Source organism: Xiphophorus couchianus, chromosome 13 (assembly GCF_001444195.1).
Source record: "Xiphophorus couchianus chromosome 13, X_couchianus-1.0, whole genome shotgun sequence".
NCBI lineage: Eukaryota > Metazoa > Chordata > Actinopteri > Cyprinodontiformes > Poeciliidae > Xiphophorus > Xiphophorus couchianus.
The window spans coordinates 26,734,625-26,867,535 of record NC_040240.1 but is presented as its reverse complement, the minus strand read 5'-3'; the positions used below and the strand labels follow the sequence as shown (position 1 = coordinate 26,867,535).

The 132,911-nt window shown below is 38.0% G+C and overlaps 6 protein-coding genes and 1 long non-coding RNA gene across 12 annotated transcripts; 2 read left to right on the top strand and 5 right to left on the bottom strand.

Moving 5' to 3' along the window:
* Positions 1-10,676: 10,676 nt before the first annotated feature.
* On the bottom strand, positions 10,677-11,956 carry LOC114156074 (uncharacterized). Its single transcript, XR_003597895.1, has 4 exons — positions 11,536-11,956; positions 11,295-11,408; positions 11,079-11,184; positions 10,677-10,982 (listed from the first exon to the last, which is right to left on the bottom strand). It is a non-coding gene; the product is annotated as an uncharacterized LOC114156074 (long non-coding RNA).
* An 11,708-nt stretch (positions 11,957-23,664) lies between these two features.
* Positions 23,665-29,560, bottom strand: txnipa (thioredoxin interacting protein a). Its single transcript, XM_028036262.1, has 6 exons — positions 29,181-29,560; positions 28,671-28,746; positions 28,420-28,567; positions 26,098-26,457; positions 25,708-26,010; positions 23,665-23,928 (listed from the first exon to the last, which is right to left on the bottom strand). The coding sequence occupies exons 1-6, from the start codon at positions 29,434-29,436 to the stop codon at positions 23,881-23,883; spliced, it is 1,191 nt and encodes a 396-aa protein (XP_027892063.1). The 5' UTR covers positions 29,437-29,560; the 3' UTR covers positions 23,665-23,880.
* A 9,727-nt stretch (positions 29,561-39,287) lies between these two features.
* On the bottom strand, positions 39,288-49,834 carry chtopa (chromatin target of PRMT1a). Of its 3 annotated transcripts, none has more exons than XM_028036275.1 (6): positions 49,561-49,834; positions 46,038-46,126; positions 44,849-44,999; positions 40,480-40,651; positions 40,244-40,408; positions 39,288-40,129 (listed from the first exon to the last, which is right to left on the bottom strand). In XM_028036275.1, the coding sequence occupies exons 2-6, from the start codon at positions 46,100-46,102 to the stop codon at positions 39,927-39,929; spliced, it is 756 nt and encodes a 251-aa protein (XP_027892076.1). In that variant the 5' UTR covers positions 46,103-46,126; positions 49,561-49,834; the 3' UTR covers positions 39,288-39,926. The 3 variants fall into 3 exon arrangements, with proteins under 3 accessions (XP_027892076.1, XP_027892079.1, XP_027892078.1); XM_028036278.1 differs by having other exon boundaries at positions 40,244-40,372; positions 49,561-49,833; XM_028036277.1 differs by having other exon boundaries at positions 39,927-40,129; positions 40,244-40,390; positions 49,561-49,833.
* A 268-nt stretch (positions 49,835-50,102) lies between these two features.
* Positions 50,103-58,841, top strand: snapin (SNAP associated protein). The gene is made up of 4 exons (XM_028036284.1): positions 50,103-50,267; positions 55,290-55,336; positions 55,481-55,599; positions 57,542-58,841. Exons 1-4 carry the CDS (start codon positions 50,152-50,154, stop codon positions 57,647-57,649), a joined length of 390 nt encoding a protein of 129 aa, XP_027892085.1. The 5' UTR covers positions 50,103-50,151; the 3' UTR covers positions 57,650-58,841.
* Positions 58,842-59,452: 611 nt separating this feature from the next.
* pex11b (peroxisomal biogenesis factor 11 beta) lies at positions 59,453-68,918 on the top strand. Of its 2 annotated transcripts, XR_003597890.1 has the most exons (5): positions 59,453-59,724; positions 64,157-64,272; positions 64,344-64,545; positions 66,306-67,536; positions 67,694-68,918. XR_003597890.1 is itself a non-coding variant. In XM_028036271.1 (4 exons), the coding sequence occupies exons 1-4, from the start codon at positions 59,669-59,671 to the stop codon at positions 66,718-66,720; spliced, it is 789 nt and encodes a 262-aa protein (XP_027892072.1). In that variant the 5' UTR covers positions 59,453-59,668; the 3' UTR covers positions 66,721-68,918. The 2 variants fall into 2 exon arrangements, 1 of the variants encoding a protein (XP_027892072.1); XM_028036271.1 differs by having other exon boundaries at positions 66,306-68,918.
* Positions 68,919-71,250: 2,332 nt separating this feature from the next.
* On the bottom strand, positions 71,251-87,456 carry ilf2 (interleukin enhancer binding factor 2). Its single transcript, XM_028036263.1, has 15 exons — positions 87,274-87,456; positions 86,730-86,789; positions 86,210-86,252; positions 85,841-85,945; positions 85,673-85,750; positions 85,490-85,592; positions 85,040-85,105; positions 83,009-83,125; positions 82,492-82,570; positions 82,310-82,397; positions 81,265-81,326; positions 77,596-77,710; positions 77,289-77,379; positions 75,605-75,760; positions 71,251-71,437 (listed from the first exon to the last, which is right to left on the bottom strand). The coding sequence occupies exons 1-14, from the start codon at positions 87,276-87,278 to the stop codon at positions 75,609-75,611; spliced, it is 1,164 nt and encodes a 387-aa protein (XP_027892064.1). The 5' UTR covers positions 87,279-87,456; the 3' UTR covers positions 71,251-71,437; positions 75,605-75,608.
* Positions 87,457-95,711: 8,255 nt separating this feature from the next.
* Positions 95,712-123,515, bottom strand: LOC114156062 (uncharacterized). 3 transcript variants are annotated; one of them, XM_028036272.1, is made up of 9 exons: positions 123,337-123,508; positions 120,889-121,010; positions 120,550-120,663; positions 120,334-120,390; positions 119,786-119,923; positions 114,793-114,840; positions 114,474-114,587; positions 110,584-110,682; positions 95,712-96,752 (listed from the first exon to the last, which is right to left on the bottom strand). In XM_028036272.1, the coding sequence occupies exons 2-9, from the start codon at positions 120,973-120,975 to the stop codon at positions 96,645-96,647; spliced, it is 765 nt and encodes a 254-aa protein (XP_027892073.1). In that variant the 5' UTR covers positions 120,976-121,010; positions 123,337-123,508; the 3' UTR covers positions 95,712-96,644. The 3 variants fall into 3 exon arrangements, with proteins under 3 accessions (XP_027892073.1, XP_027892075.1, XP_027892074.1); XM_028036274.1 differs by lacking the exon at positions 119,786-119,923 and having other exon boundaries at positions 123,337-123,515; XM_028036273.1 differs by lacking the exon at positions 114,793-114,840 and having other exon boundaries at positions 123,337-123,506.
* Positions 123,516-132,911: the final 9,396 nt, after the last annotated feature.

Here is a 132,911-nt window from a genome sequence, read left to right as displayed (position 1 = left end):
TGTTCTCTCGGTCTTCAGTATTCATGGATATGGTTACCACTTGATGCAGGGAATTCTTAGCTGATTTTGAGGGGAGGTCGATTCAGTTCACACTGGGGTTGTCACAATGCTAAAGTTTCATACAGATGTTAGGAAATACTCAATATGGAGGCAACTTTTTTTTTTAAAGAAGGCTTCTTTCTAGTTGAAAGCAAAAACTGTGATTAATTAAAATATGATTAAATTTGTTGCTTCCATAGTTTGGGCATAACCAATAAGTATTGAACAATTTAGCTTTGTTTAAAAAAAATTATATATAAAGTACAGACTAAAAGTTTGGACATACCTTTTAATTCAATGAGTTTCCTTTATTTTCATGACTATTGACATTGTAGATTCACACTGAAGGCATCAAAACTATGAATAACACATGTGGAAATATGCACTAAACAAAAAAGTGTAAAACAATTGAAAGTACCCCTTATATTCTAGTTTCTTCAAAGTAGCAACCTTTTGCTGTGATTACTGCTTTGCACACACTCTGCATTTTCTTGATGAGCTTCAAGAGGTCGTCACCTGAAATGGTTTTTACTTCATAGGTGTGCCCTGTCAGGTTAACAAGTGGGATTTCTTGCCTTATAAATAGTCATGAAAATAAAGAAAACCCATTGAATTAGAAAGGTGTGTCCAAACTTTTGGTCTGTACTGTATATATATATATATATATATATATATATATATATATCTTTTGTCTTTTTGACATTTTGGACAAATGGGTCAATTTATATCGAGTTTGATTATTATTTTGACAACCCTAGTTCACAGTACTCTGGACTGAAACATTTCCTACACCACATTTTACAATCTTCAGTCATCTCAGAAATCTGTCTTACCTAAATGAAAGCAAAATCACATGGAATATTTTTAAATTCTTACCCATCTCTGCATCTAGATAGGCACACATTCACTTTTAAAGTATAATATTGTGCCACATTAGAATCAACTGTCTTTCATGTTCTGGACAAAATCAGCTCTTCTAAACAGATTGTTCTTCTATTTTAACTTTAGGTATGATTCCATTACATTTTATTTTTAAACTTACTTGGTCTTCATGGAAGTATTCACCTTCAATTTGCTTGAATTTTACCAAAAATTTAAGCAAATTCACTTTGCTTGAATTTGTTTGGGGCCACTTCAAAAATCATCCATGGTGCTCTACACAGTCAGTACAGAGGTGCATTATAGTGAACCTATACAGTTGAATAAATACATTGGTTAAATTAAATGAAATCATTCAAGTTGACTTCACCATTAATTTACAACAAATGCCATGTCTAGGGAGAAAAAAGGGTCAATTCATATCCAAGTCTAGTGAATTCAAGTCATTTCAAATTCAGTGCATTTCATTGCAAAACATTCATATACTAAGGTTTGAACTCAGTTTTACAATTTCCTGTGCATTTAACATACATTTATCACAAGATATCAGTAAAAAGTTGCAGGCAGCCCAGTCGATAACATCAAGTCATTGACATTGCAGACTGAGCTACAATGTGACCACAATAAAAATGAAATATTCCCTTTGAAATTGGTTTTAAAAAATTCAGCTTGGTTTAGTATGAGTGGCCACTTTCAAGGACTGACCAGGGGTTAAAAGTCAGGAAACAGGCACTGAAAACAGACGTCCCAGTCCAACAGTACAGTACAACGGGAAACAAAATCTATGACTTTAATATTAGCATTAGCTTCAGCCTGGAGTTGCAAAACTGTCTGAAACTTTAAATATTTCCAAAGTGAAGGCTAGTGCTCAATATGTCCTTCTGTGGCCAAAGCCTAAATGTGAGACAAACTTTTATCAAAACAGAGGCTTTGAGCCTAGTCTTAAAAGTAAATTAGGTTTTTGTCTCATGGACAAAAACTGTAAGCCATTTCCATCCAAAAAAAGTCTGATAAATTAATCATTATTTTGTTAGCCAGGTTATCTGATAGAAAGGTATAAAACAACCAAATCTTCAGTAATTCACCTTTGTTATTTAAAGAATTATATGTATTAAGAAGATTTTTAAATTCTGTTCTTAAACTTACAAGGAGCCAGTAAGGAGAAACTAAAATTGGATAAATGTATCATCTCTTTTACTTTTTGATCCAAGTAAAGACCTATTTTCATAGAGTTTTGTTTGTTTGTTTTTTGGCCTTTCTAATTTGTATTCCAACCTAGGCCTAGTTTTTCTGGACCACTTTGTACATTTAAAATTTTAACAATTTTGCACATGGACATGCAATATTTGTAAAATTGTTATCTTACAATCTTACTACAAATATTACTGCAGTATATTTGTAGTGAAGAGCACAAAGATGTGGTACTCCTAAACTTAACTTTTTGCATATGTTAATTTTTGTATTAACATGAACAAACTGAATTCTTTATTTTATTTTTTTATGGTTTTATTGGCTCTAGTGGCCTTTATTTGATAGTTCATTGACAGGAAAGTGGGTAATGAAAGAGGTTGAAGAAGTGCGGCAAAGGTCGCCAGGCTGGGAATCGAACCTGCGACAGCCGCATCAAGGACTATGGCCTCCATATGTGGGTTGTGCGTAACTCCGGCTCCACCACAGCACATCCCCAAACAAACTGAATTCTGTTGGACAAATATGAACTAGTCAACACGTTTTTCAATTGGGCCTAATTAGAATCCCAGCCATCCATAATTGCATTTAAGGGCACAGATTTCTTTTAGTTTGGTTGATAAGGTTATTTTAATTAAAGTACATGACTCTTAGTATCTTCATTTTCACGATACAGATCAGTTTTTCAAGTTTTAAATACTTCCGATAATTTATGACAGTGAATGATGTTACTATGTCAGCAACAACTGATGCTGTCTTTATATTTCAGCAAGGGATAAAGGACAAAGGTCTCCCTTGCTTAGTTCTCTCCTCTCATGCCCTTGGTCTATCTGTTCATCAAGCACAACTATTTCAAAAGCATCCTCACTCCATCAGATAGTTATTCTTGCTGGCTATTCCTGACATGTTCTCATTTCAGTACATGTGATTTAAATTTTTATTATCTTCCACAGGTAAGATATTGTCTATCCGTGGCCTCTTATAAGAATGACAGTTCAAACAAATCTAACTTTTAGCTGTATACTTTGAACTGATTGCAGTGAGCCTTACATTGCTCTGTGCTTTTTATAACAAACCAACCAAATGTCAGTAACATTTAGCTTACCAAAACATTTCTCCAATACTACAATGATTCTAGGCTCTACAACTGCTCATAAATGTTTCAGTTGGATATCAACTTTATGCATCTCGGAAATTAAAGCTGTGTGTCTTTTGTGTGTGTGTGTGTGTGTTTTTATTGTGGCCGCCCATTGAAGCTTTTTGTATCGCAGTAACTGCACCATGCACGTTGTGTTAGAAATACTTGATTTATTTTTCAAGTAGACATCCACATGAGTACAAGATGGTTGTGTTGTAATAACTCAGTCCTGCCAGTGTCTGCACCACATTTATACTGAAATATAAGCATTAGGTGTATAATCTGCTTAATTGCTTTTTTGGTTTTCTATTTAAGTTGTCATTGACTTAAGTTTTATAAAACATTATCTCTTATCCAGTTGGAGGAACAGTTTAACTTGTATGTAGCAATGTTATATAAATTTTTTGCTATCTGCACCATGTTTGGACTACACTAAACAATGTGACACAGTTTGTGTTATAGTTCTCCTGCCAAGTGTAAAGTTGAATTTGAGAAAGAACCAAACCCTCCTGTGTCTCATATCTTTTTGCAGATGCATCCATGTACTTTTATGTTTGGACTTTTTTTTTCAGCTACATGTTTTTAGATTTCTGAAATAATTTTATTCTGATGTCTTGACTAAGTTCAATTTTCTGTTTTATTGCAGTTTAAAAAAAAAACATAAATGTATTGACTATTGAAATAAATGACACAATATTTGCTAGGTTTGAAGTAATAACTTATTGTACAGAAGCATTTTTCCTCCCTTGTACTGAAAAATAAATTAAATGGGTGTACATTGTGTAGAAAAGCAAACAAAAAGCCATGAATATTGTGAAGCTTGTCATTTTGTTTTGTGATCACTGTGTATTATTGTGTAACAAATGTGCAAAACGTTAGGGATTTCATTTAACCCTCTCCACACCCCCACCCCCATCCACCCAACTCCATGTGGTCTTGCTAGATGCAATTGCTTGATTTTTTTTTTGTTTGTTTGTTTGTTTGGGGGTTTTTTTGTTGTTTTTTTTTTGACTAAAGTTTGCAGTAAAGTGTTTACTGATTCAGGTGAACAACATTTGCAGTCAATGACTGAGCTTTTGAAGCATTTAAACTTGATGTGTAAATTAAGGTGGGAATTGAAGTTTTTTTAACTCAATTGCTATTCTTGTTTGAACATGGTGTAAAGAAGCACTTATATATATGTTACAGTAGCTTATAATTTGTGAAAGTCCAGCCTACTCAGCTAAATTATGGTGACCTGATCAATCTGAATCAGTGATCACTTTTTTGCCAATACCAGCATATAATAGTTGTGTTCCTGCACTCTTTGACTTTCTTGTATTGGTTATTGTTGCTTATGCTGGAAAAATACACACCGCAGAATCCAGTTCATCAAATAATTTTATTTGCATTGTGGTGATAATGTTGAAACAGATGTTGAAATCAACCAGAGACGAACTGAAAACATTTTTGTTTTGCTTACATCAATCCTGACCTTTTGCACATACTTGATATTTAACTATCTTCAAAGGTAAAAAATAATGCTGTTTGAATACTGCCAGTTGATTGACAATTATGCATTGATTGAAAAAAAAATAAGCTAATTTTGGAGGAATTAACTTTGTAATATTTATCTCTTGCAAGCTATGTTTAATAAAGGTTGAAACAATTTGCCTCAAAGTGTGATGTCATTACCTGAAGTAATCAAACTTTGTATTTTATCCAAATAAATCCAGGATGTATCCTCCTGGGTATGTCCCTGACTGACAAGCAGGCTCTCCTTTGCCCAGTATTCTCTTTGAGAAAATTTGATCAATTGCATTTAGAGATCAGCTGACCAGATCTATAACTTGTAGATTCGGAGGATGTGCAAAAAAAGGCTCCAAAACAGCAGCACAAGAACAGCAAGCAGAGTGAAGGTGGGCAGAGAGGGAGCAGAGGAAAATAAGTGTTGTTACATTAAGTAACATATTCCCATGTGAGATTTAGTATTTATATTTTACAATATATTGCAATAAAAACATAAACTACATACTTGTATATATTGACAAATACAAAAATATATTGCAATGAAGACCAAAAAGCAGCACTATATTTTACATGTAATTTATATGCTACAAGATACTCCAATATTGAAACCAGATATTTGCATACACTGAATAAAAATATACATTTTTCTCACTTTCTGAAGTTAAATCAGACAGCTTTAATTTAGTCAGAATTACCTATATATTTTTTTCCATTTGTAAATGTTTTTTGCTTGATTTTTTTGTGTGTTGGCTAGTTTTGGTGATGTCTAACTTTAGTGCATGTTGAAATATTAGATGGATCATGATTGTTTTGAGTAGGCCTCAACTTAGGTTAGATTTAGATTCATGATTTAATCAATACATAACTTAATCAGTAGAACATTTTTCTTAGATATAATGATAACGATTTAATTAAAATTAGTCCATGTAGTAGAGCTTTTATAGTAGATCACATTCTTAAGACTGTATAAGTCCTTTATTCCTCTGTGAGCTCTGTGCGGTAGGAACCAGTTTGAGGCACTTTGAAAGGATGAAAAACACGGATAGCTGATAAACTTCGGCCCGGCTTTCTTGAGTAGTTTCCATTTGAAATGAACACATCTATTGTTCGTAGCCTGGGAAAGTGCGCAGGGAGGATGGTTTTGACAGCAGATAAACTCAGCCCTGACCTTGGAAACAGCACCCGCATGGTCTCTGGCGTACAGACAGCATGTAATGACATGGGTGCTCAGGGAGACCATCTCTGAAACAGTGCGTCAAAATGCATCAGACAGTAAAGAACCCTCCTTGATATAAAAGTAATTGAGCTAAAACAGCTAGTCAAATCACTGGGGTGGAACTGTCTTTTTTTCCTTCCATACATGGTGGTCTCCGGAGACGTGTCTTTGTATTTGGCATTTTTTCTAAGGTACGGTAATTTATGTTTCCTTTTTGGCTAGTTTTCTGATGACCATGTTGAGCTGTTGGTGTGACTTTATGCATTTGATTGTTGGAATAAATTCTGGTTGATTGTGAAGTTGAACAAAGACTGTTGTCTTTGTGGTTTCACTGTTACACATGACATTAACTGACCTGGGGGGAGATGAGATAACATTGTCCTTAAGTTATTTTGTAACCACTCTGGCTGTATGCTGAGAGTTATTGTTCATTTGGAATACCAATATGTGCCCAAGCTTTTACAGTGAGTACAGTATTCAGACTCCTTTACGTTTTCACCTTTTGTTTCAATGCATTTGCTAAAATCAAGTAAGTTCATATTATTTGAGATGGGATGAGATCTTCTGTCAAGATGTCATGCCTTCTTGACAGAAAAAACAGAAATGTAGAAAGTTTTGAAAATGTATTACAAAAAGAAAAAAATAAATATCACATGGTCATAAATATTCAGACCCTTTGCTGTGACCATTACATTTAACTCACATGCTGTCCATTTCTTCTGACCCTCCTTGAGATGGTTCTACTTCTTCACTGGAGTCCAGCTGTGCTTAAACTGATTGGACTCGATTAGGAAAGGCACACACTTGTCTATATAAGAACTCAGCTCACAGTTCATGTCACCCTAGTGAAAAAAATATATGCTATAGTATATTTCAAATATACTTATGTTTTTGTAAGTACATGTTAAGTATACTAAGTATTAAGTGTACTACCTATAAATATATACGAAGTATACTAAAAGTATTCTTGTACCAATTTTGATATTACAACTTTAAACACACTTAAATATAATTGTGCCAAAATACACTTTTAAGAAATATATTAAATGAAAGTATATTTTTAATTCACTTTAAGTGAACAAAATATGTATTTGCTCAAGTGTACCAATGAATATGCTTTTAAAAATATTTTAAAATATATGCTCAAAATAGAATGTTTAAAATTCACTCAATGCTTACTTTAAATTATTAATTTTAGTATGTTTTAAATTACATCTGAGTGTATACTATAGACTAATAAAGTATGCCTTTTTAAGTGCCTTAATAATCTTTTACTATTTTTGTTAAAATGGCAAAGAATGTAAAAAAAATAACTATCCTTATAGTGGCACTTGAAGTAATGTTGTTTAACAAAGTAAATAATATGTTCAAGCCTTAAAATATCAAACATTGACACTTTAGTGACATAGGTTCTACAACAGTGTTTCTCAACCTTTTTTGGGCCAGCGTCCCTCTGTCCATTATCCGGGTCCCTCACTGCCCCCATCAAAGAATTTGTAGGCTACTTCGCCTACTTTGTTTATACTTTGAATAGTATTGTATTATTAATATTACTATCACTATTGTTGATGTTTTGAGTTTTGTGGTTGTTTCTGTATTTATAATCAAAAATAATTTCCAAGAGAACAAAAAAGCCATGTGAATAGAAATTATTTTTACAGGCATCTACAAAAAATGCAATGGACATTCAACTTAAAATTGGTAGGCCTATCAGCAGCCAATCAGAGAGGAAAATATATTCTTGTTCTGGGCCATTTTAGTTGTTAAATTTTTCACAAAATGACCAGATAAAAGATGTACAACAATGCCTGTTTAAAGTTTAAACTATTTGCAAAAAGACTTATTGTTTTATTGTTTCTGTGCAACATTAAAACATGGGTAGAACTGCAACTATATAATCATAACTCTTCTTCTCTTCAGTGTTTCTGTCAGTTTCTGGTGGTGCAGCTCTGTGCTGCATTCAGGAGAATGGGATAGCAGAGTATCATTAATAAAATTTCACCCACACAGCATTTACTGTGCAAACCAGAGCTTTCACTGGAGAAACAAAAATTCCAGATCCTTTCAATGCCATACAAATATGGGACAGAAACATGGATTATATCTTTATATAGACTTGACTATTGATTTATAGATTAATAATTTTACTGGGCAGAAATTACAAAGACAAAAGTTGGCTCTTAATCAAATTCTAATGAGTCAGATTGAAAGTGTCATGGAGTCAATGAACAGCCTCATGATATTAACACTGTCATGAAAAATAATATTGAAGAAATATATATATCAAATCTAATTAAAAACATAAATAAGCGATAAGTTCCTTATTATTGTTATTGTCTGTAAAATAAATATTTCTTCTTAGTACTAGATGTGGTCTCAACAAACTCATGGCACTTTAAACATTTATTTTACCTTTTATTTTAAAACAATGACCGTTTATTCTTGCCATGTAGTCCTCTGTGTTAATTATTGCTCGAAAGGTCTTGCCATACCAGTTTATTTCTCTGTACTTACTTTAGATTCTTAGATTATTCTTGCATTTTGTTCTTCATTCGTTTCCATTTAGTTTTCTTTGATTACTATTATCCTCTCTTGGTTTATTGTTATGTCCGCTTTAGTTTCTTTCCTGTTGCTAGTTTTATTTTATTGTTTGTATTGTCGCTCACCACCAGTAATCTTCACTCATCACGCCATTCACCTGCTGCGCGGCTTAATCATGTGTTTCACCTAATTTGCCACTCATATTAATTTTTCACTGTCCACCGCCGGATTCTCTGATCCTGAGTCACATCTAGTTCGTTGCTCCGTTCTAGGTCCCGGTTCTCCTGTTTCAGAGTTTTTTGCGTATAGTTTCTTTCTTTCTTTTTTCTTTTTTTTTTTTTTTTTTTTTACCCCCTAAGGTGCGGAGCGGTCGGGAAGCGTATCGATGGAGAAAAGCAGACTGACGTAAACCTTTTAAAACAACGGGAAAAATCCCGGTATTCTGAAGATTAAAATTCAAAATTGCTGTGGTACTACAGTTTCATACCGGATCACTTTTAGCACCAACGTTAACTATATAAAATGAACGCTATGGGTATCACCCATAGAGAGAGATTTCTTTATTTAAATTGGTTAATTTTTCTGAGGGATACACGATGTGATTGTGATTTTACTCTTTACATGTTTATAAGAGCGATATTCCGTTGTCCTTCTATGGCAGCGTGCAGCATCCAGAAGATCAACAAAACATTTTTAATATAAGTTGCTGCTTTGACATGACTACAGCATTGCCAAAACATAGGTACAAAACCCCTCAATGAAACATAAAATATTTTAAAATCAAACACCAGACAAGTGAATCACAGCACCGTCATCAGCGATGTAAAGCTGAACTGACGCGGTGAAGCTACCAGTAAGCAGGAGCGCGGAGCTGCGCCAATAAGCTAACAGAAACACTGAAGCTAAGAAGAGCTACCGTCGATACAGTTGCAGCCAAGCATGTTTTAATGTTACACAACACCGTTTTAACAAGTTGTTCAAAGTCTAAACTGGTATTGTTGTCCATATAAGGTGTAAACTAGTTTACCTTCGAGCAAACGCCCCCCAAATAGTGATGTGTCGGTCGCGAACGATCCGGCTCTTTGAAGTGAACGATTGGAACCGGCTCCACAATGGGAGCCGTTTTCGGATCCTATTTGGGAGCCGGGGTTTTTTCTACAGTATATCGCTGTCTCTCCGCCTCCCTGTCGTTGTGCTTGTGCTCTGCAAGTGCCAGAGCCGATAGTTTTTCCCCACATCATTTTTTTTGTCTTGCGGTGCCTCGCTGTCTCCTCCTCCCCCTTCTCCCTCTCCTTGCGTGTTTTGCTCTTCTGCCAGTGCTAGAGCGGAGAGTTGTTTTTCCTCGGTCGGTCCACTGCCCTCATGTCAAGCGTGTGCTCCACACATCTGACCAATCACACATAGTTTCAATTAATAATGTGGCGGGAAAACACTGAAAAAAAAGTTTATCTCCACTTTTTTTGTGGAAACGGCTGGCAATTGGCCAAGCTGTATAGCGTCGGCAGGTGTTTATGTACAGACACTCAGTCAGCGGTCAAGAAGCACAGAAAGAAGGGGAGTCAGTGTGAGAACTGAATAGGTGAAAATAAATGAGTGACAGAAAACGGAGCAAGATTTGGACTCATTTTAATGCTACATCAAGCTCCAGGGCAGAGTGCAGACTGTGCAAAGTCAGCATTTCCTATCGTGCAGGCTCGACAAACAACCTGCACAGGCACATGCGGACATCACACGCATCGGTATTGCTACAGCATTGTTATGCGGCATTCTTACTCATCATAAGTGCTTAACAATGTCAATAATGAAGCAAAATATAATAAAATTAGGTTTAAGCTATTAATTAATTAATAATGTCAAAAATATACATGGGGAGCCGTTTGGGAGCCGAAAGAGCCGGCTCTCCACAGTAAGAAGAGCCATTAGAGCCGCATCTCGAAAAGGAGCCGAAAATCCCATCACTACCCCAAAGGAATCTCAGCGCCCCCCCTTTTGTAAAAATATCCGCCAGCACCCCCTGCCGTCCTCTGAACGCCCCCCGGGGGTAGGTACCGCCCCCGTAGAGAAACGCTATTCTGCAACAAAAACAATTCTTGTCCTTAACACTAGCAGGTATCTTCAGTTTTACATCTTTCCGAATCATGTGATCTGTTGTTTTCAGTTTTTTAACTGAAAACGTCCGTTTTTTTTTTTTTAACTAAAACATTTACCCAATCAATTTTCAGATGTATGATCAGTTAGTGAACGGCATTGGCGCCAGTTCACACTCCAGACCAGATGGTGGCAGTAATGCGCACTTTCAGGTTTTTTAAAAAGCACCAAGAACAGCCAAGAAGCCAGAGAAGATAACAGACGCGGTTCAAATTCGCCATTTGTACTCGCAAAAATTGCCTTAAAACTAAAGAGGGCCTTGAGAATAGTGAGGATCAACAACAGAACATTTCTATTCACTGGACCACTGCACTTTACAGAAACCTACAAAAAAGAACAAAACAATAGAGCAATTAAACAGAGAAAGCACTTGTATTTTAAAAAATACAGAAAAACGGCAAAGGAAAAAGTACAACTTACAATTTTAGGATGTTGTGGACTCGCTTTATTTGTGACATCATCAAAACTGATGATGATTGGGACCAGATGCCTGGTGTGAAAAACACATTTCTGTGTGACTTCTTTGCTTGTTTATGTTAGAAATAGAAAAAAATAGTCAGCAATATCGCAGAATCAGTTGATGTTGGCAATAACTATGAAGCTGTTTTAAGTGTGGACTTAAGGGAGACAAACTACCTTAAAAGCTTTCCATCCATGATCTGAACAAGCTGATGGTGGTGCCCATCTCCAGCTGTCATCGGATGAGAGGCGGGGTTCACCCTGGACAGGTCATCAGTCCATCACAGGGTCCTGAAAGATAACAATGAATAAAATGTATGAAAGAAAAATGGTTGATTAACAAGGGGAATAAATTCTGTCCAATTATTTTTTAAAAATCAAAACATGTTTATTAAGCAGGTTAAGGTTGGAAACTCACCAGTTTTTGCTGTTAAAGCTAGCTGCTCAGTAAAAACAAAGCCTTCCATCATGAAGACGATGTGGAGGTTCATCCTCAGAACTGGTTGGTGATTTGGTGGAGCCAGAGCCTCTTCTGAAACAGGAAAGTCTTTAGGTTTTATAATTCCTGATCCCTGGCTTCCTCTTTCATCTTAAATTTGCTTAGACTGCAAAAATATGTTGAAGATAAAAACAATGACGAACGAGTTACAACAGCCACACAATATCAAAGTCTCTTTGGCATACTAAGCTTAATTAAAACCAGGTTAAGTTTATGAAGCAAACTATTTTAAGTCGCAACAGAGCCTCCATGCAGTTATAGCACGAAGTTGAATGTCTTGTCCAGTTGTGTTGTCGTCCTACTCGGACTAGGACATCGCTTGAATTTACCAAAACTACTAACTATTCTTAGGAAGGAGAAATGTCTGTTTGTCTGGAGTAAAACTGGAATACTGTGACATTGTATTAAAACAATATTCTATCCTTGGTGAAATATTTTTTACGTTTCCTCTAAAGTGTACCTATGATTTTATTGTGCTAATTTTCATAAGCATGTTGTACTTTGAATGTATTAACAATTTGTACAATTCTGTGATAGTATATTGGCAATGTACTCTTGAAAAATATGGGTAAGACTTTATTTGGCGGGGTGTGCATAAGACTGACATGATACTGTCATAAACATGACAGTTAGTATGTTCCTGTTAGGAACATACTAACAGGTGTTACAAAATGTCATTCTGTAAATAATGACACTTAATGAGAAATTGCTTTAAGAGTTGGATTTGAAGTCCACGAACAGTACCAACTTTGCATTATTTTGTAAATAATGACACTGTAATGCAAAATTGGCACTTTTGATGGACTTTTAATCTAACTTTTAAAGTAACTTCTAGTTAAAAGTGTCATTATTTACCAAATTGCACTTCATGACAACAGTCAGACTTTCATGAAGACTCCTTCATGTTCATGTCAGTCATCAAATACGGTGTTACCAAAATGGTAATATATTGAAAGCACAATGTAATTTGTTTCACCTGTAAAGTGTGTTGTAAATGATCCTTCTGTGTTCTGTAGCCTGATATGTTTGCAGTACTGCAGTGTGTATGACGCATGTAATGTACAAAGTGGCAAAGCAGAATAATAAAACACACTAAGTAACTAAAAAGTGTACTTCATTAGCAATTATAATAAACCAAAAGTGTAATTGTAGCATACTGTAATCACACTACTAATATATAAAATATGTAATGCCAATATACTTAAAATGCATTTGAAGTATATTTTAAATGTAATTCAATCACAAAAATGGTACTTTAGCTATACTAATCAAGCATGTTTATATTACATAAAAAGTAATATATTTAAAGTATACTAAGTGTAACTTAAGTTGTTGCAAAAAAGTATGTGAAGGTACACTTTAAATTGTGCTTTAATACAATTTAAATGCTATTAAAATACATTAAGCACAAAATTAGTTGTTCCAAAATGTCACACTTTAATTTAACTAATCCTAATTATACTTGAAGTATACTCATGATTAGTCTGACTTAAAGTATGCTTAAGTATACTAAAATGTAACATACTTAGTATATTTATTTTTCACCAGGGCAGAGCAAATAAGAATCATGAGGTGGAAGGCCAAGGAGCTCAGAGACAAGTGGCAAGGAACAGATCAGGCCAAGGTTACAGAATAATTTCTGCAGCAGTCAAGGTTCATAAGATCACAGTGGCCTCCATAGTCCTTAAATGGAAGGAAGTTTGGGACAACCAGAACTCATCCTAGACCTGGCCACCCAGTTAACTGAGAAAAGCCCAAAGGTCACTGCAGCTGAGCTCCAGAGATGGAGATGGGAGAAAGTTTCACAAAGTCAACTATCACTGCAACCCTCCACCAGTGGGGCTTTATGGCAGAGTGGCCCGACAGAACCTCTCCTCAGTGTAAGACATGAAATCCTGCATAGTTTGCCAAAAAATACATAAAAGTTTCCCAGACTACGAGAAATAAAATTCTCTGATCTGACGAGACGAAGATTGAATTTTTTGGTGCTAACTCTAAGTGGTATGTGTGGTTTTCTCCACGCATGTGGTTTTTATATGTGGAGGAAATCACACATAGCAGCATTATGCTTTCGGAATGTTTTTCAACTGCAGGGACAGGACGACTGGTTGCAGTTGAAGGAAAGATGAATGCGGCAAAGTACAGAGAGATCCTGGAAGAAAACTTCTTCCAAAGTGCTCAGGACCTCAGATTGGGCCAAAGGGTCACCTTCCAACAAGACAATGACCCTGTTGTGGAACAAAACTACTTGTGCTTGTGCTTGGTAAAGCATTGTCAGGTGAAATCACTCAATCAGGTTTATTCATATGTTGTGCACAATACAGAGAGCTTGTAGGACAATCAATAATGAAGGAGTTCTGGGTGAAAAGCTATGCCAGGCAGAGACAACACATGAGTTTTATACCAAGGATAAGGAATTCAAAACGAGGGGCAAGACAATCTGGTTCTGATGCAGCTGTAGAAAACAACTTCCAACCTTGTACATGTAACCCAAATAGTTCTATTGCACAAGCGTTTAATAGAACATGATCAGCAGATTTTAACTTGTAGTAATTTTCTACCACAACCTGAAGCACACAGCTAAAATAGCAAAGGAATGGCTTTGGAACAACTCTGTGACCATTCTTGACTGGCCCAGCCAGATCCCTGACCTAAATCCAATTAAGCATCTCTGGAGAGACCTGAAAATGGCTCCACCAACGTTCACCATCCAACCTGACAGAACTGGAGAGGATCGCAAGATCCAGGTGTGGAAAAACTTGTTGCATCATTCCCAAGAAAACTCATGACTGTACCAGCTCAAAAGGGAGCTTCTACTCAATACTGAGAAAAGGATCTGAATACATATAATCATGTTATATTTCAGTTTTCTTTTTTAATAAATTTGCAAAAATTCCTACATTTCTGGTTTTTTTCTGTCGAGATGGGATGCTGAATGCACATTTATGAGAAATATGAACTTTTTGGATTTCAGCAAATGGCTGCATTTGAAGAAAATGTAAGAATTTAGAGGAGTATGAATACTTTGCATACCCACTGTATCTCTGGGTGGATGTTGATGGAATATTTCAACATAATGTTTTTTCCTCGTGATACCATCTATTTCTTATTTTATTTTATTTTTTGCCTTTCATGTCTTCCAAATATTTCACTCTGCCCGTCATGCCAAAATCAGGGCATATAAATATGCATAAAAAGACAGAGAAATATTTTATAAGCCCACTTTAAAATTATGCAAAAAAATTAAGTTCTTTGGGGAGGAAAAAATAACCTAAATGTGAGATGGTTCAAGACATCTGCATGGGACATTAATTGTTCATTATTTTAAACCAATATGTATCAACCCTAAGGGGGCAGCATTGTATCACGAGAAAGTATAGATGCAAAGTCGTTGGCTCAAAGCTGAAGAATTTTGGTTAACAAAATACGTAAGGTATTTTGTAAGGTACCTATAGTTTGTAAGGTACTATAGCACAGTAAGGTGTTTTATTTACCAAAATCACTAGTGACTAGTGAATAGTCTTATCTTTTTGTTTTAGCTTGTGATTAAACTAGATTTTATTCCTTACTAAAAGAAAACAACAGAAAGAAGACAGGTAAGTACAAGCAAGAAAACAAGAGTTAAAGTCTATGGAAAACACTTAAACTATGGAGAAAGGTCCCTGTAATGGGCCGAGTTAAAAAAAAACAGGAGTCACAGGACGTATTAGAAAAATAATTTGGTTTTTTTTGTTGTTTTTTTAACCCAGAGATTTATAAATGACAAAGATTATATATCTGAGCTCATACCAATATGTATGTCAAAGAAACAAAACTGAACTCAGGCAAAAATGCAAACAAACTGGCTGCACAAACAAACATAACTGACCTAACAAAGAAATGACACACAGGGGCTTATATACTGGCTGATCAGACCAATTAAGACACAATAGGGGTATCTAAACAGAATAAAATTACTATCACTACTCTTATTATTATTATTAGTATTACTACTATTATTAGTCAAACTATACAGCTAAATTTGACTAAACTAAACACCCAAAATGAAAATCAAAAATATTAAACTTTAAATACTACTATTTACTTAAATACAAAAACGTATCTAAACAAAGAAACTCCAAATTCCCCTGGCAGCAGGAACTAGTGGTGCAGTCTAATCAGCATTTAAGCCTGCTGAGCCCTGGCCCCCATACTTTGTCTGGCAACTCCATGGCAGGTAAGAACCGGCAAGAAATCAAGAGTTAATCTTAAGCAAACAAATTAACTTTAAGTTGATATAAATACATATGCTAACTAAATGTGCATGCTAACAAATAGAACAAATGTATTCAAATCAACTAATAAATGTTTTTATTGAAACTAAAGTGTTGTTGTGTTTGTATGAACAAATAAATTGTGCATAAAAAGAGTTACTGGCCATGGGTTTGGCCATCACAGTCCCCAACAGGCATCTTACACTTCTGGCATTTGTCAGTGATACCGACATTCAGTTTACTCAACTTACACTCACTGGATACTTTATTAGGTACACCTGTCCAACTGCTTATTAACACAAATGTCGAATCAGCCAATCACATGGCAGCACCTCAATGCATTTAGGCATGTAGACATGGCCAAAACGATCTGCTGCAGTTCAAACTGAGCATCAGAATGAGGAAGAAAGGTGACTTTGAAAGTGGGATGGCCATTGGTGCCAGACAGGCTGGTCTGAGTATTTCAGAAACTGCTGATCTACTGGGATTTTCACACAAAACTATCTCTAGGGTTTTACAGAGAATTTTTATTGGTCCACAGTGATTGTAGTCATTCAGTGAGACCATTTAGGAATAGACAAAGGACAATACAGCCTAGTCTTTATTTTAATAGTTCCTGCAAGGGAAGGCAATGCTGGCAGAACAGTGGCACCGGTTGTTGCTATGTACCCATCTGGAGGGAAACTGCCCATCCATCCCAAACCCTTTATCACGTTCTGATTGGTCCAGTATTCAAGCTGGTTCCTTTCTCGTTTGTAAAGATGGCAGAGGGAGAGAATAAATAGTGCAACTAGCTCTGTGCAACAAGCGGGTTGTCACATTATATCCCTGGAAAATGTAAAGTGTGTAAAAACTAGACATGCCTGTTTGAGTTCCAACTCAAACACTTTGTAACTCTTTACCTTCTCAGTCACCTTCTCTTTAAAATGCCTCTTTGTATTCATATGACTACCTAACAAACATACCACAGTTTGTGAGACTGAAGGACAGAGTGTCTAAACAGGTGGTCAGCAACACAGGAGCACCACAGGGAACTGTACTTGTGCTATTCTTCAGACTTCCAGCACAAGTCCGACTTCTGTCATCTACAGAAATACTATGATGACTCTTCAGTTGTTGGGTGTATCAGAGATGGACAAGAGGCTGAGAATAGAGAACTGATGAACCGCTTTGTGTCATGGTGTGGGAACAATCATCTCATTTTGAATGTAAACAAAAGAGATGATTTTAGATTTCAGGATCAAATCCTGTTTCCATCATGGAGAAAAAGTGGAGGTGGTTGAGGAATATAAATACCTCAATGTTTGCCTGGACAGACTGGAAAGGAATAGAAGGACAAACTAGACTGTACTTCTTGAGGAATCTAAGACCTTTCACACTCTTTTGCCTCAGTCTCAGATGATACTCATAACATAACTGAGTGAAAAATCACTGGATTTGGGAAATTATTTTCAATGTGGTTGATCTTAAGTTATTTAAGTTAAAATCCTTCAGCATCTTGCTCAATGTTTGCAGCAAGATACTGCAGATATTCTATACTCTCCACCACATAGTGGACAGACAGCAGAGCACCTTCTCACATAGGCTGCTCCAGCTCCGCTGTCGTAGGGACAGATACAGGAAATCCTTCCTGCCACATGCCATCTCACTGTACAATAAAAGCCAAATCATTGTTCTGCACTAATCAGTCCAATTTTGCACAACTGCACTGTGGCACACTTGCTGTACATATATTTACATATACATACTGTATCTGCATTTTTTGAATCTTTGCAAGGACTGCTCTAAGTTGCTTTTTATATTGACAGCATGTTATATTTTATTTTTATTTTGTCTACAATTGCTACTCAGTGGTGGTTGTTGTGTGTCTTGTCTCTATGCTGTAACTGCAAAATAATTTCCCTGCTGGGATGAATAAAGTAATTCTATTCTATTCTATTCTATTCTATTCTATAAGTTTGTGGTAGAGAGTGTATTCTCTTCTGCCATCATCAGTTGAGGCAGCAGCATGAGAACCAGGGACCTAAAAAGGCTCAACAGCCTGATAAAGAAGGCTGATTCTGTTCTGGTTCTGTTCTGGAGATGACTGTAAAACCTCTGAGATGACAATGCAAAGTAGGGTTCTTCGTAAAATCAAGAAAACAATGGACAACCCTGACCACTCTGTTCTTGGGAAAACAGAGTGTCTTCAGTTAGAGGCTTCTTCAAATTCACTGTAATACAGACCGTTACAAGACATCTTTCTTTGTCAACAGCCATCACTATCTATAACAACTCTGCAGAATTTGAATTAATATGAGTTACATCATTTCCCCTTGGGATCAATAAAGTATTTTTTAATTGAATTGAATTTGAATACAATTGAAATTGATTTTTTTTACAGTGTATTTCTACATATTCTAAGTGTTCTCTGAGGACTCATCAAACAGAAGACAGTCATTGGTTAAGTTTTCTTTGTAGATATTTTCTTCTTCTAATATACGGTATGTTATGCAGGCTCTGTTAAATAGCTAAATGTCATAGTGTATTTCGGTTAGTGTGACTGATTGAATTTGTACACAGCAAATGCAATGACATTTGTTGAGTCTATATTAGTTTTTGATATAAGAGGTAAACATACCAATAAAATCTGATTTTTTTTTTTCTCTGTTTGCAGATGTTCAGTGCACAAAGATCCTTCCTCTGGCGATGTGTCTGCAGCAGATCAACTGAGTGACTTGAGGTCTGGTGCTGAACATGCCTAAGGACAGCTGCCTTACCAGAGTACACCATGTAACTGAAGTGTCTCATTGGACGCATGGAACATGAAGTTCTTTCTTTGTTTATGCTGACATTCTGTATTAATGACAGCCCCACAGCAAGACAATACATGTCTAACATATATGTTTCTAACATATATGTTAGATATGTATGTAGACATGTTTAACATATATGTTAGAGATGTATTGTCTAATATATTGTTATTAGACAATACATATTATTATTATGTATAGCTATAATACATAACTGCAAAATAAAATATTTTTGCTACAATGTTTCTGAAATTCAATTTGAACAAAAGTCAGCTAAGTTCCAAAGAGTGTAATCATTTAAATGCACAGTCAATACTAGAATACTAGTCGGTTTCCTAGTATTAACTGCAGCACAATTTTAGGTACAAAACCCCCAAAAAACAAAACATTTAATTAACATCCAACCAATCTCACTAACCAAGAACAAAAGTGGAAATTAAATAATTGAAAACAACACCTATTTCTTACACATTGTTAGGTATCGGGGGGGGGGGGGGGGGGGGGGGGGGGGGGGGGGTTTGTCCTTTTGGGGGTTTTCTTTTCCTTTTTGTTCGTCTGTGGTTCCGTTGGTTGTCCACCGGAAAGCGCCAGAGGCTGCCTCCCGCGCAGGGCGTTACCTGCGTTCCAGCACACCTGTTGGTCATCATCTAATCATCCTGAGGTTTAAGAGGAGCGGACTGACTGCACTTCTTCGCCTGAGTGTTTGCCAGTGATGGTGTTCCTAGCGACGCCGCGTGATCTCGTAAAGATCTCGTTCTGGCCCTTTGATAACCCACCCTCGTGACGCCGTGGTGAATACCCACTGGTTGCCCGAGTCCCACTTCCATCTCCTCAGTTGGATCTCAAGCCGAACACGGACCTGCCAGTTAGCAGTAGGACCGCTCCTCTGCCTCCCTCCAAGCCTTAATCTACCTGTCCGTCCTCCACCGCAACCTCCACGTAGCAACCCGGAACCACCCCCATCGAGCCGTACTCTGGAATTCAGATCACCTCCCAGGACCTGCAAGATAGGAGACGAATCCCGAGCCCACAGCCTACCCTCTCCCCGCAGTCATTATTCGACAACTCAAGACCGTTCCAGTATACCCGTGTAGCTCTCATTTCCTAGAACCTTGAACTCAACATTTTATCTGTTGTCCTTCAGTGCGCCAGCGACTCCGTGACCCTGCCCCCCTCCTGGAAAGACCCTGATCCATCTTATTTTGCTCAATTGTATTCAATAAATTATACTACTGATTCCTTTACTCCTGTCGTGTTCTGCATGTGGGTTAAAAAACTAGATCCAAACATGACACATCCTGGGAACTTCTTTGCCTTGTTGACTTTCATTCATTGAACATTCATTTCCAGTGTCCAATTGTAGATACACGGATTGTTTTCGTTTACCGTATATAAAATAATTTAAAACCCACTAATAATAAAATTATATATATATTTACATATATAGTTCATTTATGAAACCATGCAGCCATTTTAAAATGTGCACCATAAGTCTTATGCAGTCCTTAAGCTCAGTTTACAGGTGAGTGCCATTTGTTAGTTAAAGGTATTCCACATATTTCTTTATTGCTATGACAAGTCAAATTTTGCAGTTAAGTAACTCGAGATGTAGCCAGTCAACAATCCAAATTTTCGCTGTCTGTCTGCGAGTGTGCAAGATTCATTCCTCATTAACTAACCCTGTGAAAATCATAAACACTATAGAATAGATCAAGGTCTCTCGTCCAATTTAGTAAAAGTTTTTTTTTTTTTTAATAACTGCAACAAATTCCTCTCCACCAAACCCTTTTAAATAGTAAGCACAGCATTTGAGGAAGACACTTTCAGTAGAACTCAGAAAGGACATAGGTGGGAGGAGAGGCTTTGTCAACAGAAGAGCAAGCAACTTCCATACCGTGTGTGTGTGTGTGGGGGGGGGGGGGGGTTATGTTTCCATGCTGCTGTCAAATACACTGCTGCCTCAAGCAATGTACAACAATGATCCAACTGTTGTTTTTTTAGTTGTCCACCTGAAATCAAAGTTTCTATTTGTTACTGTTAGGTGTACTAGTTATTTCCAAGTTTCACTCATTTGACCCAAAAAGACAGAGGAAGTTTTTGGGATGGTACAAACACCTACAAAAAACGCTGCTAGGAAGAGTGGTCAGATATCCATGTGGTATTTTGATAGTAGCTTGTTGATATCTGGCTAATAAATGTTTAAATTAAATTTACTTCTACAGTTTATGTAAGTATAAACTGTATAAGTAAAAAATCTGTTTATTGATCCACAAAAAAATTCAAACTTGTGCAGCAAAGTCTAGTTTTTAAAAATCTCTATATACATAGTCATTCCATCCTGGAATAAGAATAGCTTAAATAAATTCCTAAAAGCTCAAAATAAATATGTAATGTCTGGATACATTCTAATTAGAAATTTATACAAATAAAATAATGAATGAATGAAGAAGTCATTTAGGGGTGTTTCACGGAAGAAGTCATACTAGCAAAAACAAAACGAAAAAAAAAAATCCATTACATTATGACTTGCAGGCATGCAGCTTCCAGATAACTGCATATCAGGCCACTCATTATGGCAAACGTTTACAGTTTTGCTTTAAAGTGTAGGTTAGATTTAACACACGAGCAAAAGTTAAGCCTAAGGGTAAATTTCCATCCATTTATTCTTGCTACTAATAAGCAGAAACATTCTTTTCTTTCAGTTAGGACGCCCTAATGATTTTTATTCCATCTAAAGAACACACTTAAAATACATAATATTTAAATTCAGTAAGTCGGGCTCGTTTCCGGTGAGAGTTGGACTCCGCCAGGGCTGCCCTTTGTCACCGATTCTGTTCATCACTTTCATGGACAGAATTTCTAGGCGCAGCCAAGGTGTTGAGGGGATCCGATTTGGTGGCCTCAGGATCTCATCTCTGCTTTTCGCAGACGATGTGGTCCTTTTGGCTTCATCAGATCGTGATCTGCAGCTCTCGCTGGATCGGTTCGCAGCCGAGTGTGAAGCGGCCGGGATGGGGATCAGTGCCTCCAAATCCGAGGCCATGGTCTTGAGCCGGAAAAGGGTAGAGTGCCTTCTCCGGGTCAGGGGGGGTGTCCTGCCCCAAGTGGAGGAGTTTAAGTATCTCGGGATCTTGTTCACGAATGGGGGAAGAAGGGAGCGGGAGATCGACAGGCGGATTGGCGCAGCGTCTGCTGTCAAGCGGGCGCTGTACCGGTCCGTCGTGGTGAAGAGAGAGCTGAGCCAAAAAGCGAAGCTCTCGATTTACCGGTCGATCTACGTTCCCACCCTCATCTATGGTCATGAGCTTTGGGTCATGACCGAAAGAACGAGATCGCGGATACAAGCGGCCGAAATGGGTTTTCTCCGTAGGGTGGCTGGGCTCTCCCTTAGAGATAGGGTGAGAAGCTCAGTCATCCGGGAGGGACTCAGAGTAGAGCCGCTGCTCCTTCACATCGAGAGGAGCCAGTTGAGGTGGCTTGGGCATCTGGTCAGGATGCCTCCTGGACGCCTCCCTGGTGAGGTGTTCCGGGCACGTCCCACCGGGAGGAGGCCCCGGGGAAGACCCAGGACACGCTGGAGGGACTATGTCTCTCGGCTGGCCTGGGAACGCCTCGGGATTCCCCCGGAGGAGCTGGAAGAAGTGGCTGGGGAGAGGGAAGTCTGGGCCTCCCTTCTGAAGCTGCTACCCCCGCGACCCGACCTCGGATAAGCGGAAGAAGATGGATGGATGGATGGATTTAAATTAACCCATTCATGCTCACACATATGCTGATGAAGCAAGCTTACTAGCTTGCCACCATCTGCCACATGTCCAGTGGCCACATCTGCCCTGAGGCAGTCTGACAGAAGCCAGTTTGCCAGTCTGCACTGATGCCACCGAACTTAAAATGATTTTTCCCTCTCAGCTTTAAATGCACAGACAAGTCATGATAAATATTAAATTATAGTGGTTGTACGAGTAGTGTGTGAGTTTCCCTGAGTGCTGTGCTTTCATATCATATTATATTTTTTCTTCCTGACTGCAACATCGCCATCCACAACTCTGAAGATACTCAGATAATATGAGTCACAACATTTCACTTCCCTTTGGGACAAATAATGTTTGAATTTGAACTGAATTTAGTGTAGAGTGAACAACTCTTCAAAAGTGAAACTGAAACAAAAACTTTCAGATATGTTGAAGAGCAGAAATTCTGCCTCATTTTAGACATTTCTTTATTCAAAAAAATGACCCATAGGGTTCCATACAAAAATAACTCATGTTGAGACAAAGCATTGCAAATATACAGTCTTACACAACGAACTCATTTTGGGCCCTGATAGTTCAGAAATTAAAGAATGAGAACAAAGTAGATGTTACTGTGAAATGCCTTCTTAGACAACTGCAAATTACATACAAAGCTTGTATTCACATAAGGTGCTTTTTACAAGAAAACAATCTGGACATGTTGCCACTTGAATAAATTTTGCAATGTTAATTGGAAGTCAAATATAGACATGTTTTAACAAGGTGGATTTTTCCCCAGGAAATATTTTACTTTTGCATCAAAAACCAACAAGCATCAAACAAAATTAGGTCAAGAGTTGTGGTATAAAATGTGGCTTAAGTGGATGCTCAAAACAACATGGAAAAAAGAAAGCTGTTTATGGTTCTTTTACCTGTGAAAAATTTGTTCCCAACAAATTCTTTACAGTACTGCGACACAAAATAATGAACCTTCCTCTAAATTCTCTTACAAATCCAAGACTTGATTGGAATGACAGAGATTCATGATTGAAAGAAAACAAGTTATAGCAGGCTGGGGTCTGATACATCTGATGCTTGATCCCCACAGTCTTAAGAAGGAACAGCTTACTCAGAAATGTAATATGCCACAGAATCTATGACCTCAGGTCATAAGCAAAACAAGCACCAGAAGGAAGACTTTGGATCAACACACAGTACAGACCAAAAGTTTGGACACACTTGTTTTTAAGTTATTTAAGTGCCCAAAGGTCTGTATTATTATTATTGTTGTTGTTTTCATTTCACACCTTCAATGAGAAGGTGTGTCCAAACATTTGGTCTGTACTGTAGGTGATGAAGCACGGTGATAAGAATCTTTGTCTTTATCTTTATATCCCTGGCTTTACATCTGGTGTGGGCAACTCAACTCCATTGTAAGTGCCTTTGAAGAATAGTCAGTGAATACATCTCCAGGATCCCCACTGATGAGCTTCAGCAGACAGGAAGCATGACTGAATTCCCAATGTACTCCTCCTCTGTCTGGAAAAATAAGAAATAAGCACAATTTAGTTCTGGTTTAACGCTGTGTCTAACCTCATCATGAGCAGAGCCTGAAATTCACTTTTTAAAAAAGGGGTGAATACACCTTTAAATTAAGGAATAATTTGATTTAAAATGGTATATCCATTTTTAAAAAGTGAATTGGGGAAGTATTGTTGGAATTTATACTTTTCAGGGGGTAGGTCTAATACACAGCTCTAATTTGTCTCTTTCTTCCTTCCTAGTTGTTATTTACCCTTTTGGTTTTCTCTCCACCTCTTCTACTTCAAAACAAATGGAATTAAGGAAAAACATATTTGTAAGCATGGAAAACTATTCAAGAAGAAATGGTACAACTTGTGAGATTAAATGTGGATGTTTCATATTCTTACTTATGTTTAACACATTAATTACTGTTCCTTCCTTGCTTATCATAGCTGCACCTGTGGCTTCTTGTCTTTTATTTCCGTGATACTGTTTGTTGTTCTCACTCTTCTCCGCTACATCTCCCTCTATAGTTACAACTTTGTTGAAAAAAATTCTTAAATAGTTCAAATGCTCAGATCTTTGCTGAACTTGCATGGGAGATCATCTAAACTGTCACATTGCTAGAATTTGTTGTCTCTTTTCCCAGTTTTTGGACTGCATCTTTATTGTGAATTCTTCTTTGTTTCTTGCATCCACCTTTTCCTTCTCCCTTTTTTCATCTTTTTTCAGAATAATGAAAAGTAACCAACTTTTAGTAGTGCCTTTATTGATATGGACAACATTTCCTGAGAAAACTGCAATAAAATTAGAAGTAAATGAATTGATAAAGTAATTAAGGTGGCAAAAATTACACTCCACAAGTAAAAATAAGAACTTTTCCAACTTAAAGCCTCGGGAAAAAATGAGAATAAATGCAAACATTTTATTAAATAATTACAAAATATGAAAAAATATAAACTGAAATTAATTAATAGAACAATAACATAAATATAATTAGAAAATAGTGATAATGTCAATTTATACTGTCAATACTGTTGAAAATGATAAAAGAAATTCTACTTTCTGTCAAGATGTATAATCAAATAATTTGGGAAAGTTCTCCTTAATTTTTGGGAGAAAGATTAAGATGAACTACTTAGTCAAGCCAGTGATTTATTTCTATTGTTATTGCTAATTTTGGCAGGATCACTCCTCCATACATTTCATTTTCATACTGCACCCGTGTGTCTTTAACCTTCACGTATTTGTGATGTTCATCAAGTCACACATCAAGGTAACTTTTTTTTTTGCTAGTTTTTGCAAATGGAGATTCAACCCTGCTGCAACATTTTAGCATTGTTGCTTTAGCTACGGATATATGATATACATTAGCCTTAGCCAGTAAGCCTGAGTCAGCCTAAGTTGGGCCTCCTTGGAGAAAATTACAATTTGGATCATTACCAACGCCACTGGAATCAGCAACACCTCTAGCGTTCTTATAACCTTTGTTACTTTTTAACAAATAGTCCATGATTTGATTATGTTACAGTTAGAAACTGTTAGCAAACACTTGGCTTGCTAACAAGAGATAAACCTCATACTTTAAAAAGAGAAGGGTTCGCTCATTGAGCCATTGCAAACATCTACATTAATACACATTGCTGTAATTGTGTGCGTGAATTTTCCACAATATAAAAACTACATTTGAGGAATCTATTATATAATGTGCAATACCAAAAATCCTGCAGTGAAAATCAGGCATCGATGTCTGATGATGTCACTAAGCAAACCAACTTGTCTTGAGATGCCTACCTCAGTGTATGTTGGAGGTGATGGGTACTGGAAGCTGGGTGCATTCATGAAGATGGGACTGTCGTCACAGTCGACATCATCCAGCAGCGGGGTAAGAGGCTGGTCCAGGCGGCAGTCCTTAGTGATGTCACAGTAACTTGGAGGCTCAGAGGGCATCCTGAGGGACACCCAACTCTGAGACGCATTGCTGACTGAACCCTCTTGGCTGCTAACACTGTTGCTACGGCTACCAAGACCAGCAGTTCCAATAACCAGAGGTAGCTCTAGAATTAGCTTCTCACTACCTGGGATGTGGACATAAATCTGCCAAATGAATGATGAAGGCATAGATTAGGAATGTTCTCCCACAAAAGCAAGTGAGTAGCACTCAAACTGGCACAGCAGACTTACCATTAGGGCATACTCCACACGAATGATGTTGCAGCCAAGCATGGACGGTTTGATCTTTGGCACCCTGATAGTCTTTCCCTGCCAGGCATCACACATGCCTGAGATAATGTGGTTTCCACGCACTGAAGAAAGCTTCTGACGGAAGATCTTGGTGCGGCCATTGGCCTGGTACGTATGTTTGGCGATGATGGCGGCCTTGGGCACCACAATGCGTGAGCAAGTGTTCTCAAACTTCGCATTGATACAAATGTCTTCGCCCTCACAGAATCCACGTCGGTCAATTTTTGCATTCAGCGACACTTGACCGTCAGGGATGAACATGCAGGTGACCTTCTTCTCCTTTGTGCCACCTGTGGGAGACTAATGGCATACAAGAAAATACAAATCATCTCTACTGGTAACTTTCTCTCCAATTAATCCTCAAGGATTTTGTACAGATAAGCTTAATCAACAGATAAGCTTAATCAATTTCCCCCCCTAGAGACTTGGGGGGGGGGACTGTCTACCTCTCTAGATGCGTCCTAAACAACAAGAATATGAATGACATCGGAACAGAAATGCATGCTTTTAACTGTTACAAAAAAAGATAGCCAAACATTGGTTTTTTTGTCAATGTGTTATTTTTAAAAGTCAATCTTTTAGTACTCGCACTTGTTTTTTTTGTTTGTTTGTTTGTTTCTTTTTAGTGCTTGAAGTTTTCAAAAGGGACTACTAATGCTTGTATTTATACTAGTCAATTAACTGGAAAAAAAATCAGTTTGTTTATTGGATATTTAAAGGATAGAGAAATAATAATAATAATAATAAAAAAAGTGTACCACTTTTGTTAATCAATCTGTACAAAATCTTAATCTTATCTTATCTTAATCAGAAAAAATATTTTCTGAGGCCAAACTGTAAATCTGGTTGCTGCATTTTGTCTCTTTTAAGCCAGCGAATGTTTTGAAGTGTTGAATCAACAAAAAAGGTTTGAAAAGACATGCAGTTTGCATGACGTAACTGGAGGTGGACAGAGCCCACTGGCTGCAGTCTGACTCCTGAGCTCAAGGAAGTTTAGTTTGTTCAGGTTGTTTAAAACTTGTTTATGTGTGGCTGTTCAGGCTGCGATTGATCTGGACATGGTGAGGGGACAAAACAACAGAAAAAAAACGTATTTTAAACTTAGGTGAGATTTATCCATGTGGGAAGGCAAGATTTTGCCACCAACAGTATGTCAACTAACACGGCAATCTGCAGTTTGCACTTCTGCGAGCAGGCTTACAAAGATAGTGACCCGAATGAACACTAGATGGGATCCAGAAGAAATGACCAAATCAGACTGAAATCCACTGCAGTAACACCATAACACATCAGAGGAAGTGGGCTGAAGAACGATGCTGATGGAGACCAGAGAAAACAACAAAACTTTGAGCTGGAACAGGGTCGGTGGAGAAAGTAAGAGTTATTAAGTCTTCCAGAGATATGAATATTTTTGAGCCTATTCATGCTTATTATTTATCTATCTTATGTTGGTAAATATATTCCCATAGAAATATCTAAAGATCTGTAAATGTAAAGATACATTTCCAAAATTCTCTTAGCAGTTAACACTGCAATTAGCATTTCCAGGTCTGTGTGCATGTTGCTTTTCATTCCAATATCTGTTCTTTATCATTTAAATGATGTCTTACTATGTAGTCAACCGTTGTAGCTTCTGGCTCACTGTTAGCCTTCAATCTTAAACTTGTGACCGATTTAATGCTAAGGATTGGTCACCTCCTCCAGGTCTTATTCGATGTTTTTAGCTGCACAGGAACATTCTCCTCAATCTACGTCATTAACGGTCATCGCTGGGGGCGCCATTTTTAGGTAGGACAGCAAGCAGGCTAGGTAGAGGCAGTGCTGTATCTTTTATTTTGAAATATAGGCCATTTTTGCACTGAAAATGTGAATTTCAGACAGTTACAATATAAAGGCTTCAACATGTGTTTAAAATGAAAGATGCATTTTAAGGTTTATGTATCCACCATTTTCTACATGCGTAGTTTATTTCATGATACAATACACTGCAGGCCATCCATCTTGCTTCTATTGTATCAGGTCAGAAAATCTGGCTACCTATTTACCACAAACACACTGAAATTGTAACATTTAGTTCATACAGCTTTTCTACCATTACTAAATTTAGTCTTAACAGGGATATTTCATACTATTTAAAAGAAGAAAATACATTCTTCAATTGAAACTGACTGAAAAGATATATAATTTGTGGATTATGTGTGTGTGTTTTGACTGATTTGACTTTGATGGTTGCAAAAATTATCTTACTTCAGGTCATCTTACCAGCAGATCTGGTGTGTTGACATCCAGAGGTTCCTCCACCTCGAAGCCTTTCTTGCACTCCAGAATAGGTTGCTGTGGCCTCTCCATCAAGGCCTTTACATAATAGTGGACATAACCAAACTTCCCCTTGTATGAAGACACCAGCTGCCTGTGAGTAGAGAAATGAGCATTTCAAAAGGTAGGCTATGTGCAAGAATTCAGTGGAGAGAGATGTATTCCATGTAAATAAATGTGAATTCTGAGACTCTTACCCTTGCTGAGGAAGATCAAATCCAAACTTGTACTCATATTTATTACCAGGCCTTAAGACAACTGATCCATCAGAATCTGTAAAGAGAAGTTTTAAAGAGATTTTAATAACTCTTTGCTGAGAAAATATTTGTTTCAATACAAGGTGGTGTTGTGGAAGTCAGCAGAAAAAGATGAAAATATAATTTGAGTCTTGTTTTATTCTCAATGTCTTCCAATCCAAACCAAAAATAGAATTAAGTACAACCGTTGGTGTCTTCTCACCTCACCTTCTCCACTTCACAATGAAAGTCTACATTCGGGTGTTAAATATATACATTGTCCACGCCACAGTGTTAAATTAAATAATGTTTTCTTTGGCAGAGTGGGGCATGCATAAAGTTAACTTTGCAATCATGGCTTTCTTCATTTGTTAAAAAAGAAGAAAAACAGCTACATTTAAAGTTTAATGTTTTACTGTTCCCTTGGAGTATGTAAAATAAGTTAACATACAAAAGTGAGAAAGTCCGAACCTGTGGGCTGCTCGCTCAACTGCAGGACCTCTTCATAGCGCAAGTACTCGGCCTCCTGGCGGCACCGTTGCTTGCCTTTAGCGTACTCCACTTTGGCGCAGCCCAGAGCCAGTATCTTCATTGCAGACACCCGAGTCACCTCGCTCACCTCTACTTCAATTCGGCCACACACCTTGTCCCCGCCGCAGTAAAAGGACTTGTTTGAATCCGATAGGGTGATTTGGAAGGTTTTCACCTTCTTCGTCATTGCCACCATAACTGCGATGTGATCCTAGTAATAGACGATGCTGTTAGCTTGTACTTTTTTGAATAAAAGCACTTGAACGTAATAGAACACTGTGCTACGCTGTTCACTTCCCTTTACTGTAAACAAAGACAGCGCAGAGGTTTTATATGACGCACCCCAGCTGAGCATGTGCCGCCAGGATGGAAGAAATGGCTCAGCGCGTGCACACTGTTCCTATTGGTTGAAAATCTTTGTTTGTCTCGGGTGTAGCCAATCAACACACGGAACCGACGCGTGGACAGTGCATGTTTCTGAGAACAGAGAGCGTGCTCAGCAGATGTCAGGAGAACAGGGATGTTGAAGGCAGACTGAAAGTACATTTGTAGTAAACATTTTGGAAGTTGAAAACCTTGAGACAAATGAGTCATTGTAGTTTCATGTCTTTTACACGTACACTCAACTGGTATCACCTGGTTGTGCTGGAAATATCCTCATTTGACAGTGATTTAGACAGTGATTATTACAGCTTTGGTTAGGAAGTAGACGAACTTTTACAATTTTAAAATTAATTAGGCAAAGGTTTTATTTACACAAATATATTATTAAAATGTGAAACCAACATAGACAGTTATCACTGTTTGTCTATGGGCATGTGGTTGTCATACTCCTCTATTAAAAGGAGTATGACAACCTATTTGGGAACGTTCTATTTTAAATTAGAGATCATTGAACTTCTTGTCTCTTTTTGAGTTTACCCTTTAGAACTGGACCTTTTCTTGTTTAACAAAAGCAATCTGTAGTTATAATAACATTGCAATTACTTACAACATAGCTGTATTGTGATTGGTCCAGACAACTGCTGACTGGTTGTAGCATTAATATAACGAATAGGATACAGTGTTACTTCAAATAAAGAAAATAAAATCGTTTCTATTATCAGTTTCCAAGGTAATTCCAAAGTAATAAAGACTTATTACCATGGAATAAACTATTTCTATCCTGGTGTAGCTGTGTATTAGCTTTTAAATACTGGAATAGACAGAGGCATGCTGTTCCAGATTTGATTACTTTTAGAAAAGTAATGGCTGTAGAACTAAAACCATTTAACACTACAATATACTTTTTACAAAAATGTGTGTTATGCATCTCCCGACCCCACTAGGAACAAGGGTGTTAGAAAATGGATGGATGGATGGATGTGTTATGCATGTTAAAACTGTCGCCCAGGGCCGTGCAGAGACCTATGGAGGGACAGGGGCTCAAATTTCAAAAAGGGGCACATTGAACAAAAACTCCGTACAGCAACACAGCAACAACCCATATTAATCAAGAATCTAATTGGATCCTACTATATCATTGCCATCATGCGGGAAAATGCAAAGCAAATATAGTCTATATTTTCCCCAACAGGTATAAAGTTTCTGTTTCTGCGACCAGGTTTATTGGCAGAGTTTAAAATCATCCATCCATCCATCCATTTTCTGTTCACCCTTGTCCCTAATGGGGTCGGGAGGGTTGCTGGTGCCTATCTCCAGCTACGTTCCGGGCGAGAGGCGGGGTACACCCCGGACAGGTCGCCAAATAACCAATAATCACTGATTATTGGTTATTTGCTGTGATGTATTTGTGAACAAACACAAAGATTACACCATATTGTAGCCATGGTAACACAACAATCAAACTATCAAGATGATTGTTTAAAGTTTTACAAAGTAAACTTCCTAATTAAATCCTAAATGTACTATTTATTTTTCTCAGCTGAATGCATTAAATAAAATGTAATAACATTGTCATTCTCTATAAATGATGCTACGGCACATGTGTCAAACTCAAGGCCCGCGGGCCACATGTGGCTCGCTACGTCATTTTATGTGGCCCTCTCCCCCCACCACCGTTTTACAGCCCCATTGATTGACTTAAAATAGGTTTTGAGCACGAATTGACTACAAACTACGTCTCCCATAATGCCGTCCGATTCTTACCAGCCAACATTACGGCTTCTCGCCACTAGAGTGCAGCAGAGTCACCTCAAGCTGATTATTAATTTTCCCAGCGAATAAAACTGAAACATCGACAAGCTAACAAGCTAAAGAGCAAAGTTCCGTGATGTTTCAATCGAGGACTTTTACCGTCTACTGCCCTCTGATTTGATGCCACAGCTTCGACTCCACGCAGCTCGTGTTTTGTCCATGTTTGGAAGCACCTATCTGTGTTTTCAATAATGAATTTAAACAAGACCAAGCACAGATCGCGCATTACTGACGAAAACCTACACGCCGTTTTGCGGATTGCCACAGAATAGAACTAAAACCGGACATGGACGAACTGACCAGGGGAAAACGGTGCCAGACATCCGGCCAGAAAACATTAGTAAGCACGAACAAACTAAATTTAAATATAATGAATGTAAAACCAAAACTCAGTATACTGGAATATGCATATAGTTTATTGATTTTGCTTGTGTTTTGTGTTTATTTACACAACACAACACAATGAGGATGTGTGAGTTGGTGACAGGGTGAAGAGGATCAGCTTTGTGTTCAAGGACAGGCAGCATCACCTAATTGTTTGGTTCTTATGTGAAATACATGTTCGTTGTGTAATAAATAACGAAAAAGTTTTGTGAATGAAGTTGAGAGTTAATATCAAAACTTGTTTTTATTCTTTGTCTGCTTATCTTTAAAGCAGACAAAGAATAATTTTCCCAGCGAATAAAACTGAAACATCGACAAGCTAACGAGCTAAAGAGCGAAGTTTAGCTGAGCAGTTTAAAAATATTGTAATTTTTAAACTGAGCAGTAATTTTACATCCATGTAAACTCAAATGTAATATTTAAAACTTGAATACATAAAATCAGTTATTTAACAATATAAGGTGTTGTTTAATTTATTTTTAACATTGTATTTTCATACATTTATGCTAGGGTTGCCCAAGTCTAGTTTTCCAGACCTGCCACTCTGCAACTTTAGATGTGTTCTTTCTCTAACACACCTGGATCATTGACTCATTCATAGGCCTCTACAGAACTGAGTTGCTGCTAATGAGGGAAGTCAACTTTTTGTCTGGGGTATGTTTTAGCAGGGACATATCTAAAAGTTGCAGTCTGGAGGACTGCACTTGGGCATTCCTGGTTTATACCGTCAATGTGGCCCGTTGAGGGTGGCCAATATGCTGAAGTGGCCCTTGGTGAAATTGAGTTTGACACCCCTGTGCTACGGGTTTAGATCTATGGTCTGTGTTACAATTAAACCATTTCTGAATGTCTGGAGGCCCCTTAGTTTCTGGAAGCCCCTGAATGGCCCCTACCAGCAGCTACTGAGTTTTCTTTGCCTTGATATTCCAGTCTTATAATTCTAGATCTCAGAGATGCTAACATCAGACTATTATATAGTTTGAGCTTTGAGCTTTTTGGATCTTGTTAAGGAAGAATAATTTAAAATTAACTTTGGACAAAATATTTGGCTCTCTCTTCCTTAAACTCCCGGGTCCTTAGCGGGGGCGTGCTGCTAACGTGAAACAACAACAATGCGCGTGTTGAGGTCACAGAATCACAGAGTTTAATTCCATACAAAGCAACGCATGAATCAATCAACAAAGCTGCAGAGGAACAGAGATATGCATTATTTACCTTATACAGACAAAGACAGACAAGACAAAGACAGACAAAAAACAAAACAAAGACGAACAAAAAGCAAAGACGCGTCTTTGGAGAGAGCCGATGCAAAAAAAGCAAAATAGTGGCCGTTCTCTGAATTTTTAGTGCTGACACGAAATCTTATACTAAGGGGGTGTTTTTTCTGTTTAATATATGCACTCAAGGCGTTCCTCTAGTTGACCAACTGGAAACTCCCTTAAGCACTCAGAGAAACTTAGGAACTCCCCCTAATTTACGGCAAAGATCAAAGGGCCGTCCGGACCCCCTGTGGTCCCACGGCCATCCCGGGCACAGAAAAAACCTGAGATAAAATTTCACAGATACCTGTGAAATCTAAAGTCTCTTCCCCCAAGCTCCAGTGCTTCTGCCCTGTAGGAAATGCTAATTTTATGGCTTCGTGGTCTGGCCTCACAGTGGGGAGGCCCCTGCCTGTCTGAATGCCTGCTCATCTGGCCCAATCCCGAATGCTCAACACAAAGTTGTTCCAAATAAGAGTGTTGAATATACCTTTTACACATGTCGTAAGATTAACTGTATTAAGCACCAAAAATAATCATTTTTCCTCAACAATCTATAAATCAGTCTGCAGCCAGGTTGTTCTAGAGGTTAAATAAATATTATTAGGGCTTAATTAGTAAAATGGCAGCAAATTAGCTTATTTCACAATGGGAGAGGGTGAGAAGAATCACAATGCGCTCCTTTGGCTTGGTTACTTCTTGGACAGTGTTCATAGTTGAGTGTTGTTTACCATTAGGGCATTGTCTTAATTGCTATGTTTAATGGTGCAGATAGTTGTGGTTTCTGACATGGGCAATAGGGGCAAGCGCCCAGGGTGTTACGTTTTTAGAGATGGCATGAGACCACCGTGGTTTGTAGCACAGAGATGGAAGCAAAGCGGAATGAAGAAGAGTTTGAATTGATGACATTGGTTCAACTTATTTCAGCTCTAAGTATTTAATATTTTTGTGTTTTTATGGGAATGTGGATCTTTCAGCTCAATTTGAGAAGCAATTTTGATCATATTTCATATTTTTTTGTGTCATGTAGCACGGTGCGCTGGTCTTGGTCTTGAGGACTTGATTATGTCAACCAAGAACGTTTTGACTACTTCCTTGGTTGCATGTAAATCTAGATTTAAATTGGGTCACAGAGAGTAAACACAATAAAAACATGCTTTATCTGTGGCATTGTTCATTAAATGTATTGCTGATGTATTGAAATTAAATACGATAGGCACACTTAATGACATTATATTAGCGATTGGGTATTACATTCAGCAAGTACTTTTACTTTTAATACTTAAGTATTTTTAAAAGCCAGTACTTTTATACTTTTACTTAAATACAAACGTTAATGTGGTACTTTCACTTTTACTAGAGTACATTTTTGTCTGTTTATTTGTACTTTTACTTAAGTACGTTGTTTGAGTACTTTATCCACCACTGGTAGTTTGTAATAAATTCTCAACATAAGTCTGCAGCCTGCAGAGCTTTTGTCCCTGAAGCAGCACAACATCAGCACTTTAAAGAAGACTGACTAAATACACAACAGAAGGTTTTTTTTTAGATACAAATATTGTGTATAGATACACAATATTTGTGCTACTAGAATAAAATGTAAAATGCTACGGTCAATGCTCCTATCATTGATTTGATTAGTAGCATTGACCCTTCTGCTTCTGTTATCGCTTTGTGCTAGCTTTTAGCTGCCTCATTTAGGATATAACTGTATGTTTTGGATATAATTATTTGGCTTTGTTTGTGCAATTTTTGTCTTTTAGAGGAGCCGGGGGCAGAGAGGACTGCACCAAGTGCCCTTTTTTAATTTTATTTTTTGTAACTTTTTTTTTTTATCTGTGTGTCAGGAAGAGGCCTGCTTGTGCCACTCAACTTACTAGGGGCCCGTATAGGGGAGAACAGTTAGGACAATTCTAAGGGTCCCTGACTGACAGGGGGGCCTCCACATTTATTTATTTATTTATTTTTTGTTCATAGAAATAACAAAAAAATTGGGGCCCTTTCAATTACAAAATTAATCATATTGTGTTTTCTAAGATTGTTTTTAGCAGTAAAAATTTAATGTTATCACTCCCAGAATAAAAAACACACATTCATATTTGCCCTGAATCCCTGTGGATCTGCATGAAATGGCTTGTTCCTGCTTGGCGCATTGATGGTGAAGGTGTTCAGCAGCAGTCAGAAGACAAGAACGACTGTGGCGGTTATTACGCTAAGAAAAATTATAAAATTAGGTTAAAAAAAACAGAGGAGAGAGAAAAAGGTAAGAGTGTCAATTTGTAATCCAGTTTTTCTCCAAGAGGTGAGTAGATTGTGTGAGATTATCAGCTATTTAGTATAGTTAGTGTCAAGAAAATCCGAGCTCATCCCACTTCCCCATGCTGGAGATTTTAGTTTAACAGTAATAATAAATAAAGTTATCTTTAAAATGAATCACTCAAGTGACATCAAGGCCCAACAGTAGACTTAAGTGTCAATAAAGTTAGTTTAACAGTAATAATAAATAAAGTTATCTTTAAAATGAATTACTCAAGTGACAACAAGGCCCAACAGTAGACTTAAGTGTCAATAAAATAAATCTAGTTGTGTGTGTTGTTTTTGTCTCATGCAAACTTTGCTTTAATTCTACTTTTTTCTATCTAATCATAAGAAATCATAGTCAGTCAGAGAGAGTCATTAAACAGGAAAAGCAGGTTTCCTGGAAAAAGAGGAAGTTTCCAGCCTGCAGATTTATAAAAATAGCTGAGACTATTCCTTAGTTTAAAGGTAAAGTTTTAAAGAATGAAATCTAAACATTATTAGTAATTGGATAAGATTCAAAGTAAAATACTTATATTAATATTGGTTTACTTGTAATAATACTTACACTTATATTTGTGGGAACACTTACAAGAAAAACAAGTAACTGTAACTTTAGTAGTAAATAATTAGAATCATGTATTATTCTTGGTTTCCTTTCAGAAAAACATCTGTAATAACTCACATTAAGATCATAATAAGAGTAACTAATAAGTTATGGTTATAAAATCATAAATGAATGATAGATCAGAGAAGCTGAAGAAAATAAATGTGATATAAGTTATGGTTATAAAATTATAAATGAATGCTAAATCAGAGAAGCTAAAGAAAATAAATGTGATATAAATGTGATTTTGACATTAAACTTGAAATGGTGTAAAAAGGTGTAACTGCAATTAAACATCACTGATATGTTGGAGGTAGAGAGTAGGTGAAAGGTTGTGCAGGCAATGGACACAGGAGGTTGAGCAACCCTGAGACATTAGCACAGACATCAGGACATAATGTCTGTAAGACAGTGATGGATATGAGATCATCTGTCTAAGCCGGTGCAGGCGCACCAGGGGGGTGGATAAACCCTATAAAAGGTGGGTGCAAAAGAGGAACCTTTCGTTGGATCCTCCGGGCAGCTTCGAGCCAAGATCGAGATGGACAAAGAACTCTGCAGCTGAAGAAGAGCCGGGGCCACAGAGCCGGAGACTGTCCCGCTCATGGGGACCAACCCGTCAGGCCCACAATCTGTGGCTTCGAATCGCACTTCTCTCATCGGCTGGGTTCAGACCCCAAAGACAAAGATGAAGACAAAGACAAGGAAGAAGAACTGGTGCCTTTTTTCCTGCCAGCACCAAGTCCTGTGTGACCTCACCATCCATGCGGAGAAGAAGTTCATCGGACCTACAGAGATCCCTGCCTTCGTCGATCAACTTCCTCCTCCTGCTGCAGCACCTTCTTCGTCGTCGTGCCAGGTCTGGGGTTCGAGGCGCCAGGCTCCGTCCGTCTCTCTCAAAGGTTCCCTTTTTTAGTTCTCAGTGTCAGCAGTAGGGAAAGATAGACTAGATGATTGATTTTACTTATTTGATTATTTCTGCTACTGAATTAAGCTGTACTGACCCTTGCAAAAATGCCTTACTAATAAAATATTTAGCATAAAGAAAATCTAAAAGATGTTGTGGACATTCAGTTAATGAGTCACATTAAAGTTCTTTGATGGTTGTAAAATAGCTGTGATGTTTGATTCTGGAGAGGAAAAAGTGGAAAATGTTTTTAGGTTGCTGGTAGCCCAAATGTAAAACATCATCCTTGGGACTCGCCCGAGTTACTAAAACCTACCTGGTTCAATAACAAATGCAAGTTGTAAAATAGAGAACGAGCGACCGTTAACAGGTGTGCTCTGTGAAACTAGTTGGCTGTAGGCTGCTCAGTCTGGCTAATTCACAGGGGGAAGAAGGGTGGGACACCTGGATGTAGGCTGTCAGATAACCAGGCGAATCGTTTCTCGAAACCAGCTTAAACAGAGTTTACTTCAGTTCTGGACAGGGTAAATCCCAGCAGATTTAGGAAACTCAATTAACCCGTTAGAAGGAGAGCTGGTAGCACATCTCCCCTCTCAGAAGAGGAAGTACGAGAGTGAGCGAGTAGAGACAGAAAGGAGGGGGGGGGGGGTGTTGCACAACAACATAGTTAATGAATTAAGGAAAAAAGTGACCAAGATTTTCATATATTTAACTTGTCCCCTTTACCACACTTAACAACAGATGAGTCAGTCAGCAGCAGCAGCTCTAACCCACATCCCTCCTGACCTGCCTCTCCTAAGTGAAATTAAAGCTGCAGTATGTAACTTTTCAAAAAAACAATTATACAAAAAATTAAGCAACCTACTTGCATACTGTATGTGGACTGTTGGATGTAGAATTCATGAGCAATAAATATTGTGCTGGTATCAGTATTGAATTAAAGAAAGCAAGTTGCAAGCCTTTAAAATTATGACGCATTTTATGGGTCAAATAAACTCAAAACATTGTAACAGCAGCTGCGCAGGGGGTGCCCAATCTAATTTTTTGTCAGGGGTTCCCATGATTCCTGGTGGCGCTCCCGCACTCAACAATAGTATTTAGCTATGGATATAACCTCCATAATATCTGTATATGGAGGTTAAAATGATATTATTTAGCAGAAAATAATTTAGTAAAAAAACCCCAACTAATTATAACTGAGGCAGTGCCTCTGTCTCCATGTTAAGACATCAGGCCCATGGTAAGGAGGGCAGAACTGCGCCCTCTATCAAATTATGGGCACAAATATTTATTTTTCAACATACCTTGTGAATAAAAACGTAGGTCTGATGTTGAAGTTAGGAAAACGGTTTCTATTTATTTTTCATAATTGTCCTCCTAATAGCGGGGGGAAAAAACTCCTCGTCCCTAAACACAGTTACTACACACCACTGCTTACTGGAGGTGAAAATCCGTAAGCAGCTCCGCCCCGCAGAGTCGGCCGAAGTATAATATGTGGCTTTAGGCAGAATCTGATTTACCTTCACCCCCAGAGGGGGCCGAGGTTAACTGGCCGAGTTTAAAATCAATCACTGATTGGGCATTATGTACTGTGATGCATTTGTGAACAAACCCAGCTCAAATACAAAATTTACAGATAGCACCATATTGTTACCATAATCAAGATGATTCTTTGTACTTTTACAAAGTAAACTTCCTAATTAAAATTTAAATGCACAAAATAATTTTTACATTTTTATCTCTGCTGAACGCATTCAATAAAATTTAATAGCATCGTCATTCTCAATAAATGAATGCTGAAGTTTTAGATCAATAGTCTGTGTTACAACCATAGTTGCAACCTGCTTGTAAACATGAAGGGAAGGGGGGATGGGGGGGCTACCAGCAGCAAAGACATATCCTTGCCTTGATATGTCTTACAATTTTAGATCTTTCAGAGGTGCCAACAGAAACATTTTGTAAACCCTTCTGAGATTTTTTTGATCTTTAACGCAGTCTGCACCTGTAGAGGTTAAACAGATATTAGGATTTGTTCAGTAAAATAGCAGCAAATTTGCTTATTTCATAACATACTTCATAACCAGCGACCTCCTCTACTGTGGTGTCTCTCAGATCAACACAATCCTCCAGCACAGTCAGCAGCAGAAACAGTAACATTATACATATCAGGGAAAACAGACTAAATTTGCTTTGCTTTGTGTCCACATGATCTGATTAAATATTAGATTCTTGATTAAAATGAGTTGTTGTATTGTGTTATTCAATATGCCCCTTTTTAACTTTGAGCCCACCTCTCCAAAGGTCAAAAAAATAAGAAAACTTTACTCATGTTTAATTCATATTTCCTAATTTGCAAGCTAAATCATATAAAGAAGCGACTGGCCATGGTCAATACATCTTTAGCCCTTGAAATTCATATTTTATTCATCACCAATCAATGGTAAGAAAATAAAGCTCCCTATCAACTTAATAATGAATACAATCCAAAAGAAAAAGTTAATGGTGACAGTGTAAGAAAATATTTTAGAAATTAACTTCTAACCATACCTAAAGAGACTTTTTTTATTTTAAAACAAATGTTTTGCTTCAGGGAAAACAATTATAAATGTTCCGCAAAATTTCCAAATATAAAATGAAAAAAAAAAAGTCTTAAAACTCTTTTCTTACATTCGGATGCATAATTTAAACAATGTTTTCCGAATACAGTTATTAAGACAAGTCAATGAATCTCCTCGAAAGTCTAAGCAAAAAACCAGTAAAATCATTTCAAAAATAATAAATTGATTCCACAGGGAGGGACATCTCCAGGATCATGGACCAGTTTTAAACACAGTTTTGACTCAAAAGAAAAAATGCTACCGATGATGAATCAAGCTCTGTAGACATCAGGACTATTCCACAATGAAAGGGTTCTTCCAACAGGTAGCTATTGCAGTGTTTAATATTGGTCAGACGACACTGCTTCTTTTGTCAGCAGATCTATCTACTGCTAAACTATAGCCCTGACTTCAACTACATAGTTCATGTTCAGTCCTTTACTCCATGCTGTCTGGGTCTGCCTGGGCCATGTAAGCATCCAGCTCTGCGTCCAGGTGACCTTTGGTCTTTGACATATAGGCATCAAGTTGGTTGTCGAGCTGTTCACGGGTTACAGCTGGCCGACCACTTCCTCTACCCCGCCCACGACCACGTCCTCCTCTACCAGCGAATCCACCACGTCCACGAAGTCCACCACGACCTGTACGACAACACACAAAGCAACATAAATTTTTTTTAAGTTACATTTTAAGTGACTATGGTGAGATGGCAACTACTCTTGGTTAAAAAAAAAAAAAAGCAAGTCAGCCCTTGCCTCTTGCTACTCCACCTCGACCTACTCCTCTGGACATCACTCCTCCTCGTCCAGCAGGTACTCCACGGTAGCGACCTCCTCTACGGATCGGCATGCGGCTAGCTATACCCCGGCCTCGCATGGGGCCACCTGTAGGAATTCGCTTTCCTGAATTAATAAAAGCCACTTTATCTTAGGTCATATCTTGCAAATAATTATAATTTAGCTTAATTGGCTGCAAAGTTGTAGGTACAAACCCCTCAGGGACAAAGCCCCTCGCATGATTCCTCCTCTGACTCCTCTAAATCCTCCTCTGGTCAGTCCCCGCAAGCCACCTCTGCTCCCAGCAGGTCCTCCACGCATTAGAACTCCGACGGGCCGGCCTAGTCTGGCTTGGATGCTACCCTTACCCAGGCGTTGCTTTAGGCTCTGACATGAATTGAGGAGATGCATTTGTGACAATCAACACAGGAAAATTCAACCTGGAACAACCAATCATTAAAGTGTACATAATGGAAAGGCATAAGAAAAATATCCACTTTAAAATACACAAATACATTTTGTGGATTAAGCTGTTTCTTAATATTAACTCAGGTCATTTAGACTAATTATGGAACAGAATCATACTTAAAGGGCAATGTGCTTCCTCTACTTGTTGGCAAAACAGAAGGATAGTCAAAGGACAGTCAGCAAGCATGGTGGTTGCCCTCTGTAAAATACTGGCTCAAAACCCAATGGTTACAGAGTTACAACTTAAAAGGAGCATAACATTCCAATGACGTCAAAGCTTCAGGAAGGGCACTAATAAAATCTTTAAACAATTTCAAAGCTTGTGTTTTACAAAATTAATAGAAAATACATAAAGAAATAGAACATTTAAAATGTATTTGTTCAGCAGTCAAATTAGAGTAAGCTCAACAGTTAACCCATGCTTTTTATTGTCAAGAGTTTCATTTGAAGTAAAAGTCTGGCCATCTCCCACTCACTTGAACAGGTGTTGGGTCCCCTTTTATGTACATTTAGTCCTATTAACACTTGCTTCTGTTTTTATAGCGGTTTGGAGTAGATCGTGGATCTATATAACAATTTATTTCACATGAGATTTGAAAATTAAACAACTGCAAATATTTTCAGCAATCAATATGCTTTTGTGTAATTCAGTGGAGATTCAGCTATGTCTAATGCGCCCTTTTTCACATATTTAATCATGTGTTTGCATGATTCCATTGCAATCTGGGAACAGAATGGAGTGGGTCTCCTCTCTAAGCTGAGCTTGCTGTTAGACTGATTGCTTCTAGGCCGGTCAAGATAACAAATTTCACTGGAAGATAAATTGTCTCAAAAATTATTGCGATAAACGATAATATTGTTTGAAGATCTTTTTACACTGATTTAATGGAAATGACGTAATAATCCATGTGATTTCTTGTCAAAGATAGATACACTTTATTTTCAAAAGAACACTAAACACTGAAACTGATAAAGAAAATAAACAAAACAACCAAAAACAAAAATAAAATGGATTCTCAGTCTCCATTAACAAAAAATGTACTGGAAAAAAAACTAAACAACATAAAGCCAAAGTGGAAATAAATACTGCATTCAACCAAAAGAGTGCAGATTATGAAGTCTGTATACTATGTTGCCCTTCAGTAATAATTAGATTTAAATGGAAAAGATGGGCACATCCGACTACCTGATGCAATAGTTCACACTACATGATTTTTTGCTCCTATCTTTTCCATTACGACAATCTTAGAACGTTGGTCTTTCTAAGATTGTGTGGTGTGTTTTTTCTGAGGGGAAATTACAGAGGGGAATCCCAAACAGCTGACACAGGCAACCCGAAGTCCAGCTGACATTGGAGATGATATGTGGAAACAACATTAATGTTTATTCAACATGCAAAGAATATAGAAATGACAAGGGGAGGAGTTGGAGCGAAATTGCTACCCAGTTGATAAACCCGGTAACTTTTCAACTGTTCTTCGTTAATAGGTTCTAATGATTTTCATTCAGTCAGGACTTTACGGCTGACACTAGCCACATGCATTGCAGGTAGATTGTAGTAAAGCATTGATTAATGCCTGGTTTTAAAATTAATTAACTGGACTTGTAGCCATTATTTTGTGCCCATTGTTGGACACCACACGGCAGGACTGAACTGATCGAACCGTTATACCTAGGATTTCTGTCGGGTAATGTGTGGTCTGTCAGGTTTTGAAAATGGGCCGACAATCGGCTGACAGCTCTAAGATCGTGTAATGTGCGCTGGGCTTTACACTAAGGAAATGAGGAAGGGAGGAGTCAGTGGAGAGCACTGGAGTTGAGCCCTTTTTCATTCAGTCGCATTAGCTGAAAGAGAAAAAGGTCGGAAGAGACGATAATGCCGATAATTAAAATGACGTCGATAGCTTTAATTTATCTACGATTAATTGATTTATCGTTTATCGACAGGCCTAGTGATAAATAATAATATTTTTGTTTTCGGACCAATTTCGTGTAATATAATGGTAATGGCATAATAATGCAAGAACACATTCTTAAAGAACAATGAATTTTAAATTCTCACGAACATTTAACATTGGAACTTGGAAGACATTCTGATCCAAAGTAAACAAAACTGAAAAAAATTAAATAAACTTAAGTTATATAGTGTCTGAAACAAAATTGTCCTTCACAAAAAGTGCTAGTTGAAACCAAAACACCAGACTGAAGATTTATCATTCAGTATTTTTGTAGAAAAACGATAAATTGTGCAAATGGAAATTATTGAGTTTGTCTTAGTTTATCATGCAATTAAATGATTTGCAACCTGCTTTAGAGGTGGGATGGGCTCATGGCAGCTACCACTGCTTGCTGTAACTGCAGTACTACTGGTGCATTCCCGTTTTGTCATCAAAGTCTCCAGTAAACCAGAGAAAATTGATGGATTTGTTGCCAGTCTTTTTTCTTCTGAAAGAATGTCACTGGAGGGATCATAAAAGTCACTAAATACAACGACAATATTGTCAAGTTAGCAACAATGCTCCCAATTCAAGCTGACCCCGTGTTCTACTGCTTTATGGATATCACTGTCGCACATGTTGTTTTGAGACAGTCTGATTCTGTACCACTCACATAACAGATCGCTGTTTTTATTACCGTTTGTGCGTAGAATACATATACATCTAAACCCTAATCATGATTTAACGCCTGACTCCAATCGAGTCTGAAACTACGTGATTGGGACATCCCTCTTTTAAATGGGGCTTTAAAGTATGTAAACATCATCCATCCTGGTCCTCAATACAGACATACTACAGGGCTATGTGCTTTGTCTGGTTCTTTTTACTCTGTTCACTCATAACTGTGTGACCATCCACTCTTCTAACAAGGTTCTAAAGTTAGCAGATGATGCCACCGTAGTGGGTCTGATAATAAACAATGATGAGACCCTGGACAGAGAAGAGATTCAGGACCTGTTCCCAGTGGTGTGCACTGAACAACCTGGTGCTCAAAACCAGCATGTCCAGGAAGACAGTGCACCCACCTATTACGATTCAAGGGGAGGAAGTGATGGACAAACATCAAATTGCTGGGCATAAAAAATCATCTCGGACTTGAGTTGGTTGCTGAACACCTTCTCTGATGAGAAAGGCCCAGTAAAGAATCTTCTTCTTCAGGAAAGGGAAAGGGCTGGACTCCTGCTCAGTTGCTCAAGAACTTATATAGAGTCATAACTGAGAGCATCCTCTGCCTCAGTATGACTGTGCACATACAGGACCAAAAGGACTTGGCCCGGGTGGTGTAAACTACCCAATATATTGTGGGGAGTCGGCTATGGACTTAACATATGCTGGCAAACTGCAAAGGAAGGTCAGTCGTATTGTTGCTGTAAACTCTCTCCCAGGGAGGATGGCTGCCTGAAATCATACCCACACCCATTTGCTGCATACTAAGAACTGATTGAGACTTTATTTGTTTATTTACTCATCTATTTATCACTGAGGGTACTACTCCAGTTTTGTTATGTTCTAGAAACATAAGCACATATAAAAAAATCTTACATCTTATGCAGTTGTTGCTGGTAACTGCTGCTCAACCAGATAATATTTTTAGGGGGAAATCTCTTTTTCACATGCTGCATTGTAGGTTTCGATTTTTTTCTTCCTTAATAATGAATAAAGCTGCATTTTGTGTGTACGTCGGTCTTTGACTAACATTTGAATTGGTCTGATGTTCTGAAACTCTTAAGTGTGACAAAGATGCAAATAATAATAATAAATCAGGAAGGGGTAAGCACTTTTTCCACACCACTGTACTTGTTTTGCTTCAAACTGTAACCACTGAGGCTTTGTCTTAATTTTATTTGATTCACTAGGAGGTTCCCCTGATGCAAGAGGCAGTTGATCCTTCTCCTTAACTCACTTGAGCTGTAAAAACAAGATTCAATATTTTTACAGTGCTCCTGGAGAAAATTAACTATTGGCAACAACTTATTTGGGCTACAGAGCAATTTTTAGTTTCATTATTACGTAATAGAAGGGAACAGAACTTCTATTTCAGCAGAGCATTATTGGAACTTGATTCACCAGGACTCCCTATCCAGAAAAGGAAATCAAAAGATCAGATGTTTCATCTTACCTGCTTGTGATTTAGAGCTGCTTGGACTGAGGGGCGGTTCTCCATCTGCTGGGCCAACCGGCGATTGCGGGCACTAGCCAAATGCTGCTGTTGCATGGTGGCTCGAATGCTTACTGCAGTAGGCTGCTTGTTCTTCAGCATGTTAGTGAAGCTTCAGATGTGGGAGGGAAGAAGAGGAAGGAAGTAAAAGACAGGGATGGGATGGGAGCAGGAGGAGGACGCACGGTTCCACATCAAAGTTATTACTCACATTATAGATGCGGCTATAAAGATTATCAGGGCTCATTTCTGATTCATTAGATGGCACCTTTTTTCTTTCTCATGATATACTAAATAGTATGAATACTAAATTATTCATAAATTATTCATGTTTAGGCTTAGCATTACAATTTTACACAAGAGAGGTGAATTAGAAAAAAAGAGAGAAAAACAGATCTAAAGAGGAGACAAAAGGTTTTAGAAAAAGAGCTACGCTTTGCCACTTACAGGCCTCCCGCTGATTGGCAGGGATTTCACCATGCTGCAGCAGAGGCCCAGGACATTAGTTGCAACTCAGCCACTTACAGCATGGACCGTGACTTGCAAAGAGCCCACTGAATGTGTGGTGTTGGGCAGGGAAGGTCAAGGGGGAAAGAAATAAAAGTTTTGTCACGTCCAGGCTTGGACTGAGTTATGAATCTTAAGGAGAGAGAAATAATTATAGAAATGTTTGTATAAAAAACATATGCTTCATTGAGAGAGAAAAACATGAATCAGTAGCATATGGAGCTACAGCATTTCTCAGTCCTGTTTGAGCCCTCCTGCTCATCTTTAAAAATGTATACATCATGTATACAGTTCTGTGTGCTCATAAACATGAGAGACTGCCATGGCTTTTTTAGGACAGTGGTGTGTTTCAGCACTTGCTTAACGGCTTACCATGCATGACCGCTACCCTTTTTCCTTATCTACATGTATGCACTGCTTACACAAGTAAGTTAGCCCAGGCAGTCCTCTTTTATCTAGTATGGCTTTGACATTAAATCCACCCAATGTGTTAGAAAATACTGATACGGAAAATGTTGAATGAGCAGTGCACACACTGGGAAGGGTCAGAATAGTATCCATGTTGGGTTCAGTCCCACACAGCAGCCTCTTGAAGAGATTACAATCTTAACAAGCCAAAGTTGGTCTTTGCATGGTGCCTCACCGCTCATTGAGAGACACTTTGGTGGTGCTTTTCAGGACCACTTTTTGGGATGCAGCAGCACTCATTTTGAGAAGTTTGATTGTAGAATCCTGGAAAAGAGAAAAAAAGACATCACTTAAACCTAAGGAATTATACTTGTCTACACTAAAACTGCAATAACTACATCAAGTCTGCTGCCTCGTTAGTAGACTAGTGGCAGTGGAATTGTTTGGGTTTTTTTTTTACATCCGCAAATGCACTATACATTATTAGGGGATAATAAAAAACTAATAAAAATAAATGAAGTGCCAAAGAGAAAACAAATACTTTTTTATTGCATTGCATTGTTTTTCTAAGCTTTACGATGATAGAGAATATATGGAAATCAAAAAAGTTATTTACTACAAGTGTTGTGTACATTTTAGGGCTATTTGTAATTTAGAAACATAATAAAAGAAAAAAATAGACTTGGGTTGCTTTGGCAAAGACAAAATTTTTTTAACCACTTGTTAGTCCAACATAAATCATTTTATTTTAGGTGTTAAGACTTGTCAGTGTGGGCAGCAGCTCTGTTCAAAGCCTTGTCACCATAATATCACATTCAGCACAGCCGCAGACCTAGGCCTGCATCCCTGTGGCATACAATGTATTGACATAGTGTTCATCAACAAAAGTTCTGAAACTCACCCTGAAAAACTTTCTGCCAGTATCTTCAGGTTTTCTTTTTTGTGACCTGGTCTTAAGCCATTTGTCCATTATTATTTTTAAACACAATCCTTCGCTAAGCTAACTGTATCATCACAGTTTGAGCTTTCGTCATGGCAAATTAATGGTTGTTTACATGAAGGACCTCGCAGACCATTGGGCCGCCCGCGGACCACTGATGGTCCATGGATGACAGTTTGAGAAAGACTACTTAAGAAAAGTACCTGGGACTGTCAATTGATGACTTTTATGGTTGATATGGCTGAAAACCATATCACCATGTAAATAAATAGTAAATTGGTAAATGGCTTGGACTTGTAACTCACATTACATTCAGTCATTCACCCATTCACATGCTGATGGTGGCAAGCAACTGGATAGTAGCCACAGCTGCCATGGGGCAGTCTGACAGAGTCAAGGCTGCCATGGCACTGGTACATGCTGGTGGCCTTCTGACGACCAGAAGCAGTTTGTCTTGCACAAGGACAAGACAGTGGCAGAAGGAGCAGGGATCAAACTTGCAGCCCACCGATTATGGGATGAACTACTATCACCATGTAGTTCATCCCATAACCTTTTTGAAATGGGGTTTCATAGTTAACCGCTGGCCTGTCACAATAAATCAATTAATTGCATGCCATATTAAAATGAGGTCAATAATTTCCATTTGCATTTGTTTTTCTCTCTCTTTTCACCAAACAATGAATAATAAAGATATGGTGCATTGGTCTCAACTAGCCCTTTTTATTTTGAAGGAACAATATTGTTTACAGAAAATTCTGTTTATCTATTTTGCATATTTAAAATTTCCAGTTCCAGTGTTAAAATGTTCACTAAAATTTAAAATTCATTCATCTTTGAGATGTGTTCTTGCATTACTATTCCATTACCATTATATTACTTCAAAAGTTTCTCAAAACAACTATGTTATTGTGTATTGCAATAATTTCTGGGACAAATTATCGTCCAGAAACTAATTTTTGGGTGACAGGGTTAGCCGAGCGTTCCACTTTCTACATTTTCCACACTTTCTGTCAGTGGGAAAAAGATGGGCACTGGATGGCAGCAAATTTGGTGAGCTATTAGAGTACCTGATGCAATTTCCTTGCACCAGGTAGGACATTTTTGCAATTTCCTCACCTTTTTACCACAGGTGTGGTAAAAAGCTGCACACCTGCCAGCTTTTTACCAGTCTTAAAATTTGGTATTAACATACAAGACAATAATGCTAAGCAAATGCATCCTTACAGCCAACCTAAACAAGGCTGGTGGAGTCAAGTTCTTTGGTAAACTAATAAAAACTTGTTTAATAACATGCCCACCAGAAAATCCATGTTGCGCCCACCATATTCGGAAATACTTCGCTGCTCAGAGGCCCGCACTCGAGGCGGACTCAATGTGGTGGCATCAACTAACTCACTCACTCTCTCTTTTGTTACCTAGTTACTCAACCTGTTGACAGGTAGTTACTCAACTGGTTGAGTAACTACCTGTCAACATGTGCAGCAGCAGTTTCAGGTTTCGCCACCTTGACTTATAACTGCTTAAAAATAGAATATGGCATGGAGTGAAAACTGTGGATGAAACAAGAAAGGTAACTAGCCACCATTAACTGGTGGCTAGTGGTACCACTAGCCACCAGTAGTAATTTAAAAATTAGTAATTTAAAACAAAAAACTAATCAATAATTAGTTTATTGACTGATATTAAACAGTCAATAAACAGTCAATTTATTGACTGATATATTGTGTTAAGTTTTTCAATCATATCTCCAGCCCTACAGGAACATCTGCCAAATAACATGGATTAATGGCTTTATATGTAATATCCTAATCAGAACTTTCTCATGAGAAACTAAAGACAGTCCTTGAATTTAAGCAATAAAATACAGGACAGGAAATTGAACTCAGAGCATTTTTTGATTGTGGTGCCACAAAAGGAATCATCAAGTGTTCCAAATAGCTTCTTCCTGGAGCTTTAGTCTCCAACCCAAGCTCCAATCCCAAAGAGCACCCCTCCTTTGCAACTCCCCCACTCAGCTCTTTCAGAGTAGCACCAGCAGTGAACTGCGCACTTGCGCATCTTCTGAGCTTATCAAACTAACAACTTTTCAACGCAACACTCCTAAAAACGATGTTAAAAAGTTAATGGAGGAATGATATTATGATGAGGTCATGAAGGCAGAGTGTTGGACGGAGCAGGAGCTCATTAAAGAGACAGAGGCCCAATTTCAAGTCATACAATTGCAAAGTCAAACTTCTTTAAATCATGTTTGATATGTACAGCACTTTTTTGATCGTGCTATAAAATGGCAAGATGGAAAATACATAATACTGCACCTTTAATCCCTGGAGATTAAAGGTGTCCCAAAATGGTACATCTTTTCAAACGGTTATAAAAATTCAACTTATATATATATGTATATATATTTATATTACTTTTTCAAATTAAATCTATTCAGCAGCTTCAGATATATCCAGAGATATTACGTTTTTAAAAATGTTAAAATATTCTCTACATACACACACACACACACACACACACACATATATATATATATCAAATAACCAACTTTCCATCTGTGGTTTGTGATGAGAAATCAAATTCCTTGAATATGCAGGGGAAAATATGCTGCTTGTAACTGAAATAAATGTAACATATTCATTCACAGAAAACCGGTGAGTTGCGGTTTCCCATCATGTTGATTCACAATTAATAAGATATTTTCGTATCACTAGCACTACAGTTAGACGTGCTTTTTTAACCGTTACGAACAAATATACTTGTTATTGAGGGCTCTGATATATCTAGTGATAGCAGAGTATTTGTTTGTACTTACTGTTGCGTCTTATGAGAAAAAAATCTGGTGCGGTTAACTGTAGCACCTAGCTTCAGTGGTCTCTCTTCCAGTAGGTATCCTTGTTATACTCGGTTTAAATAAAATATAACAGGTTGGTTTCGTACTCAGTAGATGCATAAAGTAAAAATAGAATTAAAGAACCTTAAAGTAAATGAAGAAAACTACAGAACCCCGTCCCGCATCGGTTCAACCACCTATGTGGTTAAAATGGTGCTGTTGGGAGGACTTGGGCAGGAAAATGGAGAGTCAGATATGTTCAATGTATGTAGGAATATAGAAACCGCACATAAGATTGACGTCAGTTCCGAGAGTGTTTTTGGTATTTTAACCAGTCTCGTAGAGGATCTCGCAACTAAGTTTGTTGTTGTTATATGCTTAAATTAAATCATACATTTCCTAATATGTCACAAAGTTTTAAAATAGATTTGTTGACGTTTTACTAAAATATCTGTTCACATATGAAGGTCGAAATTCCAACTGCCGTGTTTTAATAGAATGTAACATTGATGATGGTATACTAGCGTCACGAACACGTGGCTTCCTGACTGCAGTTGTTGTTTTCTGAGCGAAATGGCTGCCGTCGCTGTGGTGGAAGCATTCTCCGGTACAGATCCTGTTGCAGAAGGACTTCTCGAGCTCATCAAACCTGCAATCCATCAGCTCGATTTACACGTCCACTCAGTCAGGTAAACTGGATTATGTATGCGATCAATTGTCTTGACAATCACGTGACATCTCAGTCTAAAATAAGTCTAAAATAAACCCCGTTTGCTACAGTAGTATACTCGTTATTTACGTTATATATATAAAAACATTTTTTACTATAAAATCCAGACCGTTCTATATGCCCAGGGAATTTAGCTTCATCATCATCACGGCTGTTTATATCCCTCCTAGCGCCAACATTAAGGAGGTGCTCTATAGCAGTGGTCCCCAACCACCGGTCCGCGGACCAATTGGTAACGGGCCGCGCAACAAATAATTAACTACTTCCGGATCTTTTATTTTGAAAATCCAAAACCGGATTTTACCGGTTACGTCTTGCGCCTCAAAATTGAGCCAACTCGCAGCAGAATGAGTAACAAAAACAACATTGGAGTACTGCGGCTCACCACTCCCCACCACCGGTCCGCAGCAAAATTGCGAAGGGCTGACCGGTCCGCAGGACTAAAAAGGTTGGGTACCGCTGCTCTATAGTTCCATCAGTGACTTGCAATCTATACATCCAGAGGGTGTTTTCATTGTTGCCGGAGACTTCAATCAGGCCAATATGAAAACAGTTCTCCCTCATTTCCGTCAGCATGTGAACTTTGCAACCAGAGGCTTAAACACACTGGATAGAGCCTACACAAATATTAAGGCAGCATTCAAGGCAGGACCTCTCCCCCACCTTGGCTCATCAGGTGGATGAGCCAATGTAATGTCTGTAATTCCTGCATATAAGCCCCTGCTCATCAGAGGAAACCCCATTGAGAAGCAGGTGGGAGTCTGGCCTGCAGGATCCATGTCAGCATTACAGAACTGTTTTGAATGCACGGACTGGGATATGTTCAAGAAAGCTGCAACTGTAAACAGTCACACCAATGTTGAGGAGTATGCCAAATCTGTGTCTGCGTACATCCTGAAGTGCATGGATGATGTCTTCGTGTCCAAGATCATCACTACCTGGGCAAATCAGAAACCCTGGATGACAAAGGAGGTCCATGAGCTCCTGAAACGCTGCTTTTAAATGTGGGGATAGAGAGATGCTCAGGTCAGCCAGAGCCAACTTGAACTGCATCAGAGTTGCAAAACGTGCCTATGGTCAGAAAATTCGACAATTTTTCCATGAGTCAGCAAACACCAGGCGCATATGGCAAGGCATCAGGACTATAACAGACTACAAGGCTGCTCCTTTGTCCTGTGAGGACAGAACAGACTTTCTGAATGCACTTAACAACTACTTTGGTCATTTTGAAGTCCTCAACAACACTCCTGTGAGAAAATCCACTCCCCAACCAGGTGAACAGATTACTCAGTTTGAGAGAGCTGATGTTCTGAGGACCTTGAGAAGAGTCAAAATGCGTAAAGCAGCAGGCCCTAATAACATACCAAGAACTGTGCTGACCAGTTGGCTCATGTCCTCACTGACATATTTAACACCTCGCTGAGCTGTGCTGTCGTTCCATTCTGCTTCAAGACGGCCATCATCATTCCAGTGTCCAAAAAACTCACAACTTCATCACTGAATGACTATCGTCCTGTTGCACTCACTCCCAGTATGATGAAGTGTTTCGAAAGGCTGGTGAAGGATCATATCATCTCAAAACTTCCCTCCTCTTTTGATCCACTCCAGTTTGCATACCACTCCAATTGCTGCACAGAAGACACTGTTTCCACCACACTGCACCTGAGCCTGAAACACCTGGAGGAGAAGAATACTCATGTGCGAATGCTGTTTCTGGACGTCATCTCAGCATTCAACACAATCACCCCCCAGCACCTGGTGAGCCTTGGGCTCAACAACCCCCTGTGCAATTGGCTGGATTTTCTCACAAACAGATTCCAGTTTGTGAGGGTTGCTAAAAAAAGCTTTACTGACTCCCCCCAAGGCTGTGTACTGAGTCTACTGCTCTTTACCTTGATGACCCATGACTGCCATGCCAGGTTCAGTATGAACCACATCATTAAGTATGCGGATGATACAACAGTGGTGGGTCTCATCGGGGACGACAACGAACTGGCCTACAGAGAGGAGGTGAAACGTCTGGTGGACTGGTATGATGCAAACCATCTAATCCTGAATGTCAACAGAACAAAAAAAAATTTTGTTTTCAGGAAAAATCAGCCAAGTCACGCACCCCTCCTCATCAATGATGCTGCAGTGGAACAGGTCAGGAACATTAAATTCCTGGGAATACAGATTACTGACACTTTGACGTGGTCCCTCCAAATCTCTGGTCTGGTGAAGAAAGCTCAGCAACATCTGCACTTTTTACTTCGGCTGAGAAGAGCAAACCTCCCCCCTCCCATCCTCACCATTTTCTACAGAGGGACAATAGAGAGTATACTGACCAGCAGCATCTCTGTGGTTTGGATCATACAACACCTTTGACTGGCAACGTATGGAGAGAGTGGTGAGGACAGCTGAGAAAATCATTGGGACTGAACTTCCTTCCATCCTTGACACAGCTTACAGTCGCTGCCTGTCGAGGGCTCGGGCATTTATAAAAGACCCCTTCCACCCTCAGTATAGTTTGTTCTCTCTGCTGTCCTCTGGGAAAAGGTTCAGCAGCTTGAAATGCAAAACTACCACATTCCACAACAGCTTCATCCCTCATACCATAAGGATACTAAACTCCCATTAGTTCAATCTTTTATTATATACATTTATATTGATCATTTTATTATTACTTATTTATTTATTATTATTTTAGCCTTGCAACAAAATTTCTTTCAATTTGTACATTTTTAAATATACAGTTGAATGACAATAAAATCTGTCTATACATATATATATATATATATATACAGTGGGGAGAACAAGTATTTGATACACTGTTGATTTTTCAAGTTTTCCCACTTGCAAAGCATGTAGAAGACTATAATTTTTATCATAGGTACTCTTCAACTGTGAGTGATGGAATCTAAAACAAAAATCCAGAAAAATACAATGTATGATTTTTAAATAATTAATTTCCATTTTATTGTGTGAAATAAGTATTTGATACACCGGAAAAACGAAACTTAATATTTGGTACAGAAACCTTTGTTTGCAATTACAGAGATCAGACGTTTCCTGTAGTACTTGACCAGGTTTGCACACACTGCAACAGGGATTTTGGCCCACTCCTCCATACATATCTCCTCCAGAGCCTTCAGTTTTCGGGGATGTCGCTGGGCCACACGGACTTTAAGCTCCCTCCAAAGATTTTCTATTGGATTCAGGTCTGGAGACTGGCTAGGCCACTCCAGGACCTTAAGATGTTTCCTACGGAGCCACTCTTTAGTTGCCCTGGCTGTGTGTTTTGGGTCATTATCATGCTGGAAGACCCAGCCACGACCCATCTTCACTGCTCTTACTGAGGGAAGGAGGTTGTTGGCCAAAATCTCACGATACATGGCCCCATCCATCCTTCCCACAATATGGTGCAGTCGTCCTGTCCCCTTTGCAGAAAAGCATCCCCAAAGAATGATGTTTCCACCGCCATGCTTCACGGTTGGGATGGTGTTCTTGGGGTTGTACTCATCATTCTTCTTCCTCCAAACATGACGAGTGGAGTTTAAACCAAAAAGTTTTATTTTTGTCTCATCAGACCACATGACCTTCTCCCATTCCTCCTCTGGATCATTCAGATGGTCATTTGCAAACATCAGACGGGCTTTGACATGCGTTGGCTTGAGGAAGGGCACCTTGCGTGCACTGCAGGATTTTAATCCTTGACGGTGTAGAGCAGTGGTTCTCAAGTGGGGGTACGTGTACCCCTGGGGGTACGTGGAGGTACTGCAGGGGGTACGTGAAGCTTTTCAAAATATCTTTAAAAAAATCAGTAGGCTCCTCATAATAAGTCTTGGGAAAAATTATTTTGTAAAAAGTTCGAAAAAATATAAATGTGTGTTCATGCACTGAATTTTATATTCAGTATTTAGTTTCAATATCCTTTAAAATAAAACGGTTTGACTGGTTTTATACCTTCCTGGTGGTCACCGTCTTCTGTTTTTCTTTTTTGTTTAACCATGCAATGTTTGCAATATGGATGTATTTGTCAGGTTCACTGATATAAGTTGTTTGGCTTTAATAAATCAGACAGTGATTTTACAGCACTGTACCTCTTTTTAATTCCAAAAATGTTTTGCCCATGTCAGGGGGTACTTGACTAAAAATATATTTTTAAGGGGGTACATCACTGAAAAAAGTTTGAGAACCACTGGCGTAGAGTGTTACTGATTGTTTTCTTTGAGACTGTGGTCCCAGCTCTATTCAGGTCATTGACCAGGTCCTGCCGTGTAGTTCTGGGCTCATTCCTCACCTTCCTCAAGATCAATGATGCTCCACGAGGTGAGATCTTGCATGGCGCCCCAGACCGAGGGAGATTTTCCGTTATTTTGTATTTCTTCCATTTTCTAATAATTGCACCAACTGTTGTTGCCTTCTCACCAAGCTGCTTGCCTATTGTCCTGTAGCCCATCCCAGCCTTGTGCAGGTCTATAATTTTATCCCTGATGTCCTTACACAGCTCTCTGGTCTTGGGCATTGTGGAGATGCTGGAGTCTGATTGATTGAGTGTGTGGACAGGTGTCTTTTATACAGGTAACGAGTTCAAACAGGTGCAATTAATACAGGTAATGAGTGGAGAACAGGAGGGCTTCTTAAAGAAGAACTAACATGTCTGTGAGAGCCAACATTCTTACTGGTTGATAGATGATCAAATACTTATTTCACACAATAAAATGGAAATTAATTATTTAAAAATCGTACATTGTATTTTTCTGGATTTTTGTTTTAGATTCCATCACTCACAGTTGAAGAGTACCTATGATAAAAATTACAGTCTTCTACATGCTTTGCAAGTGGGAAACCTGAAAAACAACAGTGTATCAAATACTTGTTCTCCCCACTGTGTATATATGTATATATATATATATATATATATATATATATATATATATATATATAAAATCGATCTAATTTCCTGTTTATTGACTGTTCTCACAAATGTCTTTTGCAGAGAAAGCCAGGTGGAATTAAGAGAACATATAGACAACTTGGCGACTGGTAATCTTTAATTGTAAAATAACACAAAACTGTACTATTAAAGTGCCAGTGCACTGTTTTACAAATAAAAACAAAATACTTAATATTGACAATTAGACAAAGATTATGTAATGATTACATATATTTTTTGTATGTGCTTCACAGAGTTATTCAGAATAAATGAACACCAGAAGATTGCACTAGACCTGGATCCTTATGTAAAGAAGCTACTTAATGCGAGGCGTAGAGTGGTGCTTGTGAACAATATCCTACAGAACGCTCAGGTTAGTACCTGACCTTGGTTTTGGACCTTCTTTTTCTTGACTAAACCTCTTCCATACTGAGGATTAACAGAAATTTAACAATAATTAGTCAAATATATAATTTTTTCCTAGACCACCAAAAGACATGTGGAACTCAGTAACTCTTACACGCAAGCAGTGAGCAAGCATAGTTTTTATGGAGCCAAAACCTTTTTTTTTTTCCAATTTAAAGAACTCAATTTTGTGTCCATCAACAGTAGGAACATATAATTTTTCTGCCAGGGGTTATAATAGCGAGTACAAAATAAATAGTATTTCTCTTGTCAAGTTGTGGTGCTGTATTAATTTAGTGCCTTGCTGAAACAGATTATGTTTGGCTTGAAGCTTGGCTATTTCTTCTCGTGAATGTGAAATATTCTGAAGAGGAGTAGAAGTTATGTGAAGTAAATCAAGTCTTTTATTCATTGCGAGACTTCACCTTCAGAGGCATCACTCCATAATACTTAATTTGCTCTACTGTGGGTATGGCAAATTATAATATATAAAACAAGCAAAGTGATGTGTGAATCTTTTAGCTAAATATATGAATGATGTCTGTGGTGTAAAAACATAAATTCCAAATATGGTTTGAATTTTTTTGTTTGTCTGTCTTTATGATACAATGGTTGGATCAAAAGGAAAAGTGGAAACTATAGGACTATAGGTAATTATTTTTAATAAGGATAAGTTAGAAGGGGAAGAGGAGGGAGTGGTAGCAAAAAAAAAAAAAAGATTCAACAAGTTTGTACATTTGCAGCAGACCGGCGACCTGTCCAGGGTGTACCCTGCCTCTCGCCCGGAACGTTAGCTGGAGATAGGCACCAGCACCCCTCCCCACCCCTCTAAGGGACAAGGGTGTACAGAAAGTGGATGGAAGCTTATACATTTGGAAGACCAATCTGTGGCCAAGTTTTAACTTCCTGGTTGGTGTCTTTAGATGTCATTTCAATATTTCTACATACAGTTTTTCAAAGCCAAGCATTTTATGAAGTTTACCAGTTCCTTTTGCAGCAATACAGCCCAACAACACAATGAGTTAGGAGAGTAAAGGAATCAAAATTCCATCCAAATTGCCTATAAGAAATTTCTAGATCGGGTATCGGTGACAATATGCCCGATCCATATAGACCAATCTATTAATTGTATTTCTATGCTTTGTTCTCTGAGTGAGCGTAAATGATAGTGGTGCACAACCATGCAAAATAAAAGCCTCGCACATTCAGAATTAAGTGTTTTTGTTAAACAACAATGATAAAACAATGTAAACCATGACATGGTTTGGACATTTGCACTAGCCAAGGCAGCCATAAACATTAAATTTTACCTTTTGGAAAACCAACACCTGGCATAACACCGGCTCTTGCCTGCCTACCTGCACTGTTTCAGGAGTTGCAGAGGGATATCTTAGAGTTTGATTATTATACCAAGTGTTATTGGGTATTTACACGGTTTTACTTTGGCTTTGAACAATAAGTTTCAAATTTGAAGTAAGCACATGGCTCATTAACATCTCCAACACTTTTAACATAAAGTGTGCCAGTGTTTTGACTATCTGTGCTACCTATCAACCCGTCCAGCCTTGTGGTAATGCGTAGCACCGACCGGCAGACATAGCTATCTAGATGCGCTACGGTAGGAAAATCTAACGAGGTAGCACAGATAGTCAGCACAATGGTTCTATGCCATGATGTGAATAAATTTCACAAGCCAGTTTATTATGACTTTAGACATTCATAGTATCCATAACTAGCAACATCATTACAGCTACCATATATGTTGTCATTTTTAAATGCTGTCATTTTTTCTATTTTAACTACAGGCTTTCCATTCTTTTCTCATTCATCTTCTCCTTGATCATTTTAGTTAAAAGATTAACTGCCCAAGGAGTTGCAAAATATAGACTAAATAAATACTCTGTTTACAGGAACGCCTGAGAAGGTTAAATCACAATGTGGCCAAGGAGACGGCACGAAGGAAGACCATGCTTGAAGCATCAGGAGTGTTCACCCCTCGCTCACCTAGTAAACCATGAGCCCTGTTCCCCACTGTGACGCATGACTTGTCCCACTAAGGCATGAAGGACCAATACTAGAAGTTAAAATACTCAGTGGGCCCATCTCTCTAGAATATTTAGATGTGTTTGCTGAAGAACTTGATGTTGTCTTGCATTGCTTTATGTCTTTAAATTAAAAATGTGTGTTTAAAATGAGCACAAAAGAACATCTGTAACAATTACTTAAAACCCCTTATGTTTCTCATTCTAGTAATTTTCAAAAATTGTTTTCAACTAAAGTGTCAATATTGTTTCCATTAAAAGGCATGCACGATGGTAATGTTAATTGTTTTGGATAGCTCTAAACTTTAGATTCGGACCTAGACTTTCTGGATTTGAATGGCAGTATTGAGTTTAACTATGGCCACATACAAATGAGGGTTTCATGGGGACTCTACTTTCTTTGTTGATTAACAACTTTAGGGACGTCCAACTTAGTACTTTATTAAAAAGTGCATACTGCATGAGTGGAAACGAACAGTAGTTATGTTAAGCTGGTTGTGTTGCTAAGAGTTGCTGTTTGTGTGTGCTGTTTATTTTAAGCTGAAATCACTTATCATTCCTGGGTATTCCAAAGAATAGTTTGTTAACCAAATAATGTCTTGTCAAAATAATAAATTATTCAGAAATGTGATTGCTCCATGTTTGCTAGTTGAAAGTAAAATGGAAGGCAGATCTTATAGTTGTCAGACTGTCCTCCTGCGGAACCATGATCCAATTTTTGTCTGTGAAGTAGACAAACACTCTCTACTTTTAAGACTAAGCATAAAACCTTTTGTTTTACAAAAGAATACTGTTAGAGTATCTTATGTTATCCTGAGGTACTTCTATAGGTATTAGGCTTGTACTGCTATACTGTTGAGCACTTTTCCTTGTCCTGCTACTTTTCGTGCTACACAGTAAAAGATTGCTGTTTAGGTAATAACTTGATGCAAAAAACTTGATTTCTTCAGTCAGTTACTTGATGCAATCAATTGGGGCTATTTGAATAGAAAAATTTTCACAAATTAGATTATAAACTGAACTTAACTCCCCATTGTTTTATAAATAGGATCAATGTGGAAAGTCTGTTACTGACAGTGATTGGATTAAGTTTATCTCTGTTCACAAACAGGATTTTGTTTTGGTGAACTACCCTGACATCTGTTGTGATTTGGCACGTTTAATTTATTTGCAATCTGAAAAAACAAAAAGCAGCCATAAATAAGTATCATTTCAGTTATTAAAATCTTTGTAGATGAAATGACAACGTTAGATTTAAAGTTTTCTGGCATGTTTGTGATTTTTTTCCCTCATTTTTATTTCTCATTGACGTTTGATCCAATTTAGACAGTTGATCAAACATGACACAAGAACAGTGATTCCAGGTTTTTGTACCAATAAAATAAAGGTAACTTTATGTTAATGAAACTCTTCGTGTCAATATGTGATGGTGAAGTCTTAAAGATTATTTTGTGATTAGGCAGTTATTGTCGTCAGAGGTGCATAACTGCTGTTCCCAGAGAAGGTGTCAGCCCGTCTATATAGTAACGAACCGATACCGCCTCCTGTTGGCTTAAGTATTTCTGTTACTCCTTTCTTTTTAAACATGGATAAACATAGTTAAAGACCTACCTCCCATGTCAATTATATGTTGTCTCCTACCAGATTCGGGTCCACACAGAACCAAATTCCAGACGATGTTTTTCCACATTGGCAATAATTTATTTAATTTGATGTGATTGTCAATTTTTTCCGCTCAGTTTCTATCCTTTTAGAAAGACCTGTTGTTTTGCCTGTTGGGGGCAGTATACAATCTTTAAACAAGGTCTACTACCGGAAATTCAGAAAACGTTTCAACGAAGTGTTTTCAGCGTGCAGACTTCAGAGAGGAGGTACTAAGCCTGCCATTATTTGATCAGGGCTAAAAGGACAAGGCAGCACAGCCAGCCAGCATTAACTGCTCCGTACGTTTACAGCCAGCCAAGTAGTCCTAGGCCCGGAACACCGTCATCCAAGATGGACTCCTGGGTTCGGTTCAATACCCAGAGTCAAGCGAAGGAGAGAGTTTTGAGGTAACACGGTCAGTGTTGTCACCATTAAAGAAGCGGGGTCCGTTAGGCTACTCATTGTCCATTCTCAGTTTTATTTTAGTATATTTTGGGTATGGTTCTGAAGTATATTTTGGTGGGGAAGGGGGTTTGTATATATTATGCCTCTGTGAGATGCTTAAGTGAATACTGTAATTCGGACTATAAATAAACATTTACATTTACCAAAATTTAGAGACCGGTCGGAGGGACAAAGCCAATAAAAGTCCTCCCGCCCTTCCCCTTTAGCATCTCAACACTCTGCTACGGTAAAAACGTAAGCTTTGGGGGAAACAAACTCGGGGCCGGCCCAAGCCTCTAAGCAAAATTTGTTTTTGGTGCCCTCCATTTCAGCTAATAATGTGGATTGCTGCAGTCAACAGTCAGACGATTAGATCATTCACACACCTTCTGTAAACTCATTGCATCTCTCACAGTGCTGTTTACATTGCATCCTAGTGCATATATCACAAGGATATATGCACTTGTGGTAGTAAAAGCAACAACAAAAACAAACAAACTAGTATTCTCTGGATTTAAGATGGATAAATACATACATAGGCCTGTCACGATAACAAATTTTGCTGAGCAATTGTCTCAAAAAATTATTGCGATGAACCAAGACCATTTTAAACTGATGTAATGGTAATGACATAATAATGCAAGCACATCCTGCCAAAAATAGATACATTTTATTTAAAAAAGAAAAACACTTAACACTGGAACTGGTGAACAAAATAAACAAAACAACCAAAAACAAAAATAAAATGTATTCAGTCTCCGTTAACAAAAAATGCACTTGAATAAAAACTAAACACAACATAAAACCAAAGTGGAAATAAAAACTACATTCAACCAAAAGAGTACAGATTATGTAGTCTATATACTATATTGCCCTTCAATAATAATTAGATTGAGATAAACATGGGCATATCCGACTACCTGATGCATAGGCCTGTCACGATAGCAAATTTTGCTCAACGATTAATTGTCTCAAAAATTATTGCGATAAACGATAATATTGTTTGAAGACTTTTTTACACTGATTTAATGTAAATGACGTAATAATGCATGCGATTTCCTGCCAAAGATAGATACACTTTATTTTCAAAGGAACACTTAACACTTGAGCTGATAAACAAAATAAACAAAACAACCAAAAACAAAAATAAAATGGATTCTCAGTCTCCATTAACAAAAACCTCACTTGAAAAAAAAAACTAAACAACATGAAGCCAAAGTGGAAATAAATACTGCATTCAACCAAAAGAGTGCAGATTATGAAGTCTGTATATTATGTTGCCCTTCAGTAATAATTAGATTTAAATAGAGAAGATGGGCACATCCCACTACCTGATGCAATAGTTCACACTACACGATTTTTTGCTCCTATTTTTCCCCTTACAACAATCTTAGAAAGTTGGTCTTTGTTAGACTGTGTGGTGTGTTATGGTAGATCGCGTTTCCGCTCAGATCCAAATCAGGGGTTTTCCTCGACTGGGAGCTTTAACTCCACCTGTTGAATGTGACAGTTAGCCAATCAGAAAGCGTGGATTCTCAGCGCTTTCTGAGGGGACATTACGGAGGGGAATCCCAAACAGCTGACATGGCGCAACCAGAAGTCCAGCGGACATCGGAGATGATAGTGGAAACAACATTAATGTTTATTCAACATGCAAAGAATATAGAAATGACAAGGGGAGGAGTTGGAGCGAAATTGCTATCGCAGTTGATAAACCAGATAACTTTTCAGCTGTTCTTCGTTAACGGGATGTAAATAGGTTATAATGATTTTCATTTGGTCAGGACTGACACTAGCAACATGCATTGCAGGTAGATTGTAGTAAAGCATTGATTAATGCCTGATTTTAAAATTAGTTAACTGAATTTGTAGCCATTATTTTGTGCCCATTGTTGGACACCACAGGGCAGGAACGAACCCGATAGAACAGTTATACCTAGGATTTCTGTCGACTAATGTGTCAGGTTTTGAAAATGGGCCGACAATCGGCCGACAGCTGTGTGCGCTGGGCATTACACTAAGTAAAATGAGGAAGGGAGGGTCAGTGGAGAGCACTGGAGTTGAGCCTTTTTTCATTCAGTGTCTTTAGCTGAAAAAGAAAAAGGTCGGAAGAGACGATAATGCCGATAATTAAAATGACGTTGATAGTTTTATTTTATCTTACGATTAATTGATTTGCCGTTTATCGGGACAGGCCTACTGATGCAATAGTTCACTCCTCCCTTATGCTAATGAAATGAGGAAGGGAGGGGTCAGTGGAGAGCGACAGGCCTATACATATATCTGCGTATTCATATGCATATAATTATACTTGATTCCTGTTGGAATTAGGCATAATTCCAATAGCTAAAAATTACATTAATACTTTCTCGCCCACAAATGTGGATAGACACTGGGCTGATTCTGGGCCTTCAAATATTTTTAGCAGTGCTGTTAGAGAGGTTTCACATAATTTATAAATTGATGTAAAAATATTGTTTGTTTTAGGCACATAAATTATCAGGTGCAGCAGCAAACAACATATCGCCAGCTACAGCTTAAAGTAGCTCATGTCAATGTAGTAGCCAGGTAGCCTCATGTAAAAAGACAATGTCAAACATTGAGAAAATTGTAATTATTGTCATCAAACTTGATCAAACACGCTGTCTTGAAGACAGTAAAATAACTCAGAAATATATAGGGCCAACAACAAGAATCAACTAATTTAAAATTAAAACTCAGTTTCACACAAATAAGAAGATCTGTTGTTTTTGATAAACATTACATTACCAGATGGACTGTCCAGGACTGTCCTCTCGCCTGTTGACCACTGGTGATGGGCACCAGCATAATATAGCTATATTATGCTGGTGGCATCCATTACATTAACTTGAGACATGCAAACTTATATCTTTGCATATAAGTTTGCAAAGATATAACTTGTATGCAAAGATAATAGAAAGAGTAGAGTAGTTTTTTTCTACTCTTTCCCTGTCTTTTCTCTGTCCCCGAAGGATAAGTCCTTTTTTGCAAAATAGTTTGCTTACATATCTTCCACCAGTGCTTTTGAGGTTTGGATGCGCTCTGCACATTGCAAGGCAGCTCATATTACCCGTGAAGCGTGACCTATCGTGACCACTAGGGAGACCCCCAAAAACAATTTTTTTTTCTTTTTGCCCATATAAAGAATGATTTCTACAAAGTTGTATGAAAAAAAAATCTTTTTTACAATATATATTTGTTCTATCTCTCTAAAAGCAAAGTTTAAACCAAAACAAATAAAAACATATCAATATATTACTGTACTGTAGGCCACCTGTATGGATAAAGCAGAAAGTAGAAGCACTTCAATGTGAAAAAATAATTATTTTGATTGTACTGGCATACAGAGGGTGAAAAGTAACTAGTTGCATTGTTGTAATTGCAATTTGTCTGTACTTTGTAGTTTTTTTACAAAACCTGAACTTTTCAGTAAAGTATTTTACTGGTTACATTTGAATCACATCCATCAACTTCATAAATGTAGTGAATAATGCAGAGGGTTTGGTGTGGGAGAAGGGTGCTGAGATGGGGAAGATTATCTGCTAACAGAAGATTATTGGAAATTAATGTCCCTTTAAAATTACACACATTTTATGTTGCATGTTTCTAAATTTGCCTGTTTTACTAAAACAGTTTTAAACCAACTTGTTCTCATTTCCTTTGCGATCAGTGGAACTATCTGCTCCTAAGAAAGTAATAAACTTACTTTAAACTAAAATTTTAATGAGGTGCTTTTTTTTGTTTGATTAACTGCAAGCTTTATCAAAATAGCTGTATTTTACAACCTGTATTGTATAAAGCTTTTATCATTCTGTATATGCAACAGCTTCACAGGATGGGTTTCTGGAGGGTATTCCAGAAAGGTAGTGTAACTCAGTCTCTTCATGATCATAACCTGAGCAGGAAAGCCCTTAATTTCCACAGCAGCTGATATTAGAATATTTTACCATACAATTAAAACTATCTATGGTACTAGGAATGTGTAGCTGCTCATTTTCTTTATATGCTTGTGAATCGGTTTTTAAAGTATTAAATTATCTTTTTTTTAATCCAGTTGATTTAAAATTTGGCTCAGCTGGGCGTGCCGTGCTGGCGTAGGTGTTAGCGTGACCCATGTTTGGAGGCCTTGAGTCCTCTACGCGGCCGTTGCGGGTTTAACTCCCGGGCCCGATGATATTTGCTGCATGTCTTCCCCCATCTCTTTACCTGTCAGCCTACTTTCATATAAGGGACACTAGAGCCCATAAAAGACCCCCTGGAGGGGTAAACAAAAAATTTGGCTCAGCTTTGGTTATCCTTCTTTAATTTGGTATGAAGCAGTTCTCGCCTGAGAAATAGCTATCTGCTTACTGACTGTTTTTTCATCCACCACAGGGCTGCACAGTATTCTTGCATGTTGTTGGGCTACACTCTGCACAAAAGCAGTGTATCCACTGACCTCCAAAGAACTATCAGTGAACTGGAAGCACATATGAGCCTGACAAGAAAGTGTAAGTGTAAAAATCCAGTATGAGTTTTGAGTACAGAAGCTCTGCCTGTTCTGACGTGTGATGTCCCACAGTGCTGCGTCTGGGGAACTCTGTAGAGGCTCTGCAGGCAGCCAAGATGACCATCCATCTTTCTGACAGTGTTCTGAGGCTGTGCCTTACCATTGGTCACCTGAACAGAGCCATGTACTTTGCTTGTGACAATGTTCTCTGGGCAGGGAAAATTGGCATAATTTCCAAACTTGATCAACAGAAATGGAATCATAGATCTTTCAGGTAAGTTACATATTATTTTTTCTGTGGGTTTTTCTCTGGATTCTACAGTTTCACTATTTAAAACTGTCTGTAATTGGTATGTCCTTAGCAACTTTTATATCCAAAGCAAACAATTATTCTTATAGGCCTTTAAATCACCTATTCAGTGATACAGAAATCATGTGTCTGTTAAAAAATCAGAGTGTTAAAGCGTTTTAAAATGACACAAATATATTTAGGGCCAGCTTGAGGATGACTCTCCTCTCTTGTATCAAGCCTTTCAGAGATTGCCCTGTGTTTAACTCCATCCATCTTTCTATCAGGCATATTGATCAGGAATAGGCATTCATGGCTTGCTGGAGCAGTTTGCAGCTGAGTGTGAAGCGGCCAGGAAAGGATCAGTGCCTCTAAATCCAAGACCATTGTCTTTAGATGAAAAAGGGTAGAGTGCCATCTTCAGGTCAAGGTCAAGGAGTTTAAATATCTCTGGGTCCACTTTATGTATCACACAAATCAGGTAAAATCAGAGTGGGAAATCGATAGGCAAATTGGTGCTTTATGAGGGCGCCGTAGTAAAGAAAGCTGAGCCAAAAAGCATAGCTCTCAATTTACCTTTTGAAAAATAGGTAAATTGAGACTGTTTATCAATAGGTAATTTGGCCCTTGCATCAAGGTTCCTACCGATGACGCAAACATGTTTAAAGTAATGTAGTAATATGTTTTTTTTACATACCTATAGTCTATAGTGAGGCTTGAGTCAGTGCATCTGAATGAATGTTTTAGGATCAGATATGATTTATAAATGTTTGATTGAATATGAAAACCTGAAAGTTGAAAATTTTTTGTCAACTATATATATATCTATATATCTATCTATCTATATATATATATCTATATATATAGATATATATATATAGATAGATATATATACAGTACAGACTAAATGTTTGGACACACCTTCTAATTAAAATGGGTTTTCTTTATTTTCATGACTATTTATAAGGCAAGAAATCCCACTTATTAACCTGACAGGGCACACCTATGAAGTGAAAACCATTTCAGGTGACTACCTCTTGAAGCTCATCAAGAAAATGCAGAGTGTGTGCAAAGCAGTAATCACAGCAAAAGGTTGCTACTTTGAAGAAACTACAATATAAGGGGTATTTTCAGTTGTTTTACCCTTTTTTGTTTAGTGCTTATTTCCACATGTGTTATTCATAGTTTTGATGCCTTCAGTGTGAATCTACAATGTCAGGTAAAATCAGCAGTCATGAAAATAAAGGAAACTCATTGAATTAAAAGGTGTGTCCAAACTTTTGGTCTGTACTGTATATATATACTGTATATATATATATATATATATATATATATATATATATATATATATATATATATATATACAGATTCTTCCATGATTTCTAAGTGGGAGAACTTGCAAAGTCACAGGGTGTTTAAATACTTATTTTCCTCACTATATACAGTATATATATATACTGTATATATATATATATATATACATATATATATATATGTATATATATATATATATATATACAGTATATAGTGAGGAAAATAAGTATTTAAACACCCTGTGACTTTGCAAGTTCTCCCACTTAGAAATCATGGAAGAATCTGAAATTTTCATTTACATACATATATGTAGGGGGGGTTATATATAAACAATAAAAACTTTTGTCAACAAGTGACATGTTCATCTTAAACTGTAAATGAATGAAATAAATATAAATCTACAATTGAAACATATGTGTTGAACTTGACAGGTACTACCTATTTGCTCTGATTCTCAATGTCACTCGAGATGTGTATGAACTCTGCCTGCTCCTGGACTGCGAGGATTGTTACAGAAGTACCAAATCACCATTGTCTACTAGTCCCAGCAGTGCCATCCCTGCTGACCAACTGTCTTCATCATCATCTTCTTCCATTCCAGTCACTGTAACTCCTGCTGTCATGTGGGTCTGGCTCCGCAAACGCATCCATCAAGTAGGAACTGTCCTGTACAACAACCCACCACTCCTGTTGGACCTGCTGAAGAATGGCTGTGATATTTTTATTCCACTGGACAAGCTGGGGATTTATCAAACAGGCCCAGGCTTTGTTGGGACTTGTGGGTTGCTCTCATCAGTCCTCTCTATTGTCACAATGCTCCATCCATGGCTAAAACTGAAGCCATGAACCCAGATAAACCACACACAATGGGTCATCACACCAAATTCTGTGAAAGAAAGGGTTTCCTGCCATCACTGTACCATGTTATGGTTCCATCCAACAGCAGGTGGTTTATCATTCCAAAAAAAACATATCCTTGCTCCACCTGGGGCCAAATACAGTATATATATATATAAAAAAAGATACCAACAAATGCATGTCACTAAAACTGCACACACAGCAGAAATGTTTGACACTTTAAATGTTCATTTTTTATTGGTTCATTGGTTTATTCGTTTTATTGGAAAATATTAATTTTTACAAAAACTCATATCAGAAAGATAGTTAAATATAGTTTCCAAACATACATAAATCACATAGCAGCACCTATACACAGAAGTTTTTCTGTCTACCAACCAGTAATTAATCTCACTGGACAATGTGACTTTCTCTTTAAAATGTGCTGAGAAAGGTGGATGGCTTTGTTGGAAATTTAGTTTAGCATCTGACCCCTGTTGTTGCAGTCTAAATTTCAGTTTTTCCAAAAAATTATCAGGTACTAATATCCGAGAAATATTATGTTATTTCACACTAGTTTGATACACCATGACTTTTAACTCATCATTGTGCAACTAAAGCATGTTAACAAGATGCATTGTCTATTATTCCTCTACCTTGTGGTTTTTCTCAGATGAAAAACCACAATGATAACATGTGTTATGTTATCATATAAAGTACCTGCCCTCCCCTTATTTTTTTTCCAGGGGTTAGTTTGTCAAGGGAAAAAAAATTGGGACTAAAATTTGTTCAGAAAAAAGTAAAATATTTCAAACTTACATCCTGGTGTTGGACTCAGGGGATTCAACTTAATGACCTCAGTAAATACTTAACTTTACTGTGATGTAAAATTACAGGTTTTAATTTGTTCAGACAATGTTGAATGTTTCCTTTTTATTTAGTGTTAGACATGAGCCATCTTGGTTGAAAATTTCTCACCCAGGACACAGACTATATGTTTCAGCCAAGGAAACTTTGTTTACATGGCTCCAGAAGAAACATATAAAGGTCATGGAATGGCTCCTGGCTAGTCTCCTGACCTCAATCCCATTGAAAATCTATGGAGAGAGCAGAAGCTCCGTGTTTACAAATGCATGCTTAAAAATCTTAAGAATTTGGTGATGGGCCAAAATTACTCCTGAAGTGTGTGCACACCTCATAAAAAAATCCCAACAAAAACTTCTTTCATGCATGCATAACCTGCTGTGCTTTCCAACCGAATATTAAATGATGTTTCACGGGGGGGTCAAATACTTCCTTCCTTCAATAGAATTCAAATTATAGATTTTTTCTCATTTTATGTAATTTTCTGTTTTTCTTGTGATATTATGTGTCACTGTTAAAATAAAGCTGGCATAAAATTTTGATTATATACATATACTGTATATATGTAAAAATGTTTCATTCATTTTTTGTGTCAGTGGGGGATCAAATACTTATTTCCTCCGCTGTAAGTACACATAGAAAAAGGTTGAACAAATATGTCAAGAATATTTTTATGCATTTCCATTAGACTTTCTAACTTTTGCCTGAACTGATATATTTCTAACAGATGAATCCTAACTTAGTATATGTAACTGGAGCACAACACAAATGTTACATTTCTGACAATGGAAGGTTGACAATTTGGACAGGATCAACAACCAGTGAGAGGAAGAAGAGGGAGGTCGTTGGGGAGGAGTAAACAGGCAAAACAGGAAGAGGCAGAGCTGAAGATGCCAATTTCCATCACACCATCGTATGGTAGTTTGTAATGTAAAGGTTTGTGTCCCAAAACAGGATGCCGGTGGAGTTCCTATCACCTTACTCTTCATTCCTGAACCCCAATGAGGAATATTTTAGATCTTTTCTCAGCATGTGGAGATGGAAATATGGAGATGCACCGCAGTTCCTACAGCACTGCATGTACCATTTTCCTTAAGGAGATCTTATGTTCCCAGTTTTACTTTTTTGTGCTCTTTTTTTCCTTCTATCAATGACATGATCTGTCAAATTGCTGAACAAAGTAAAAGTGAATGTGAATATTGTCTTCTACAATTACAATTTACAATACTTATAAAAAACTTTAGCTATAGTTTACAACAGAATGTCCCTCCAGAGTACACTGTTATATTGACAAGATGACTAATCAATTTGTTTTTACACAATAAAACAAGGACTTATGCTGGCGCACCAACATGTTCTTTGACACATCGGACTTTCAAGACCGATGAACTAAGAATTTTTAGAAAGACGTGGTACGTTATTGTTTGTATGAATTTTGAGGAATACACTTGCTTTGCAAATGTCAAAGTAAAACTGTAATAGAAATAATAAATTGATTAAATTAAAAATTTATTTTCCAAGAATGCTGTTAAACAGTAAATATTAACCCAGTGGTCATGTTTCTGGTTTTCTATAATATAGTTATAATTCCGTCTGAAGAATGGCAGAATTTCTGAACTTCTTTTGGCTTTGGTTACTCTTCAAATAATTGTCTATAAGAGTTTTATTAAATTATAGTGAATAGTTGCTTTTAAGCAGTATTTTAAAATATTTTCACATTTTTACTTTGACATTTTAAGTTTATAAATTTCTAAAACTGCATTGTTTGAGAATTAATCAGCAAACTCATCCAAATTATTAATAAAATGCATAGTACAAATCAGATTTTTCAATAGTCATTAAATGATTAAAAAAAGTATAAAAGTGAATTTTCTGATCAAGTTGATATCAATCTTGGATTCACCTACTTTTGTTACGGCACATCTGTGCCACATGTAGAAATCAACTTCAAAGAGACATTAGCTTCAACTCTTCAACAAGTTTAATTGTCAAAATAAAGCTAGATGTCTCTCCGCATAGTTCTCAGCTCAACTTTTCACATATCCAAATTGCTTCTTTTCATCACCAAACAATTTGTGAAACAAAATAAAATTTTTCTATATTTTGAGCTCAGTATAATCAGTTCCTAATGCATCCTTTCTGCAACTTACCTGTAAAATTGACTTTAAAAAAAACCTTTGCATCACATTAGCCCCTCATCAAAAAGATACAAGGAGTGTTGCTTTGATTCTTTCATGCATGTTTGAAAAAATCTTTGAATCTCTGGCAACCATTTGGGGTTGCCTAGATCTTCTTCCTCACCAAGCTTCTCACTCCCATCTCATAGAGAGCTGCCTTCCCCATTTAGCTTCTTCAAATTAGCGACAGCAGCAACTACACACCTAGTGGAGCTTCTAATATCACTGTAACCATTTCTGAATCCAATACTCCGAAGAACATTTGTAAGCAGCTTAATGTTGAAATGTTGTTGAGATGATGTGCTGAAGGTAAAGTGTTGGAAAGAGCAGCTTCTTAAAGAGACAGAGGCCCAATTACAAGACATTAAATTGCAAGGTCAATTTTCTTTTAAGTCATGTTTGATATACACATTACTTTTATAACAACTGAAGGTTACATAATTACTTGATTCTGCTATAAAATGGTACTATGATCCTGGAAAACACAATACTGCCCCTTTAAGTTAATCAATCTGTGGATTATGAAAGTTGCTGTACACTGCATGGGAATCAAAGCGGGTAACTGATTCAATACATTATTTTCTAATGGGATACTTTAGAAATAAAATATTCATAATTCATTTGAAAACCTTGTATCTTGAAAATCTACAAGTGGAAACAATACTTCCTACGGAAAAGAAAGAAAATCCCTTTCTCCCCCATCACGCTTCAACATAATGGGGTGCTGTGGTGGCGGTAGGGTTAAGCACAACCCACATATGGAGGTTTTAGTTCTCAATGCGGCTGTCACAGAGGTTTGATTCGAGGTCTGGCGACCTTTGCCTCATGTCTTCCCCCTTCTCTCATTACCCACTTCCCTGTCAATTCACTATCAAATACAGGCCACTAAAGGCACTAAAACCTTTAAAAAAAAAAGCTTTAACATAATAGATTTAATTTTGCAGTATTGGTGCTGCTAAGCAAAAAACAATCTGTTGTGGGTCAATCAACTGTTGGGCAAAGATTGGAAGTTAGCAGTTAGTCTATTATCACTGCAGCAAAGACTGTGCTTGTTATGCTAAGGAAACTCAACACGCTGACACTGCCTGTTGGTTAAAACATTGTGTAAGGCAGTGGTCCCCAACCACCAGGTCGCGGACTGGGACCAATTGGTACCGGGCCGTGCAAGAAATAATGAACTACTTCGGTCTTTTATTTTGAAAATTCTAAACCGGATTTTACCGGTTACGTCTTGCGCGTAAATTGAGCCAACTTGCAGCAGAATGAGTAACAAAACAACATCGGAACACCCCTCACCCCTCCAGCAAAATTGCAAAGGGCTGACCGGTCCAAGCGACTAAAAAGGTTGGGGACCGCTGGTGTAAGGGATGTCTCCAGGGTCAGTTAGAAATCATTCCTTAACATTACTGTACAGTTATGTTTCATTGGAAGCTTTGCTTTGATTGGATGATGCTCTGCTATTTTCATATTTCACTTGTTTCATGAACAAACACATAACCCAATCTGAAAACATGTTTATTGAACTTTTACAAAGGCAAATATAAAACCAAATTAAGGGAAAGAAAAACATCTCAATTAAAAGACAATACAGTTCCATTTTCGGGAAATTCTGGCTTCCAATGGAGCTCCTCTGATAGGTTCCTCAGTGTACCCCACATCATCCTTATTAAGATCAGCTCAGTTCACTGTGAATGGAAAAAACAGCAGTACAGACGTGGTCATTTTGGAGGGTTCTTTAGGAACCATCATTTAACACAACATGATACTATGACGCTGAACAAAAGCACAAAATAATCCCTTGTAAATTCTATTATAGACCCAGGTACAAAATAGTTTTGTGTAGCTCTATGGTTCTCCACAGAGAGAATATCAAAGATTAAAAAAGGAATGCTGACCCATACTGTATTTTGAAAAAACAAGACCCCATTCGAAACTAAGATCTGGAAAACCATCCTGGCAATCTGTGCTAACATACATAAATTGAAATCAGGCAAAAATGTATGGAGTGAAAATAGTATTAGTCATTAGTCTGTGCGTGTGTAATACCAGAGTTGTAATCAGTGTAAGCATCTTTGTGTGTCACTTTGGATAGCTGTGTCTGTAAAACATGATTTGTAAACCCTAACAAGGAAATTTGTATACAACTCTGGTTTGAATTCCAGCTTTTTTGCTTGGAGTCTAGTGTTTTTATCCTCTGAATGTCTGTCACTGTGCCAAAGTGGCTATTTCGTTGGAATTCGGAATATCTCAGCACTTCTTTATAATACTCCAAAATAGTTTGTAGACATATTGTGTATTTTTGAGTGGTACAGATGAGATTATATGGTTTAAAAAATGACCACAGGGTGGCAAAATGGTTTGTTGGGTGGAAAAACAGGCTGTGATAGAAGACAGAGCGTCCCTGTGGTCTGCCCTCAGAAGTAAGTAGAAGTTAAACCTGCACGCTTTGCTCTCCGTTTATAATGAGACATCGAGTAATTTTAAATGAGCCCGTCACCCCTTTTACCTTCACTCTGCAGCATAATTATACACTTCTTTTGCAGTGTTGTGGATCATCTGCTCTTTATTTATTGTCAGGTGAAGGCAGTCAGAAAACCATCTGTGATGATAGCAGTGCATGCATATGGTTAAAAAACCGTTGGCCTGCACCAAATAATGGCAAAAATATTTCACGTCTTAATAGTGGCACTGCATGCTGGCAAATGCAAAACTTCAACAATCCAAGCAGGCCATCTTGTTTTGTTTATGTTTCTATGTTTCGCATTATTTATTCTGTCTCTGTCCTGTCAGTACCTCTATCAATATACATCTCTGTATATAAATTTACTTTGTGTTTGTGTAAATAGGGCACATGCATCAGATAAGACAACAGCTATTTACCTGCAGTTAATTTACTTATTAATTCCTAGTCACATATTTCCAAATATAATGGCCAATTTAATTAATTATAATTCATAAGGTAATATAGCTGGATGTTGGTCACCATCACAGTAACCATATTTTGTTGCTTCAGCAGTAATGAAGGTAGACCTGGACCTGCCAGGAACATCATCTGCTGCTGGACCTTATTCACCAGAAGGAACTGAAATGGACCTTCTTTATCTATGCTGACTTCTCAGCGTAAATAATGATTTAGACTAATGTTCACACAGCCTCCAAAATCTTCAGTTCAAACTGTATTTGTGTCTGGATCTGAGTGAAATGCACAAAGACTCCATTTCATCAGCCCTTGAACAAAATATACTTCATCTGCAAACCAGGACAAACCTGGTATTCTTGTCTTGTCATTGTTCTTGTCAAGTTGATTAACCCCTTAATCCTCACCCCCTAAATCACCAAAAACGTCTGAAAAAGTATACCCAAATTAAATCAGCTGCTGTTCTTGAACCATTTGGAATACATGCAAAAGCTTGGTCTCTTTATGAAGATGACAAGCTAAATTTTCTATTTTTGCAGTCAAAAGTACTTTAACTGTAAGTAGTTTGTAACACACACACAAAATATTTTTTGCTTCACCCAGATTTTTCATTTTTATTTCTTGTAAATGCACATTGAATGTTGAATGAAAGGACTGGAAAATACAATAAATCTGTAGAATAAAGTATTCTGCTCATGGATTTCAAGACTGATCAAGATAGCACAAAAAAGAAATGTCATTTTGGACATGTTCATTTTTGAGGATGTACAGGTGCTATCCAAGTGTGCCATTCTGAGTCTCCATTTGGCATCTCAAAATGGCACAATTGGACAACACCTGATATTAAAACTTCAAATGACTGTAACTCCTCAGTGCTTCAACATACAGTCATCAATAAGGGCTCTAATGAAAGATTATGACCAGAGGAATCCTCTGGTAGATACAACATTATTATAGTGGAAATTACTTATAATTCTATAAATAAAATAGCATATCTGGGGGAGTGGGGGAAGGGGGTTAGTGTACAGTCAGACCTCCTCCCCCTTCTTGCAATACGCTGTCTGTCTGTCCATCCCCGTACTCTAGCCACCCCCTCAGCTTCTCTCCTTCGCCCCCCGTGACCCCTCCTTCTTGCCCCCCTCAACTTCTCTCGTGCAGATGGAAAAATATATTCAGATGGTTTAGATTTTCACAAGACAGCAAATTTGTTTTTCAATTGATATTTTGACAATTAACAGCTAATAAACATATACTTTAAAAAAAATTATATTTCATGCATTTCTTTAAAGCACTGCTGCCAAAATAGCCTTCACAGCAAAATATTTAATACATACAAATTTAATCAACATTAAAATAAAAAATTCTACTTATACATTATGAAGATACAAGTAATTTTCAGGTTCAGTAACTGTCAAAGTCAGGTTTGTCAGTGGCAAACATCTTTGCCTCTTCGGCACAAGCACAGTGACAGACATTCAGAGGATAAAAATACTAAACTCCGAACAAAAACCAGATGACCCAGTTTTCTGCGAGCAAATAAACGCACCATTTACGCAAGAATCTGAGGCTGTCGGAAGTAGGCCTGTAATGATAAATTTTTCTGAGCGATTGTCTCAAAATTATTGTGATAAACGATAATATTGTTTGAAGATCATTTTAAACTAATGTAATGGTAATGACATAATAATCCAAGCGATATCCTGCCAAAAACAGATACACCTTATTTTCAAAACAATATTTAACACTGGAACTGGTAAACAAAACAACCAAAAACAAAACTAAAATTGACTCTCAGTCTTCATTAACAAAAAATGCACTTGAATAAAAACAAAACATAAAATCAAAGTAAATACTGCATTCAACCAAAAGAGTATGAAGTCTGTATACTATTTTGCCCTTCAATAATCATTAGATTTAGATAGAGAAGACGGGCATATCCGACGACTTGATGCAATAGCTCACTCCTCCGTAGTTCATGCAGTTCACACTACATGATTTTTTGCCCCAATTTTCCCCTTACGACAATCTTTGAACGACCAACGTTCTAAGATTGTCACTTGCGATAACTGTAACCCATCCTGTAGTGTGTGGTGTGTTGTGTGTCCCCGATTGAACCCGTTACACCTAAGTTTTTTTGTCTGCTAGTTTGTTGCCAGATAACTTTCATTTATCCTGCGATTAATTGATTTATTGTTTATCACGACAGGCCTAGTCGGTAGAGTGAAATGAGTCTCAAAAATCCTTGTGCACTCTAACCGAATCTGTGCATAAATGCAGTTTTGTCTGTGTGTATTAGGCGACTTGTGCGTTCTTATTAAACATTTGTAGGCGTAGGAGAAGGTTTGAATTCGGAATGATCAGATTTGTGAGATTGAAGTTAAAAAATCTGTGTGCAGAAATTTAACGTTTGTAGAAATTGTAATTGTGTGTGTGTACTTTTATTTTGCATTTGGAATTTCTTAATTTTTGTGTATGCATTTAACCACATACTTACAAGTACCCAGAATTAAGAACAAATTTCCTCTTTACGGTTTACAAATCATGTTTCAGAGATACAACTATCCAAAATTACACACAAAGATGCTTACACAGATTACAAATCCAGTATTACACACGTACAGATGTTTTGAGAGTATTTTCACTGCATAAAAATGAAATGGAAAAAAGTGAAAATTATTTTATAAAATATTAAGCTTTTAACCAGATTATGAGCGTAACGAAGCTACAACCAGACAAAGGAACACTTACATTTTGATAGGTCAAAAATTCAGTGTTGACCCCATTTCAGAAATTATGAGGGTTGTTGGAACAACAAACATTTTTCAACAATGCAGCCTTTTCTGTTGCACTGTATTACAGATTCATCCCCTTCTTAAGACGCAAATGAAAACAAAAGCTGTGATTTGGTTTCAATATTGTGTCAAGTTGCTCTAACCTTCCTACTCCTGTGTCTCCATGCTCTCATCTTCTCCATCTCCTCCTTCTTCCAAACCTTCATCCTCCTCTTCTTTTCTTTCTGGGGGTTTCTCATACGCCTTTTCTGATGGAGTGACAATTACTCCATCCCATGTAGACATTTCTATGGCCAAATCTGGGAAAGAACAGTTTAGAGTTAATCTTTTGTTTAGATTTGTGACTAAATATGAAATATTCAATTGATTAGCTGAAATAAGCAGTTGTAAGAAAAGCAACTAAAAAATACAACAGATTTTCACAAAAGACCAAAACTCATCCTGAACCTAGGGCAGTATCACTATATGGCCCATTATTTGTAACCAGCTTTTGATTTCCAGTTCTGCAGATGTGGAAAGATGGGTGGTGGTGCTAAAGCTTAAAAGGCAGGTGGGTTAAAAGGCAGCAGTACACCCACCCAATGTGGAAACTAACTAGTTACATTTACTCAAGCTACAGCAATTGAATAAAATTTGTATTTGTATGTACTTGGCACTTGTTTTAAAAAACCTGAACTTTTATGGGTACATTTTTTTAAAGAGAAGTATAAGTACTCAATTACGTTTTAAATATCCATTTATGAGTAAAACCTAAAATGGTAAAAAAAAAAAACATCAGTAGAACAATGTCGATCCTTCTGCTGGGATAGTAATCAGTTACTGTGCTTTGCACAGTAGCTGATTGGCTACTACTCGTGAGGCATTAACCAAAAAACTAAAGTGAAGTTCAAATCATCCTCTGAGGGAAAAAAAAACCCATGGAACCAGTTTATCTACGTATATTATATTACAGATAAACAGAAAGGTAACAGCTTTGTCATACAGTATAAATTTAGCTTGGTTTATGTTCAAGACTATGACTATGTAAACATTCTAAATAATATTTTAACAACAAATGTAAATAATATCAGTTTAATCTGGTACCTGTGATTATAATTTGAATTGAAAACAGCATCAGGTTCTTAGTTTGAAGTCTGTTACTTAGAACTGCTAGATAGGAAGGACAGTGGACATTTTGGATAAAGGATGTAATGAAAATCAGAATTGCCAGGATTTGAGAAAGAGGAAAATAACAAGAAAGATAGATGTACGGAAGGATGGAGCAGGTTTGGTGTGATAAAAGACAGATGCTGAGATGGGGGAGATTATCTGTAGAGAACTGGAAAGACAGAAGCTGACAAAAGACATGAGGAATTGAACACATTTCCCAAATATTCATTATGTATGTTTTCTTTTTGATGGATATCTATAAAAGTTCTTCTTTAATTAATAGTTTGAAACCAATATGTTCTAATTTTCTTTGTGAAATTCACAAGCATAACATTTTACTTTTGAGTAACATTTTATTTTGGCAACTTCACTTGTATTTTACGCAAGTGCTTTACTTTGGTATTCTTTCCACCTCTACAGCTATCTCAACATTCGGTGCAGCTTTAAAGATGTTGTAAAACTATTTGAAGATATTAGCAAGCATTGAACAGAGCAGTAAGGCCGTAGTAAAAATTTCATATGCTTACAGCACATCTGCACAAAATATGTTCTGGTTTGCCTACAGGTAATTCTAAATAAAAAATAAACAATTCCAACTGAAACATAATAACAAATGGTCTGTTAAATCAGAAATCCTTCTTGTTTCCAGGAGGCAGCAAAGAAAAGCCATTTTCTTACAGCTGGCATCTCCCTCCATGCCAAGGATCTTTCTGTAACCTCCATGAGAGAGCACCCTTACTAATGTCTGGGCAGTGAAACACACCATGTCCTAAAGAAAAACAAAAGAAACATTATCAGGTTGTCATGTTTCAGTTCTTACTTCTGTTCAGCTGCGTTGTGTCTGCAACCGCTCTTGCGGCAAGTTTATTTTTTCTATTTGCAAGATATTTATCTGAATCCTATATTAAGAGAAAATTAAGAATAATAATAAATATTGACCAACACCACAGATGTACCGCAGTAAACAACAAAGTCAAGCATTTACCTGCTGTTCCAGAGTCATCACTGTATGCACCCTAAAGTTTCCACTTTCACAGGGGTCAGTAATTCCCACAGAGCCAGGAAGAAAGAGACCAGCAGCCAACATTTGAAGGCAACGCCTAAACAAATTCAGAACAATGTTTCTATTTAGACAGATTAATGTGTGCAGATTTTGAGAAGCATACACATTTTTGTTACAAAGTATGTCAGTACTGTCAACAAATCCACATAGGGGGCAGCAGATTCTAATTTCAAAGTATGCACAGTATGCAGTGCTCATGAAGTGCATAGATAAGTATGTTGTAGAAGTGGAAAACTGCTTTAGCAACCAGTAATCAGCAAGATCCTCTATATTTGCAGTAGTTCTCATGTAGGCCCAGCAGAGAAAGTATGAAAACATTCTGATGAAAAGGCAAACAAATATCTCAAAACAAAACTAAGATTGCATACCTTATTTGCTTGCCAACATTTTAAATTGAATAACCTGAGAGAAAACTATTGACAATTGTGTATAATTAAATATCACACATTTCTCCACATATTGGCATCCTGTCAAAGAAAGAATACTTTTCACAATTGTAAGGCACAAAGGCTAGCTAATCAGCAGCTTTGGAAAAAGTGTTGTGTTTGTACAAGCTTCTTTTACTAACTTTACAGTACTAAGGGCTGTAATGATTCCTCGAATGATTCAAGTACCGCAATTATTAAAATTCCTCAAGTCAAGTCAAAGTTTACTTATATAGCACATTTACAACAGCCTCAGCTGACCAAAGTGAATCATACCAAACATCACAGGTAGATAAATAATAAAATAAAAAATAAAATTACGTTAGGGGTTAGGGTTGTAATAATAAGACAAATATAAAGTTGGCAAAAACACCAAAAGCTAATAGTATAAATAAAAACCAAACAATACTTAAATTTTAGCTGCAGCAATTTTTTTTCATCCTTGAGGAAAATTACCTGCCTCAAAGTTTTGTTAAATTGTTTTATTATCTAGCACACCGTGTTTCGGTCCGGTGATTACTTCTGTTGCGCAACACTCTCACTTCTGCCTATGAGTTGTTGACGAAAGCTAAGAGATAGTAGCACAAAGTTACATTTTTAAGTTCGGTCCGGGAGTATTTCATCGAGTTATGATAATGTCTGGGTTTTTATTGTTTTTGGGGGGATCAATAAGCATCCTTAAACTGACTAGTGCGATGCATGGTGTATAGCAGCCTTTCTCCTACTGGGACTGCTGCCTGGTGGCTGGTTCAGAGCGAACAGCGAAGAAGATTGCAGTACAGTGAACCCTCACTATATCGCGGTTCACCTTTCACGATCTCGCTGCTTCGCAGATTTGCATCGTGCATTGTGTTCTGCATTCTGATTGGCTAAACAGTCTCTCCGCTTCTTCTCTACCTGTGTGTCAATAACATTGCGGTTTAATATGTACACGTACGTAAAACATCTCGCCAATTTCAAGATTCTTTTTGCCCAGAAGAAAAAAGAGCGACAACAACTACCGATAACTATGTTCTTCTCTCGAAAACACACACCTGCACTGCGGGCTTTAGAAGAAAAAGACACTACAGAGCGGAGTCAGGATGCAGAGGCTCAGTCCGAAGAGCAGTGAAATACACGCGAGTCACCATTTGTCCTACTATACTTTGTATTTTTGTTTTCATAATCATTTTTCATTTTCTCCCGTTCTAATCCAATAACTCGGGTCGCGGTGGGGCGGTGCTGATCTCCGCAATTTGAAGCCTTCAGTTCGCATTGATGATTAAAATTATTATTTTACAGTACGGTAGTTATTTGTAAAAAAAAAAAAAAAAAAAACGTTTATACAGTACTTTTATTTGTTAAACAAATGCTTGGGCCTGTAAAAAGGTTTTGTTCTATGGTTTCAATGTATTATGGAGTATTTCATTGTATAATAATTGTAAAAAAATAAAGGTTACTACTTCACGGATTTCGCTTATCACGGGTTCTTTTTGGAACGTAACCCCCGCGAAAAACGAGGGTTCACTGTATTTATACAGGTGAGCGGATAACCTAAACAGCTTGCTGCTGCTCTGTAGTTGATGCTTAACACAAGTGTTGCTTTAAGGACAAACCGGAAAATAAATTTAATACCACCCTTGTCGCAAAAAATGGGTGGGTAGAGTGCGTTGTGGCTGGCAGATGTGTTTCTGTGTGACGAAGGAGCCAAATCCAGTCCTTCATATGGACATAAAAGTTACAAATGGCTTGAAGAGTTCAAATTGACTGAAGATGAATACATAAACTAAAGACTTGTGTATAGAAATTGTGTAGACGTGTCTTTGTGAGTCTGCCTTTTTATTATTAAATTGAATATTTCAGATTTTTGTCTATGTTTTTTTTGTCCAGGTCAACTTAAAAAGTGAGCTATTATTTTTACATAAGATATTTTTATTATGTTATATTATTACAGGTTAATTTTCTAAAGCAGCCCAACTACCGGGCTGCGGACCGGTACCGGGCCGTGCAAGAAATAATAAACTACTTCCGGATGTTTTATTTTGAAAATCCTAAACCGGATTTTACTGGTTACGTCTTGCGTGTCAAAATTGAGCCAACTTGCAGCAGAATGAGTAACACAATAAATAAATGAGTAAGACAACAAATAGTATGTTTGATAGAGGAAAAGCCTCTCAGACTCTGAGCTCAAAGCAAGAGCAAGAGAGCACCAAACTATTTTTTAAAATATTAGCCATTTTATTTCACATAATTATCGCGGTAAAAGCCATTTGTTTGTTAAATACTTAATGAAACATATTTACCATTTTTGATGTTTGTTGTAAATGACATATACTAACAAAGGAATGAGGTAATTAGTCTAAGTTTGTCGTTTATTGAACATTCAGAAATTACAACGGCTGTAATGCGCCACAGGAAAGGTAAACAAAGGTAAAATAACTCGAATAGGTAATCAACTCCTAGCTTTTTACTCTCTCTCTTTGTAGTTTAAGCACACCCGTTGCCTGGCAACCAGCTGCCCTCCACGAGCAGAGCAGAGATCATCTTAAAAACTTAACATTCAGTTTGTGACAATATTAGGTTTTCATGTTTGATATTTATTTTGCGACTTTTAGTAAGCGCTCCCTGTACACAGCGGTGGTTGATTAGCTAATTTTAAGTTCCTTTTTTGCTAGTCAGGGTCAGTCTTTGAGTTGCCTTTGTTAATTATTTTGGTAATGGAGCCGAAACGCACAGAATTGCGCTCCACCTAGTTGAAAAAATAATTACTGAGATTATTATTTTTGTTGGGTCATTAATTTGAATACATTTTGTTGATTTTTTTATTCTTTAATAAAGTTAAAAATGTTTTGGATCTTAGTGAATATTTTTGATAAGTGCGTCAGAAGATGACGTGCTGGTCTCAGCGTCCTGGCTGCATTCAGTTTGTCACCTACTGCCGAGATTGCCTCAAAATCTCCCCGCGATCGACGTACTGAGTACTCCTGATTTAAAGGGACACAAGGTAGAAGCAAAGGACCCACTGGTGATAACTTGCATAACGTCTTGTACTATCCCCTCCCCATGGAATTTGACATTTATATGCACAATTTGCTATTCCTATTACTACCTGGACATGTTTTAAATATAATTTGAAAATGCTTAAAAAGTGGTGGGAGGTGTAAGAACCCCTTAATTAAGAACAGACCTGTAGGCTACATTCAGAGACAGGGGTTGCCTGGATGGGTTGTTCATCACAGCAGAATGACCCTGGAACACAAACATAACATTGCCAAAATAAATACGGAGGAGTGTCTTAGTGCTGTCGATCAATCTGTTGTACGTGCTGTTTAGTGTGCCTATGGCCTAACCATTTCAGTTAAATATCACATATTGCTCCACATACTGGTTTCCTGTCAAAGAATGAATCCTGTTTCACAAATGCATGGAACAATGACCAGCTTTGCATGATGTGTTTTTACAATTTTCTTGCGCAAACTGCTCATCTGCTGTCACCAGTGACCATGCTAACTAGCCTGAGCATTTCCAGGCTTCTCCTGGCTATGATTGGTTGTTTCTGACCAAGTTGTGTATATCTGTTATTAGCACTGGAAAAAGTGCTAAGAACAGATATACAGTTAGGAGCTTAATTTTTTCACAGATTATCTGTCTCGTACTATATTGTCACAACATAGTGACAGTTTCAAAAATGCATGTGAAAAATATTTATTATAAAACTTGCACACTGCAACTTCAAAAGTGGGTGATATCGTTCTGTTTTTGAATGTGAAGGAAGAGGAGTGTGTTTTTCTACAAAAAAACCACCACCTCAAACAGAAGTTTGCTGACTAATGGTTGCTTTACAGTTGACATCAACCTTGGATAACTGAAAAGATTCTCAATCCACACAACTAAGTAGAAACAAACGCATACAATTCAAATGATGTGTTTTGACTTGTATGTCAAAACACATACATAGGGTTAGGTTAATGCCCTAACCCAATGTTTAAATGCTTAACATTGTTAAGCATGTTTTAACAATAGCATGCTTATGTATTTGTACTGCATAGTTTGAATAACAGCTAGATCTGCTATAAGTGATGTCCTCCTACATCACTTGTGGCAGACTTAAGCACAATAGCTTAAGTCAGTAAAGAGTCATGTTTTCACAAGTCAACATTTCAGGAAACACTTTACTAATTGACATGTTTAGAACAATACAGTTTATAAAACGTCAGATCAATGGAACTTACGAGTAGGTCCAGGATCCATGGAGTCAGAGGCTCAAAACCAGGGAAACGAGCCCTTAGATCTTTCAGGAGGCGGATCAATACCTTGACTCTAACAAATAGGAAAGTTCAGGTGATTGTAATTATAATGCAGGAGCCAGTACAGAAAAAAGAGCTGTGATGTGTGTTCACAGAAATGTTCCTACGTTGACTGAGAAGCATTCTCTTCAAACCAGCGTGCGTGGCGGATTGCAGCGAGGGCACTCTGTAGAACCTTGATGTCCACTAACACATAGAAAATGTGATTTTTATTGAAGAGTACATCCAACATGCTTCAACAGCCAACATTTAAAATTTTCTTGAGATTCATGACACTTCTGTCTTCTAAGTCTGTCATTGTGTATGTCATCATAAATTTAAAATAGTAGTTACCAATATTTTTACGTTTAACCAAAACATTGAACAGGCGTACTGTGTAAAAATGTCATACGCTATTTTTTTCTTCAAATTTATAGAAACGCACAGATGTCACCAACTTTCCTTAAGAAAATTATATTTAAAAATTTTCACAAATTTTTTATAGAACAAACAATATGTCAATCATTCTTTTTTAGGTGCTAACTTTGAAATAACCACAATCATTCCCACTGCCACAGCACAAAGTACTCATCCCTGCAGACATGTGTTGGACATGCACATGATGCATGATGTGAATGGTCATACAGTGCAGCTCTGGGTCAAGCTTGCGGAGATTCGGTGGTACGGTGGTGATGAGAATCTTAACAGTGGCATCAGCTGAACTAATCTCAAAGCCTGTCTCATTGGTCAGCATAGACAGCACTGAAAATAGACATACACACATTACGTTTAGGATATGAAACTATTTTACAGTTAATTTAAACTCAATCCTGAATAAAAATCAATAATAAAAAAATTAGTGATGTAGAAAATATTAGAAATACTATCTAGATTCAATATTGTACAAAATAGTAGAAGTACCTACATTCTATTTGCAATTTCCCTGTAATAGCAAATATCATCTTTATTTATAGTTCTCAAACCATTTAAAGTAGAACTGGATGATAATTTCCATATTTAGAAAAAATGATTCACATTTAACATTGATATACATTTCCAGAAAAGTTTTTACCTATAAACATACAATTCACAGGAACCTTACATTTCCCTAAAGGTCCTGAACACAAAAACTGAGTGTTCCGTCTGTTTCAGATGAGCAGCTCAATCCTGGCATCAGTAGAAACAATTAAGTAGTCCAACAAGAATTAACATGAGTGTTAAGGTAGAGGTGTTACAACAAATCTCCATTTGCTGAGAGCTTAATTGCAAAGAAAAAGAGATTTAGGGGGTTATTGTTAACCAAAGAGTTTAAATAATCAGGACTATTTTGCAGAATCACACTGGAGGAGAGAGATGTCAGCTCATTTAAATTTGAATCAGTTTTCGGAAATGGTTTGTCAGATAATTTTAAAACAAGTTAGAAAACTCAGAACATTGTTGGGCAGCTGTCCATGGCTAAAGCTGAGACATCAAGCACCAAACAGAGAACCTGAAATCATGAGCAAGGAGCCAACTTGGTCTACAAATTTATAAAGAATTAATAACCAACCAGATCCAGTGGTAAACTTTGTTACTGTTCATTCCCCCAATAAAAGTCTAATTATTCTGCTTTGCAAAATAGCTTTTATTCTGATCTCTTTCTAACTGTATTTAATGCGATCTTAAATTACTAATATTGTTTTAAATGTTGACAATAACATTTCCAAACAGGACGGTGATGCATTTATATGCAACCAAAAGCAGATGCTTATAAACAGTTACTGCTCTAACACAGCATTGTGGTTTAAAGGGCTGCTCCCAAAGCACAAGTCTGGTGTTCCACAACTCAGCTCAATTGTGCATTCTCACCCTGTTTAGATTGGTTTTTTTCTTTTAAAATCATTTATCACTTTGTATTCTGGTCGGTATAATAGCATTAAGAAGGTATTTGCAAGGAAACAACTATGCTAAATGATTCTTTGTAATGTTATATTGTGCTATATTGATTAGAACCTTATGTGTTATAAACAAATGTCTGTATATGTGTTTGACAAATTGAAGTGAATGTCCTTTCGTAGAATATTTTTCATTATAGTAAAATTCATTTTTGATCTATGGTCTCTGTTTTTTACTTATATTTATTTATCTTGTAGTTACTTTTATTTTAAATTTACTGTGTGATCTCTTTATGGTATGTATTTTTGTTGTCTATGATGCATGTCAGGACCTCAGGAAGTGCAGATACAGTTAATAGGAATCCAAATAAAAGACATAAGGAAAGACTGTGTGAACAGATTTTTGGTAACATGAATGTCATTTTTTTCTGAAATTACTGGTTACTGGATTTATTGTTTTTTGCTACTGTATTCACAGGTATAATCTACTTTTACATAATAAACTTTGTTTTTAAGCCATGATGGTTAAAATGTATTGCAACTGTTGGACAAAACTGGGAATATAGCTGATAGATGCAAGGTTTGTTTTTTTATCGTCCTGTTTTTGAAGAAGTCTGAATCACGGTTTACCATTACATTACAAGGCTGGAGGTTTTAGGTGAAAAGTAACTTTGAATATCACAATGTGTATTAACCAGTGGCTTTAAAATGTATTAAACCCACAACTTTATGAAAAAGCCTAGGAAAGGACTGTAGCAAATACCAATGATTGATACAACCCTCTCTTTTCCACTGACTTTACCTTCTGTGGGGTCCTGGGTGCGAAGGGTCTCCACAACTTTGTTTCCAAGAGCAGCCACTGCCTCCACTGTTTAAGATTAATACACACATATTACTAAATTACCTATGGCTTTCCATAAAAACTCTTGCTTACCATATAGCGATGATTAAAAGTTTGTATTAGATGATTAAAAGTTTGTATTAGGACATTTTTAGACTGAACTTATGGAGCTAAATTACTCAAACAAAATTCACAAAGCATACCACAACATTTGTAAGTGTACAATATGCGTAAGAAATACAAATATTTTTTCAAAGACATTCAGACTTGGAAAATACGTAGTGATAATGAAACTACAGCCTGCATAAGAATCCTGAAGCCTTAATGACTCAAAGGTAACACTGGAGAAGTGATACGTACTGAATAAGCAACAAAGACAGCTTAAGTTCTTTCACTGTAACATTTACTCACGTGTTGGGAGGATCTTTAGGATGACAACCAAGTCAGCAACATTATGTCCTGTCGTCATAGTGCCCTTCTTGTATGAGCCAACCTGACGGACCTCTTCAATTTGCTATTAAGTGTTGCACAGAGATTTTTTTTTTTTTTTGTTTGCAAAAAATAACTGATCTACATGTAAGATGTGTTACTTACCACTTCGAAGTTCCCAGGTGCTACAATCAGGTTGTCGATGACATTATTGATCTTTGTGACTAAAGATAAGATGGAGGACTAAGAGATACAGAAAAGGAAGGCGGTCAGATTATCAGAGAGCATGATGTCTGATTAAAAAACTTTTATAGTACGTTGACAGGGGCAGACCTGCTCTGCAGGTGTGGGGCTCAAGTCCTGGTTTCTCTTCAATAGACATTCGCTGAAAGCAGTTTCGTCAGGCATAGGCTTTACTCTGGGGAATGCCATCTCACACTGGTGCCAAACAGAAACCTGCTTCAGTACTCATAGGTGCTCATCAATGCTTCTACTTCACTAACAGCTTATTGTAATTGTTGGAAAAGACAGTTATTGTGTGATTAATGGTGATCATTGTGTAACGCTATGCAATATGGTATTGCAATAGGTCAATAAGACCTTAGAACCCATTCACATCTAAATTATATGTAGATATGTAGATTTGCAATCTACATATAATGTCCATTATCACTGTGCAGTTATGGCATTTCCATCACTTACCACATAAAAATCAAATGGGATGTGTGGGACAAATGGGCGATATCTAAATAGTAAAAAAAAGAAAGTAAGAAAACATTAGCGGTTCTACATTTGCTGTAGAAGTAAACATCAGAGCAAATATTCCAAAGACCAAAGAGACAGCAAACTCAAATTGTGGCAGTTTCAGCTAGTAGTGGACCTTCCGGAGCCAGATTGAATATAAATATTTTTATTTCCAACAAATTAATGAAAATTAAAAAAAGAAACGAAAACAAGAATACATATAGACAGGCAGATTTTATTATAGCTAGATATGTTGTTTTTTTTATCAAGTTATTTACAATGCAATAAACATCAAGTCATTCAATCACATCACCATGCAATGAAACAATTATTCCCACCATCAAGTTTGCAACTTCTACACTCTTTGGCCCGTAAAATTTCCGATGCAAACCTATTACACAATTTCCGTGAATCTGATCAGTGCACCGTTTCTAAAATATTTATAATGTACACATTTCTTGTTTAACAACACACTTACCCCTGAACCAATCCTCCACGGCCCCCAAAGCGGCCCCCTCGACCTCTGCCGCGGTCTCCTCTGTATATTAACACAGAAACATGTTAGACAATCCACAGGAAACACATGTAGCTAATGTTAAACTACTAGGACGAAACGTTGGCAATGCATTTTGAGAAACACGCCAATCATTAAGTTAAACATAGTAAAATAAAATTCGGTTTTAAAAATGTAACTTTTAGTAAAAAATTAAATAAAACGGGCAATTCATTAGTTCGTATAAAAACGGTCGTATTTAAGGCACTGCGTCAATCTAAAAGGATAACCTACTACACACCATAAAACAACGGATCGAGGTTCAGTGAAGAACTGATTCTTTTCTTTGGAGTAATTCTTGGTTTATGTTGCTTCATACATTAATTACAGCGCTCACTTCTAATTAGCCTCCAGCTGCGCAAGCTAAACCAAGCTAGGCTACTTTAGTAGCCTAGCTTAATCATCTATATCAGTAAACAAATTGCTCCTAAGGCATAAACTATACCAAACAGAATTTAGTCATAATTACCTCATTGCGTACGACGTTTTGAATATTGTAGTAAAAAATAAAGAGAGAACTGCTATAAACAAATTTTATGGTTGAAGCTACCACAGCACCCAATGCGTTACTAGCACACAAAGAGTTCCGATTTCTTCTTTTTGTTTAATGGCAGTTGGCAAAGCAACGTTTTCGCCCATTACCGCCACCTACCGGAATTAGGTGTGGATCGGGTCTCTAGATGAAATAAATATTTGTAAAATAGACAAAAATCAATATTCTTCCCATTCACTTCGTCTTTTAAATGTACTTGAACAAAAAGAATAATATCCTGAACTGAAGACTTTGTTATAAAGGTCTTGCATGTCCAGCTGCAATTTGTTTGTTTCGACCGTATGCTGGGAGCAAACAATACATGATCCACTGTCTCAATGTAAAATTTAATTTCGGAAGTATAGAATAGGGGACTGAAAATGACAGAAATAAAAACAAAAGTAGGAATACATAAATTGCACAATAAATAAATCAATACAAAAAATGCACCAATTAATTTTAAAAAGGAGGACTTTACCATACGTTTTATACACTTTAGCTGATCTTCATATTTATTTTTTCAGTTTAGTTCCAACAAATTATATACTTACACACATACTATAAATAAAAAATATATGTTTTTAAATTTTTTTTAATGTTTTTCCTTAGACACGTTTATAATCCTATCTTTTTTTCCCATTTTATTTAGTTTTCTTCCCACGTCATTTATCTTCATTTCTTCTTTTTGATTTTTCTGTCTCCTCTTTTTACATTTCTGCCTCGTTATCCAAATGAGGAGGGGTGATGTCATAAGCCTTCAACTTCACTTATTGGTTGATTAGCAATAAGTAAAGCTTGAGTCTGTGCCCTAAGTGCCCTTTATTGGGTTTATATTATTTACTTTTGTACTTTTTTTCTTAGATTTTTAAAAACGTTTTTATCTATGCAAGAATATAGCAAAATAAATTAGTCTGGCTGCCCTCAGTCTAATAATAACTGAACGATTCTCAGTGCCTCTGCCTCCGGATTCATGGGTAGCACAGAAAGTTAGAACACCTGTTCCATGGTAAGGAGGGGGACAGAACTCCATCCCCTCCTCCTATGAGAAAGTATATTTTTTTCCAATATACCTTGGCTTGTGAATAAAAACATAGGTCTGATACTGAAGTTAGAAAAACGTTTCTATTTATTTTTGGTAATTGTCAATCAATAGCGGAAAACCCTCCTTGATCCAAACACAGGCCCTGTCCCAATACTCGCACACAAACCCTCATTCCACCCTTGTGTCCTTCAAATGTCCTTCAGATTTATGTTGAAGGGTTTGAGTGCATAGTGTGTCCCACATTGTCCACATCCAGCCTTTGCCCCACCCATTTTGGGTACTATTTCTGCCCTTACACGAAGTCCGCATTTTTATGGACTTCGTCGAAGTGTATTACCCATTTTATTATGAATATGGTATTACCCACAATTTATTGCTGCATTTGTCGTTCTGAGTTAATAGACGTATTTATGGCATTGTTTCACTGTTTGGTTTTTTTCCAGTCTTTATTGAAAATTCAAAGAAAACAGCATGACAAGGCACAAATTAGTAATAAAGTTTCATATGATAAACTGAGCAGAAAAAAGAAACAAAAAAGAATAGTCACAAACTAACTGTGAGGAAAATAAAACAAAATGTCACAAATGCAAGAAAAGTTTAAAATCTTAAATTAAGATATTAACATATTGGTATAAAGATTGGGTTTTTGTGATGTTGCAACATTTAAGCACTATCTTAAATAAAATATTTCACTTTAAAAATGGAGGTGATTTTTAGAAAGCAATATTTGTGAATAAAACTTAGCCATACATTGTAATTTAACTCTTACTTCCCTGTCAAAAGACCACATTTTATGATATTAAAACTTAAAGATGGAATTGATTTCTTGTACAATATCCATGAAATTTTTTCTAAAAACATTAATGAAGTCGCAATTAAAAAAAGGTGCATTGTCTCAATCAAAACCTCAGTCACAAAACGCACAGGAATTGATTTTTATTTTGAATTTCTTTTGCAGAAAGTCATTATAGGGAAAGCTTTAATTATGAAATTAATATCTTAGGTTCTTTGTGGGAGTGGAATAGAAAGCTATTTAGTACTTATCTTCTTTAAAGATATCAATGATTTTTTAACATTTTTTTTCTTCTCAGGTTAGATGGGAAGTGTCATGCTTTTGGGAATGTGTTTTACCCACATTCAGAAACACCATCAGGAGATTAGAGCAGTTCATTAAGATTTATTTACAAGAAGTTGACAATGTAATTGTGGTGAAAGATAGCTTTATTAAAGTTATCTTTAATAAAGATAGCTTTATCTTTACTGAGATAGCTTTATCTTTATTAAAGATAAAGCTATCTTTAATAACTTCTTTAAAGATATCAATGATTTTTAAAAATTTTTTTCTTCTCAGGTTAGATGGGAAGTGTCATGCCTTTGGGAATGCGTTTAACCCACATTCAGAAACACCATCAGGAGATTAGAGCAGTTCATTAAGATTTATTTACAAGAAGTTGACAATGTAAATGTGGTGAGATGGCGTTCCACCCTCCCCACTCTGCGCACCACATGCAGTCAGAAGGGCACCGCTGATTTGTGGACGGGGCAGATGGCTTTATAGTTGAGCAGGCTGCTGCAAGGGCTGCAAGTGTCTGTGTTTCCCTGCTACATGTTGGCTGCCTGAGTGGCTTGTGTGCTTGATCAGCTCATCTAAGATTGTAAGTGCCATTTGTATCATCTGGCTGGGCTGGGATTGTGGTTGGGTTTTGGGTGCTACACCTACCGTGCATTTCTGGAGCATTGCTCTGCTGGCGTTAGAGGCTGCAGGTTGTTGCGGCATGCGGCTTCCATCTAGTCCTCACCTGCTGATCCGCTCCCTCCCTGGGTAGGCTTTGTTTCCACTCCTGGGTAAGCTACTTGCTATTTAGATTTTAATTTACTTTACCTGAATAGACAGTTAATGAGTTTTCTGTTTTAGGCACATGATTGTTTTGGAGCTGCAGCGCTTTGGACGCTCTGCTGTCTTGTCTTGCTACATCTTTTCTTTCCAGGGACCGAGTAGTAGGCCTGAAGCCATTTCCATCCATTTTCATACACCCTTGTACCTATTGGGGCTGGGACGGCTGCTGGTGCCTATCTCCAGCTAACGTTCCGGGTGAGAGGCGGGGTACACCTTGGACATGTCGCCAGTTTGTCACAGGGCAAGGCCTGAAGCCATGTTTTTAAAAAGAGAAATGTTTTAAGGAGATTGTTAATAAAATATTGTGTACTGTTCAGTCTGTGTTCCGGTGCATCTTGTACATAACTTTTAAAAAGATCTCCCCCTGCTAGTCACATAATGAGGGAGTCCAGGACAGGAACACACCCACACCAGAAGGCTGGGTCAGAACACTGGGGACAAAGGAGAGGTGTGAGTCCAGCAGTGATGCTGAGGCCGGATAACGCCGGTGGCACTTAATCGTGCGGGCAGGGCGACCCTCCTGGGAAGGACGACAGTTGGGCTCGGGTGGAGCAGCAATGGAGCAGTAGTCAGCTGGGGCTGCTGCGGGGCGGAGACCGCTGTGGAGGGTAACTTGGAGCAGGAGGGAGAAAACCACGATCTGAGTGGAATCCCAAGTCGAAGCGTATAGGGCAGGTCAAAGACCTGAGTGAAGTTGTCCCCCCCACCTTCTTCAAATCAGACAAAATTGATGTCAAACGTTTGTGCTGGTTTGTGCTGCAAAAGGTTTTGCTTGTGCTGCAATCATTCTAAAGATATTAAGAAAAACGTTCTCTAGGGGTCATCAAAGGTCAACCAGCCCCCCCACCTTCTTCAAATCAGACAAAATGGGTGTCAATTAATTCGACTCCGTTTGTGCTGGTTTGTGCAGCAAAATAATTTACCCCTTTACCTCCAAAATTCTCACCTTCTTAAAATCTCCACTGTTTCTTTGTTCTGCAAATATATATCAGTCTTGCACAGCAGAAACAGACTTAAAGCTGCTGGAAGAGTAAAATTCTGGCCTAATGAGTAAAAATATAAGGGATCGGAGAGCCAACTAGAAATCCAAGAAAAAGAGATTTTTTGAAGAATTTTAGTTTTTCAGGATTCAAATCAAATCTCAAAGAATACTATAAATTATTAAATAATTTTAATAACTAAAAAATGATTATTTAAATAGGATTTAATCGACTCTCCTGTTACTAAACATGAGTTTGACAAAAAACTTTGTGACAATATTGCATTTACAATATTTTTTTAAGTATGTCTATATGAGTGACAAGGCCAGCACCACCGGCTCTTCTTATGCCCCACCTAATGAAGGAAGATGAATTGCAGGTGTGCGGAAGAACCTCAAAGAGGCTCAGCTCCAAACCTGCTCCCTGAGGACATCTAGTGAGGGAAGGAAGAGACTTTCGGGCGGTGACAGAGGTTCCCAACAGGAAGAAAATTGTTAGAGTTCCAAAAAAATTTCTTGTTACATTTTTGGTCTGTGAATGTTTGGTCACAACATTTATAGTTTCTTTTAAAAAGGAAATTTTAGTTGCATTAATCTTATTTTTCAAATGTAGCATCAGGCATTTATTTTATTTTTTTATGTATGCCGTATGTCTGTCCTTAACTTGACCTTTGTTAGCACATTAGCTCCACTTTATACCAAACTAACTTTTAGCTGCATAAAAGAGATGGTTATATGAGTAAAAAAACATGTCTCTATGGTCAAATGGCAGACTGTTAAATTAATATTAGTACATTTTAATGTGCATTTTTTTGCCATCTTGGAAATATGGCAAAGTTCATTGAGCAAGCTCTGTCGCAAAAATAGAATAAAATCAGTTTTCAAAAGTAAAGTATTGAAATAGTTTTTGTTTCACTGAATATGTGTGATTACATAGAATTTTCTGTTTTCAACAAGTTGTAACAAAACGCATATCTCCAACAAATATCTCCAATAATGACTTAGGAAAACAAAAATACCTTAACTGTACGTTTAAAATAATTCATTTTGTTGTAGTTGTCGTATTATTAAAAAGAGTATGCTGAGTCAAACTGTATCATCATTATTGGTTTATTCAGGATCACCAAACTTCCAGCTGGGGCTTCATCATAACAATCAGCATCACCTTGACTACCTAAGCCTGACGCTCTTTTATGATGAAATCACAGGTGGCCATTTGTAGTTTTTAACCATGCGTAACATATTCCCACATATTCCCTCTCTAGAATCAATGGGTGGTGTTAAGGAAATATGGATATTGTTAGTGGACTATCATTGATTCTACAGACCTTAGAGTATTAATCTGCCTCTATAACTGTAAGGTCTGTTTCTACCTAGAGCTAGAAAAAATATAAATATAAATACATATTTAATCATTCTTACACCAATTATTTTATTTCCTTTAGCTACAAATTCAGTCTATCTGATTTCACAACTCGTCATGGTTCTAGGAGTAGGTGAGAGTTCAGGAAGGCTCTGTTGTGGAGGTTCTTCAGAACTCGGTTGAACTTGTTCTGCAGCAACATCACCTTCCGGTACATCTGGCTCCGTTGAAGGCTCCATGGCAACCAAATGATGACAATTTCGCCTAATTGATCCATGGGGTCTTTCCACAATGTATAAGAGTGGAGTAGAATGACTGGGAATCACTGTTCCACTTGTGCCTTGGTCTTTAATCCACACACCTTGTCCTGGAGTAAGTTTGCTGAGAACTCTTGCTCTGTGGCGTGAATCATATCTCTCTGCATCTTTTACTACTCTCTCCTTTTCTTTTTGAGCAACGATCTTACTGTTTGGAAGAACTGGCCTCAACAAAGATGGAAGTGTTGGCATCGTCATGCTAAGTCTTCTTCCCATAAGAAGCTCTGCTGGACTGCACCCATTCCAAAGTGGTGTTGCTATATAGGCAAGTAAGACGAGATACGGATCAGCTGCTTTCTTCAACAAGTTCTTTATTGTTTTAACAGCACGTTCAGCTTCCCCGTTACTTTGTGGATATCTTGGTAATATGGCAGAATCCATATAACTTTGCAAATGTAGCAAAAGCACCACAGGAAAACTGAGGACCATTATCTATGATCATTACTTGCAAACACAGATTTCAGGAATCATCACATTGGCTGATCTTGTGGGACTTAGTTGAGCAATTTCCACAAATCTTGATGCATAAACCACAACCAGAATATAATTTTTCCCTTGCAAAGTAAACAGATCAGCAGCAAGTTTTTTGTCATGGTCTGTCTGGATACTGTGATGGCATCAGTAGCTCAGTGTGATTTTCTTTCTCTCTGTTGCAGGTGTGGCATTTTAGAACCAGTTCCTTTAACTACTGGCTCAGTGACTGCCATGCTCGTTCTCGACATTTCACCACTCCCTGATGTCCGTCATGTTATCTCATGAGCACATCATTTTTCATAGTTGTTTTCCCCCTTTAACAAAAGACCATCATTCACTGTAAGAAATGCCTTTTCAGCCCAATACATTCTGAGTGCTTGTTCACTGTTGTAGAGTGTGCCTACACACTACAACATCCTTCCTCACACAGCTGCATCACATGTGCGCATATGACAGTCAACATATAGCAGGATTAGTTTGACTACAAATCATTTTAATAACTAAAAAGGATGACAGTTAAATAGGATTTAATTGACTCTCCTGTTACTAAACATGAGTTTGGCAAAACTTTGTGACAAAATTGCATTTAGTAATTTTTTGAAGATCTATCTGAGTAATAAGGCTGTTATAGTTTCAGCAGCAGATGTAACAAGTGAGTAATGCATGAAGCATCAAGTAATGAATGTTAGGGCAAAGCAAGGGGCTGGAAAACTTTATTGCTTCAAGAAGCTTCATTTGGCCATGACTAGTGGAAGGATCGGGACCTCAGAGGGAGAGGAGCCAATTGGACTATCCAACTGAAAGTCAGACAGGAAGGAAAGGTGCACATGCAAGTTCAAAGCATGGCTGGGAAGCATGTGAATTAATGGACGTTAGGCCTTATTAAGGGATTCTTGAGTGATGATTGACTAAATCAGAACGTAGAACTCTAAATTTGGGTGTCATACCAGGGTTGAGAGATACAGAGCTAAATGTATCAGTGTAAACATTTTTAAAATGTTCCAAAAATTTTCAGCAAAACCCTAGAAGTTTAAAGTAAGTAAAATGTTATGTTCATCCATATCAAAGATCTTGTAAAAATGTTAAAATGAAGTTAAACCACCAGGGTCAATGGATTCTCGATCTAACATATCAAGAACAAGTATGCAAAAATTGTGAATACTCTGACTCTATTAAAAGCTGACTGACATTCAAATATTTCTGTTATTTATATTCAATTGGTTTGCATACACATACTCTAAGAGTTTGTAATCATTACATAATAATGTTATTGGTCTGCAGTTTTTCAACAAAAGTTTTTTTGTTTGTTTGATTTAGGAATAAGAGTATTGTGGCCTTGTTTCATAGTTGGAGATAGTTCACCAGTGGAAATGCACTTGACAAATAATTTCTGTCCACTAGAAGTTGTTTCATCCACTATTTTATCAGACTTTTTAATGTTTTCAACAAATAAATGGCAATCATTCGAATAGTTTGATTTATTCAAATGACCATAACATTTCTTGTTTCTTTTTCCTTGGGTTTTTATGTTAATATCATTAATGACTAGCGTGTACATTTTATCTTTTGCTTGCTCCTCTTACTTCAAGATTAAAGAAGAGGGGGTTTTCCTTGTCTTCCTCTACCCAACATGCCATTGATTTACTGTTATTCAATTTAAGGTAAAATACTGTCAAATTAAATGACAGTGAATGTTAAAAACGGTACATTTCTGGCATTCCTGCTGCCAGTAATTTACTTGTTTTTTTTTTTTTTTTACAGTGAATTCAGTGTGGGGTAGGAATTTTAATACATACAACCTAGTAAAACACCACTTATGAAATTCATCACTTTCTGCTTATGTCAATGCATCATGTGTAAGCGTTAAATTCATTCTCTACAACTTTCAGAACTCACCTTTTGACTTCTGTTTTCAGAAGTTTGACAAAGAAAAGTTGACCGTGACTTTTTTTGATCACTGCCAGGAGCAACCAATTGCTTTGGTATTGTAATACAGCTGCTATAAAAAATAGCCTGGCACAGGTAGGCTATTTTTCACTTCCACATGATGAATATTCACTTTTCTGATTAACCATTTCCATTGCTTTAAAATATTTATCTGACTTGGTGTTCCCTTTAACATTTCTTCTATGACATCCACCTTGTGTTTTAGGTGTTTCCATTGGATCTAAAGGAAACTCTTGGATAAAAGAGATGTTGCAAAGACAAAATAAAGGCCTTTCAGCTGCTGTCTTACCATTAGTATTATTTATTCACAACAGCAGTGAAATTAATGGTAATTGAAAAATCAATCATGAATACTGTTTGAGTTTTCAAATCATTAACTTTATTTTCACTGTGATTGCAATGTTGATACATTCATATGAAGATAGTAGACCTAATGTGACAGCAGTGCGTAGTATACATGAGTAGCAAGCTGTGCTGAATTATAAGCAGAATAAAATTCAATTCTATTCTATAATTACAAATGAAATAATGGCCGCTTACATTTTGTGGAACCCGTGATTACTCAGTAGTTAACACTTTGAAAAAGAAAATAAATAATACTTAGATACAAGCATTTCTCTGCATAATTTCTCACATTTCTAACTAGTAATTAAAGTGCAGCAAAGACTTATAGATTAGGGATCAGACGCTGTGTGCCAATTAGAAGGTGTGTGGTATGAGTACGTTTGCTGATGAGTGGGTGTATGTCAATATCTGTTAAAACTGTACAGATGAAGTTGTGCCAAGTGAACAGTACTGTTCGTGAAAAGCAAATTGGATGACCAACCAAACAAGGAAAGCGCTATATAAAAACGTATTTTAGCAGACAACACAAATTATGAAGGTGGCATTATAGAGTGGACACATCTATGCACAGAGTATAGTACATCCCGATTCCTGAACTTCTTAACAAGATTTACCTACCTCACAGTCTCAGCTTTAAGCTCAATCTACAGTTACAGTATGTCTGCTTCCCAAGTTTAATTGTTTCTAATAAAATTAATTTAATTGACTTTAACTGAATTAACTTCAGTCCAAATTTCCCTATAAACTTGTAGTATATCAGCGTAGGACAATGGATTGAAAAGAATTAAAAGATTACTGGGGCTATTTTTTTTAACCTAAAATCATTTGTTTCCAGTTAACTTCAAATGCAACCATCAACAAATATGTAATCATATGGAGTTTCTGAAAACAAAATTTTTATTACTGACGATCAAATTTTCTACTCTTAGCAGTGAAAGCTCAGTTCAGGATTCCGTGGCAATGCCTTCAATTGGTTCCACCTGAGGTTCAGTCGGTGGTGTGGAAATGTCTTCAATTTGCTCTGAGTCAGGTTCTGTCACAACTACTGCCACCTAAAGATACAAAGAAAACAGTCACAGGTCAATATAGCTTGCAGAAAGGATTAACTGTTAAGACACAGTCTTTAAAGAATACTCTTGCTTCAGATGATCCATACCTGTCAAGTCTCCCATTTTAGCCAGGAAACTACTGTATTCTAACCCTCTTTCCTGCTGTGCTCCATTACTATTACTATTTTCCCGTAAATATCCCAAATTATAGTTATTCAGTGATTCTTGAGATGTGGGACAAAATGGGTTTAAATTTTCTTACTTGCAAACACAAGTAAGAGTTTGCAAGTAAACTTGATGAAAAAGAGGTTCATCAAATTTCATCAAAGTTTTGTAAATTGTCAGTTATGATGTTGACACATCATAGTTGTGACGAGCAAATTAGGAATAAATTAGAAAAAAAACTAAAGAATAACGTAAGCTAACCAGAGCTACCTAGCCCTCTTAGCAAAGGAAGAGAAAGGAAGAGGTCATGGGGTCCTCTGAAGTTCTGATGTCCCCCAATAATGCCTGATTTTTTTTACATTCTTTTTATGCCTGACAGTGTTGACAAAAACTTGGGACAAATTCAAGGAGTTGGAAAATATATAAAAATAATTTTTAATTCAATTCATTGATACTTTTATAATTATTTATTTGAATACTTATACTTAATTGTATAAGTTAAAGATAATATATTATCTTAGTATTCCTTTAATTGTTTTAAACTATTATAATGTATTGAGTTTTGCTCCAGGACAAGGGGTGTCTGCTTGGACACCATCCACCTACTACAATGTTTAAAATAAAAAAATATTTAGCAAACAGAAAAACATACATTGTTGTGCTCACATGGCCCACGTTATGTTAGTCAGATATTTGAACAAATTATATTTTGTGTATAATTTTATTAAAATTTTGTGCTTTATCCATAGGACCTGTTTTCTCTCTCTTCTCAAGAATCACTGAATTACATCATAATATATTTTGTATCATTTGTAATTTATTTTTAAGAAAGGAAGAAAAACATAGATGTAAATCTGTTTTGGTATAAAAAAATTTGAAATTTTATATTTGAGCCAGAACCTAGATGCATGTTGATATAATCACAAAATAGACCAAACAGACATTTTGTGTCTGACAGCATGTGACATTTGTCTGGGCAATTAAATAATATAAAAAACCCTCTCATGGCCTCAAGGTAAAAAGAACTTCCACACTGAAATGTACTTGTACTATAACACTGTTAAAATGCTGGAGTTGTCGGTACTAAATTTTAATCTCAGTACCGATACTAGGAAAAATACTCAATGCCATTTTTGATGCCATAGCAACATTAAGAAGTAGGGTGGAATTCAGTCCTCATTTATAAAAAAATATATAGAAATTCCACCTCCCTATTTGGCAAAGTAGTCAACAGGAGTTTTTAAATTGTAAATGGTCTGTATAGTGCTGTATCAAGTCTAGGGTACCCCAAAGCACTTCACACTACATTCAGTCATTGATGCACACATTCACATGCTTTTCCAGGGCTACTATGTAGTCATACCTGGTGAAGTCTGACAGGGGAAAGGAAAACGGTGTCTTGCAATAATTGCCATACAACTTCTGTGATTGCTTCTGATCTGATTGAAAGGCACTACATTTACACTGTCCTATCATCACAAATTGACACGTCAAGCTAATGGATATTTTAGTCAGAGTCTGCAATGATTACTTATTATTTCTGATTGAAATTATTAGAGTTGTGTCCATATTCCACCCAAGGCAAGTGGGTGCTCAAAGAACTCAAAGACTTAAGGCTGAAACACGATGCAGGGCAATTTCTAGCTCTTGATTCATTTTCTCAAATTGTCCATTGGTTTGGGGATGAAAGTCAGAGGGAAGACAGGATTAAAGTCAACAAAAGTCTTCTTTTCAGACCTGAGAGACAAACTGAGGCCCTCTATTGGATACAATCTCTGATGGGATGCCATGTGAGTGGAAAACATGTTGGGGCCTGTCTTGGGTTTAGGCACTTAGTAGAACATGTATAAGCTAGGTTTTTCTGGTATGTTCTATACTAAGGCAGGTTGTTCTGTGCCTTCAAGCCAGTGTTGCCACTCTTCCAATGCTAATTCAATAGCTAAGAGTTCCCGGTCACCAATGTTATAATAGCGTTCAGACTAAGGCAAGGCAACTTTATTCATATAGCACATTTCAGCCAAAGACAATTCAAAGTGTTTGTACAAGAAAGTTAAAAACAACATACAACAAGAAGATGGTTAAAAAAATCAAGCATATTAAAAATAGACACAGTAAACATTTTAAATATAGTGAATGAATAAAATTAAAAACAATTAAGAATAGGCAACTTCAAATAGCTAAGAAGGTTTTTAACCTTGTTTTAAATAAACTCAAGGTAGGGGCAGTCTTACAATGAACAGGAAGCTTATTCCAAAGCAGTGGAGCATAGAAATGAAAAGCCATATTTAGTTCTGACTCCCGGAATAGTTAGTAGGTTTGATTCAGATGATCTTAAAGGTCTGAGTGGTATATAGGGCTGGGGAAGATCAGAAATGTAGTCTGGGTTTCTATTATGAAGTGCTTTGTAAGCTATTAAGGAGATTTTAAATTCTATTCTTTGAGCAACAGGAAACCAGTGCAGGGATCTTAGAACTGGACTGATATGCAGATCTCTTTTTGTTTTAGTAAGGACTCTTGCAGCGGTATTCTGGTCAAGCTGGAGCTATCTTATTGCTTTTTTTGATAATCCAGTAAAAATGGCATTGCAGTAATCAAGTCTACTAAAAACAAAGGCATGAACTAATTTTTCAGAATCTTGTGGGGACATAATTTTAGCAATATTTTTTGGATGGTAGTATGACGGCGAAGAGAAACGTTGAACAAAAAGAATACAAATGGGTGAAGTTTGTTGTTGAGAAAGGAATGAAAGCATTGAAAAAAATCTTCCTGAAGTCTGAGAAGGCTTGGTCGGCTTCTTGAGTCCAGGAGAAAGATTTCTTCTAAGGAATGTTAAGGGAGCTGCAATAAGGTTGAAGTCTTTGATGAGTCGTCTGAAGAAGTTTGCGAAGCCAAGGAAACACTGCAGCCGCTTCCTGGAGGTTGGGGTTGTCCATTCCTTAATGGTACAAATCTTCTCTAGATTCGTTTTCACCTGTCCATCCTCCAACATATAGCCCAAAAAGGTTAAGGAAGACATATAAAAAAGTCACAATTTTCTGCTTTTACAAACGAGTTGTTCTCAAGTAAGCATTGAAGAATCTTTCTGATATGAATCTAGTGTTTGGTGAGACCGTTTGTGTCATGAATTGCGGGTGTGAGGGTGTGAGGCAGATGCAGCAGACCCAGGTAACGTGAGAAATGACGGTTTTAATGATAAATAAGTCCAAAATAGTCCACAAACAACGAGGCAGCACGACTGAGCAGAAGCCAGGGCTCAACGCCGACCAATCTGCCTGGGCTCAGGCAGAAGTAACGGAAGGGAGATCTGGGTGTTTCGGTTCTCAATGGGACAGAGGAAGAAACAGTTCTTTGTCTGGACCTCTGTCTCATTCTGTTGTCAATACAAACTGTTATATTGATTAACCTCTCTAGAGTGTCAGATTCGTCACGGTAAGCAAGTTCGTCTTTTAATTTCTACGAAAGAGTATTGTGGAAGGCTTCTTTAAGTGTGACGTTATTCCACCCCGTTTCAGCTGCTAAAGTGCAGATTTCAAAGACCAAGTCTGAAACAGATCGATTGCCCTGCTTTAAATTCCAGAGCCTTTTCCTCACTACTGGATCCCAGATCGAAAGTCTGTTTAAAGGACTCAGTAAACTCATAGAATGAGTAATAGTAGAGATTAGTTTAATTAATGACTGCCTCCAGACATTTGAGGACCTTATCTCTTAAAAGCCCAATATAAGATATTTTGCTGGAATCATCACAGAAAGATTGAGGGAATCGGCCAAAAACTGCATTGGAGGAGGTACCCTCTGCACTTATCCAGTTCTCCAGAATACAGCCTCCCGGAAGGCAGGTGAGGCGGACGTAGCGACAGGAGCTGACAAGGTAGGGGGACACACTGGATTAGTACCAGAAGATTGCATGTTAGTACATATTTCTTGGAGCTGACATGACATTTCGGACATGGTTTGAGTTAAGGCAGTCAGCTGCTGATGTATATCTTGGAGACGGTTGCACTGATGGAGAAAAATGTGAGTAATTAATGAGGGGACTGGGTAGGAGATCAATATGCGGGTGTAAGGGAGATAGACGTTACTATTGGTGAAGGTGAGGGAAATCTGAGGAGGCTCATCTATCCGCTGAGACTAAGATCGGCTGCAAGCGGGGGAGCGATACGAAGATGATGTTCTCTGAATGATATCTTCAGGCTTGTCCACCCTCCAAACAAAAGACTGTTGGAGGGTGGACAGGTGAGCAAGTAATCAAGGATCCAGAGCACAGGAATGACGATGTTGGCTATGAAGTGAAGGAGGGCAGAGCAAGAGGAGCGAGGAGGGATGGGGAATGTCAATGTCAGCATGGAAACTGACAGGATGAGACCAGGGAGAAACAGCCATTCTGACAGAGAATTGGACCAGGAATGAGGAATCACGAGATGTGATAGAATCATCTGGCCTCTGCCACAAGAATCCAGCTCCTATTAAAAGGCACCTCCTGATTAGTCCGATGATCTGCAGCTGGAGCTACACCTGCCTGACTCCTACAGGGGAAAAAGTAGGACACACACATAATTTTAAAGGCTTGAAACTTGCTTTCTTTGGTTCAATACTGATAATAGCACAATATTTATAATAGCACAATATTTATTGCTCATGAATGCATGAGGATCGGAAATGTATAAGAGTAGGTCATCCGCATAAAGGGACACCTTATGGGTTACACCAGAGCTCAGAATACCCTTAAAGCCCTCCTCGGCACGCAGGCATGTGCAGAGGGGGAGTGTGGGGGGCTTGAGCCCCTGCCCTCTTTATCCTTGATGCCCCTAGTGCCTTTTTTGAGTTTTTAAAAAAAAAATTTTAATGTTATTTTTAATCTGTATGTCAGAAGGCCTGTTTGTGCCCCTCAGCAATAATATTTAGCTAAATATAATAATTTAGTAAAAATAAACTATTCTTTCTGCCATCAGTCTAATAATGACTCTCAGAGCCTCCATGTTGTTCAGACTCTTTGTTGTTCAGTCCATGGTGAGGAGGAGGAGGGGACGGATCTGTGTCCTCTAACTATCAAATTATGGGCAAGAATATTTTTTCATACACTGGTTTGTGAATAAAAACGTAGGTCTGATGTTGACGTTAGAAAAACTGTTTTTATTTATATTTTCATAATCGTCCTTGCAATAGCGGGACAAAACCCGCCTCGCTCCTAAACTCATAAATGCTTCAACTGCAGAGAAAACTTCTGACTTTAACTTAATCATTCTGCTAAAAGCCCGGTTCACTAAAGGCAGTCTGAGTCAGTCCACCGACAGATATAAAGAATATCTTATATCAGACATCCTGATATAAGACACGATACCGACTGTCACCGAGAGTCGCAACACAGCTCAAAGCCCAGGTACCACCTGGTACCACCTGGTACTACCTGCTCTCTGTTCTCTCTGCTTATACTTAACGTTTCTACCAGGCGGGTTAAAGCCGCTGCTGAAGGGATCTGGGCTGGAGGTTCTGGGCTGTAAATAGAACTTATTGCAGAACCTCAAGTGTTAAAGGAAGATTCGGCCCAGAGCATTTAGAGTTCACAAAATAAACATCAGAGAAAATATTGTAGCAATAATTAGAACCGCAGCAAAAAGCCAAACATGCCACAATGAAATGAATCAAAATGTCCCCAAAGCATCAGGGGACTGACAGGGGCCACCGGGGGATTCCAGGTAGATTCCAGGTAGATTCCAGAGATGCGCATCGCAGCAGCTGTTCCTCCAGGGCCGACCCAAGGTAATATGGGGCCTTTCCCCCTCCCTCCGGAACCCGTCCTACTAAGAACCTCAGCATCGCTAACATGTTTAAATATAGATAAGGTGAATCTGTGAGAGGGAGACCAGGTTTATTGGCAGAGTTTAAAATCAATCACTGATTATTGGTTATTTGCTTTGATGTATTTGTGAACAAACCCAATTCAAACACAAAGATTACTGTACACCATATTGTAGCCATGGTAACACAACAATCAAGCTATCAAGATGATTGTTTGAAGTTTTACAAAGTAAACTTCCTAATTAAATCCTAAATGTACTATTTATTTTTCTCAGCTGATGTATTAAATAAAATTTAATAACATTGTCATTCTCTATAAATGATGCTACAGGTTTAGATCTATGGTCTGTGTTACAATTAAACCATTTCTAGGGGCCCCTGAATGTCTGGAGGCCCCTGAATGGCCCCTACCAGCAGCTACTGAGTTTTCTTTGCCTTGATATTCCAGTCTTATAATTCTAGATCTCAGAGATGCCAACATCAAACTATTATATAGAGTTAACCCCTTTGAGCTTTTTTGATCTATAAATCAGTCTGCAGCCAGGTTGTTCTAGAGGTTAAATAGATAATATTAGGGCTTAATCAGTAAAATGGCAGCAATTTTGGTTATTTCATAACTTTATAACCAGAGACCTTCTCTCCTCTGGTCTGTTTAACAGCTGCAGTCTCAGATCAGATCAGCCCTCCAGGACTGTCAGCAGCAGAAACAGAAACTTTATACCTGTTGGGGAAAATATAGACTATATTTGCTTTGCATTTCCCCGCATGATGGCAATGATAGGATCCAATTAAATTCTTGATTAATATGGGTTGTTGCTGTGTTGTTGTATGGAGTTTTTGTTCAATGTGCCCCTTTTTTAAATTTGAGTCCCTGCCCCTCCATAGGTCTCTGCACGGCCCTGTCGGCACGCAACCAGATGGCCAGAGGTTCTATTGCGATAGCAAATAGCAATGGAGACAGAGGGCATCCTTGCCTAGTGCCCCTTCCAAGAAGAAAAGGTGAAGACACCATGTCATTTGTTTTAATTGAGGCCACCGGCGATAAGTACAACAGCTTAACCTAAAGGATAAAATTATTATCGCCCCATTTTTTATTTTATTTCTACGAACAAAAAATAAATAAATAAATTGTGAAGGGCTCCCTGTTGGCCAGGGGCACTTAGAATTGTCCTAACATTTCCTCCCTATATGGCGCCCCTGAGTGGATATCACGACTATGCTAATTTAATCAGCACAAGTAACGGGAACTCCAAAGCATTGTTTTCAACCATCAACACCATTCTACAGCAAGTCTATCTTATCTAAAAGTAATAGTTTAATAATTAAAGTTGATAATTCCACAATTTCTCCTTCTCCTACAGCTAAAAATCTGGGTGTCATCCTCAATAGGACCTTATCATTTGAATCTCATGCCAATAACATTACTCAATCTGCATATTTTCAAATGCGAAACATCAACTGTCTCCGTTAATCTCTTACTCCCACAAGTACAGCCATCCTTATCAACATGGCATAAGCAAACTAAGCGGCAGCTTCGGGCCCTTGAGCTCTTAGGGGGCGCCCTAAGTAGAACAGATTTTTATTTCTTTTCTAATTTTTTTTTCTATGTGATTATATTAACAAAAACACACGATTTCATTATAAAGTTGGGAGTATTTTTATTACAATAGTATATATTTGACAAATATAAAAAGAAATCATTCTTTTTATGGACAAAAAGAAAGAAGAAAGTGCTCCTTGGGGGTTCCTGGTGGCCACAGTAGGTCATGTTTCACTGGTACTATGAGCTGCCATGCAATGTGCAGCGCACATCCAAAAGTCCAAAGCACCAGTGAAAGATAAGTTAGCAAAACAATGAAAGAGGAAGAATAGAAAAAAGACACTATAAAGGTATGTGTTCATGTGTCTTGGTAAAGTAATGTTTACCCAAAACATTTGTGGAACTGCTAATAGAAACTTAGCTTGATAGCAACCTTGAATGGTGAAATTCAACAACCAAACATTTATGTTAGAATGTTTGTATTTGTGTGAAACTGAGTTTTAACTTTAAATGAGTTGATTCTTGTAGTTTGCCTTTTATGTTTCTGAGGGGTGTTGTTTTGCTTCAAAACAGCATGTTTGATAGCGTTTGATAACAACAATTAAAACTTCTCAATGTTTGACATTTTTTAGCTTAATGTTTTTACATCTAGTTCCATGGCTACTGCATTTGCTGCTGAGCATGATAATTTATGTGGCTAAAAACAACACTATATTTTACATCAACTTCTAAGTTATTTGAAACTTCTCCAATAAAAACTGTTTAAAGGCCCAGAATCAGTCCAGTGTCGGTCCACATTGTCAGGTGAGAAATTCACCTGGTATAAATAAAAATTTTAGCTATTGTAATTACACCTAAAAAAATTAATTTAATCAAAGAATGTTATGAATATGTATATATGTATTACATCTTAAGTAGGGGTGCACCGATTGCAGTTTTTTGGACGATCGAAGCTTATCGGTCTTTAAAAATACTGATATGCTAATTTTGACCAATACCAGTTTTTTTGTCTGAAATGTCGGTAAATATAGCAAGGAAATCACTCAGTTGGTAACAGTGGGATAACTATGGTTAACTGTGAATGTGCAGACATGACCTGGTTGGCTGGTCTGTCAGTCAAACCTCTTTCATTGTAGAACAGAAGAGGACAGTGGATGATTTTTAACCCTTTGCTGAGATAGATAAGATCAGGAGATAAAATTGGCTTCACATGCAAGTATCGGTCGATCACGATCCCCAAAAGTTAAGAAAATCAGCTGGCCAATAAATCGGCTGATCAATAAATCGGCTGATCGATAAATCAGCTGGCTGATAAATGTATCCTATATTATACATAAATATAAGATAAGATAAGATAAGATTTATTTGTCATTGTCATCAACAGATTACAACGAGATTGAGATTTGCTTGACTCGAGTTAAGATGCAGGTTATGTGTATATACATAATATACAAAGATAAAGAAATAAATAGTACAAAATGAGAAATAAATAGACATCAGAAGATGGTTGCAGCGCCTGCAGGTGTCGCAACAGAATTTACATTTTTAACAAAGTGGTGTCAAGAGTAGAAGTTCTTATGCCTTTGTGCCGTGATTGCCATCGGGTAAAAACTGTTTTTTAGGTGATTTGTCCTGGTTTTTATTGCTCTGTATCTCTTGCCTGATGGCAGCAGCTGGAAGAGACCATGGCCAGGGTGTGAAGAGTCATTTAAAATGTCCAAAACTTTCTTGTGGAGCCTGGAAGTGTAAATCTGTTCCATAGTGGGGAGGGGACAGCCTATGGTTCTCTCTGCTGCCCTAACAACCCTCTGGAGCGCCTTCTTGTCCGTGGATGTGTTACTGCCGTACCAGACACACAGACTGTACGTGAGCACACTCTCTATGGAGCAGTGATAGAAGGCCTGCAGCAGCTCTGAGGGGAGACGGTTCTTCTTGAGTATTCTCAGAAAGTACAGTCTCTGCTGTGCCTTCTTCAACAGCTCCTTGGTGTTGGTGCTCCAGGTTAGCTTGTCCTCCAACTCCATGCCCAGAAACCTGAACATTGGGACCCTCTACACACAGGTCCCACTGATGGTGAGAGGCTGGATGTCCGTTTTGTTCTTCCTGAAGTCGATCACCAGCTCCTTTGTTTTGGAGGTGTTGAGGAGCAGGTTATTGACTTTGCACCACTCTGACAGCCGCTTCACCTCATCCCTGTACTCCAGCTCCCCCTTCCCGCCTGAGATGAGACCAACAACAGTCGTGTCATCTGCAAATTTTATGATCTTGTTGCTGAGGTGGTTGGAGACACAGTCATGAGTGTAGAGGGTGTAGAGAAGTGGGCTGAGCACGCAACCCTGTGGCGATCCGGTGTTCAGGCTCAGAGCAGTGGAGGTGTGGGGGCTGTTAAAAAAGAGGATATCTTAACGTTAACTTTGGACAAATCGTTTGGCTCTTTCCTCTTTAATTTCCCCTCAGAGAGTGGCGGCGTGCTGCTAAAGTGAAAACAACAACAAAGCGTGTTGACGTCACAGATCACAGAGTTTAATCCCATACAAAGCAACGCATGAATCAATTAACAGAGCTGCAGAGGAACAGAGATATGCATTTTTCTCATAAAAATAAAGACAGACAAGGGGAGACAAACAAACACAAAACAAAGACAAAACAAAAAGGCAAAGACGTCTTTGGAGAGAGCCGATGCAAAAAGGCAAAATGGTGGCCGCTCTCTGTATTTTCCTCCTGACGCGTAATCTTATACTAAAGAGGTGTTTCTCTATTTAATTTATGCACTCAAGGCGTTCCTCTTGTTGACCAACTGGAAACTCCCTTAAGCACTCAGAGAAACTTGGAACTCCCCTTAATTTACGGCAAAGATCAAAAGGCCATCTGATCGCTGGCCCTGACCCCCTGTGGCTCCCACGGTCATTCTGAGTACAGAACGATCCTGAGATAAGACCTCACAGATACCTGTGAAATCTAAAGTCTCTGTCTCCCAAGGAAAATGCTAATTTTATGGCCTCCTATAGCCCGGCCTCACAGTGGGGAGGCTCCATTGAGTGATCTGCATTTTGGCCCCTGTTTGTCTGGATGCCTGCTCATCTGCTCAACAGAAAACTGTTCCAAATAAGAGTGCTGAATATACCTTTAACACATGTCGTAAGATGAACTGTATTAAGAACTAAAAATAATCATTTTTCCTTAACAGGGCCCAGTCTGACCCTCTGGGAGCGACCTGTTAGGAAGTCCAGGATCCAACTGCAGGTGGCTGATGGGACCCCAGGGCTTGCTAGCTTGGACACCAGACGTTGGGGAAGTATAGTATTAAATGTTGAGCTGAAGTCCACGAAGAGCATTCTGACGTAGCTCCCCTGCTTCTCTAAGTGGGTCAGGGCAGCATGAAGTGCTGTGGATACAGCGTCCTCTGTGGACCTCTTTGCTTTGTAGGCAAATTGGAGAGGGTCCAGCTAAGCAGGCAGGCCAGCGAGGATGTGACTCCGCACCAGTCTCTCGAAGCACTTCATGATGATCGGTGTGAGTGCCACTGGATGGTAGTCGTTCAGGGTGTTGATGTTGGTTCTTTTCGGCAGGGGACAATAGTAGAGGACTTTAGGCAGGGAGGGATAGTGGCTTGAGACAGGGACTGGTTAAAAATCTTTGTGAAGATTCCAGCCAGTTGGTCTGCATAGTCTTTAAGCACCCGTCCCGACACACCGTCAGGTCCCGCAGCCTTCCTTGGGTTCACCTTCCTCATCACCTGCCTCACCTCACACTCCTCTACTGTGACAGTAGAGCTGCTGTGGACAGGCAGCTGTGATGGAGCTGTGGTAGGTGTCGCCTCAAAGCGGGCAAAGAAGATATTCATCTCCTCTGCCAGGGAAGTGGTTCCCTCCGTGCATGGCTGGTTGCTGGATCTGTAGTTTGTAATGTGCTGGACACCCTGACACACCTGCCTGGTGTTGTTGCTCCTGAGCTGCTTCTCTATTCTCCCTCTGTATGATGCCTTAGCTTGGCAGATGCCTCTTCTCAGGTTGGCTCTGGCAGAACTGTAGAGTACTTTGTCCCCAGACCTGAAAGCAGAGTTCCTGGCTTTCAAGAGGCCCCGGACCTCCTTAGTCATCCAGGGTTTCCTATTCGGATAGATCCTCATGAGTCTGTTCCTTGTGACATTGTCCGTGCAGAACCTGATGTAGTCCAAGACTGCTGAGGTGTAGTTCTCCAGGTCCTGATGTGCAAAAACCTCCCAGTCAGTTCTCTGGAAGCAGTCCTGTAGTTGGTGAGAGGCATCCTCAGGCCAGATGGTGACAGTCCGGGTTGTACTGGGGACACGTTTCCACAGGGGGGTGTAAGCAGGGATCAGTAGCAGGGACACGTGATCAGACTGGTCAAGGTGTGCTAAGGGTTTAGCCCTGTATGCTTGTCTGATGTTTGTGTACAGCTTGTCCAGAGTTTTATCACCCCTGGTTGTGCACTTTATATATCCAATATACAGTAGGATACAATGTAAACAGTACTGTCAGAGATGCGATAAGTTTAGAGCAGGTGTATTATTATTCTTAAAAGTTCTGCGCAGAGTTTCAGGATGATCATTTGGGGCAATCTAAGCACTAATAAACCGTCATAATGTGCCAGCAGATCAATATGATCTCTGAACACATGCTCCCTTGATCACAAAAGAAACAGCAAACCTGAAGACATAAAACTATAACTGGCTGAATGTTCTCTTTGTGCTTTGTTGAGTCCTCTTCCTGTTGTCTGTTGCCATGGTAACGAGTCTGTGTGTACAGTAAAGTCGGCACAAATGGAGGAAAAGCACAATACAAATAGTGAAAAGTGGGGCTGTACATGGTAATGGTGCATCACCAATCCATTAATATATATCGATGGGCAGCAGTGCGAAAGAGGAAAATCTAATCAACTATCCCACACTAATAAATTATATTTCATCCTCAGTGGTAATAGATGCTGTGAAGTTGAGATGATTAAAAATAAAAAACATATTCCAACGTGTCTGCGATGGACTGGTGACCTCCTGGACGGATGTATCCTGCCTCTCACCCGTTGACAACTGGAGACAGGCACCAACAGCTCTACTAACCCCAATGGGATAAGGGTATAAGAAAATGGATGGATAGGATATTGCAACATGTAAACTCAAATGTTAGGTCTGTGTAAGCTGATATCCATTAAATGCTTGAGACTGAGACATCATCATCAAATAAATTCAGCCCAGTTGGTCCACAAAGTATGGAAATATTACTGAATTCCGAGTTACCTTTTCCTGAAGTTTCTCTCTATGCGACAATAGATTACGTTTCTAATTTATTCCAGACAATACAAAATCTTGGTTTGATATCATCAAATAAATATTCAGATTCATCATCCTAATAACTATGCTTGCTTCAGAATGAAAAAAATAAAGATTTTTGGGTATTATGAAATGTTAAGAAAATTATAGTATTTTGTCCGCAATTTTGTTCAAAATTAACCCAAAATGTTTTGCTATACAGACTTTGCTTCAGAAACTCACTCACCCTCAAGTGACCTCAAGGCCTATCAAAATCAGTAACAAGGAAACAATGAAAGACAGTAGTTTTTGTTCTCATGCAAGACGTGAAAGCCATGTCAGTGCAATGTATCCATGAACAGAGAATAATGAAGTTACTGAATTCAGTGCACCAATGAAAATGTTACAACATTCCCATGTAGAATGTTACTAGATTCTTATTGCTGTGAAATAACAGCACGTTATTTTACGTATAATTCTGGCATATGCTGCCACCCTGGGAAATTCATGCCTATCTAATTTTTCTAGATCCGTCATTGTCCCTCTTTTTCATTACTTGATCTAGCTTCTTCCTCCAAAACTGCAAATCAATTGTTCAAATCTTCACTGAAATTGCTCACAACTTCCTCCACTTTTTAAAAAAAAATTTTATTGAACATAAATATTTATCATTGACTCAGTGCAAGAGGAATCACTCACTGAAAATACTGTGTGTGTGTGTGTGTGTGTGTGTGTGCCTGTGTGTGTGAGACAGTTTTCTTGGCAATAGAAAACAGTAAGTGAATCTACGTATCCATCTGGAAAATTTTCAACTTCAATGTTATTGCCAAGTAAACAGAGTGTTGGTGAATCAGGGACTCTGCAACTCAAAATGTTACAGTTTATAGTTTTTCAGTTACTGATAATGGCTGCTTCAACATGTATGTGTCTCTGTGTTGCTATGTGATAAATTGGCAACCTCTCCAAAAAGAACCCCACAAGACTGCATAGATAAATAGGCTTAGAGAAGGGAAGGGTAAATGTTTAACTGCAACTTTGTATTAGAACCAAAAACAGACAAAAAGTACCTGAGGAGGCTGAACTGCAGATTGAGGAACCTGAGCAGTCTGAACTGCAGGATCAGGTGGGGGGCGTGTCTGTGGATAGGCTGGTCTGTGACTTGAATCCTAGTGGTGAGATAAATACACAGAGTAAAACAGAGGTTTCTACACAACACATATTTCTATGTGATACAGGAAAAGTATATACATTTATTAAATCTTCAAATATTTTATTTATATTTTCAAAGTAAAAAAATATGTTTGTTTTTCTTTCAAAAAATAAACCTAGATTAAAGCTGCAAGCAGCCTCGGGCGGCCCTCGCAGCAAGCGCCGCTCCGGCCTATTGGCCACCGCGGGGGTTCCAGCCACCGCAGAAGCTCTCGCACAGTTTCATATTATGATGACGTCATAATATGATGACGTAGGATCGACGGGCATCCCACCAGAATCACTCAGGCCACGTTTGATGCAGCTCGGTCAAAATATGTGGAATGTAGAGGCAAACGTATACGAACGGCGTTAGCGCCATTGAAAACTCTTAGCACTTTAAAGCAAGCGAGACCAACTTCCTATCTGTCATCCAACACAGAATCACCTTGATTAGGTCAAGAGAGCCATAGATGAAAGTTTCCAAGGAAAAAAATAGCACTTCCTGTTCTGAGGGGGCGGGGCTTAGATGACGTCATAATATGATGACGTAGGTCCGACGGGCATCCCTCCAGGATCACTCAGGCCAAGTTTGGTGCAGAAGCTATCGACCGTTCACAGTAACATATGAGACTTCCTGTTGTCAGGGGGCGTGGCCTAAGTGATGTCATCATTTGACCATTGGATATTATTGGACACCCGATGATGATCAATCACTGAAAGTTTGGTGTCTCTGTGAGTTTTTGTGTTAGAAATACCAATTTTTCATTTTTTCCTCTTCATTACAACATTGAACTGTCATTCCGTAGGGCAATGCTGCCCTCTGGTGTCGAATTACTGAAATAGTTTCATTATTTAAGTAATTCGACACCAGAGGGCAGCATTGCCCTACACATGACAAGGATCCCCTTTGTAATTACATATTACACAGTCGATCACAGGGGAACTTTGAGCCTTGCTAACCCCCCTTCCACCCGTTCAAATGTCACCATTTTGATAACTTTGAATTGGACATGCCTTATGATCAGACTGACCGAGTTTGAAGCCGATCAATTGAAATCCCTAGGAGGAGTTCGATCAAATACAAAGGCTGTAAACGGCCAAAATAGGGTCCAAAATGGACCTTCAATCCAACATTGGTGAGTTTTTGAATATGATTAAGCCCCCAAAAGGCCAATTCATTTGGAGGGAGAATCATAAGAATAAGAAGAAACAGTACAGATACAATAGGCCTTCGCAGCGCTTTGCTGCTCGGGCCTAAATACCAGATAGTTTAATACTCATCTTTAAATAATACCCTTTAAACTTGTTCTTAAGATCTGGTGAAATCACAGGAATGTGGAGCTTAGTTAGGAAATCATTAATCTTGTTACAATTGCAGGGTTTCCCCCAGAAAACTTGCTAAGCCCGGTGGCCGAGGTGCAGAGGCTGTCCACCATGTTTTTGTATTAAAAGACAGGAAAAGTAAAAATATTATTGGGTGTGTTACGGGAAGACATCACCGGTGAAACAATATTTAAACCCACAACTAGTCTTAAAAACAACAAATCAAAAAAAAAAACACAATTAAAATGAATATTAATTATTTGCACTTTTGTTTAATCCAAATTGTCAGCCAGGGGCGCCGTATGGGGGGAGGGAAAGTTAGACAATTCTGAGGGTTCCTGACCGACAGGGGAGCCTCCACAATTTATTTATTTAATTTTTGTTCATAAAAAAAAAAAAAAAAAGACAATTACAAAATTAATCATATTGTGTTTTCTAAGATTGTTTTTAGCAGTAAAAATTTTGTGTTCCCACTCGAAGAATAAAAAACATATATCCATATTTGCCCTGAACCCCTCTGGATCTGCATGAAATGGCTCATTCCTGCTTGGCGCACTTGACTGTGAAGGTGTTCAGCAGCAGTCAGTAGAAGACAAGAACGACTGTGGTGGTTATTATGCTGCTAAGAAAAATGATAAAATTAGGTTTTCAAAAAAATATAAAAATAGAGAGAGGGAGATGAGTTGGCTCCGGTGGTGGGGGAGAAAGCCAGTCAGACCTGGCAGGCCCAAACGTGTTGTGAGGGTCTGCTGGGAACGTCTGGCAGAATCCCCTGTGAGACGGAGCTTTAACTCCCATCTCCGGCAAAACTTCGAACACGTCCCAGGGGAGGTGGGGGACATGGAGTCTGAGTGGACCACCATGTTCCGTGCCTCCATTGTTGAGGCGGCCGATCGGAGCTGTGGCCGCAAGGTTGTCGGTGCCTGTCGCGGCTGCAACCCTCGAACCCGTTGGTGGACACCTTCGGTGAGGGATGCCGTCAGGCTGAAGAAGGAGTCCTATCGGGCCTTTTTGGCCTGTGGGACTCCAGAAGCAGCTGATGGGTACCAGCGGGCGAAGCGGCATGCGGCTCGGGTGGTTGCTGAGGCAAAAACTCGGGCGTGGGAGGAGTTTGGAGAGGCCATGGAGAAAGACTTCCGTACGGCTTCGAGGCGATTCTGGTCCACTATCTGGCGTCTCAGGGGGGGGGAAGCGGTGCAGCACCAACACTGTTTATAGTGGGGATGGTGTGCTGCTGACCTCTACTCGGGACGTTGTGGGCCGGTGGGCAGAGTACTTCGAAGATCTCCTCAATCTCACCAACATGCCTTCCATTGAGGAAGCGGAGCCTGGTAGGTAGGTAAACCTGTTATGCAATCTCGAGCCTTAGATATGGTCCAGATCTCAATGCTGTAGGTTTTATCTGTACCTCTGGCTGCATATAAAACACAGGTGTCAAACTCCAGTCCTCAAGGGCCACTGTCCTGCAGTTTTTAGATGGCTTAATTACCTCCTCCTTGTGTAGATAAGTTCTCCAGAGCCTTGCTAATGACCTAATTATTCTATTCAGGCGTGGTGCAGCAGAGGCACATCTAAAAGTTGCAGGACACCGGCCCTTGAGGACTGGAGTTTGACATCCCTGATATAAACTGATAGAATTAAAATAATAACCTATATAAATATTAATCATTATATTTAAGGAGGCCTCACTGAAGAGAGCAGTCAACATGAATGTTTTGAGTAAGGGAGTCGTTGCAGCCGGTTTCAGCAGATAATCGCTCGGCAAGAAGTTCCAGTGCCCTTGACACAAACGATTGTGTGAAGCTGTATAACTTGTTTTTGTTTAATCGTACATGTACCTGTGTTCCAGAAGATATGCTGTATAACTGAATCACGTTGCAGCTGTGTGACCTATTTTCCTTTGAGATGTAACGTGCTTTGTGATTAGGGCATACCCTGTTTCAATAAAAAGAGAGGGCTCGGCAGGACGTACTTCAAAGCGGGTAGAGATTGTAACTGAGTATGTCTCTGTCCGTTCTCCTCGCGAGTATAAGAAATCTAACTCTTGTCTTTCCTCTCTTTTTATTAATGATGTTTTAGGATGCTTAAATCTGACATAAACACAGAGAGATATCAAATGTCACGGATTGTCAGAGTTGTGTGCTGATGGTAGATGTATCAGTTCCTTGCAAATCAAATCATGTAAATACTTATCACTGCTCTCTATAAAATTACATTCAAATGGTCTTGGTTTTTCTGGGTTCTTAGCTTTGTGGTTGTATCAGTAAACACATACAGGTTGCATTTCAGTTTTCATGTTGTGACACACAAAGAAAAAAAGAAATTTATTGTAAATTAAGTACAGTAAAGCAAGTACAGCAAATTCAGTTTAATGAGGAATACTTCTGTGCAACTGTTTTTTTGTTTCTTTGTTTGAAAATTACTTAAATAATGAAACCCTTACCTGGCTTCCTCCTGCAGCCAGAACACTTAGTCCAAACAACATGGCAGTGATGCAGATCAGCAGCTCAAGCACTAGGAAGATCACCAGAGTTCCCAAAATCCCATCAAGAAGTAGCTGCCCAGAGAATTTCAAAGTTAAAATGGTTACAATTAGTGTGAATATTCCAGAGACAAGTAGCTTCTAAAAAATACAATGTATTATTGAGCCTCTCCATAATGTATCTACAAAAATATATATTCTCCAACTTAGTTATTTTAGACTCCAGTCTGTAATCTAAAAATATATGTGACCAAAGTTGTAGCAATAGTTAGTAACTTACTTTACACTTTTGCTCGACCAGCCCGGTGCATTTTCTGAAACAATGTTGCTGCAGTGGACAGTAAACACAGAGAAATAGGAAGTCTGCTTCATAACTTGTACAGTCCATTTTTATTTTTTTGCGGTATTACTAATTACAAATACAATCATATCAGTGGTCAACTTCTTTGAGACCTAAGCTATGTCCTTCACATTATAATATACAGTATCTGTTATAGATATCAGTTAGGGGTATCTAATGTATTGATATAAATATACCTCATTTATATCAATTTATTTTTGTAGAGACAATTTTTGTTACACCTGCTGTATATTTTGTTATATGTATTAGATAATTTTATTTTATTGCAACCGTTTGGCTGTATTTAATTTAGAATCAAACATGAAATTTAATTTGATGTCTTACATTGAAGTTACTTACCAACAAATTTAATCATTTAGTTCAAATTTAGATTTTACATTTAAACAACCTATGGTACTTTATAATATGAAACACCCATAACAAAATTATGATTCAGGAGGGTGATACCTATTTCCAGTCAGAGGACAACACGTGAGGTACAGCTGAAAACAACAGCCCATCACATTGCAACACAGGGTGACCAGACAGCCATGCAAACAAACTCACATCTAAGGACAGTTTAGAGTGATCATTTTAACTTAGTATGTACAAAGCCCATCTGGTGACATGGAGAAAAACACCACAAGAAATGTGAGGGGACAACTTGTTTAATTGGTGGGAAAAAATTACTTCTCTGTTCATTGACTACATTGACTGTCCATGTATTTCCAAGTGGCTGACGCAACAAATCTAATTTCATTGTGCTTTATTTTAAGCTGAGAATTAATTGTTATATTCTTCAGTCACTTGCAGTTAGACATGAAGTAGTTTTTAGCAGGAGACACTTAATTATGCCTACCTTGTAACGTTGCATTCTGTAACAAATTCTGGCTTCAAAATGTAATAAAAACATATTATGTAATAATCAACCCCAAACATAGTAAAATATTTGAACAGGTGTAATTGTTGGTCACATTATACAAAAGAGTTTTACATTTTCACTGGAAGTAGCTCTTTAAAAAAAGATATGTAGTGCATAATGCAATAAACAACCACAAACCAATTTTTGTGTTCAACAATATCATTCTTACAACAATCATATTGTAAATGCTAAGTATTTAAACCTTTGACACAAGACAATATATGCCAACATTTCCACCATTTAGTTGCCTTTTTAGTTTTACTGTCATGATCCCTGTTACAGAAATATTTACCATACACTCCCCGAAGATAACAAAAAGTCTGCATTATTGCAAGCAATCTCTAGACTCCAGACTCTGTCACGTCTGTCACATGTGCTCAGTGTGAACCTGCTTTCATCTGTGAAGAGCACAAGGCGCCAGTGGCGAATTTGCCAATCCTGGTGTTCTCCGGCAAATGCCAAGCGTCCTGCACGGTGTTGGGCTGTGAGCACAACCCCCATCTGTGGAAGTCGGGCCCTCATATCGGTTTCTAACCGTTTGTGCAGACACATGCACATTTGTGACCGCTGGAGGTCATTTTGCAGGGGTCTGGCAGTGCTCCTCCTGTTCCTTCTTGCACAAAGGCGGAGGTAGCGGTCCTGCTGCTGGGTTGTTGCCCTCCTATGGCCTCCTCCACGTCTCCTGGTGTACTGGCCTGTCTCCTGGTAGCGCCTCCAGCCTCTGGACACTACACTGACAGACACAGCAAACCTTCTTGCCACAGCTTGCATTGATGTGCCATCCTGGATGAGCTGCACTACCTGAGCCACTTGTGTGGGTTGTGGAGTCCGTCTCATGCTACCGCGAGTGTGAAAGCACCACCAACATTCAAAACTGACCAAAACATCAGCCAGACAGCATAGGCACTGAGAAGTGGTCTGTGGTCCCAACTGCAGAACCACTCCTTTATTGAGTGTGTCTTGCTAATTGCCAATAATTTCCACCTGTTGTCTATTCCATTTGCACAACAGCAGGTGAAATTGATTGTCAATCAGTGTTGCTTCCTAAGTGGACAGTTTGATTTCACAGAAGTTTGATTTACTTGGAGTTATATTGTGTTGTTTAAGTGTTCCCTTTATTTTTTTGAGCAGTGTATATATCAAAACGTGTGGCTCAATCCCCTGAGGGGAGCTATTACTTTTGTTGGCATTCGAGTAACTGTGGCAACATAATTAACAAAAAACGAGCCAAATTCAACTCAAAACAAAAGTCTGACACAAAACAGTGTCAGTTAGACTCAAAATAGACAGAATTTAGTCTGCCTCTCTGAGCTGCTCTTTAGAACCACAGTGATGGCAGAATGTCAGAACTACAGACATTGTGGAACAACTGCTATAAACTCATTGCATCTTTGAATGGTGCTGTTTATGTTATATCTTATGTGCATATCATCTAGTGGTGGCAAAAGCAAACAAAAAACTAATATGCTCTGGACTTAAGATGGAGTACATGCACACATATTCATGACATACTTTGATTAAATTAATAAATGTAATTCCAGTACCGAAAAATTAGCTTTATACCAGGTGAGTCTCTCTAACCTGAGAATGTGAACCTGTACTGGGCTGATTCTGTGCCTTCAAATAATTTTAACAATACTCCTGGAGAAGTTTGATAAGTTATAACTTATAACTCTGAAACAGGAACAGGTCTGAATAAACAGCCTGTGTGCTACACTCAAGAGAGATTCATTTGGTGCATCAAAGAGTGATGTCATCACTGCTGATATCATTGTTACCAGTAGAACTGAACATTTTAATGGTCCATTTACATCAAACACGTTTTGAGTGTCAGGCGAGCCTGTTTTATATTCAAAGTCTATGTGGCATGTTGGATGCGATACATGTGTCAAACGCTCCAAACGGTTCAAATCGCGCTAGACGCTCGAAGCGAACCGCAATAGCCCTCGACACGCCTCCACATAGAATTTGAATGCAAACCAGATGCACGTGACGCTCAAAACGTATTTAGTGTGAACGCACCATTATATGTCTAGTGTCACATTAGGTCAGTGCTTCTCAATTCCAGTCTGCATGTTTTAGATGTGTCTGTTTCAGAACAGCTGATCCAAATGATTGACCAAAGCCCGGTCCTAATATGATGAACTCATTGCTTTGGGTCAGGGGTAACGTTTAGAGGTAAGATGCTAACTAAGTTTTAGTTAAGATTAAGGTTAGGAATAGGCTAGTATTGTATAGGGTTAGGGAAAATGTGTGGGTTAGGCAAAATCGCAGCTACTATAAAATGAAGGGAAATCAATGCAAAGTTCTAATATGGGTTGAAATAGTTCTGACAAACCTGTACAAACCTGTCTAAATCATTATAAACAATGATTATATAATATTAGGGTGTTTTCTGCCAATTGCGTAGCTGCAGTACATTAGTAGTCTAATGTGTTGAATGTGCTGAGACACATTCAACGCATTAGAAACCAATCAGAACCAAAAGTTTGCCTTTTGGTTCTGACTGGTTGTTTCTGGACAGTAGCAGAGCCAGAGGACTTTTCACAGATTCTCTCTTTCATATTCTACTGTCAGACACTTTTAACAAATATTCATCCATCCATCATCTAACACGCTTATCCTTACGCAGACACATTCACACCGTAGGGCAATTTAGAGAGATCAATTAATGAATTAATTTTTGAGAAATTTTACCTGATCAGCTTTTTATATAGGAACGTTTTAATAATGTTTCTAATGCTGTTTTGAACTCTGAAACTGATCTTGTGTTTTCTCCATTGATTTTGGAGTCAGGAATTTTATTTGTGTTGAAGCCTGTGTCTGTTCTTATTTCCTAAATTTGTGTAAAGCCTTGAATTTCCATAATGTCCAGTTTTAGCAAAACCTAGGTTTGCATAGTGAACTTGATTGTTATTAGATATATATTGACTGGAACGAACACAAAGACTGGTTTGCAAACATTTATTGCATAATGCAACTTATCATTGAATTATCATTTTTTAAAAAGAGCAACCTCATTATTACATAATGCGACAAACTCTTATAAAATGTGTTCAAGGACTTTATTTCAGTTTGCATTGATGGTTAATGTGGTTTTAATGATGTTTTATTTTACATTTTGGACCTTATATTTGTGCTTTTTGAGCACTTGAATTAAGTATCTCTTGCTACCACTTACTCCATGCCTAACTGCAAATGACTGAACAATATGACATTTCATTCTCAGATTAATAAAACAAAATGAGTGATTTCTCCATGTTTGCAAAGCAGCTGACAACTGCTAGTCAATGAACTGCTAGTCACTGACTCACTATTCATATAATTTTGTTCCCATGAATTGAACGAGTCGTTGCCACATGCTTTTTTTTCTCCCATGTCACCAAATGAATATGAAGGTTTTTTAATGTGGGAAAAATTTAGAGTACTTTTAGAAATCCTATGTATTCATGGGGACAACATAAAAAGAAATCATACAGACCAACCCAGAATCTTTATGCTGTGATTCACTACCTCAAATAGGAAAATACAGAAAAACGTTTTTCAGCTAACTAACTTCCAACATTTTAAAACTTCCTAAGTTATTTTCTCTCTTCAGATAAATTTGAGAATCAAAATACCTCTGCTATTCCATAACAAATAAGTCTCTGTAAGGCCTTTGGCATTGGTAAGGCCCTTTTTCATGCCTGTAGTGAATAGGGGAATTGAACTGTTCATCTAAAATTCTAACTGTACATATTTTGTAGTTTGATTAAATCCTATTAGGGACTATATTAATCGGACAAAGGTATCTTTTTGTCCCGCAAACATTGTTTCAGTCTTGCACCAGGCAAGACTTTAAGTATAAAACATCATCGTAGAAGACAAATCTTGGCTCCCTCATGCAGGGAATTTGGTAGATTTCTGGGTCATTACTGCTAGAAACATCCGCGTTTATTTATTCTGAGCTTTTTCTGTTAATAAAATGTAAATATAAAAGGAAATCATTTTTGTATATTTTAAACACAATACCACAGCATGTTGCTCTAGTCTCCGGCAGTGTTCACAGTGGTAAGAATCCTGGCGGTAGGGGAGATGCTTAGACATAAGACCCAGGGCAGCAGTAGCAAATGCAGCACTGACCAGATGCAGCACCAGGACACATTTCACCTGCAAATAACAATAGCAGCGTTCATGTGGGGAGTTATTCTGGCTGACATCCAATAACATAATTTTAGGAAATATTTGTAGTTCAACAATGGATGCCCAAGTAAATTTGCTCCCACAGTCAAACTGTGCATTACTAAAAGAAAACATCATCCTCAGGAGTCAGTTGGCATGTTAATTGTTCCATCTCATGAAAGGAAAAATGGAAAAGCAATCACCATTTATAATTTGCTTATAGGATTGCCTGGGGGTCTACATTTGTAAATCTGATTATGATTAAGTCAGTGCCTCACCAGCCATGTACCTCACTGCACATGATAGTTAGACAGACAGGCAGACAGACAGACAGATAGATAGATAGATGGATGTGTATTAAAGACAGTCAGGACTGTTTAGATTTTATTTAGACTTACCCAAAACATTGTTGGTTTTCTGCCACTATGGACCAATACTGAGCCAGACAATGTCACCTGATGCATTTCAAGAAAATCTGGTTAGGCTGCTGATCCAACAGAAAATAAAAGCAAAGATCATGGCAAGATCTTGTCTTAGAAAAGTAACGCACAGTAAAATATTGTAAAATTTGCCACAGTTAAAAATATGCTAACTAAAAATTCCAACTGTCTTACCTGTATGACAACAATGAGGAACAGTGCTACATCCCCAGTGAAGTGTACTTCATGGAGCTGAAGCACAGAGGCACTAAGACATAGGATCAAAGCTCCAATAACTATTTGGATTGCCTGGAAAGGATACAGGAGGATACAGGAAGTAATCATCACAGATTTATAAAACAAAATGAGAAGTGTAATTCCCCTATTTTATTACTCAAAATTGTTTTATTGAGTAATAAAATAGGGGAATTACACTTCTCATTTCGATAGTAAATAGTATGGTATTTACCATACTATGCAAAAACAATAAACATTATACACTTTTAAACTTTAAAAATTCAAATGCCATTGTACCCCTAAAGTCTTTGGCTCCATCTTGAGGTGGGACTGGAGCTGGCGTGCAGAGAGACTTGGTGCTGAACTTTTATCATTGTTAGCCATTCTGCTGGTAATGAAGCTCAGGTGGTGTCACAAGACTAAGCAAAACAGAAAAAGACAGGCACACAAGTTTACCATTTTCAAAACTGGAGTCTGGAAAAATTTAAAAGATGGATAAATGCCTGCAGCCGACCTAAGAACAGCTGAATACAGAAAACGATGGTATTAAAAAACAGTGTTTGTATGAAGGTTTTGTCATCATTACATCATTGGTGTGAATGCACCAGTAGCGGGTTAAACAGTTGTCCAACCGGGTGACCCGTCAGCTCTTCAGTTCACCAAACCACACACACAAAAAGCTCATAAACGGCGAACAGCCAGAACCGCGCACATGGTAAAAAGCTCTAGCAGGATCCAAACGACCACTCTTAGAACTACGGGAGGATTCAAACACCGCTCATTCAGTTTAGCTTACAAAAAAAGCGCCAAATCGCCAAATTTACAAAAGTAAACTGACCAATAACATTTAGGCTTTGGCGTGCGCACTCACAGACTCGCTACGTACTAGATCCTTTGTTCCCCTAAATGTTGTTAATAGTGAAGAGAGTTAGATAATAAAAAAAATCAAAAATTATTCTTTTCTGTTTTACTTAAAGGAAAATCTCAAGGTACACACAGCTGCGGGTGCCCTATGCTCAGCTGCTTATCACAAGTCCAAAAAGCAAACAGATTCACACAATTATTTTTCGATCTGAGCAAAAATGATCTGCTCAGATCATTTTTGATCTGAGCAGATTAAGTCAGTACCTCACCAGCCATGTACCTCACTGCACATGATAGTTAGACAGACAAGTCCAAAAAGCACCCACTGCTCAGATCATTTTTGATCTGAGCAGTGGGTGAGCATTTGGTCAAGACCCGTAAACGGACATGGGCCCGATGTCCTTTTTTCATCCCAACTCCATTAGAAAGAAAACATCGTCACAGTTCTATAAATGGTGACAAATACAGAAATCTCATTTAATTTTTAGGCAGAATTGGTTCAGACCAGGACCGGATCAGAGTCAAAGCCTTTTTTCAGATGTCAGACCGGTTCATAATCCCAACCCAACCCAACCCGAAGCTGCCGCATGTGCGTAAACCTTTGGGTGACTGTTATGCGATCTTGAGCCTTAGATGTGGTCCAGATCTCAATGCTGTATTTTTTATCTGTACCTCTGTCTGCATATAAAACACAGAGAGATGTCAGTCACAGATTGTCAGAGTTGTGTGCATGTGTTAATGTCTGGCGGGACCAGCGGACGTGCTGTGGTGGCGCAGGGGGTTAGCACGCCCCACGCCTTAGTAGACGTAGCGGGTTCGACTCTCGGTCCCGACGACCTTTGCCGCATGTCTTCCCCCCTCTCCTCACCCTCCTTCCTGTCTGCCTACTGTCGAAAAAATGCGAGTCACTAGCGCCGCAAAAACTCTTCGGAGAAAAAAATGGAAAAAAAAATCCAAGGAAAAGAAAGTAAAATGAAAGTAAAATAAACTTAAAGGGCACTTGGAGTATCAAGGATAAAGGGGGCAGAGCTCAAGTCCCTTCCGACCTCCCCATCCCACCTTACCACCTTCTGCACGTGCCAGCCTATACGGTTGAAAAGCTTAACTCGATATTTTGGCTAATGATAGTCATTTATCTCACACACATTACTAGCTAATGTTAGTCATAATTTACGTAACATTATCTGCATCCAAACATCATTACTCAACTCACTAGGGTGGGGGCTGGAGAGACTGTGCAAAGGCACAGTCTGTACCATGATTCTAACACACACCAGTCTGCACAGCAGCAGCATGTCTCAGTTGCCGCCGCCCAGATGTAAAACCACTACCAACATCTTGGTATGGTAGTCGCTATCTACTTGTTATCTTGACAATGCCATTTCTGTTCTTCTGCAAGTGGATGGACAGAACTTAGTGCCGTTGGTCTGTTTTTGATTTAACTCCACAAGATTTCCCACAGACTGAAACGGGAAGGTTAGAGCATGCCGCATTCAGTCTCTTCTGCTTAAAATAGAACCACTTGGGAAACGTATGCAGTAAGCCGCATTGCTTACTGCGTATAGTGGCATATAGTGAATAGAAAAGTAAGCATGCGGCACCTGACGTCTCATTCTTGTCTGAGCAATGAGAATTTGCTAATTCCATGCTCCCTATGTGTTCTGTCCGGTTAGTCTGATATGATACAGGGATGCTGCGATGATTGCAGTTAGAACAGCTCCAGGAGCACCGGCCGTAACAACTCCCATTAAAGCACACAGAATTTATCCTCGATCTTTAAAAATTGTTCAATGTTTTTAATTGGCCAAGATATAGCTATCTCTCAGGCACAGAGATTGCATAACGGAAACTGTTAACAATATAATTCAGAAATGACCTTACCTTGGATGTTTTGTTCGTCCTGCAGCTTATTAATTGTTTATTTATTATTATTTTAATCCTGTGGAGGAGTTTGTGTCAGAGCCTTGAAATTGCATTGCGGGGTGATGCAGGGCGTGTCCAGGACTGCAGCGCAGTGACGGTGCAACTGGAGATAGGGGGTACAGCTGCTGTTGCGTAAGCTGCAGTCAAGCCAGCTTCCACATAGAAAACGACAGACCACAAAGCCTATAATATTCTCGCTATACTTAGAAATGACTAAACATGAAGAACATAAATAAGTGTTTTATCTTGAACGCGCAGAATAACAAAAACTTAAGCTTTTTGTTATACTAGTTGTATACATGTTTCTTTTAATACGTTGGCCAACCGTAAACTATCCCTGAACTTCTTCATTTTATCACTATGGGCATAAAAAAAATCTATTCCATCCACCCATCAATGCATTATGACATTCTTATCCTTGTGGAGTCACGAGCAGGTCTGCTGAGTTGGTGCCAATCTCCAGCAGTCATCGGGCGAGAGGGGGTCACACTCCATCGCATTTGTTCCCTTTTAGATTGCTAATTGTAAGTCCTTTGACAAATGCATTCCAATCAGCGATTCAAATATTATACTGCCTTAGCAATCTTACAATACAAACTTTACTTAAGGCTACAAGGGCGGAGCTAAGATGTGGAGGAGGGGTGAATAGGGTGGAGGAGGAGAAGAGGGGAGGCAGGTACCTCCCCAGGGGCCTAATGCATTGCAATGCATTTTTGCACAACTGCACTGTGGCACACTTGCTGTACATATATTTACATATACATACTGTATCTACATTTTTTGAATCTTTGCAAGGACTGCTCTAAGTTGCTTTTTATATTGACAGCATGTTATTTTTTATTTTTATTTTTATTTTGTCTACAATTGCTATTCAGTGGTGGTTGTTGTGTGTCTTGTATCTATGCTGCTGTAACTTCGAAATAATTTCCCTGCTGGGATGAATAAAGTAATTAGACTTAGACTTAGACTGACTTTATTGTCATTTTGCATGCACAGGGTGTATACAGAACGAAATGTCGTTGCATACGGCTCAGGACAATGTTTTGAGGTTCCATTGTTGTGAGGTTACTCCAGAATAAAATAAAATACAGTATAAAATATGAATATAAATATGAATATAAAATATAAAGTGCAGGACTGACAGTAAAATGGAAGTTACTTAGCTCTGTACATGTGCAAGGTATAAAGTGGAGACCAGATTTTGAGTGCAGTCCAGTTAAGAGTTCAGCAGTCTGATGGCAAGTGGGAATATGCTGTTTCGGAACCTGGTGGACCTGCACCGGATGCTGCGGAACCTCTTTCCAGAGGGCAGCAGGGAGAACAGGTTCAACAGGGAGAACAGAATAGAATTCTATTCTATTCTATTCTATTCTATTCTATTCTATTATTCTAATGTATAAAGTGTGCTTATGCACAAAAAATATGCGGTGCCATATTTTATGCACAAGTCGGCATGTATAAAAATGAACTTTGCTCAAAGTCTGATAAACGCACACTTTTTCCCTGGTGTGAAATTGTGCGGCAGCCACTCAAACTTTTTCTTTGAACAATATCAAACTACAAAGCTTCAAAACTCACCTAAATACACTGAAATTTGACTACATTCATTGTTATTTAGACCAAGAAGCATCAGAGCCGATGTTATTTTCATGATTTTAATATTTTATTGCTTAGACACAATGAAACTGAACCGCACACAAAATGAAGAAAATAAAAATTAAAGGATGTGAACACCTCATTCGAACGTAAATAATAATTTTCCTCAGTTTTTGTCTCATAAAGATGTAACGAGTCTGCATTCACTCACCTATCCAACAGGGGACAGTCATGTTACACACATGTTACACACTCACCAACAGGGTGAGTGTGTAACGACAAGACAAGAGGGGGTCCCCTCTTGGTCGTGCTCTAAATCATGTTAAAAACCATCTGGAAAACTTTCACACACGACGCTTTTTCACACACTGCACTTAACAATAAAAAGGGGCCTAAAGAAGCCTTTCAGACTATAGAGTGGCTGAAAAACAGGCTACTTTGAGATCAATCCAAGATCTAGAAACACACTTTGGTATTTTCTGTGGCAATCAGTGGCGCAAAAAGTGGGTATGCAGGGTATGCAACGCATAGGGGCGCTGCACTAGAGGGTGCGCCAAAACCCTGTCTCGAAAAATGTTTTTTTCTTGTTGGCATTTTCTATAATTAACAGAATGAAATGATCAATAACAGGGGAACAGCACTGATTAGGCGCCCCTCTGCTCCTTCACCTCCCCTCCTGTCGCTCTCCCTTCCCATACAGGTGGCTGTGCACGCGCCCCTAAGAGTACGCAGGCGCGTTTTTTTTTTTTTAAATTTTAGACTACCACTCGTAGTGCACTTGACAAAATGGAGCGGCAGAAAAAAAGCTGTCCGGGGCGCAAAACAGAAAAAGGAAAAGGGAGAAGGATAAAGATGTTGGCGGGATGAAAAAAAGCCTTTCAATGTGGTTGAAAGATAGTAGGTAAGAACCGTCAGTGTATTAGCAGGACAGGAGGGTTGTAAATAATCAAGTTAGCTAAAGCTAGCAGCTAGCCTAATACGGAATCGTCCCATATTTGGCTGTTAAAAGTTGCCTCCCCTATCAAACCATTAAGGGACGCGATTTGTTTTGTATTTCTATGAATATCTGATACATAAACCTGTCACAGACACATAACCGCGCACTAAGTAAGAATGACCGAAATAAAACTACGGAAATATTAACACAGGAAAGCTAAAGCTGTTGTGGCAGCAGTGCCCAGCTATGGTCCAACACTTAGCCCTCCTGGGTGCATTTTTTTCACTCATATGTATTATGGATTCTTTAATTAAAGATGAGTTGTTCAAGTTCATGTGTGTATCAGACAAATTAGTCATCAGAGTCACTAAAGCCCTTAAACTCAAAAAGGTTGGTGACCTATTTTACCAACCTTTTTGGCAGGGGGACACTTGAGTTTAAATATCTTATTCAATACCACTACAGTGGTGTTGTGATGTATCTGATAAGTCAGATCAGATGTAATGTCCAATCAGTAACTGTTATCCAACAAGGAGATGATTTAAATTAAAGTTTAATTTCTATTGTAGTTTGACTGCTGTATTTTTTAAGCCTATTTAACACAAAATTTATGTCATTCAGCTGTGATGGTGGAGAGAAAGAAGAGAAGATGATGAAAGAGGAAGAATCAGGACAGACAGGGGAAGGCAACAGGTTGGTCTAATGCAGGTGGAAGTGAGGAAGCAACTAGTCCATCTCAAGCACAAATTTTTAAACATTATTTTTAAAAACGGTAAGATCTGTAATTTTTACAACTATTAATGCTTTTTTGACCACATGACTTAGTGGAGAACACCACAGACAAGGGATGAAGGAGACAGACATGAGGTCAGTGATAGAGGAGACAAGTGATGAGATCAGGTAGGCATTAGGAAAGCAACAAAAACCTATATAAACCAAAAACCTAAACCATGATGGTTTGAGTTTCTGATGACCATCTTTGATTGTGTTCTTTTTTGGAGGAAATTAGTGCAGGCAGTCATGGTGAGTCAACCACGAGAAAGGAGAATGAGAAACAGAAAGGTGCAGATGAGGGAGAGGAAGAGCAGAGAGGACTAGTTGATGAAGAGAGAGAGAAGCACAGAGCTGCGGAGGAGAGAGCCGAGACAAGGCTTTATTCAGAAGAACCATCTGAATGGCCTTTACCACACAAAATGGGGGACACATTTAGGCAGTACATGGTTGTAAATGGCCCACAGAAAGTTTCTGATGGTCCATATCCAAGATCAGAGAAGAATAAGAGGTGTTTTTCCAAAGCATACTGTTTTCGTTTACTGTCTAATGGAGAGAAAGTTGAACGAGATTGGTTACTGTATTCTAAAAATACTAACAGAGTCTATTGTTTTGCATGTAAGCTTTTTAGTGAAGCTAAAGTTCTTGACACATGCCTTGTGGAGGGGTATAATAACTGGCGATGTCTTTCAAAAACACTGAAGCACCATGAAACCAGTAGTTCTCACATAAATGCTTATCTGACGTGGAAAGAAATGGCATCTCGCTTACGCCTAGGTAAGACTATTGATAGTGAACTGCAGAAAACCATGGCAGCTGAAAAAGCACACTGGAGAAGTGTGTTGACTAGAGTTATCGACTGCATACTTTTCCTTGCAGAGAGAAACTTGCCACTAAGGGGGAAAAATTCTCAGTTAGGAAATCCTAAAAATGGAAATTTTCTGGGAATCCTTGAGCTCATATCACGATATGATGTAACACTGGCAGAGCATCTTAGAAAGGCTGCCTCCAAACAAACCACTGGATATCTGACATGGTGCACTCAGAATGAATTTTTAGATTCAATATCAGAGTGTGTTTTGAGTAAAATGTCTGCCAAGATCAAGTCCTCTAAGTACTTTGCAGTGGAACTGGACTGCACACCTGATATTTCAAAGCAAGAACAGGCCTCAGTCATCATTCGATATATTGATACAGATGAGAAGAAAAAAGTCACTATTGCAGAGTCATTTGTGGGGTTCACTGCTGTGAAGGACACAACTGGGAAAGGCCTCACACATACACTCACAGAAGTACTGGAGAGTCTGGGGTTGGATTTGGCTAATTGTAGAGGGCAAAGTTACGACAATGGCTCCAATATGAGGGGAATAAACAAGGGTGTTCAAGCTTTAATACAACAGAGATGTACAGAGGCCCTATTCATCCCCTGCTGTAGCCACAGCCTGAACCTTTTGTTATGTGATGCAGCCTCATCTAGCAGAGAGTGTCTAACTTTCTTTGTCACTGTTCAAAGATTGTACACAATATTTTCATCTTCTGTGAAGAGGTGGGACATTCTCACAGAGTTTGTCGACATCACATTGAAGCCTCTGAGTGACACCCGGTGGGAAGCAAAGATAGACTCTGTCAAAGCTATACGTTTCCAGATGGGGGGAATTTTAGATGCACTTCAATAGCTTGAAGAAGTGGTAGGAGACAGCAAGGCACTACAAGCAGCAGATGTGTCAATGGACACAGCCATTAGGCTAATCGAGTCTCTAAAAGAGTTTTTACTCAAGTATAGAGAAGAGGGCTTTCAGAAGTCACTCGACATTGCAGGCAAGATAGCCATTGAAATGGATGCTTCTCCTGAGTTCAAAGAGAAATGACTTAGGAAGCAAAAGAAGTTCCCAGATGACAATTCATGCCCTGGTCATCATGAAAAGGAACCCACAAGGCACTTCAGGTGCATGGTTTTCAATGTTATTGTTGACACACTCCTGCAAGAGCTTTCTGAGAGGTTTTCCAATTTTCAACTTGTGTCTGAGAAATTTAAATTCATCACTAGAATGGAACACATGACAAAAGCTGACCTGGAGGAATCAGTGACCACATATGCCCTGACCACCTGTGATGTTTCCAGAGATATCATTCAAGAAATATACCCAGCAAGCCGTCTACTGAAGGGTTACAAGGCTCTAGAAAAGTTAAATTTCCTCATTCAAGAAAACCTTGATTTGGTATTCCCAAATTTGACAGTAGCCCTTAGAATATTTTTAACCATGCCTCTCACAGTTGCATCTGCAGAGAGATCATTTAGCAAGCTGAAGCTCATCAAAATATACCTCCGTTCAAATATGAGCAATGATCGCTTGTCCCAGTTAGCAGTGATCTCTATCGAAAACAATGTGGCACGGTCTATTTCATTTGATGCTATAATTGACAAATGGGCAAGTGCAAAGTCACGGAATGTAACAATTTAAATTCCATAAATGTTAAAACTCTGACATAGAGTTCAGGCTGTTAAGATTTCATATTTCCAAAACACAAAATGTTGAGCACTGAGTGCCCTTGCTGTTAAATTGCTGTTAAATATTTGTACTCTAATAAACTTCTTATTTGCTTATGATTGAAAAATTCACCTGATATAATATGTGAAAATGTATGTTCTAAGTGCATGACTAAGGGAGGAAACCTGACAAACGGGGCGGAGTGGTTCGGGGAGGGGGTGCGCCGAAGATATGTTCGCATCCACCTCAAAAATATGGAGTTGCGCCCCTGGTGGCAATATATAAGAGTTTAATTTAAAGAGGAATTTAAAGGCAGTACTTGGAAAAAGAAATAAGAATAAAATGTAATGTAAAAAGGTCAGAAGTAAATTGTTTTCTTCTTCTGTGTTTTCATTAATCAATTTTCTTTAGTTCCCAAACATTCATTAGCAACTTTTAAAACGTATTTCAACCAAATTTAAAATTAACATTTGTCCTCTGTCTTTATTTAAAGAAATGCATTTTGTTTGACAATTTGTATTACAGAAAAATATGAGGCTACACAATATAACTTTTTTTTACACTTGTTGCTTCAATCTATATTTATAGGAATGGATTTTATTTGTTGATTTGCATTTCAATCTGGAGAGACTCAGATAAAGTGGCCCCCTTCTTCACCAGTCTTAAACCCCATGGACAACTTGTGGGCTCTTCTTAAATGGGAGATTAAAGGTGAAGGAAAGCGGTACATGTTTCTGAACAATGTCTGGGAGGCTGTGGTTGCTGCTGTATAAAAAGTCAACAGATCGGCAACTGACAGGATCCATGAATGGAAGGCTTATAACTGTTACTGAAAAGAAGGGTGGCGATACTGGTCAGTGATTTGAGTTCCATGTTTATTATTCTCACTATAACAGATGATAACAAGTGAGATGGGAACATTTTCAGTTTTAATTCAGTTGTATAATAATTCTGCACACTAATAGTTGCCTAATAATTGTGCACACATAAATATTGTCCTGAGAAAACTAAAATCTCACTTATACTTACTTAAATATTCAGGTTTGAGAGGTTATTAACATTTTGGACTGACCGAGAGGCTGTAGTTGTCCAACAATAAAATGAAACCTCAATACTACAACTTTTGTTATAATTGTTTACACAGTGTAGATGATCATATCTGGTACACACATACCAACAGATTACTTTTTCCAACACATGTGATTTATTTACAGTCAACTATGATATACTTATCACAACCTATATTTATTGGAATGCATGTTTTTGTTGATTTACATTACAGGACCCCATTTGGTTTTATATGGAATGACAAAACTGAAAAGAAAAGTAATAAGTGTTATGGATTAAAAAGATTCTGTGATTTCCTCTATCTCTCTTATCTGCTTACAACACATACCGCTGCTGCCTAACCATAACCATATCATTTAAGACTGGTACATAAACAAACTGAAACTGATTACACTACCCTTTAGGGATGCAACAGAATGAGAAGAATAAAAGCTAAACTCGCTCTACAATCTATGCTTCACTTGGTGTCAGCCTGTGGACAAAAATCTTGTGTAATAACGGATCAGGCTGAGACTCTGGCAAATGGCAAAGAGCAAAGCTTTATTTCATCTGCAGACGGAGAACAAACACAGCAGCAAGCTGCTCCGAGTTCTGATTTGGAGCTGCAAGCCCTCACAATATATAGAACTCATGTTACACAATGTAGTCATTCCAGTTTCTGTTGAACAATATACAAGCCACTTAATCACACTGGAGGGTCAGTTAACTCCTTGGATGATAAACATCTTCTTGTCCAACAAGAAGATGTTCAAATATGTGAGTTTCCAAAAAATCAGGTTTGCTAATGGAACAATTTCGCATAACAAGAACATTGTCAAACCAGAATATCCAGTGGGTGCATCAATTTCTTAAAACTCAGCTGGTGATTTTCCATAGGGAAACTACTTAAGCCTCAGAACTTCTATCTAAACCAGGGGTCTCAAACTCCAGTGCTCTAAAAGTCCTGCAACTTTTAGATGTGCCTCTACTGCACCACACCTGAATAGAATAATTAGGTCATTAGCAAGACTCTGGAGAACTGATCTACACAAGGAGGAGGTAATTAAGCCATTTCATTCCAGCGTTTTGTACCTGTGGCACATCTAAAAACTGTAGGACAGCGGCCCTCGAGGACTGGAGTTTGAGACCCCTGATCTAAACTATCTGTTCTTTTCTGTTAACAAATTCTGGTGCCTTGCTGTTGCTATCAGCCTGCTGCAATTACTGCAGGGAGAGGTCAACAAGAAACCTATCTAATTGGTTCTGCAGATACTCTCTGGTCTTCATACTCTAACAGGCTGGACAAAACTAATGTGGTTAAAAGAATTAAATAAAATTAAGAGAAATAATAAAACAATTTTTACTTCACAAGCCCTAAAGTGAGCTGAGTGAAGTTCAGTGCCGGACGGTGAATATCACTCTGTTTTTGTTCCATTTGTTTGACTTGTAACATTTGATCATTTTTCAGCATTAAATCTTGTTTCTCATTATTTCTCAAGGTAATAACACTGAGGGATTCTGGTCAGAATCCCAAAACTCGTTAACTCAACTTGGGGATTTACATCAGCTTGCTGACAGATTTAATAATTATTTTTTTATCTATTGGTCAAAATCTTGCAAACAAAAATCCATCATCCCTATTCATCTTACAATAAATATCTTGCAGAGCATTATTTGCACTCCTTTTTAAAAAACCTACTGTCGAAAACTAACTAAAGAGAATCATTGAAAATTTGAAAGGTTCTTACACAGAAGGGGTTGATGGGATTTGCAGTAAAATTCTGCTTGCAATTTATAATTCCATAGTTAAACCTCTGGAACACTGAATCAACCTTTTATTATTACATGGTATGATGCCAAAAATGGCTAGCGTTGCAAAAATTATTCCAATTTACAAGTCCAGAAATAAAAATGATATTAACAATTACACCCCATTTCTGTTCTTCTAATGTTATCAGAGGTTCTCGAAAGAGTTGTCCATAGCAGATTAATTAAATACCTGGATAAAAAACTGATTCTTTCCAATTCCCGGTACGGTTTCAACACAAAAAAAAGAGGCTCCACCTGATTGACTATTTTGGACCTTGTTGAAAAAACAAGCGTACAGACATTGTTGGGTGCTGGAGTTTAGTTTTGTAGGGAGTTTTCTTTTCCACCAGGAGGAGCCATGAGGTCGTGGTCTGTGGGAGGATCGGTTCCTCGCACCTGTGCGTAATCGGCGTCATCATCTCCAGCTTAAAGGAGCAGGCGGCAGGTGTTATGCCGAGAAACGCATGCCTGCCGAGAATTGCATGCCTTGTCGCGGGAGCGCGCATCGCTCTAAACTCTATTGATGAGAAAACGAATTGAAATATGACCGAAGAGGAAACTTTTAAAGATATTCGTAACATTATCACGTTTCTTAACCATGTTAGCCATTAAACGGTGGGTTTCATTTCGCGGATTAATTGAAATAAATACGTTTTTACAGCTGTATTGAGACATGAGTCGAACGTTTTTCAGTCAGTGATAAAAATGTTCTCTGCAGATAGTTTAAAATTCCCCAATTTTTCTTTTAACACAATAGCTTAAAGCATTACAAAGCAGAAGCCCGTTATGTAGAACATTTTATACCATCCTTAACTGTCTAGTCTATTAATGTAGGGGGATGCATTTTAATTTCTGAGCCTGCCAATATTTGTATCCTCTGTCTA

Bases quoted from the DNA above. Each gene is read 5' to 3' on its own strand.
- chtopa (XM_028036275.1), bottom strand. From the start codon at position 46,102: ATGAGTGCTGCTGCATCCCAAAAAGTGGTCCTGAAAAGCACCACCAAA. The intron at 45,000-46,037 runs GTGAGGCACCAT...CCACATCTGAAG, and splicing joins AAAGTGTCTCTCAATGAGCG to CTTCACTAACATGCTGAAGA. The intron at 40,652-44,848 runs GTAAGATGAAAC...AATTCATGTCAG, and splicing joins CAGCTCTAAATCACAAGCAG to AGCCTAAAGCAACGCCTGGG.
- txnipa (XM_028036262.1), bottom strand. From the start codon at position 29,436: ATGGTGGCAATGACGAAGAAGGTGAAAACCTTCCAAATCACCCTATCG. The intron at 28,568-28,670 runs GTAAGAGTCTCA...CTCTACTCACAG, and splicing joins TTTGATCTTCCTCAGCAAGG to GCAGCTGGTGTCTTCATACA. The intron at 23,929-25,707 runs GTAGGCATCTCA...TTATTTTTCCAG, and splicing joins CACCTCCAACATACACTGAG to ACAGAGGAGGAGTACATTGG.
- ilf2 (XM_028036263.1), bottom strand. The intron at 83,126-85,039 runs GTAAAGTCAGTG...GTCTATTTTCAG, and splicing joins CACCCAGGACCCCACAGAAG to TGCTGTCTATGCTGACCAAT. The intron at 82,398-82,491 runs GTAGGAACATTT...CCTATTTGTTAG, and splicing joins GAGAATGCTTCTCAGTCAAC to AGTCAAGGTATTGATCCGCC.
- LOC114156062 (XM_028036272.1), bottom strand. From the start codon at position 120,975: ATGGCTAACAATGATAAAAGTTCAGCACCAAGTCTCTCTGCACGCCAG. The intron at 119,924-120,333 runs GTAAGTCTAAAT...TGTTATTTGCAG, and splicing joins GAAAACCAACAATGTTTTGG to GTGAAATGTGTCCTGGTGCT. The intron at 110,683-114,473 runs GTAAGGGTTTCA...TCTCACCACTAG, and splicing joins TGGCTGCAGGAGGAAGCCAG to GATTCAAGTCACAGACCAGC.
- snapin (XM_028036284.1), top strand. From the start codon at position 50,152: ATGGCTGCCGTCGCTGTGGTGGAAGCATTCTCCGGTACAGATCCTGTT. The intron at 50,268-55,289 runs GTAAACTGGATT...TGTCTTTTGCAG, and splicing joins TTACACGTCCACTCAGTCAG to AGAAAGCCAGGTGGAATTAA. The intron at 55,337-55,480 runs GTAATCTTTAAT...TGTGCTTCACAG, and splicing joins TATAGACAACTTGGCGACTG to AGTTATTCAGAATAAATGAA.
- pex11b (XM_028036271.1), top strand. From the start codon at position 59,669: ATGGACTCCTGGGTTCGGTTCAATACCCAGAGTCAAGCGAAGGAGAGA. The intron at 59,725-64,156 runs GTAACACGGTCA...CATCCACCACAG, and splicing joins GCGAAGGAGAGAGTTTTGAG to GGCTGCACAGTATTCTTGCA. The intron at 64,546-66,305 runs GTAAGTTACATA...TGAACTTGACAG, and splicing joins TGGAATCATAGATCTTTCAG to GTACTACCTATTTGCTCTGA.